The following is a 144,179-nucleotide window of genomic DNA, read 5'->3' as shown; positions in this document are numbered from 1 at the left end:
TGCATAAAGAGATAAAAACGGAACTCTATTCATTATTTACCCATTTCCGTTGAATCTTACCAACGTATACACATCTATCTTCCAAAAGGACATGATGAATACAAATCTACACAAGACCAAAAGCCTGTAAATTTGATACTTGTTTTAACAGCATGAGCACATATAGTATAACCAATGATCAGGGAATTATGTAAAACAGAGTAAATCCTATGATTTTGTTTGTTAGAAAAACTTCAGTTATATCATTGTTTGTTTGTTACATAAATTATGTCCATCGAATATTAATATTCATGGTAATGGTAATTCTAAATCGTTTCCAAAAATACACACAAATTAGACAGGGTAAAACGTTAAACATTGACTATTTTTTTTATTTCAACCCTTGATTTATTCTGAAAATTATTAAGATGTATAAACAACAGATAATTGATAAGAGGTTAAAAAATTTGATTAATACCCACCTATTGCTCAATTTGTAAAAGTATATTAATCTGATAAACAATTCATATATTAACAATACAACGATGAAATCGACTTTATTTAACCTAGATTTAAATTTAGTACCTTTTGGCATAACTTGAATAGCATACAAATCGATGTTTTTAGCTTCAGGATTGATTTCTTTGTTCCCGATCCGTTGTGATTTGACGGACGATTTTGTGATTTGAAGTGACACTTGCCGATGAGAGGATTCATTCAGAACATCATGAAAAATAAACTTCGATCTGAAAATCCTTCAGTTTGGATTTCTGGGGAGAATAACGTAATGGAATTTCTACAGAGTTTTGTGCCAGCGTGTATCATATGTTAATGGGGTGTTAATTAGTGTTAATTGTGGGATTAAGCTATGGGTTAACACGTCAGAATAGATGATTAAGGGAAGATTAGAGACCGACACGTCAGACTAATCTTCACGATTTATATTATGTTATAGATAGATAGATAGATAGATTATAGATAGATAGATTATAGATTATAGATTATTATAGATTAATAGTAACATGTTAATATCAATAACAATAATAATTTTAATAAAAATGTTAAAGTATCATTATTAATAATGATAATTATATAATGTTAATAATAATAATATTAGTAACAATAATAATAATACTACTAATAATAGTATTAGTAATGATAGTACTAATAATAATAATGTTAATGATATATATTATGTTAATGATATTACTAATAATCCTTCACTTTTAGTAAAAGTGATAATACTAATAATATTAATATTATTAATAATAACATTAGTAATAGTTGTAATAATAATATTTGATAATGATGAGTGATATATAAAAAAAATGATATTAATAATAATATTAATATAACGAATTGATGCTAATGCATAATTATTTACGAAGGATTGTTCGTGAATCGTCGGAATTTGTTGAAGTTTAAATGAATCGTCTCAAAGATTTTGTTCAAATTTTGTCGAAAATTTCCGGGTTGTCATATCTCTATATATAACCTAACCGAACTTAACATTAAATGCGCATAAATAATATCCCCAAAACAGAATCTTCTCGTCTGTATAAATATATAAACCTCGAAGTACTAAACACCATGCCCACTAGCTCTACTGTCTAGTGAACATTCTGGGTCGGGGTGTTAAACCCGGTAGCTACCTTTAGGATTCGCGTCAATTAGTAGGCAATTATAATGTTCAAACTAATTCTTAGGTTACCAAGCTATAATAATCAGGGGGAAATATTCCCATCAATTAGTGGCAGTTATAACGTCCAACTAATTCATTAGAGGAATGTTTTACTTGTGTCTATCTTGTCAAACATTTATAAAAGCATTTTATGTATTCTCAGTCCCAAAAATGTATATTGCAAAAGCTTTTAATAAAAAGGGATCAAATGAACTCAAGATATGATATTTTGTAGTAAAATTTGCATACGACGGAACTGAACAATGCAGGGTTGGCCTCGAATTCACGAACCTATATCAATTGTATATCTATTAAAATATATAATAAAAATCACATAATTTCATCTATTAATTATATAATATTTTTATATTTATAGTTATATAGAATTTATACTAAATTCCATTTAAAAAACATATACTTTATTTATATTATATTTTAAATTATATGTTATATATATTTAAGCATATGTTATTTTTATATGTTATATTAAAATAGTAAATTAGATATACTTATGATATATGTAAAAATATTTTTATTTAATTATCATTAAAATACTAAATTATTGATAATAATACTACTAATAATTAGATTTATTAAAAATAATAATTTTTATAATAATAACAGTGATAATAGTAGTAAAATTAATAATTCATTTAAATTGTAACTTAGTCATCTTCATAATAAAATTTGTATCTATAATCTTATATTTATAACCCTAATAATTATAAAAAATTTAAAATGATAATTTTAATAATAATGATAATAATAATAATAATAATAATAATAATAATAATAATAATAATAATAATAATAATAATAATAATAATAATAATAATAATAATAATAATAATAATAATAATAATAATAATAATAATAATAATAATGTTTTTAATGGTAATACTAATAATAATTATAATCAAAATCTTAATAATAGTAAAAATATTCTTAATAATCATCTTAATGATGATAATAATAATAATAATAATAATAATAATAATAATAATAATAATAATAATAATAATAATAATAATAATAATAATAATAATAATAATAATAATAATAATAATAATAATAATAATAATAATAATAATAATAATAATAATAATAATAATAATAATACAAATAACTACCTCAAAGAAATAGGCCTTTTTTTAAAAAATATAACGCTCCTGCCCAGGCTCGAACCTGTAACCTCTCGTTAACCAGACAACACTCCACACCACTCCTCTGTTATTGCTTATCTGATTTAAGCCATAGTCTAAATCTATTTAACCCGTATATTTCTGTTTTTAGTCCAATAAGGCTTGGCCCAACATGACTAACTAGAAGCCCAATTATCAATCAAATCTTCGGCCCAATAAGAACAGAATCATAACAGCCCAATGGAATCCCGATACTAATTCAATCAATTGGTTTTGGTCTGGTACGTTAGTTAGGAGTTTAAATAGCAAAAAATACGCGATCATCATCATAGTTTATTACCACGTATCCAATCATCATCATCATAATCGTCATCATCACATACATCACTAACATCGATCATCATCTTCATTGTTGTCTCTCATCAACATCACGACCATCACTTTACTGTTTATCATCTTCTCGGATCATCATCAACTCATTATCACCATCATTGCTCCATTATCACCATCGTTATAACATAATCAAGAACAGAAAAGGTACAGCAGCCGTAGCATTAAACATTGAGGGTTTTGTGTGGGTTTGGTGGCGAAACAGCAACACATCACTGCAGCAGCAATATCGTTTTGGTGACTGTGTAATTAGGAAAGATCGAGCAGGTTGTTGTGGGTTCAAAACAGAACTAATGACAGTACAAGAAAACGTTTTGGGTGGTGTTCTAATTGGGTTTGAAGTGGTGGTGTTTGGTGTCTTCCGGTGGCGTTAAAAGGTGATGGAGGTGAGAGAGAGAAGAGAGAGAAGTAGGTGGTGGTTGTGGGTCGTAGTAGCCAGAGATTATGGTGATCACAGAAACAAGTAGCAGCGTAGCAGTAAAGTATGATCGAAACAGTATCATATGGCTGTTTGTTATTGTGTGGGTCTTGATGGAACAACAACATAGAAGAAGTGGGTTTGATGATGGTTTGCGAAAAGTGGTGGAGGTTTATGGTGAAGGTGGTGGTTGGGTGTTGGAGGATGGTGGCTTAACGAAGAAAGTGGTGATTGGCTCGTGATTTAAAGCTAGAAACAAAACAGTTTAAGAAAGGTGTGATTGTGGGTGTTGATAAGTGATGAGATACATATATCTCTAACATATATTTGTATAATTATATAAGTCAGATGATTGAAAGGAATCCAAACAGCATAGTGCCCATCAAATAGTATAGCAGCCATAATTATTGTCTATTTCTACCGACAGTTTATCCCGGATGACTATATCGTGTCCATTGCTAAACAGTTAACGTATAAAAGTGTTCCTAAAATTCCCAAATTTTTAGTTTAAATATATTTAATTATTTCAGTTATTAACTGTTTGAAACCTGATCAAAAAGGTTCGGTAATTATTTATTTTCTGTACCAAATAATATGTACGGAGTACTAAAATTTAAACTAAAAAGATAAAAATATTTTTAACAAATCTAGAATCTTCGTAATCAATTTACACTCCAACTTTTATTTTAATCCTTCATAAACTCGTGTTAAATCTATATGAACGCTAACGAAATGTCAACCGAGTAATACAAACTTTGACAAATTAAGCTCGAAATCATTTATATTTAATATACTCTCTCTATGTATATAAACAGTTTTTAATAGCAAGTTTTACTACATAAATATATTATATATTTTTAAACAAATAGATTTAGTACAATTTTATATATTTACAAGTAATATATATATATATATATATATATATATATATATATATATATATATATATATATATATATATATATATATATATATATATATATATATATATATATATATATATATATAAATAGTTGTTCGTGAATCGTCGGGAATTGTCGAAGGTCAATTGAATATATGAAACAGTTCAAAATTTTTGAGACTCAACCTAACAGACTTTACTTATCGTGTTAAAAAATATTAAATCGTATTGAGAGATTGATTTAAAATTAGTCGAAATTTTTCGGGTCGTGACAACTTTCTGCACTTAACAATCAAACGGAGGCCATCAAATCCCTCACAGATAAGATGGAATCTCTTGCTAAACAACTCAAAGAATTGAAGACGCAGCCGCAGCTGGTCAACCAAGCTCAGGCTTGTGTTAATTGTACCAACCCGCAACCTACTGAAGAATATCAAGTTGAGTATGAAAACCCTGACGGTTCAGTCTGTTACGTTCAATACCCAGCTCGTCCACCAAATCCCGGATTCAATCAACAACCTAGGGTTAATCAATTTCAACGAAGCAATTAACCTTTTCGCTATCGCTATCCACCTTATCCAGCCCAACAATCTCAATTGACCTATGATCAACCACTTCCACTTACTGGTTCACCAGTCGAGGAAAATTCCCCTACCACCCAGATTACAAAAGTAACTAACCCCACTCTCGGAGCTGATGATCAGTTGACTTAGTTCATGCAAGGACAACAACAGCTAAATCATAGAACCGTAGCCAGGCAAGATCAGACGGAGATACTAATGAGAAATCAATTGGCTCTGCTCAAAAGTCTGGAGATGCAGCTCGGACAGTTATCACAACGCCTTGAAACCCGACCGCAGGGAAGGTTACCGAGTAATACTATCCAAAATCCCCACATAAAAAAAGTAAAGCAAATGGATTCCATAATCCCAGAGGAAGAACAACAGAGAAGGTCAGCCAGGCTCAAGAACAAATCGACATATACTCAGAAGCTGACCCCTGAAACTCCAGTTCGTGTACCCTATCCTGGAAGGCTACAGGAGGAGCCATCCAAGCTTGATTCCTTCTAACTTGATGGAAGATTCCTAGACACTATGTCCAAAGTCCCCAACCATAAGAGATACATTCGAAGGCTTCTCTCTACAAAGGAAAGGATACCATATTCTAACAAAATTCCACTGAGTGAAGAATGCTCTGCAATACTCAGAAACTCTCTACCACCAAAGCTAGGAGATACGGGACGATTCGTTTTCCCGTGTTTAATCTACCAATCTGGAACCATTCATGCGCTAGTAGATTTAGGAGCAAGTATCAACCTAATCCCCTACTCTCTCCACAAGAGATTAGAGTTAGGAGACTTGTCACCAACTAAAATGAAAATCCAACTAGCCGATCACACAATTCAATATCCTAAGGGCATAGTTGAGAACGTCTTGGTGAAAGTTGACAAATTCTTGTATCCTACGGATTTCGTAGTAATGGATATCAAGGAAGACCTACACACACCAGTAGTGTTAGGAAGACCTTTCATGAATACGGCTAGGACTGTCATTGATGTGTAAAGTCAAACCTTGATCTTACGATCACATGGGGAGAGCGTTACCTTCAAAATTGGCCGACCAACCGATCTTTCTGGACAGGCAGAGATGTTTGCTATTTCCACCAGACGGATCACTTCCGATAACGAGTCTTCACCACCAGTCGATGATATCGAGATGGGTGTCGTATCACAGTCTGTAGACGACCCAGAGATGGAAGAAGAGGATCCCAGCGAAGAAATAAAGGAAGAGGAGGAATCTGATGAGGAAGAGGAAATGGAAGACGTAAAAGAAACTGCGACAATACCCACTCTAAGCATTAAGCGTCATGAAGAATTAATGAGGCTTGAGACGAAGATCACAGTTTAATCATTTGCTTCAAGAAGAAGACCGATAAGGCTGAGGTTAAGGATATAGAAATTGATCCTGCAAGTATCAAAGTGGAGAATCAGAATACTGAAGAAACCCGTTCATCAGACGCATCCTCATAAGAACATTATACCGATGATGACGAGGAGGAGCAATATGAAGACATTCTGAATAAATCACACTCTCCAACCGAACCAGATCAAGGGGAGCCGGACTCTTATTTAGATTGAATTCCGGTCATATCTACACACGCAGACATAATAACCTTCATCAATGATACCAATGAATTTGAAGATATTCTCGAAGCCATCTGTAAATCAACAATTGATTTTATGCTACGCTTAACAGAACGAATTATGACTATCCGAGAAGAACACAACCTCTATCTCAAAATAGAAGACAATGATGTTGAAATCCTAGAAGAACGTATTCAAGACTTTATCAATTCTCTTCACGATCATATCTACCAAGAAGAAAGGAAACGAGAGCACAATTAAGTGGTTCGCACTATTCTTGAGACAAGATTCTGTCGAGATCAGAAGATCATTTACTCTAAGGTTTATAACGCCTTAGCCGGATCTGCACTTCCGTTCTCAGCAAACCAACGAGCACTACTGACTCTCATCCGGAAGCACATGGATCTTTCCACCGGACGCCCGACTTATCACTCTGATTTGCAAATGATCGAGGATATTCATAGCTTTTTCGGTCTCTTGGAAAGAGATAATTTCGAAAGCACACCAGACAGACTAGTGATTTACGTAACAATTGATCACCATGCTGATCTGATTATCAAAGAGTTACGAGACGCTGTTACGGAGGAAGTAAGGTGAAACAATCCGTTCTCTCATCTTGAACCAGATTGAGTCAACATTGCCACCTATGTTACGAAGCAGATATCACCTATCTTCCACGAATCCACAGATCCTAGTTTCACATTTAAAGCTGGATGTCAGGAGATATACTCTGTAGTGACCCGAACTTTTCCATGTTTATATATATATTAAATGAAATTGTTATTTACATGATTAAGTGTTTCCAACATGTTAAGCAATCAAACTTGTTAAGACTTGATTAATTGAAATAGGTTTCATATAGACAATTGACCACCCAAGTTGACCGGTGATTCACGAACGTTAAAACTTGTAAAAACTATACGATGACATATATATGGTTATATATATAGTTAACATGATTTTATTATAAGTATGTATCTCATTAGGTATTTTAACAATGAGTTATATACATAAAAATGAGACTATTAATTTAAGAAACTCGAAAACGATATATATAACGATTATCGTTATAACAACGTCTTACTAGGTACATATGAATCATATTAAGATATTGATACACTTGGTTAATTATATTAAATGATAAGTAAATATATTATAAAGTGTATTAACAATGAAATACATATGTAAAAATAAGACTACTAACTTAATGATTTCGAAACGAGACATATATTTAACGATTATCGTTGTAACGACATTTAACTGTATATATATCATACTAAGATATATTATATATCATAATATCATGATAATATAACAATTTAACATCTCATTTGTTATAATAAATAATGGGTTAACAACATTCAACAAGATCGTTAACCTAAAGGTTTCAAAACAACATTTACATGTAACGACTAACGATGACTTAACGACTCAGTTAAAATGTATATACATGTAGTGTTTTAATATGTATTCATACACTTTTGAAAGACTTCAAGACACTTATCAAAATACTTCTACTTAACAAAAATGCTTACAATTACATCCTCGTTCAGTTTCATCAACAATTCTACTCGTATGCACCCGTATTCGTACTCGTACAATACACAGCTTTTAGATGTATGTACTATTGGTATATACACTCCAATGATCAGCTCTTAGCAGCCCATGTGAGTTACCTAACACATGTGGGAACCATCATTTGGCAACTAGCATAAAATATCTCATAAAATTACAAAAATATGAGTAATCATTCATGACTTATTTACATGAAAATAAAATTACATATCCTTTATATCTAATCCATACACCAACGACCAAAAACACCTACAAACACTTTCATTGTTCAATTTTCTTCATCTAATTGATCTCTCTCAAGTTCTATCTTCAAGTTCTAAGTGTTCTTCATAAATTCCAAAAGTTCTAGTTTCATAAAATCAAGAATACTTCCAAGATTGCAAGTTTACTTCCAAGTTTTCTAAATCCATTCCAAGTAATCATCCAAGATCAAGAAACCTTTGTTACTTACAGTAGGTTATCTTTCTAATACAAGGTAATAATTATATTCAAACTTTAATTCAATTTCTATAACTATAACAATCTTATTTCGAGTGGAAATCTTACTTGAAATTGTTTTCGTGTCATGATTCTGCTTCAAGAACTTTCATGCCATCCAAGGATCCTTTAAAGCTAGATCTATTTTTCTCATTTCAAGTAGGTTTATCCAAGGAACTTGAGGTAGTAATGATGTTCATAACATCATTATATTCATACATATAAAGCTATCTTATTCGAAGGTTTAAACTTGTAATCACTAGAACATAGTTTAGTTAATTCTAAACTTGTTCGCAAATAAAAGTTAATCCTTCTAACTTGACTATTAAAATCAACTAAACACATGTTCTATATCTATATGATATGCTAACTTAATGATTTAAAACCCGGAAACACGAAAAACACCGTAAAACCGGATTTACGCCGTCGTAGTAACACAGCGGGCTGTTTGGGTTAGTTAATTAAAAACTATGATAAACTTTGATTTAAAAGTTGTTATTCTGAGAAAATGATTTTTATTATGAACATGAAACTATATCCAAAAATTATGGTTAAACTCAAAGTGGAAGTATGTTTTCTAAAATGGTCATCTAGACGTCGTTCTTTCGACTGAAATGACTACCTTTACAAAAACGACTTGTAACTTATTTTTCCGACTATAAACCTATACTTTTTCTATTTAGATTCATAAAATAGAGTTCAATATGAAACCATAGCAATTTGATTCACTCAAAACGGATTTAAAATGAAGAAGTTATGGGTAAAACAAGATTGGATAATTTTTCTCATTTTAGCTACGTGAAAATTGGTAACAAATCTATTCCAACCATAACTTAATCAACTTGTATTGTATATTATGTAATCTTGAGATATCATAGACACGTATAAAATGTTTCGACCTATCATGTCGACACATCTATATATATTTCGGAACAACCATAGACACTCTATTTGTGAATGTTGGAGTTAGCTATACAGGGTTGAGGTTGATTCCAAAATATATATAGTTTGAGTTGTGATCAATACTGAGATACGTATACACTGGGTCATGGATTGATTCAAGATAATATTTATCGATTTATTTCTGTACATCTAACTGTGGACAACTAGTTGTAGGTTACTAACGAGGACAGCTGACTTAATAAACTTAAAACATCAAAATATATTAAAAGTGTTGTAAATATATTTTGAACATACTTTGATATATATGTATATATTGTTATAGGTTCGTGAATCAACTAGTGGCTAAGTCTTACTTCCCGACGAAGTAAAAATCTGTGAAAGTGAGTTATAGTCCTACTTTTAAAATCTAATATTTTTGGGATGAGAATACATGCAGGTTTTATAAATGATTTACAAAATAGACACAAGTACGTGAAACTACATTCTATGGTTGAATTATTGAAATCGAATATGCCCCTTTTTATTAAGTCTGGTAATCTAAGAATTAGGGAACAGACACCCTAATTGACGCGAATCCTAAAGATAGATCTATTGGGCCTAACAAACCCCATCCAAAGTACCGGATGCTTTAGTACTTCGAAATTTATATCATATCCGAAGGGTGTCCCGAAATGATGGGGATATTCTTATATATGCATCTTGTTAATGTCGGTTACTAGGTGTTCACCATATGAATGATTTTTATCTCTATGTATGGGATGTGTATTGAAATATGAAATCTTGTGGTCTATTGTTACGATTTGATATATATAGGTTAAACCTATAACTCACCAACATTTTTGTTGACGTTTAAAGCATGTTTATTCTCAGGTGAATACTAAGAGCTTCCGCTGTTGCATACTAAAATAAGGACAAGATTTGGAGTCCATGTTTGTATGATATTGTGTAAAAACTGCATTCAAGAAACTGATTTCGATGTAACATATTTGTATTGTAAACCATTATGTAATGGTCGTGTGTAAACAGGATATTTTAGATTATCATTATTTGATAATCTACGTAAAGCTTTTTAAACCTTTATTTATGAAATAAAGGTTATGGTTTGTTTTAAAAATGAATGCAGTCTTTGAAAAACGTCTCATATAGAGGTCAAAACCTCGCAACGAAATCAATTAAAATGGAACGTTTTTAATCAATAAGAACCGGACATTTCAGTTGGTATCCGAGCGTTGGTCTTAGAGAACCAGAAAATTTGCATTAGTGTGTCTTATCGAGTTTGTTAGGATGCATTAGTGAGTCTGGACTTCGACCGTGGTTTCTTTAAAAATGATTGCTTAACATTTTTGTTGGAAACTATATATTATTAACATGTATATATTATGTGATATATTAATCTCTTAACATGTTTGATATTGTGTGATAGATGTCTACCTCTAGCACAAATCCCATTGATTCACCTAATAATAATGAAGAGTCGAATATATATTGGACTGATTCACAAGTTCTCGAAGAAGAACCGGAAGAAGAATCAGAACCGGAAGAGGAGGAACCAGAGGAGGAAATAGAACCGGTGGGGGAAATAATAAAACGGTTAAGTAAAAGAAAATCCTCAACCAACCGACCAAGGTTAATTATGGTCAATGGTGTTTTCGCCAAGGAAGCAAAATATTGGGAGGATTACCAATTCTCCGATGAATCGGATTCCGACGATAATTCCGATGATGTTATAGAAATTACCCCAACTGAATTTAAAAAGGCAAAAGAAAATAATAAGGGAAGGGGCATAAAAATAGAGAAATCTAATTCCAACCCCGATGAACTTTATATGTATCATCAACCCCCGAAGCCCTTAAGTTGTAACAATGACCCGGGAACCTCTAAACCACTAGGTTTTTCTAAACCGTTGTGGAAAACGACAGCTCGTATTAGGGGAACGTCATATATCCCTAGAAACTTGGCAAAACGAACCAAAACCGAAGAAGAAGAAACGAGCGAGTCAGAATAATATAGTTGTATTTGTGTGGTGTAATATATGTAATATAGTGTGCTTATGCTTTATGATATATGTAAAAATTGCTTGTATTAATAAGTATTTTTTTTATGAATCTAACTCTTGTCTATTTTACAGTATAAAAACACAAAATGGATAAACAACCCAATATTTTAAGAGACCTACCCGAATACATGATTGATGAAATCTTGTCTAGAGTCGGTCAGAATTCTTCGGCACAACTATTTACGGCGAAATGAGTTTGTAAGACATTCGAAGAACGTTCCAAGAATGTCTTGGTTTATAAGAGACTTTCGTTTGAAATATGGGGGATATCACATTGGGAAACCCATAAGTTACGATGTGTTTACTTTGACGCATATATTGCGGGGAACCCAAATGCTATTTTACGCAACGGGTTAAGAAATTATTTTGACTCAATGTATCCGAATATAGGACTTCATGATTTAGAAAAAGCGGCTAACATGCAACATAAAGAAGCATGCTATGCTTACGGGTTAGTAATGTTCGCTTCTCACCAAAGTGAGAAAAAGAACATCGGGCTACAACTATTAAACAAAATGTTCCCACAAGTGACGGAGTCGGTAATTGGGGTAAGAAATGAGGTTTTTAGGTTATTACGAGACTGTTGGTCATTACGTAACCCTCATCCCTTTGACAACATTACAACACGCTGTCTTATCAACGGCCATAACGGTTATGTTCCACAAGACCAAGGATGGGAAGTAGTCCTAGTAAAACCAGAATGCATGACTTGTTTCTGGATGTATGAATTACGTGTCTTTATTGCCTTTGCTGAACGACTTGTGTAATAGCTAGAATTATCTTGACAACTATCTTGTATCAAAGTTATTGTTTGCTATATTTCATGCTTTATGTAAAATAAGCGGTATTATAAGTTTGTAAAATATTGTATAAAAGTTTGAACGCGAAATATTATTATAATTAGTTTTTCATATAGAATTGTAGTAGTTGAATTGTATATTAGCTACTAAGTATGAACTTAACGGGTAGGTACTACCCGAATTTAAACTTATAAAACGCTAATATGAAGAAAAAGCTTTTATAAATGAGTTCATATTATGCTACGAAATACTATTAACTACTCTTAATATTCTGTATGATTAACTTGTTCCATTTGACTATTTTGAAGGAAATGGCACCGACTACTCGACACACCGTGAATATGAATGAAGAGGAATTCCGTACTTTTCTAGCTTCAAACATAGCCGCAGTACAGGCTGCGCTACATACCAACAATAACCTTGGATCTAGCAGTACAGGAAATCGTGTAGGATGCACCTACAAAGAATTCACTGCCTGCAAACCTTTGGAATTTGATGGAACAGAAGGACCGATCGGATTGAAACGGTGGACCGAGAAGGTCGAATCGGTGTTTGCCATAAGTAAGTGTACTGAAGAGGACAAAGTGAAGTACGCTACGCATACCTTCACAGGTTCTGCGTTAACATGGTGGAATACCTATCTAGAGCAAGTGGGACAAAATGATGCGTACGCACTACCGTGGTCAGCATTCAAGCACTTGATGAACGAGAAGTACCGTCCCAGAACCGAGGTCAATAAGCTCAAGACAGAACTTAGAGGGTTACGAACCCAAGGATTTGATATTACCACGTACGAAAGACGATTCACAGAATTGTGCCTATTGTGTCCGGGAGCGTTCGAAGATGAGGAAGAGAAGATCGACGCGTTTGTGAAAGGATTACCGGAAAGAATCCAAGAAGATATAAGTTCACACGAGCCCGCTTCCATACAACAGGCATGTAGAATGGCTCACAAACTAGTGAACCAGATTGAGGAAAGAATTAAAGAACAGACGGCTGAAGAGGCCAACGTGAAGCAAGTCAAAAGAAAGTGGGAGGAAAACGGTGATAAGAATCACCAATACAACAATAACAGCAATTACAATAATAATCGCAACAATTATTGAAATGTCCCGTTCTTATTGATTAAAAACGTTCCATATTAATTGATTTCGTTGCGAGGTTTTGACCTCTATATGAGACGTTTTTCAAAGACTGCATTCATTTTAAAACAAACCATAACCTTTATTTCATCAATAAAGGTTTAAAAAGCTTTACGTAGATTATCAAATAATGATAATCTAAAATATCCTGTTTACACACGACCATTACATAATGGTTTACAATACAAATATGTTACAACAAAATAAGTTTCTTGAATGCAGTTTTTACACAATATCATACAAGCATGGACTCCAAATCTCGTCCTTATTTAAGTATGTGACAGCGGAAGCTCTTAATAATCACCTGAAAATAAACATGCTTAAAACGTCAACAAAAATGTTAGTGAGTTATAGGTTTAACCTATATATATCAAATCATAATAATAGACCACAAGATTTCATATTTCAATACACATCCCATACACAGAGATAAAAATCATTCATATGGTGAACACCTGGTAACCGACATTAACAAGATGCATATATAAGAATATCCCCATCATTCCGGGACACCCTTCGGATATGATATAAATTTCGAAGTACTAAAGCATCCGGTACTTTGGATGGGGTTTGTTAGGCCCAATAGATCTATCTTTAGGATTCGCGTCAATTAGGGTGTCTGTTCCCTAATTCATAGATTACCAGACTTAATAAAAAGGGGCATATTCGATTTCGATAATTCAACCATAGAATGTAGTTTCACGTACTTGTGTCTATTTTGTAAATCATTTATAAAACCTGCATGTATTCTCATCCCAAAAATATTAGATTTTAAAAGTGGGACTATAACTCACTTTCACAGATTTTTACTTCGTCGGGAAGTAAGACTTGGCCACTGGTTGATTCACGAACCTATAACAATATATACATATATATCAAAGTATGTTCAAAATATATTTACAACACTTTTAATATATTTTGATGTTTTAAGTTTATTTAGTCAGCTGTCCTCGTTAGTAACCTACAACTAGTTGTCCACAGTTAGATGTACAGAAATAAATCGATAAATATTATCTTGAATCAATCCACGACCCAGTGTATACGTATCTCAGTATTGATCACAACTCAAACTATATATATTTTGGAATCAACCTCAACCCTGTATAGCTAACTCCAACATTCACATATAGAGTGTCTATGGTTGTTCCGAAATATATATAGATGTGTCGACATGATAGGTCGAAACATTGTATACGTGTCTATGGTATCTCAAGATTACATAATATACAATACAAGTTGATTAAGTTATGGTTGGAATAGATTTGTTACCAATTTTCACGTAGCTAAAATGAGAAAAATTATCCAATCTTGTTTTACCCATAACTTCTTCATTTTAAATCTGTTTTGAGTGAATCAAATTGCTATGGTTTCATATTGAACTCTATTTTATGAATCTAAACAGAAAAATTATAGGTTTATAGTCGGAAAAATAAGTTACAAGTCGTTTTTGTAAAGGTAGTCATTTCAGTCGAAAGAACGACGTCCAGATGACCATTTTAGAAAACATACTTCCACTTTGAGTTTAACCATAATTTTTGGATATAGTTTCATGTTCATAATAAAAATCATTTTCTCAGAATAACAACTTTTAAATCAAAGTTTATCATAGTTTTTAATTAACTAACCCAAAACAGCCCGCGGTGTTACTACGACGGCGTAAATCCGGTTTTACGGTGTTTTTCGTGTTTCCAGGTTTTAAATCATTAAGTTAGCATATCATATAGATATAGAACATGTGTTTAGTTGATTTTAAAAGTCAAGTTAGAAGGATTAACTTTTGTTTGCGAACAAGTTTAGAAGTAACTAAACTATGTTCTAGTGATTACAAGTTTAAACCTTCGAATAAGATAGCTTTATATGTATGAATCGAATGATGTTATGAACATCATTACTACCTTAAGTTCCTTGGATAAACCTACTGGAAAAGAGAAAAATGGATCTAGCTTCAACGGATCCTTGGATGGCTCGAAGTTCTTGAAGCAGAATCATGACACGAAAACAAGTTCAAGTAAGATCATCACTTGAAATAAGATTGTTATAGTTATAGAAATTGAACCAAAGTTTGAATATGATTATTACCTTGTATTAGAATGATAACCTACTGTAAGAAACAAAGATTTCTTGAGGTTGGATGATCACCTTACAAGATTGGAAGTGAGCTAGCAAACTTGAAAGTATTCTTGATTTTATGTAACTAGAACTTGTAAAATATATGAAGAACACTTAGAACTTGAAGATAGAACTTGAGAGAGATCAATTAGATGAAGAAAATTTGAAGAATTAAAGTGTTTGTAGGTGATTTTGGTCGTTGGTGTATGGATTAGATATAAAGGATATGTAATTTTGTTTTCATGTAAATAAGTCATGAATGATTACTCATATTTTTGTAATTTTATGAGATATTTCATGCTAGTTGCCAAATGATGGTTCCCACATGTGTTAGGTGACTTACATGGGCTGCTAAGAGCTGATCATTGGAGTGTATATACCAATAGTACATACATCTAAAAGCTGTGTATTGTACGAGTACGAATACGGGTGCATACGAGTAGAATTGTTGATGAAACTGAACGAGGATGTAATTGTAAGCATTTTTGTTAAGTAGAAGTATTTTGATAAGTGTCTTGAAGTCTTTCAAAAGTGTATGAATACATATTAAAACACTACATGTATATACATTTTAACTGAGTCGTTAAGTCATCGTTAGTCGTTACATGTAAATGTTGTTTTGAAACCTTTAGGTTAACGATCTTGTTAAATGTTGTTAACCCAATGTTTATAATATCAAAAGAGATTTTAAATTATTATATTATCATGATATTATGATGTACGAATATCTCTTAATATGATATATATACATTAAATGTAGTTACAACGATAATCGTTACATATATGTCTCGTTTCAAAATCATTAAGTTAGTAGTCTTGTTTTTACATATGTAGTTCATTGTTAATATACTTAATGATATGTTTACTTATCATAATATCATGTTAACTATATATATAACCATATATATGTCATCATATAGTTTTTACAAGTTTTAACGTTCGTGAATCACCGGTCAACTTGGGTGGTCAATTGTCTATATGAAACCTATTTCAATTAATCAAGTCTTAACAAGTTTGATTGATTAACATGTTGGAAACATTTAATCATGTAAATATCAATCTCAATTAATATATATAAACATGGAAAAGTTCGGGTCACTACAGTACCTACCCGTTAAATAAATTTCGTCCCGAAATTTTAAGCTGTTGAAGGTGTTGACGAATCTTCTGGAAATAGATGCGGGTATTTCTTCTTCATCTGATCTTCACGCTCCCAGGTGAACTCGGGTCCTCTACGAGCATTCCATCGAACCTTAACAATTGGTATCTTGTTTTGCTTAAGTCTTTTAACCTCACGATCCATTATTTCGACGGGTTCTTCGATGAATTGAAGTTTTTCGTTGATTTGGATTTCATCTAACGGAATAGTGAGATCTTCTTTAGCAAAACATTTCTTCAAATTCGAGACGTGGAAAGTGTTATGTACAGCCGCGAGTTGTTGAGGTAACTCTAGTCGGTAAGCTACTGGTCCGACACGATCAATAATCTTGAATGGTCCAATATACCTTGGATTTAATTTCCCTCGTTTACCAAATCGAACAACGCCTTTCCAAGGTGCAACTTTAAGCATGACCATCTCTCCAATTTCAAATTCTATATCTTTTCTTTTAATGTCAGCGTAGCTCTTTTGTCGACTTTGGGCGGTTTTCAACCGTTGTTGAATTTGGATGATCTTCTCGGTAGTTTCTTGTATAATCTCCGGACCCGTAATCTGTCTATCCCCCACTTCACTCCAACAAATCGGAGACCTGCACTTTCTACCATAAAGTGCTTCAAACGGCGCCATCTCAATGCTTGAATGGTAGCTGTTGTTATAGGAAAATTCTGCTAACGGTAGATGTCGATCCCAACTGTTTCCAAAATCTATAACACATGCTCGTAGCATGTCTTCAAGCGTTTGTATCGTCCTTTCGCTCTACCCATCAGTTTGTGGATGATAGGCAGTACTCATGTCTAGACGAGTTCCTAATGCTTGCTGTAATGTCTGCCAGAATCTTGAAATAAATCTGCCATCCCTATCAGAGATAATAGAGATTGGTATTCCATGTCTGGAGACAACTTCCTTCAAATACAGTCGTGCTAACTTCTCCATCTTGTCATCTTCTCTTATTGGTAGGAAGTGTGCCGATTTGGTGAGACGATCAACTATTACCCAAATAGTATCAAAACCACTTGCAGTCCTTGGCAATTTAGTGATGAAATCCATGGTAATGTTTTCCCATTTCCATTCCGGGATTTCGGGTTGTTGAAGTAGACCTGATGGTTTTTGATGCTCAGCTTTGACCTTAGAACACGTCAAACATTCTCCTACGTATTTAGCAACATCGGCTTTCATACCCGGCCACCAAAAATGTTTCTTGAGATCCTTGTACATCTTCCCCGTTCCAGGATGTATTGAGTATCTGGTTTTATGAGCTTCTCTAAGTACCATTTCTCTCATATCTCCAAATTTTGGTACCCAAATCCTTTCAGCCCTATACCGGGTTCCGTCTTCCCGAATATTAAGATGCTTCTCTGATCCTTTGGGTATTTCATCCTTTAAATTTCCCTCTTTTAAAACTCCTTGTTGCGCCTCCTTTATTTGAGTAGTAAGGTTATTATGAATCATTATATTCATAGATTTTACTCGAATGGGTTCTCTGTCCTTCCTGCTCAAGGCATCGGCTACCACATTTGCCTTCCCCGGGTGGTAACGAATCTCAAAGTCGTAATCATTCAATAATTCAATCCACCTACGTTGCCTCATATTCAGTTGTTTCTGATTAAATATGTGTTGAAGACTTTTGTGGTCGGTATATATAATACTTTTGACCCCATATAAGTAGTGCCTCCAAGTCTTTAATGCAAAAACAACCGCGCCTAATTCCAAATCATGCGTCGTATAATTTTGTTCGTGAATCTTCAATTGTCTAGATGCATAAGCAATCACCTTCGTTCGTTGCATTAATACACAACCGAGACCTTGCTTTGATGCATCACAATAAATCACAAAATCATCATTCCCTTCAGGCAATGACAATATAGGTGCCGTAGTTAGCTTTTTCTTCAATAACTGAAACGCTTTCTCTTGTTCATCATTCCATTCAAATTTCTTCCCTTTATGCGTTAATGCAGTCAAGGGTTTTGCTATTCTGGAAAAGTCTTGGATGCACCTTCTGTAGTAACCAGCTAGTCCTAAAAACTGGCGTATGTGTTTCGGAGTTTTCGGGGTTTCCCACTTTTCAACAGTTTCTATCTTTGCCGGATCCACCTTAATACCTTCTTTGTTCACTATGTGACCGAGGAATTGAACTTCTTCCAACCAAAATGCACACTTTGAAAACTTAGCGTACAATTCTTCCTTCCTCAATACTTCTAACACCTTTCTCAAATGTTCACCGTGTTCTTGGTCATTCTTTGAGTAAATAAGTATGTCATCAATGAAAATAATGACAAACTTGTCAAGGTATGGTCCACACACTCGGTTCATAAGGTCCATGAACACAGCTGGTGCATTAGTTAAACCAAATGGCATGACCATAAACTCGTAATGACCGTAACGTGTTCTGAAAGCAGTCTTTGGAATATCATCTTCTTTCACCCGCATTTGATGATACCCGGAACGTAAGTCAATCTTTGAATAAACAGACGAGCCTTGTAGTTGATCAAATAAGTCGTCGATTCTCGGTAGTGGGTAGCGGTTCTTGATGGTAAGTTTGTTCAACTCTCGGTAGTCGATACACAACCTGAATGTACCATCTTTCTTCTTGACAAACAAAACAGGAGCTCCCCACGGTGATGTGCTTGGTCGAATGAAACCACGCTCTAAAAGTTCTTGTAATTGGCTTTGCAGTTCTTTCATCTCGCTGGGTGCGAGTCTGTAAGGAGCACGAGCTATTGGTGCAGCTCCTGGTACAAGATCCATTTGAAATTCAACGGATCGATGTGGGGGTAATCCCGGTAATTCTTTCGGAAATACATCGGGAAATTCTTTTGCAATGGGAACATCATTGATGCTCTTTTCTTCAGTTTGTACTTTCTCGACGTGTGCTAGAACAGCATAGCAACCTTTTCTTATTAGTTTTTGTGCCTTCAAATTACTAATAAGATGTAGCTTCGTGTTGCCCTTTTCTCCGTACACCATTAAGGGTTTTCCTTTTTCTCGTATAATGCGAATTGCATTTTTGTAACAGACGATCTCTGCTTTCACTTCCTTCAACCAGTCCATACCGATTATCACATCAAAACTCCCTAACTCTACTGGTATCAAATCAATCTTAAATGTTTCGCTAACCAGTTTAATTTCTCGATTCCGACATATATTATCTGCTGAAATTAATTTACCATTTGCTAATTCGAGTAAAAATTTACTATCCAAAGGCGTCAATGGACAACTTAATTTAGCACAAAAATCTCTACTCATATAGCTTCTATCCGCACCCGAATCAAATAAAACGTAAGCAGATTTATTGTCAATAAGAAACGTACCCGTAACAAGCTCCGGGTCTTCCTGTGCCTCTGCCGTATTAATATTGAAAACTCTTCCGCGGCCTTGTCCATTCGTGTTCTCCTGGTTCGGGCAATTTCTAATAATGTGGCCCGGTTTTCCACATTTATAACAAACTACATTGGCATAACTTGCTCCGACACTACTTGCTCCGCCATTACTCGTTCCGACACCATTTGTTCCTTTTGTTCTATTAACCCCTGGTCCATAGACCTCACACTTCGCCGCGCTATGACCATTTCTTTTACACTTGTTGCAAAATTTGGTGCAGAACCCCGAGTGATTCTTTTCACACCTTTGGCATAGCTGCTTCTGATTGTTGTTGTTGTTGAGGTTATTATTGTTGTTGGGATGATTGTTGTAGTTGTTGTTGTTGTTGTTGTTGTTGTTGTTGTTGTTGGGCCGTTTGTTGTAGTTGCGATTCATGTTGCGATTGTTGGGATAATTGTTGCGATTATTGTTGTAATTGCTGTTGTTGTTGTATTGGTGATTCTTATCACCGTTTTCCTCCCACTTTCTTTTGACTTGCTTCACATTGGCCTCTTCAGCAGTCTGTTCTTTAATTCTTACTTCAATCTGGTTCACTAGTTTGTGAGCCATTCTACATGCCTGTTGTATGGAGGCGGGCTCGTGTGAACTTATATCTTCTTGGATTCTTTCCGGTAATCCTTTCACAAACGCGTCGATCTTCTCTTCCTCATCTTCGAATGCTCCCGGACACAATAGGCACAATTCTGTGAATCGTCTTTCGTACGTGGTAATATCAAATCCTTGGGTTCGTAACCCTCTAAGTTCTGTCTTGAGCTTATTGACCTCGGTTCTGGGACGGTACTTCTCGTTCATCAAGTGCTTGAATGCTGACCACGGTAGTGCGTACGCATCGTCTTGTCCCACTTGCTCTAGATAGGTATTCCACCATGTTAACGCAGAACCTGTGAAGGTATGCGTAGCGTACTTCACTTTGTCCTCTTCAGTACACTTACTTATGGCAAACACCGATTCGACCTTCTCGGTCCACCGTTTCAATCCGATCGGTCCTTCGGTTCCATCAAATTCCAAAGGTTTGCAGGCAGTGAATTCTTTGTAGGTGCATCCTACACGATTTCCTATACTGCTAGATCCAAGGTTATTGTTGGTATGTAGCGCAGCCTGTACTGCGGCTATGTTTGAAGCTAGAAAAGTACGGAATTCCTCTTCATTCATATTCACGGTGTGTCGAGTAGTCGGTGCCATTTCCTTCAAAATAGTCAAATGGAACAAGTTAATCATACAGAATATTAAGAGTAGTTAATAGTATTTCGTAGCATAATATGAACTCATTTATAAAAGCTTTTTCTTCATATTAGCGTTTTATAAGTTTAAATTCGGGTAGTACCTACCCGTTAAGTTCATACTTAGTAGCTAATATACAATTCAACTACTACAATTCTATATGAAAAACTGATTATAATAATATTTCGCGTTCAAACTTTTATACAATATTTTACAAACTTACAATACCGCTTATTTTACATAAAGCATGAAATATAGCACACAATAACTTTGATACAAGATAGTTGTGAAGACAATTCTAGCTAGTACACAAGTCGTTCAGCAAAGGCAATAAAGACACGTAATTCATACGTCCAGAAACAAGTCATGCATTCTGGTTTTACTAGGACTACTTCCCATCCTTGGTCTTGTGCAACATAACCGTTATGGCCGTTGATAAGACAGCGTGTTGTAACGTCGTCAAAGGGACGAGGGTTACGTAATGTCCAACAGTCCCGTAACAATCTAAAAACCTCATTTCTTACTCCAATTACCGACTCCGTCACTTGTGGGAACGTTTTGTTTAATAGTTGTAGCCCGATGTTCTTGTTCTCACTTTGGTGAGAAGCAAACATTACTAATCCGTAAGTATAACATGCTTCTTTATGTTGCATGTTAGCCGCTTTTTCTAAATCACGAAGTCCAATATTCGGATATATTGAGTCAAAATAATTTCTTAACCCGTTGCGTAAAATAGCATTTGGGTTCCCCGCAATATATGCGTCAAAGTAAACACATCGTAACTTATGGGTTTCCCAATGTGATATCCCCCATCTTTCAAACGAAAGTCTCTTATAAACCAAGACATTCTTGGAACGTTCTTCGAATGTCTTACAAACTGATCTCGCCTTAAATAGTTGTGCCGAAGAATTCTGGCCGACTCTAGACAAGATTTCATCAATCATGTCTCCGGGTAGGTCTCTTAAAATATTGGGTTGTCTATCCATTTTGTGTTTTTATACTGTAAAATAGACAAGAGTTAGATTCATAAAAAAAATACTTATTAATACAAGCAATTTTTACATATATCATAAAGCATAAGCATACTATATTACATATATTACACCACACGAATACAACTATCTTATTCCGACTCGCTTGTTTCTTCTTCTTCGGTTTTGGTTCGTTTTGCCAAGTTTCTAGGGATATATGATGTTCCCCTAATACGAGCCGTCGTTTTCCACATTGGTTTAGAAAAACCTGGTGGTTTAGAGGTTCCCGGGTCATTGTTACAACTTAAGGACTTCGGGGGTTGACGATACATATAAATTTCATCGGGGTTGGAATTAGATTTCTCTATTTTTATGCCCTTTCCCTTATTATTTTCTTTTGCCTTTTTAAATTCAGTTGGGGTAATTTCTATAACATCATCGGAATTCTCGTCGGAATCCGATTCATCGGAGAATTGGTAATCCTCCCAATATTTTGCTTCCTTGGCGGAAACACCATTGACCATAATTAACCTTGGTCGGTTGGTTGAGGATTCTCTTTTACTTAACCGTTTTATTATTTCCCCCACCGGTTCTATTTCTTCTTCCGGTTCCGATTCTTCTTCCGGTTCCGATTCTTCTTCCGGTTCCGACTCCTCTTCCGGTTCCTCTTCGGGAACTTGTGAATCAGTCCACGAATCATTCCAATTTACATTTAACTCTTCATTATTATTAGGTGAGTCAATGGGACTTGTTCTAGAGGTAGACATCTATCACATAATATAAAACACGTTAAGAGATTAATATATCACATAATATTCATATGTTAAAAATATATAGTTTCCAACAAAAATGTTAAGCAATCATTTTTAAAGAAAACACGGTCGAAGTCCAGACTCACTAATGCATCCTAACAAACTCGATAAGACACACTAATGCAAATTTTCTAGTTCTCTAAGACCAACGCTCGGATACCAACTGAAATGTCCCGTTCTTATTGATTAAAAACGTTCCATATTAATTGATTTCGTTGCGAGGTTTTGACCTCTATATGAGACGTTTTTCAAAGACTGCATTCATTTTAAAACAAACCATAACCTTTATTTCATCAATAAAGGTTTAAAAAGCTTTACGTAGATTATCAAATAATGATAATCTAAAATATCCTGTTTACACACGACCATTACATAATGGTTTACAATACAAATATGTTACAACAAAATAAGTTTCTTGAATGCAGTTTTTACACAATATCATACAAGCATGGACTCCAAATCTCGTCCTTATTTAAGTATGTGACAGCGGAAGCTCTTAATAATCACCTGAGAATAAACATGCTTAAAACGTCAACAAAAATGTTAGTGAGTTATAGGTTTAACCTATATATATCAAATCATAATAATAGACCACAAGATTTCATATTTCAATACACATCCCATACACAGAGATAAAAATCATTCATATGGTGAACACCTGGTAACCGACATTAACAAGATGCATATATAAGAATATCCCCATCATTCCGGGACACCCTTCGGATATGATATAAATTTCGAAGTACTAAAGCATCCGGTACTTTGGATGGGGTTTGTTAGGCCCAATAGATCTATCTTTAGGATTCGCGTCAATTAGGGTGTCTGTTCCCTAATTCATAGATTACCAGACTTAATAAAAAGGGGCATATTCGATTTCGATAATTCAACCATAGAATGTAGTTTCACGTACTTGTGTCTATTTTGTAAATCATTTATAAAACCTGCATGTATTCTCATCCCAAAAATATTAGATTTTAAAAGTGGGACTATAACTCACTTTCACAGATTTTTACTTCGTCGGGAAGTAAGACTTGGCCACTGGTTGATTCACGAACCTATAACAATATATACATATATATCAAAGTATGTTCAAAATATATTTACAACACTTTTAATATATTTTGATGTTTTAAGTTTATTTAGTCAGCTGTCCTCGTTAGTAACCTACAACTAGTTGTCCACAGTTAGATGTACAGAAATAAATCGATAAATATTATCTTGAATCAATCCACGACCCAGTGTATACGTATCTCAGTATTGATCACAACTCAAACTATATATATTTTGGAATCAACCTCAACCCTGTATAGCTAACTCCAACATTCACATATAGAGTGTCTATGGTTGTTCCGAAATATATATAGATGTGTCGACATGATAGGTCGAAACATTGTATACGTGTCTATGGTATCTCAAGATTACATAATATACAATACAAGTTGATTAAGTTATGGTTGGAATAGATTTGTTACCAATTTTCACGTAGCTAAAATGAGAAAAATTATCCAATCTTGTTTTACCCATAACTTCTTCATTTTAAATCTGTTTTGAGTGAATCAAATTGCTATGGTTTCATATTGAACTCTATTTTATGAATCTAAACAGAAAAAGTATAGGTTTATAGTCGAAAAAATAAGTTACAAGTCGTTTTTGTAAAGGTAGTCATTTCAGTCGAAAGAACGACGTCCAGATGACCATTTTAGAAAACATACTTCCACTTTGAGTTTAACCATAATTTTTGGATATAGTTTCATGTTCATAATAAAAATCATTTTCTCAGAATAACAACTTTTAAATCAAAGTTTATCATAGTTTTTAATTAACTAACCCAAAACAGCCCGCGGTGTTACTACGACGGCGTAAATCCGGTTTTACGGTGTTTTTCATGTTTCCAGGTTTTAAATCATTAAGTTAGCATATCATATAGATATAGAACATGTGTTTAGTTGATTTTAAAAGTCAAGTTAGAAGGATTAACTTTTGTTTGCGAACAAGTTTAGAAGTAACTAAACTATGTTCTAGTGATTACAAGTTTAAACCTTCGAATAAGATAGCTTTATATGTATGAATCGAATGATGTTATGAACATCATTACTACCTTAAGTTCCTTGGATAAACCTACTGGAAAAGAGAAAAATAGATCTAGCTTCAACGGATCCTTGGATGGCTCGAAGTTCTTGAAGCAGAATCATGACACGAAAACAAGTTCAAGTAAGATCATCACTTGAAATAAGATTGTTATAGTTATAGAAATTGAACCAAAGTTTGAATATGATTATTACCTTGTATTAGAATGATAACCTACTGTAAGAAACAAAGATTTCTTGAGGTTGGATGATCACCTTACAAGATTGGAAGTGAGCTAGCAAACTTGAAAGTATTCTTGATTTTATGTAACTAGAACTTGTAAAATATATGAAGAACACTTAGAACTTGAAGATAGAACTTGAGAGAGATCAATTAGATGAAGAAAATTGAAGAATGAAAGTGTTTGTAGGTGTTTTTGGTCTTTGGTGTATGGATTAGATATAAAGGATATGTAATTTTGTTTTCATGTAAATAAGTCATGAATGATTACTCATATTTTTGTAATTTTATGAGATATTTCATGCTAGTTGCCAAATGATGGTTCCCACATGTGTTAGGTGACTCACATGGGCTGCTAAGAGCTGATCATTGGAGTGTATATACCAATAGTACATACATCTAAAAGCTGTGTATTGTACGAGTACGAATACGGGTGCATACGAGTAGAATTGTTGATGAAACTGAACGAGGATGTAATTGTAAGCATTTTTGTTAAGTAGAAGTATTTTGATAAGTGTCTTGAAGTCTTTCAAAAGTGTATGAATACATATTAAAACACTACATGTATATACATTTTAACTGAGTCGTTAAGTCATCGTTAGTCGTTACATGTAAATGTTGTTTTGAAACCTTTAGGTTAACGATCTTGTTAAATGTTGTTAACCCAATGTTTATAATATCAAAAGAGATTTTAAATTATTATATTATCATGATATTATGATGTACGAATATCTCTTAATATGATATATATACATTAAATGTAGTTACAACGATAATCGTTACATATATGTCTCGTTTCAAAATCATTAAGTTAGTAGTCTTGTTTTTACATATGTAGTTCATTGTTAATATACTTAATGATATGTTTACTTATCATAATATCATGTTAACTATATATATAACCATATATATGTCATCATATAGTTTTTACAAGTTTTAACGTTCGTGAATCACCGGTCAACTTGGGTGGTCAATTGTCTATATGAAACCTATTTCAATTAATCAAGTCTTAACAAGTTTGATTGATTAACATGTTGGAAACATTTAATCATGTAAATATCAATCTCAATTAATATATATAAACATGGAAAAGTTCGGGTCACTACAATTATCCCAACAATCGTAACATCAATAGCAACTACAACAAACGGCCCAACAACAACAACAACAACAACAACAACAACAACAACAACAACAACAACAACAACAACAACAACAACAACAACAACAACAACAACAACAACAACAACAACAACAACAACAACAACAACAACAACAACAACAACAACAACAACAACAACAACAACAACAACTACAACAATCATCCCAACAACAATAACTAACGCAACAACAACAACAATCAGAAGCAGCTATGCCAAAGGTGTGAAAAGTATCACTCGGAGTTCTGCACCAAATTTTGCAACAAGTGTAAAAGAAATGGTCATAGCACGGCGAAGTGTGAGGTCTACGGACCAGGGGTTAACAGAACGAAAGGAACAAATGGTGTCGGAACGAGTAATGGCGGAGCAAGTAGTGTCGGAGCAAGTTATGCCAATGTAGTTTGTTATAAATGTGGAAAACCGGGCCACATTATTAGAAATTGCCCGAACCAGGAGAACACGAATGGACAAGGCCGCGGAAGAGTTTTCAATATTAATGCGGCAGAGGCACAGGAAGACCCGGAGCTTGTTACGGGTACGTTTCTTATTGACAATAAATCTGCTTACGTTTTATTTGATTCGGGTGCGGATAGAAGCTATATGAGTAGAGATTTTTGTGCTAAATTAAGTTGTCCATTGATGTCGTTGGATAGTAAATTTTTACTCGAATTAGCAAACGGTAAATTAATTTCAGCAGATAATATATGCCAGAATTGAGAAATTAAACTGGGTAGCGAAATATTTAAGATTGATTTGATACCAGTAGAGTTAGGGAGTTTTGATGTAATAGTTGGCATGGACTGGTTGAAGAAGTTGAAATCAGAGATCGTATGTTATAAAAATGCAATTCGCATTGTACGAGAAGAAGGAGAACCCTTAATGGTGTACGGAGAAAAGGGCAACATGAAGCTACATCTTATTAGTAATTTGAAGGCACAAAAACTAATAAGAAAAGGTTGCTATGCTGTTCTAGCACACGTCGAGAAAGTACAAACTGAAGAAAAGAGCATCAATGATGTTCCCGTCGCAAAAGAATTTCCCGATGTATTTCCGAAAGAATTACCGGGACTACCTCCACATCGATCTGTTGAATTTCAAATAGATCTTGTATCAGGAGCTGCACCAATAGCTCGTGCTCCTTATAGACTCGCACCCAGCGAGATGAAAGAACTGCAAAGCCAACTGCAAGAACTATTAGAACGTGGTTTCATTCGACCAAGCACATCACCATGGGGAGCTCCTGTTTTATTTGTCAAGAAGAAGGATGGTACATTTAGGTTGTGTATTGACTACAGAGAGTTAAACAAACTTACCATCAAAAACCGTTATCCACTGCCGAGAATTGACGACTTATTTGATCAACTACAAGGCTCGTCGGTTTATTCAAAGATCGATTTACGTTCTGGATATCATCAAATGCGAGTAAAGGAGGATGATATTCCAAAAACTGCTTTTAGGACGCGTTATGGTCATTACAAGTTTATGGTTATGCCGTTTGGATTGACTAACGCACCAGCTGTATTCATGGACCTTATGAACCGAGTGTGTGGGCCATATCTTGACAAGTTTGTCATTGTTTTCATTGATGACATACTTATTTACTCAAAGAATGATCAAGAGCACGAAGAACATTTGAGAAAAGTGCTAGAAGTATTAAGGAAAGAAAAACTGTACGCTAAGTTTTCAAAGTGTGCATTTTGGTTGGAAGAAGTTCAATTCCTCGGTCACATAGTGAACAAAGAAGGTATCCAGGTGGACCCGGCAAAGATCGAAACCATTGAAAAGTGGGAAACCCCAAAAACTCCGAAGCATATACGTCAATTTTTAGGATTGGCTGGTTACTACAGAAGATTTATCCAAGATTTTTCCAAAATAGCAAAACCCTTGACTGCATTAACGCATAAAGGGAAGAAATTTGAATGGAAGGATGAACAAGACAAGGCGTTTCAATTATTGAAGAAAAAGCTAACTACGGCTCCTATATTGTCATTGCCTGAAGGGAATGATGATTTTGTGATTTATTGTGACGCATCAAAGCAAGGTCTCGGTTGTGTATTAATGCAACGGACGAAGGTGATTGCTTATGCGTCTAGACAATTAAAGATTCACGAGCAAAATTATACGACGCATGATTTGGAATTAGGCGTGGTTGTTTTTGCATTAAAGACTTGGAGGCACTACTTATATGGGGTCAAAAGTATTATATATACCGACCAAAAAAGTCTTCAACACATATTTAATCAGAAACAACTGAATATGAGGCAGCGTAGGTGGATTGAATTGTTGAATGATTACGACTTTGAGATTCGTTACCACCCGGGGAAGGCAAATGTGGTAGCCGACGCCTTGAGCAGAAAGGACAGAGAACCCATTCGAGTAAAATCTATGAATATAATGATTCACACTAACCTTACTACTCAAATAAATGAGGCGCAACAAGGAGTTTTAAAAGAGGGAAATTTAAAGGATGAAATACCCAAAGGATCGGAGAAGCATCTTAATATTCGGGAAGACGGAACCCGGTATAGGGCTGAAAGAATTTGGGTACCAAAATTTGGAGATATGAGAGAAATGGTACTTAGAGACGCTCATAAAACCAGATACTCAATACATCCTGGAACGGGGAAGATGTACAAGGATCTTAAGAAACATTTTTGGTGGCCAGGTATGAAAGCCGATATTGCTAAATATGTAGGAGAATGTTTGACGTGTTCTAAGGTCAAAGCTGAACATCAGAAACCATCAGGTCTACTACAACAACCTGAAATCCCGAAATGGAAATGGGAAAACATTACCATGGATTTCATTACTAAATTGCCAAGGACTGCAAGTGGTTATGATACTATTTGGGTAATAGTTGATCGTCTCACCAAGTCAGCACACTTCCTGCCAATAAGAGAAGATGACAAGATGGAGAAGTTAGCACGACTGTATTTGAAGGAAGTCGTCTCCAGACATGGAATACCAATCTCTATTATCTCTGATAGGGATGGCAGATTTATTTCAAGATTCTGGCAGACATTACAGTAAGCATTGGGAACTCGTCTAGACATGAGTACTACCTATCATCCACAAACTGATAGGCAGAGTAAAAGGACGATACAAACGCTTGAAGACATGCTACGAGCTTGTGTTATTGATTTCGGAAACAGTTGGGATTGACATCTACCGTTAGCAGAATTTTCCTACAACAACAGCTACCATTAAAGCATTGAGATGGCGCCGTTTGAAGCACTTTATGATAGAAAGTGTAGGTCTCCGATTTGTTGGAGTGAAGTGGGGGATAGACAGATTACGGGTCCGGAGATAATACAAGAAACTACTGAGAAAATCATCCAAATTCAACAAAGATTGAAAACCGCCCAGAGTCGACAAAAGGGCTACGCGGACAGTAAAAGAAAAGATATAGAGTTTGAAATTGGAGAAATGGTCATGCTTAAGGTTTCACCTTGGAAAGGCGTTGTTCGATTTGGTAAACGGGGGAAACTAAATCCAAGGTACATTGGACCATTCAAGATTATAGATCGTGTCGGACCAGTAGCTTACCAACTGGAGCTACCTCAACAACTCGAGGCTGTACATAACACTTTCCACGTCTCAAATTTGAAGAAATGTTTCGCTAAAGAAGATCTCACTATCCCGTTGGACGAAATCCAAATCAATTAAAAACTTTAATTCATTGAAGAACCCGTCGAAATAATGGATCGTGAGGTTAAGAGACTTAAACAAAACAAGATACCGATTGTTAAGGTTCGATGGAATGCTCGTAAAGGACCCGAGTTCACCTGGGAGCGTGAAGATCAAATGAAGAAGAAATACCCGCATTTATTTCCAGAAGATACGTCAACACCTCCAACTGCTTAAAATTTCGGGACGAAATTTATTTAACGGGTAGGTACCGTAGTGACCCGAACTTTTACATGTTTATATATATATTAAATGAAATTGTTATTTACATGATTAAGTGTTTCCAACATGTTAAGCAATCAAACTTGTTAAGACTTGATTAATTGAAATAGGTTTCATATAGACAATTGACCACCCAAGTTGACCGGTGATTCACGAACGTTAAAACTTGTAAAAACTATACGATGACATATATATGGTTATATATAAAGTTAACATGATTTTATTATAAGTATGTATCTCATTAGGTATTTTAACAATGAGTTATATACATAAAAATGAGACTATTAATTTAAGAAACTCGAAAACGATATATATAACGATTATCGTTATAACAACGTCTTACTAGGTACATATGAATCATATTAAGATATTGATACACTTGGTTAATTATGTTAAATGATAAGTAAATATATTATTAAGTGTATTAACAATGAAGTACATATGTAAAAATAAGACTACTAACTTAATGATTTCGAAACGAGACATATATGTAACGATTATCGTTGTAACGACATTTAACTGTATATATATCATACTAAGATATATTATATATCATAATATCATGATAATATAACAATTTAACATCTCATTTGTTATAATAAACAATGGGTTAACAACATTCAACAAGATCGTTAACCTAAAGGTTTCAAAACAACATTTACATGTAACGACTAACGATGACTTAACGACTCAGTTAAAATATATATACATGTAGTGTTTTAATATGTATTCATACACTTTTGAAAGACTTCAAGACACTTATCAAAATACTTCTACTTAACAAAAATGCTTACAATTACATCCTCGTTCAGTTTCATCAACAATTCTACTCGTATGCACCCGTATTCGTACTCGTACAATACACAGCTTTTAGATGTATGTACTATTGGTATATACACTCCAATGACCAGCTCTTAGCAGCCCATGTGAGTTACCTAACACATGTGGGAACCATCATTTGGCAACTAGCATAAAATATCTCATAAAATTACAAAAATATGAGTAATCATTCATGACTTATTTACATGAAAACAAAATTACATATCCTTTATATCTAATCCATACACCAATGACCAAAAACACCTACAAACACTTTCATTCTTCAATTTTCTTCATCTAATTGATCTCTCTCAAGTTCTATCTTCAAGTTCTAAGTGTTCTTCATAAATTCCAAAAGTTCTAGTTTCATAAAATCAAGAATACTTCCAAGATTGCAAGTTTACTTCCAAGTTTTCTAAATCCATTCCAAGTAATCATCCAAGATCAAGAAACCTTTGTTACTTACAGTAGGTTATCTTTCTAATACAAGGTAATAATCATATTCAAACTTTAATTCAATTTCTATAACTATAACAATCTTATTTCGAGTGGAAATCTTACTTGAAATTGTTTTCGTGTCATGATTCTGCTTCAAGAACTTTCAAGCCATCCAAGGATCCTTTGAAGCTAGATCTATTTTTCTCATTTCTAGTAGGTTTATCCAAGGAACTTGAGGTAGTAATGATGTTCATAACATCATTCTATTCATACATATAAAGCTATCTTATTCGAAGGTTTAAACTTGTAATCACTAGAACATAGTTTAGTTAATTCTAAACTTGTTCGCAAATAAAAGTTAATCCTTCTAACTTGACTTTTATAATCAACTAAATATATGTTCTATATCTATATGATATGCTAACTTAATGATTTAAAACCTAGAAACACGAAAAACACCGTAAAACCAGATTTACGCCGTCGTAGTAACACTGTTTTGGGTTAGTTAATTAAAAACTATGATAAACTTTGATTTAAAAGTTGTTATTCTGGGAAAATGATTTTTATTATGAACATGAAACTATATCCAAAAATTATGGTTAAACTCAAAGTGGAAGTATGTTTTCTAAAATGGTCATCTAGACGTCGTTCTTTCGACTGAAATGACTACCTTTACAAAAATGACTTGTAACTTATTTTTTCAACTATAAACCTATAATTTTTCTGTTTATATTCATAAAATAGAGTTCAATATGAAACCATAGCAATTTGATTCACTCAAAACGGATTTAAAATGAAGAAGTTATGGGTAAAACAAGATTGGATAATTTTTCTCATTTTAGCTACGTGAAAATTGGTAACAAATCTTTTCCAACCATAACTTAATCAACTTGTATTGTATATTATGTAATCTTGAGATACCATAGACACGTATACAATATTTCGACCTATCATGTCGACACATCTATATATATTTCGGAACAACCATAGACACTCCATATGTGAATGTTGGAGTTAGCTATACAGGGTTGAGGTTGATTCCACAATATATATAGTTTGAGTTGTGATCAATACTGAGATACGTATACACTGGGTCATGGATTGATTCAAGATAATATTTATCGATTTATTTCTGTACATCTAACTGTGGACAACTAGTTGTAGGCTACTAACGAGGACAGCTGACTTAATAAACTTAAAACATCAATATATATTAAAAGTGTTGTAAATATATTTTGAACATACTTTGATATATATGTATATATTGTTATAGGTTCGTGAATCAACCAGTGGCCAAGTCTTACTTCCCGACGAAGTAAAAATCTGTGAAAGTGAGTTATAGTCCCACTTTTAAAATCTAATATTTTTGGGATGAGAATACATGCAGGTTTTATAAATGATTTACAAAATAGACACAAGTACGTGAAACTACATTCTATGGTTGAATTATCAAAATCGAATATGCCCCTTTTTATTAAGTCTGGTAATCTAAGAATTAGGGAACAGACACCCTAATTGACGCGAATCCTAAAGATAGATCTATTGGGCCTAACAAACCTCATCCAAAGTATCGGATGCTTTAGTACTTCGAAATTTATATCATATCTGAAGGGTGTCCCGGAATGATGGGGATATTCTTATATATGCATCTTGTTAATGTCGGTTACCAAGTGTTCACCATATGAATGATTTTTATCTCTATGTATGGGATGTGTATTGAAATATGAAATCTTGTGGTCTATTGTTACGATTTGATATATATAGGTTAAACCTATAACTCACCAACATTTTTGTTGACGTTTAAAGCATGTTTATTCTCAGGTGAATACTAAGAGCTTCCGCTGTTGCATACTAAAATAAGGACAAGATTTGGAGTCCATGTTTGTATGATATTGTGTAAAAACTGCATTCAAGAAACTGATTTCGATGTAACATATTTGTATTGTAAACTATTATGTAATGGTCGTGTGTAAACAGGATATTTTAGATTATCATTATTTGATAATCTACGTAAAGCTTTTTAAACCTTTATTTATGAAATAAAGGTTATGGTTTGTTTTAAAAATGAATGCAGTCTTTGAAAAATGTCTCTTATAGAGGTCAAAACCTCGCAACGAAATCAATTAATATGGAACATTTTTAATCAATAAGAACGGGACATTTCATACTCAAAGATGGTGACATTATTGCTCGGATTAGGATTACTGTTCACTTCTTTTCTGCTTCGTCTTTTAACAAATCTGTGCAAAGCTACATACTCTTACTGTGGAGATCACCATTCCGAAGACTTCAAAATTCTAAAGATACAGTTTCTAACATTGTTTGAAGACCTCTTAAATGAGCATCCCATCAGAGAAACAATCACCACCAGCACTGCTTCTATGATTGACATTCATGGATCAACTAGCAGAGCCGTGGATCACATTCTCCTCGGACTTCAAGACTTATCAAGAGCCGAAACTGCGCACTACTTATCTTTCAGAAGATCTTCTAGAGAAGTACCGGATCTTCTACCACTATTGGTCCGATACTTTCTCAGGATTTACCTTCCAAGGCTCACATTCCTTTGAGAAGAACAAGATTACAACCATCAGCGAGGAATGTTTGCTTTTTAGAGCGTCACTACGGTCGAGCCAACGACCTTAAACAAAAGCACTTCTCGGGAGGCAACCCGTGCAATAAATTAGAGTAGAAGAATAAAGGATCACAAATGAGCCGATCAATAAAAGATGCAAGGATTGAAAGTCAGTCACATCTGCTAGGGGTATTTCTTTCTTTTCGCTACTAGTTCAAGATTCAAACTATGCCACATCCTAGCTTATCACTAAGTGTGGGATTCCTACCCAATTAAAACACTAGACAAATACTTCTAAATCTTCAACTAAAACTCCTAAGTGTGAAATACACTTGGAACATTGAGGACAATGTTCATCTAAGTGTGGGATGTTGGTATAATCTTTTTATGCTATATTAAAATAACCCATTACGAAGATTCCAAGTCCTTAAGCCAAATTCAAAATTTTTGCAAAAGAAAGCCTTTTCGAAAAAGTATTTTTGAAAATCTAAAACGTTTGTCAATAAAAGTAAGGCTTAAGTAGGGTGGAAATCTTGTTAGGTTGAACCAAATCTCTAATAGAGCATTGCATGACTAAGGCATTATCGACCAAAATTGATTATGGTGAGGCACCCCAAATAAGACCAGCATTCATCTTTAATGCTTCACTATTTTTCGTTGAGAGTGCCGATGTCTGTACTCAGATTCAGAACTTGCTTTAGATCTACATTTCCAAAGCAGCGAAACGAGATTCGGTTATAATCAGAAGAGCTAGCCATTTGTCAAAAATAAGCCTTTCGCACCTCCACTACTTCTACTCCACAACCACACCCACATCATCTTTACTATTACTCAAAAAATTCATAAAATGAGATTCCTTCCGAAAACCCGATGTTATAAACCTCTCAAGTATCACGGCAAAGGTCTTGAAAAAGTTTACCGGCAAAAAGTTTCTCGAGATGAAATCTCCAAAATATATATATATATATATATATATATATATATATATATATATATATATATATGTGTGTGTGTGTGTGTGTGTGTGTGTGTGTGTGTATATATATGTATGTATGTATGTATGTATGTATGTATATATGTATGTATATATATATATATATATATATATATATATATATATATGTATATATATATATATGTGTGTGTGTATATATGTATGTATATATATATAATTTCAAAGTTCTAAAAGGGGCAGAACTTAATAAGAGAAATGCCGAAGAAAACTTGACCGAAAATGATTATCAAATGAAGAAAAGTTCAAAAGTGCTTCTCAAACACTTCAGCACTCCTATCTATCCAAATAAAAGTATGTATAAAGACTACATTTCCCTTTTATCTCACCCCTCAACAACAACTTCACTACCACTCCAAAATTCCTTTTCCATCATTGACAAATGACCTAGAAGCTAAGATTACTACCGTTCTCGCATTAGCAGCAAGGATTTGAGTCTTTATCAAGCCTATGATGATGGGTGCATCATGACTGGCTATGAGTGAATTCATTTCTTAGATCTATAGGGAACCCTAAACACTTGTGTGATTTGAGTGACCCGTGAAAGTCAGCCTATGTCATGTAACCTCCTCGCATGCTTGCAGAGATAGTTTCAATCATAACATAGATGACTCACCTTATCTTTTTTCTCTTATAATAAAAGAAAATTGCTTAGGCTATTAGAAAAGAAACTCCGAAAAGAATCGTAAATAAATGAAAGTTTGCTTGAGGACAAGCAAAGTCTAAGTGTGGAATATTTGATATCGGCTAAAAAGTCACGTTTTCACCCCGGTATTAAGGCCCAAAAACAAGAAAGATTCGAACTTTGTCAGCAAAATACACATTTGGTCAGTTAGGATTGAAGAACAAGTAATTATGAAGACGGTGCAAAAAGAATCAAGAGAATTGGAGCTAAAACGAAGATTCTAGAGCGAAAATGATGAAAGAAAAGAAATCAAGTTACGATCCAGAGAATTAAAAAGCCAAACGGCTTGCCAAACGGGCTGCCAAATGGCCTTCCAGTGTGGCAAACGGCCTGCCAAATGCCCAGATCAAACGGTGTAACATCCCGTTTTTCCCGTACGTATCGAAAGGTACATACTTAATCATTTGTACGTTTATAACTCGTTAGCTTACGCGTAAATGTATGAATATATGTATAGATATATATATGTATGTGTATACTTGATAATGTATGCATAAGCAAGTCAATATGTGGGTTTTGATAGCGTTAAGTCTTGTGAGACTATTGTTGTGGGATAGGCGAATATAGGAAGCGGGATTTAAATTTACGAATTAAATAAAATCGAAATGTGGCTTAGGTTGTCGAACTGTTCAGGCATAGGCAAATGCCGTGCCGCGACGATCTGGGCCGCGACGCGACAAACAAAGAGAATCTGGGTCAGAAGTTGAGTTAAGAAGGGTCTATTTTCCTTTTATACGCTGTGCCGCGACAGTTCTGCTGAACTGGTGTCGGACTCAGCTCATTTTAAGGGAATTTAAGGGGCAAATTGGTAATTTGACGTGTAAGTCTGATGGGAGCATTAAATCTCAGCCACTTGTTCATTTAATGCAATTTCTTTTCCCTTTTCTTTCTATTTTCTCTCCCAAAACTTAAAACCCAATTGAATTAAAAGTGAGATTTGAGAGTGAAGGATTGAGGGTTGATCTTTGGAGCAAGAATTAAAGTTGTTCTTTTTGTCTCTAGCTACCCGTTGATAGTCTCGATAAGTTCTAACTCTAAGTTTTGAGTTTTAATTGGTTAATGGCTAGGGTTTTGGTTACTAGAGACTTGTATGACCCTTTTGGGGGTAAAATGGGTGAATTTGGATTATGTTGTTGTAATGGAACCCTAATAACTATAATCTAGGGTTTGGTCTAATGGAAATGGGATTGTAAGTGTTGTTGGTGTTGTTAAGCGTTAAAAACTTGTGAAAATGATGATGAAATGGTAAATAGGTCATGTTTGACAAGTTTGAAAGAGTAAGTGTCAAAATGGGTCAAATAGAGTAATGTTGACCTAGTTTGGGTGAAATGGGTATGAATTACCCTAAGTTGCGATTAATTAATGTTAGTAGACTTAAATCACTAGCTTTAGTGATTTAATATGAGTCTTGGCCATTTATGGGCGGTCTTGAGGTAGGTGAGCTATTTAATGCAAATGGGTTACTAAATGCTCAAGTGATATGTAGTGTGGTAAGTTCCACTAGTTGTGTAATTAAATGTGTACTTATGTATTAGGTACGTTGCCTCAAAGTTTCGGAAGTGCATAATCATCACCGAAGTGTTAAGGTAAGTGGAATAATTATATGCGTGCATATATGATGTATTTATTTGTGTAGTTGAGTTGTGAAGTGTCGACGTGTTAAGACACCACTCCTCACGTGGCGAGTGAAGTGTCGATGTGTTAAGACACCACTCGGGAGTAAAGTATCGATGTGTTAAGATGCCACTCCGAGAGATGTAACGAGTGAAGTTTCGATGTGCTAAGACACTACTCGGGGTGAAGTGTTGAAGTGTTAAGGCACCACCCGGGGTGAAGTATCGACGTGTTAAGATGCCACCCGTGGGGTTAGTGTACGAAGTGTTAAGTGCACTAATGGTTGTTATGAACTCCGACGGTCTTTAAACACCGTTCCCTCGTTCGTTTGGTTAACCATGGTTGTGTGTGTGTAGATTGTAGCATATTATATTGTTTAAACTATATGCTATTGTTATGCTAGCTCGTATGGTGGAAGGTTTAGTGTTATACTTGTGATGGTATGATTACTTATAATGCTAGCATGTATGCGGTAAATGCGTAAGTGATTGCAAGTAAGTAGGTTGTATATGTGTAAGACCCTAATCAGTTTGTACAGCAGTGTATATATGTTACATAGAGTGTGGGTGATGTTGTGCAGTTAAACAGAAGTCACTGAGTGAGCTGAGCCTAGTGCGCGCCGCGCACACTAAAGGGAGCGCGCCGCGCACACTTACTGTAGTCGGGTTCCAGCTTTTTAAATTAGATATTTTGATGGGCATTTTGGTAAATTCACTTATGGACGGGTTAAAGACAGATAGGTCAGTTTGTGGAGCACCATTACTCCATTATCAACAACCTTATCACTTTAACTTTAATTCTAGAGAGAGAGATTGTGATTTTTGAGAGAGAAAGCTTAAATCCAAGAGGAAGGAGCTTGTTTTGGGTTAAAGTTCAAGCATTAAAGTCGTTCATCTTATCTCTAGCTTCGTTGTGGTAGTTGTGGTATGTTCTAATTTTATTTTCCTTACTTTGATTTAGTGTAAGGGTTAGGGTTTGAGTAAATGATGAACACAAAACCCATTATTGGTGATTTTGGGTGTTCTTGGGTAAAATTGAGTCTTGAATACTAATTGGTGACTAGTCTAGGGTTTCAAAGTATTAAATGATGTTTATGAACCCTAATTGGTGAGTTAATTGCTAACACACCTAGTTATTTAGTAAATGGGTGTTGGTTAGTTAGTGGATGACCCGAAATGGGTGTGTTGTCTTAAAATGGTTATTTGGGTAATAAATTGACCTAGTTTGGAAAGATAGGTATGAATTACCCTAATTATGTATTAGTTGGTGTTGGACCTTAATCAATAGCTTTTAAGTGATTAGTGGTGGTCTTGACTTTAATTGGGCGGTTTTGGTATAAATGGGCGATTTAATACATTAAGTCATTAAATGCTCATGTGTAAGTGTTAGTATTGAGTCCAATTAGCTTGTGTGTTGATCAAGTACTTATTATATTAGGTACTTTGCTTTGAAGCTTGTGGAGGTTGAATTGCTTTGAAGCTTGTGGAGGTTGAAATCGTCATCTAATTGTTAAGGTGAGTGGAATAATTATATGCGTATGTATATAATGTATCTATTTGTTGTAGCGTGAAAGGTGTAGTGTCGAGGTGTTAAGACACCACGTTTCACGTGAAGGGTGTAGCATCGAGGTGTTAAGATGCCACTCGGGTGTAGCATCGAGGTGTTAAGATGCCACCTAGGAGTGTAGTGTCGAGGTGTTAAGACACCACTCCGTAAAATAATAAGTGTTGCATCAAGGTGTTAAGATGCCACTCGGGGTGATGTGCCGAGGTGTTAAGGTGCCACCCTAGGGGTTAGTGGTGCGAGGTGTTAAGTGCCCTAATGGATGTTATGAACACCGATGGCGTTTTCGCGAGCGCCGTTCCCTTAAACTATTGGTCGACCATGGTTACTTGTGTTGTAAGCATATTATATCATTTCGAGTTATATTATGATGCGGTTGTTGCTAGCTTGTGGTATTGGAGATTATAGCTTGTCAATGTGACGATAAGCTAATTGTGTTGCTAGCATATTTGCGGTTTGTGTAAGTGTATGCAAGTAGGTATAATTATATATGTATTCGTATAATTATTGCATTCACTAAGCTTTGCTTACCCTCTCGTTGTTTACCATTTTATAGGTTCGGTTTTGGACAAGGGTAAGGGCATCGTATTGGACTAGAGATCCCGCTTGATGCTAGGGGAAGCTTTTGGCTTTAGTAGCTCTTGGAGTTTGACTGGTAGTTGGGTAGTTTAATCCCAAACGCCATGCTCATTGTGTAGTTTGGAACTTAAACTTTTTGGTGGTCGAAACTCTAAACTTGTATTAAACTTGTATTTTGGGTCGTGTGGGCCCCACTTGTAAAACATCATTTTTATGTTTGATTCGTGTTAGTTTTACATATATAAGTTTGTTGTGAAAAGCGTTCGGTCTAAAAATGTCGGGAAGTGGTCCATCTTTTTGTGTGTTAAAAACAGTTCGGACAGAAGCTGGAGTGCTCGGTGCGCGCCGCGCACTACAGGGGATGCGCGCCATGCACTCCCCTGTCCAGCAACTTTTAAATTTTTTTTTTTTGGGACTGTTTATGGTCGGTTATCGGGTTGGGTTGTTACAAGTGGTATCAGAGCATGATCTAAGGGATTTAGGTGACTTGAGATAGGCGCCTAGACTTAGACTTTTGTGTGCGCGTGTATGCGGGACTTGTAGGACTTTGGGTCGGATCGGGATGGTTAGTGCATAGGTTTATGTGAACTAATCATGCGCTATTTGTTTGTGTTGTGTTTAGCAATCATCAAGCGAGATGGACGTTGTACTAGCGAGTTAGCGCGACGTGCTCGCATAGTAATGACTAGCTACCATTACTACGAGTGCAAATCGGGTCAAACGAGCAATGTACGACGATTGTTGAGGAAGATGGGGTAGTGTGGCGTATATGTATGTATTTATGTAAATTGTCCTTTCGTTTCATGGTTTAACCTAATTCGTTTTATAGAATGAAGACGAGAAACGGTCCCGGACATGATAACGGAAGTACAAGTGAGGATGCCGAGTTCTCGACCAAGGTTGAGGCCGTCTTTAAGAAGTTAAAAGCGGATTTTCTTGCGGACGTTCGTAAGGTCTTCCAAGAGTCGGTAGATGGGCAAGTGACCGAAATGATTAATGAACGAATGATGGCCACTATCGAAGAGGCCCTTGATGCTAGGAATATCTATCCTCGTGGTGAAGGGGGTGAAGGAAGGCGGGACTTCCACTACAAGAACTTCAAGGATGCTCAACCCCCGATGTTTAATGGGGTGCGAGATCCCTTGAAAAGTACATGTTGGATCTCCGATATTGAGGGAGCTTTCCGTACCGCGGAATGTCCTCCCGAAAAGAAGACGAGGTATGGTTCTAGCATGTTACGCGAAGAAGCTAAGTTGTGGTGGGATGATAAAATCAACTTGTATGGTGAAGAACAATGTATGGGTTTGACTTGGGAAGACTTCAAGAAAGAGTTTTTCAAAGAATACCGAACTTCTTCCGACCTCGATAGAATCCGGGATGAGTTGCACCATTTACAACAAGGTTCCATGGATTTGGTTACCCTCAAGTCTACATTCTTGGCAAAGACTCGTTTTTGCCCGGAATATGTTGGTGATGATCATAAGCTCATGAAGGATTTCTACCGTACTTTGAATGATGAGTACAAGGGGAAGATTAGTCGGGGTATAGCTAAGACTTTTGATGAATTGTTTGAGTTGGCTCGGGGTTTTGAGCCGGAGGTTCCAAGAAAGAGTGATTTCGTGTTTTCCAAAAGAAAGTTTGAAGGTTCCAGTTACTCTAACGTCTCAAGCAAGAAGAGCAAGAGCAATAGGGAGGCCGAAAGTGTTAATAGTGCGAAGAAGGGCACAACCGGTGGGTTTTCTTACACGTGTTACAATTGTGGGCAACCGGGTCATATGGCTCGTGAGTGTCCGAAACCATCTTTCGGAAACAAAATCACTTGTTTTAATTGCGGCAAAGAGGGGCATAAGAAGCCGGAGTGTCCCGATTTGCGAAATGTTGATGTGAAGCGGTTAGAGAAAGCGGCGGGTACGGCTAGGGGTCGCAACTACTTGATGACTAATGATGAAGCTAAATAATCGAACGAAGTTGTCTCAGGTACTTTCATGGTTAATTCTAATCCGGCGAGGATTCTTTTTGATAGCGGTGCAAATTTGTCGTTTGTGTCTCCTAAATTTTGCCTAAACTTGATAGACCGTTAGCTAAGTTAAGTCGTCCGGTAGAAGTTGAAATAGCGGACGGCAAGACGGTGCTAGTGGTTGATGTGTGTAAGAATTGTGATGTTGTTTTTGGTGCCGAAACTTTTAAAATTGATCTCATTCCAATGACCTTGGGCGGTTTTGATATTGTTGTTGTTATGGATTGGCTCGATCATTATAGAGCCGATATTGCATGCCATGATAAGTTTATTCGTGTGAAGACCCCAAGTGGGGGAGAATTGATTATTCATGGTGATAAGAGAAGAAGACCGGTGCCGATATGCACTTTTGCACGGGCACGTCGTTCCGTTGTTACCGGTGGCATGGCTTTCCTTGCTCATGTTGTTGATACTCGTAATGAGCCACCACCCATTCATGAAATTCCGGTGGTTAGTGAATTTAAAGATGTTTTTCGGGATGAATTACCGGGTGTTCCGGCGGAAAGACAAGTTGAATTCCGCATCGAGTTGGTTCCGGGGGCTACCCCCATTGCTAAAACTCCTTATCGTTTAGCACCAACGGAGATGCAAGAGTTGTTGAATCAAATTCAAGAGTTTCTTGAGAAGGGTTTTATCCGACCGAGTGCCTCACCGTGGGGCGCACCGGTGTTATTTGTGAAGAAGAAGGATGGTAGCATGTGGATGTGCATCGATTACCACGAGTTGAATAAAGTGACGATCAAGAATCGTTATCCGTTACCCAGGATTGACGATTTGTTTGATCAACTTCAAGGTGCGACCTATTTCTCCAAAATCGACCTACGGTCCGGCTATCACCAAATGCGGGTCCGTGAGGAAGACATAGAGAAAATGGCTTTTCGAACGCGTTACGGGCATTATGAGTTTGTAGTTATGCCCTTTGGTCTTACGAATGCACCGGCGGCATTCATGGATCTTATGAACCGAGTGTGCCAACCTATGTTGGACAAGTCGGTAATAGTGTTCATCGACGACATACTAGTCTACTCGAAAAGTATGAACGAACATGAACGTCATTTGCGTGAAGTTTTGAAGACGTTAAGAAAGGAGAAGTTGTATGCAAAGTTCTCTAAATGTGAGTTTTGGCTAAGGGAAGTTCAATTCCTTGGTCATATTGTGAATGAAAGCGGTATCCAAGTAGATCCGGGGAAGATCGAGACGGTGAAGGATTGGAAGCAACCGACTACGCCTACGGAAATCCGAAGTTTTCTGGGATTGGCCAGTTATTATCGTCGGTTTATCCAAGATTTTTCTAAGATCGCTTCTTCGTTGACGAAATTGACAAGGAAGAATGCGAGGTTTGTTTGGGAGAACGAGCAAGAAATTGCTTTTCAATTGTTAAAAGAGAAGTTGTGTCAAGCTCCGGTGTTAGTGTTACCGGAAGGTGTTGAAGACATGGTGGTTTATTGTGATGCCTCCTTAAATGGGCTCGGGTGTGTTCTTATGCAAAGGGGTAAAGTCATCGCTTATGCCTCTCGACAATTAAAGGAACACGAAACGAGGTACCCGACTCATGATCTTGAAATGGCGGCGGTTGTGCATGCGTTGAAAATTTGGCACCACTACTTGTATGGTGTCAAATGTACGATTTATTCGGATCACAAGAACTTGAAACATCTTTTCACTCAACGAGATTTGAATTATCGGCAACGTAGATGGATGGATGTGGTGAAAGATTATGATTGTGAAATACTTTATCATCCGGGCAAGGCGAATGTGGTCGCGGATGCATTGAGTCGAAAGAGTCAACATCCGGCGATACGAGTTGGATCGTTACGTTTGATTATTACCAACGATTTTCTTGAAAAGCTTGGTGAGATTCAAATAGAGGCTTATGTTAACAACAAGCATACGGAGCGAATCGTGGGTCAATCGGAGTTTATTACTATGGGTCCGCGTGGTTTGTTGTCTTTCCAAGGAAGGGTGTGGGTGCCTAAGATGGGTGATTACCGACGAGTGCTACTTGATGAAGGACATAAGTCAAAATATTCCATTTATCCGGGCGCGACGAAAATGTATCTTGACTTGAAGAAAGATTATTGGTGGCCGGGCATGAAGCGTGATGTTGTAAAATATGTTGAACAATGTTTTACTTGTTTGTAAGTTAAAGCCGAGCACCAAAAGCCGTATGGTAAGTTGCAACCGTTAGAAATCCCGAAATGGAAATGGGAGCACATTACCATGGATTTCATCACGAAGTTACCTAAGACGGCGAGGACCCAATTTGACTCGATTTGGGTAATAGTTGATCGGTTGACGAAAAGTGCTTTGTTTCTTCCCATTAAAGAAGCGATATCGTCGGAGACCTTGGCTAAGTTGTTTATCAAGGAAGTGGTCGCTCGACATGGGGTTCCTATATCTATTATTTCGGATCGAGATACCCGTTTTACATCTCGATTTTGGGAAAATTTTCATGAGGATATGGGTACACAATTGAAGTTGAGCACGGCGTATCATCCTCAAACGGACGGTCAAACCGAACGTACGAACCAAACTTTGGAAGATATGTTACGGGCGTGCATTATTGATTTCGGTGGTAGTTGGGACCAGCATTTGCCTTTGGTGGAATTCTCGTACAATAATAGTTATCACACTAGTATTGGGATGCCACCTTATGAGATGCTATATGGGCGGAGGTGTCGAACTCCCATTTGTTGGGGAGAAGTGGGTCAAAGAGAAATCGGGAGTACCGATTTGGTTTTAGAGACGAATAACAAGATTGATATTATTCGGGAACATTTGAGAAAGGCTCAAGATAGACAAAAGTCGTATGCCAACAAACGTAGACGAACGATCGAATTTCAAGAAGGCGATATGGTGATGCTTAAGGTTTCGCCATGGAAGGGTATTATTCGATTTCGAAAACGGGGAAAGTTAGCTCCTCAGTTTATTGGTCCCTTTAAAGTTTTAGCTCGTGTTGGTGAAGTCGCGTATCGTTTGGAATTACCCGAAGAACTTGCGGGGATCCATAATACCTTTCATGTTTCCCATCTCCGTAAGTGTCTTGCGGATGATTCATCTTGGGTGTTGTTAGACGAGATTGAGCTAAATAACAAGTTGGAGTATGTTGAGGAGTCGGTTGCTATACTCGATGAAAAGGTTAAGAAATTGAGAAATAAAGAGGTGAGGACTTTTAAAGTCCAATGGCGTCGAAGTATAGGTTCCGAGTTTACTTGGGAGCCCGAAGAGTTTGTGTTGGTATATCTTCCCTCTTGTCATGCGGCTTGGATTGCGAGGACGCAATCCGAATAAGTGGGGGAGAGTTGTAAGACCCTAATCAGTTTGTACAGCAGTGTAAATATGTTACATAGAGTGTGGGTGATGTTGTGCAGTTAAACAGAAGTCACTGAGTGAGCTGAGCCTAGTGCGCGCCGCGCACACTAAAGGGAGCGCGCCGCGCACCCTTACTGTAGCCGGGTTCCAGCTTTTTAAATCAGATATTTTGATGGGCATTTTGGTAAATTCACTTATGGACGGGTTAAAGACAGATAGGTCAGTTTGTGGAGCACCATTACTCCATTATCAACAACCTTATCACTTTAACTTTAATTCTAGAGAGAGATTGTGATTTTTGAGAGAGAAAGCTTAAATCCAAGAGGAAGGAGCTTGTTTTGGGTTAAAGTTCAAGCATTAAAGTCGTTCATCTTATCTCTAGCTTCGTTGTGGTAGTTGTGGTATGTTCTAATTTTATTTTCCTTACTTTGATTTAGTGTAAGGGTTAGGGTTTGAGTAAATGATGAATACAAAACCCATTATTGGTGATTTTGGGTGTTCTTGGGTAAAATTGAGTCTTGAATACTAATTGGTGACTAGTCTAGGGTTTCAAAGTATTAAATGATGTTTATGAACCCTAATTGGTGAGTTAATTGCTAACACACCTAGTTATTTAGTAAATGGGTGTTGGTTAGTTAGTGGATGACCCGAAATGGGTGTGTTGTCTTAAAATGGTTATTTGGGTAATAAATTGACCTAGTTTGGAAAGATGGGTATGAATTACCCTAATTATGTATTAGTTGGTGTTGGACCTTAATCAATAGCTTTTAAGTGATTAGTGGTGGTCTTGACTTTAATTGGGCGGTTTTGGTATAAATGGGCGATTTAATACATTAAGTCATTAAATGCTCATGTGTAAGTGTTAGTATTGAGTCCAATTAGCTTGTGTGTTGATCAAGTACTTATTATATTAGGTACTTTGCTTTGAAGCTTGTGGAGGTTGAATTGCTTTGAAGCTTGTGGAGGTTGAAATCGTCATCTAATTGTTAAGGTGAATGGAATAATTATATGCGTATGTATATAATGTATCTATTTGTTGTAGCGTGAAAGGTGTAGTGTCGAGGTGTTAAGACACCACGTTTCACGTGAAGGGTGTAGCATCGAGGTGTTAAGATGCCACTCGGGTGTAGCATCGAGGTGTTAAGATGCCACCTAGGAGTGTAGTGTCGAGGTGTTAAGACACCACTCCGTAAAATAATGAGTGTTGCATCGAGGTGTTAAGATGCCACTCAGGGTGATGTGCCGAGGTGTTAAGGTGCCACCCTAGGGGTTAGTGGTGCGAGGTGTTAGGTGCCCTAATGGATGTTATGAACACCGATGGCGTTTTCGCGAGCGCCGTTCCCTTGTACTATTGGTCGACCATGGTTACTTGTGTTGTAAGCATATTATATCATTTCGAGTTATATTATTATGCGGTTGTTGCTAGCTTGTGGTATTGGAGATTATAGCTTGTCAATGTGACGATAAGCTAATTGTGTTGCTAGCATGTTTGCGGTTTGTGTAAGTGTATGCAAGTAGGTATAATTATATATGTATTCGTATAATTATTACATTCACTAAGCTTTGCTTACCCTCTCGTTGTTTACCATTTTATAGGTTCGGTTTTGGACAAGGGTAAGGGCATCGTATTGGACTAGAGATCCCGCTTGATGCTAGGGGACGCTTTTGGCTTTAGTAGCTCTTAGAGTTTGACCGGTAGTTGGGTAGTTTAATCCCAAACGCCATGCTCATTGTGTAGTTTGGAACTTAAACTTTTTGGTGGTCGAAACTCTAAACTTGTATTAAACTTGTATTTTGGGTCGTGTGGGCCCCACTTGTAAAACATCATTTTTATGTTTGATTCGTGTTAGTTTTACATATATAAGTTTGTTGTGAAAAGCGTTCGGTCTAAAAATGTCGGGAAGTGGTCCATCTTTTTGTGTGTTAAAAACAGTTCGGACAGAAGCTGGAGTGCTCTGTGCGCGCCGCGCACTACAGGGGATGCGCGTCGCGCACTCCCCTGTCCAGCAGCTTTTAAATTTTTTTTTTGGGGACTGTTTATGGTCGGTTATCGGGTTGGGTTGTTACAATATGTAAACGTATAATTGTTGCACTCACTAAGCATTAGCTTACCCCTCTCGTTGTTTATCTTTTTAGATGCAGGTGTGGACAAGGGCAAGGGGGTTATTGGGCACTAGGTGTCCCTTGATGATGTTACGTTGGAGCTTTTGGAAGTTGGCCTAGCGTTTTGGGTAGTTTAGTCCCAAACCATGCTCGATGTGTTGTTTGGTTTAAAACTATCATTTTTGTATTGGTCAAACTTGTATCACATTCGTTAATGGCCTTTGTGCCTTTTGTAAACACTAAACTTGTTGTATGTTTTAACGAAACGTGTGGAATGGTTTACATATTTAATTGGCACGTAAATGTGTATTATTTTTTTTAAAAAAAAATTATCGTATGGAATACGGGTTGGGTTATTTCAAGTGGTATCAGAGCATGGTCTAAGGGATTTAGGCGACTTGAGATAGGCGCCTAGACTTATACTTTATTGTGCATGCGCTTTTATGCGGGACTTGTAGGACTTTGGGTCTAATCGGGAATTGTTAGTGCTTTGGTTATGTGAACTAACCTCGTGCTAATTGATTTGTGTTGTGTTTAGCAATCATCAAGTGAGATGGACGTTGTACTAGCAAGTTAATGCGACGTGCTCGCGTAACAATGATTAGCTACCATTGTTACGGGTGCAAATCGTGTCAAACAAGTAATGTACGATGATTGTTGAGTAAGATGGAGAAGTGTGGGGTATACGTATATGCATACGTGTTATGTCCTTTTGTTTCATTCGTTGTTTAATCTTTTCCGTTTTATAGAATGAAGATGAGAAACGGACACGACACCGAAAATGGGAGCACTAGTGAGGACCCCGAATTCACGGCCAAGGTTGAGGCCATTTTTCAACGTCAAAAGGCGGAATACCTTGTGGATATCAAGAAGATGTTCCTAGATTCAATCTATGAACAATTAGTTGGTGTGGTAAGAGAACAAGTTAAGGCCGTCCTACATGAAGATAATGTGGGAAGACGTGACTTTTTCTATAAGAATTTCAAGGATGCTCAACCACCTATTTTTGAGGGCGAAAGAGACCTGTTAAAGAGTGCCAGGTGAATCTCCGATATGGAGGGGGCCTTTCGAAGGTGTGAATGACCGATTGATAAAAAGACAAGGTATGGTTGTAGCATGCTAAGAGGTGATCGAAGCTATGGTGGGATGCAAAAATCCAAGTTTATGGCGAAGAACAATGCATGGATTTTACTTGGGATGAGTTCAAAACGGAGTTCTTCCAAGAGTACCGAACTTCGGCCGATCTTACTAGGCTTAAGGACAAATTACGTTCCTTGAGGCAAGGGTTGATGGATTTGAATACTCTTAAATCCGTTTACTTGTCGAAAACTCAATTTTGCCCGGAGTATGTCGGGAATAATAAAATGTTGAAGGAAGACTTTTACCGAATCTTGAATGATAATTATCAAGAGAAGATAAGCGTGAATGTGGTGAAGAGTTTTGATGAGTTGTTTGATATGGCCAAAGGTTTCGAGTCACTCATCTTGAGAAAGAGTGGCTTTACCTTCGGCAAAAAGAAGTTTGAAGCTACTAGTCATTCGAACTTTTCTAACAAGAAGCACAAGAAGGGCTCCGAGAGTGTTGGTAGTGTTAAGAAGGGTGCTTCCGGTGATTTTACTTATGCTTGCTACAATTGTGGGCAAAGGGGGCACATGGCTCGTGAGTGCCCGAAACAATCAACCACAACCAAGCTCACTTGTTTTAATTGCGGTAAAGAAGGGCATAAGAGGCCGGAGTGTCCAGACTTGCGGGGTGATCATGTTAAGAGGTTAGAGAAGGCGGCGGGCACGGCTAAGGGGCGGAATTATTTGATGACCAATAATGAGGCCAGGCACTCCAATGAAGTTGTCTCGGGTACTTTCATGGTTAACTCTAATCCGGCAAAGATATTATTTGATAGCGGTGCTAATTTGTCTTTTGTATCGCCTCGATTTGTGTCTAAGCTTAACAAACCGCTAGCTAAGTTAAGTCATCCTGTAGAAGTTGAAATAGCGGATGGTAAGACGGTGCTAGGGGTTGATGTGTGTAAAGATTGTAATGTTGTGTTTCGTACTGAATCGTTTAAAATCGATCTCATTCCGATGACTTTGGGTGAGTTTAATATTGTTGTTGGTATGGATTGGCTCGATCGTTATAGAGCCGATATTGCATGCCATGATAAGTTCATTCGTGTGAGAACCTTAAGTGGGGGAGAGTTGATTATTCATGGTGATAAACGAAGAAGACTCGTACCATTATGCACTTATGCACGGGCACGACGTTTTCTCAAGAGTGGTGGTGTATGTTATCTCGCTCATGTAGTTGATACTCGTGATGAGCCACCACCCATTCGTAAAATTCCGGTGGTTAATGAGTTTGAAGACGTTTTTCCGGATGAGTTACCGGGTGTTCCGGCGGAAAGACAAGTAGAATTTCGCATTGAGTTGGTTCCGGGAGCTACTCCCATTGCTAAAACTCCTTATCGTTTAGCGCCAACAGAAATTCAAGAGTTGTTAAATCAAACCCAAGAGTTGCTTGAAAAGGGTTTCATTCGACCGAGCTCCTCGCCATGGGGTGCTCCGGTTTTGTTTGTGAAAAAGAAAGAGGGAAGTATGCGGATGTGCATCGATTATAGGGAGTTGAATAAAGTGATGATCAAGAATCGTTATCCATTACCTCGGATTGACGATTTGTTTGACCAACTCCAAGGTGCAACGTATTTTTCTAAGATTGACTTACGGTCCGGCTATCATCAAGTGCGGGTCCGTGAGGAAGACATAGAGAAAACGGCTTTTCGAACGCATTATGGGCATTATGAGTTTGTAGTTATGCCTTTTGGTCTTACGAATTCACCGGCGGCATTCATGGATCTTATGAATCGAGTGTGCCAACCTATGTTGGACAAGTCGGTAATTGTGTTCATCGACGACATACTTGTTTATTCTAAGAGTATGAAGGAACATGAGCACCATTTGCGTGAAGTGTTGAAGACATTGCGGAAGGAGAAGTTGTATGCAAAATTCTCCAAATGTGAATTTTGGCTAAGGGAAGTTCAATTCCTTGGCCATATTGTGAATCGAGAAGGAATTCAAGTAGACCCGGGGAAGATAGAAACGGTGAAGAGTTGGGGACAACCGACTACGCCTACGAAAATCCGAAGCTTTCTCGGATTGGCCGGTCATTATCGTCGGTTTATCCAAGACTTTTCTAAGATTGCTTCTCCTTTGACGAAGTTAACGAGGAAGAATGTAAGGTTTAATTGAGAAAACGAGCAAGAAATTGCTTTTCAATTGTTGAAAGAAAAGTTGTGTCAAGCTCCGGTGTTAGTGTTGCCGGAAGGGGTAGAAGACATGAAGGTTTATTGTGATGCTTCTTTAAATGGGCTCGGGTGTGTTTTGATGCAAAGAGGTAAAGTCATCGCTTACGCCTCTCGACAATTAAAGGAACACGAAAAGAGATACCCGACTCACGATCTTGAATTGACGGCGGTGGTTCATGCGTTGAAAATTTGGCGCCACTACTTGTATGGTGTCAAGTGTACGATTTATTCGGACCATAAGAGTTTGAAACATCTCTTTACTCAATGAGATTTGAATTATCGTCAACGTAGGTGGATGGATGTGGTAAAAGATTATGATTGTGAGATACTTTACCATTCGGGAAAGGCGAACGTGGTCGCGGATGCGTTGAGTCGAAAGAGTCAACATCCGACGATACGAGTAGGATCGTTACGCATGATTATTACTAACGATTTCCTTGTATAGCTTGGTGAGATTCAAATAGAAGCGTATGTTCACAACAAGCATGAAGAGCGGATTGTGGGGTAAACGGAGTTCATTACCATGGGCTCGCGTGGTTTGTTGTCGTTTCAAGGAAGAGTGTGGGTACCTAAGATGGGTGGTAACCGACAAGTGCTACTAGATGAAGCACATAAGTCAAAGTATTCCATCCATCCGGGTGTAACAAAGATGTACTATGACTTGAAGAAAGATTATTGGTGGCCCGGTATGAAACGTGATGTGGTTAAGTATGTTGAACAATGCGTCACGTGTTTGCAAGTTAAAGCCGAACACCAAAAGCCGTACGGTAAGTTACAATCCTTGGAAGTCCCGAAATGGAAATGGGAGCACATTACCATGGACTTTATTACTAAGTTACCGAAGACAGCAAGAACCCAATATGATACGATTTGGGTGATAGTTGATCGATTGACGAAAAGTGCTTTGTTTCTTCCCATTCGGGAAACGATATCATCGGAGACTTTATCCAAGTTGTTTATCAAGGAGGTGATATCGAGACATGGGGTTCCTATATCTATTGTTTCGGATCGAGATACTCGTTTTACGTCCCGGTTTTGGAACAAGTTTCATGAAGATATGGGTACTCAATTGAAAATGAGCACGACGTATCATCCTCAAACGGACGGTCAAACCGAGCATACGAACCAAACGTTGGAGGATATATTAAGGGCGTGTATTATTGATTTTGGTGGAAGTTGGGATGAGCACTTGCCATCGGTGGAATTCTCGTACAATAATAGTTACCACACTAGTATTGGAATGCCACCGTATGAGATGCTTTACGGGCGTAGTTGTCGAACTCCCATTTGTTGGGGAGAAGTGGGTCAAAGAGAGATCGGGAGTTCCGATTTGGTCTTGGAGACGAATAGTAAGATTGAAATGATTCGGGCTCGACTTAAAGCGGCACAAGATAGACAAAAGTCTTATGCCAATAAAGGTAGGAGAACGATTGAGTTTCAAGAAGGTGACATGGTGATGCTTAAGGTTTCTCCATGGAAGGGTGTTATTCGGTTTCGAAAGCGAGGAAAGTTAGCTCCTTGGTTTATTGGTCCTTTCAAGGTTTCGGCACGTGTTGGTGAGGTTGCTTATCGACTAGAGTTACCCGAAGAACTTGCGGGAATCCATAACACGTTTCATGTTTCCCATCTTCGTAAGTGTCTTTCGGATGACTCGACTTGGGTGCCTTTAGATGAGATTACGTTGAATAACAAGCTAGAGTATGCGGAAGAACCGGTTGTAATCCTTGATGAGAAGGTTAAGATGTTGCGAAACAAGGAAATTAGAACTTTCAAGGTGCAATGGCGACATCGAAAGGGTTCCGAGTTTACATGGGAATCCGAAGAGTTTGTCTTGGTCTATCTTCCGGCTTGTCATGCGGCTTGGATCGCGAGGACGCGCTCCGATTCAAGTGGGGGAGAGTTGTTAGATCCCGTTTTTCCCGTACGTATCGAAAGGTGCATACTTAATCATTTGTACGTTTATAACTCGTTAGCTTACGCGTAAATATATGAATATATGTATAGATATATATATATATATATATATATATATATATATATATATATATATATATATATATATATATATATATATATGTGTGTGTGTGTGTGTGTGTGTGTGTGTGTGTGTGTGTGTGTGTGTGTGTGTGTGTGTGTGTACTTGATAATGTGTGCATAAGCAAGTCAATATGTGGGTTTTGATAGCGTTAAGTCTTGTGAGACTATTGTTGTGGGATAGGCGAATATAGGAAGCGGGATTTAAATGTACGAATTAAATAAAATCGAAATGTGGCTTAGGTTGTCGAACTGTTCAGGCATAGGCAAATGCCGCGCCGCGACGATCTGGGCCGCAACGCGACAAACAAAGGGAATCTGGGTCAGAAGTTGAGTTAAGAAGGGTCTATTTTCCTTTTATATGCCGCGCCGCGACAATTAAGGCCGCGCCGCGATAGTTCTGCTGAACTGGTGTCGGACTCAGCTCATTTTAAGGGAATTTAAGGGGCAAATTGGTAATTTGACGTGTAAGTCTGATGGGAGCATTAAATCTCAGCCACTTGTTCATTTAATGCAATTTCTTTTCCCTTTTCTTTCTATTTTCTCTCCCAAAACTTAAAACCCAATTGAATTAAAAGTGAGATTTGAGAGTGAAGGATTGAGGGTTGATCTTTGGAGCAAGAATTAAAGTTGTTCTTTTTGTCTCTAGCTACCCGTTGATAGTCTCGGTAAGTTCTAACTCTAAGTTTTGAGTTTTAATTGGTTAATGGCTAGGGTTTTGGTTACTAGAGACTTGTATGATCCTTTTGGGGGTAAAATGGGTGAATTTGGATTATGTTGTTGTAATGGAACCCTAATAACTATAATCTAGGGTTTGGTCTAATGGAAATGGGATTGTAAGTGCTGTTGGTGTTATTAAGCATTAAAAACTTGTGAAAATGATGATGAAATGGTAAATAGGTCATGTTTGACAAGTTTGAAAGAGTAAGTGTCAAAATGGGTCAAATAGAGTAATGTTGACCTAGTTTGGGTGAAATGGGTATGAATTACCCTAAGTTGCGATTAATTAATGTTAGTAGACTTAAATCACTAGCTTTAGTGATTTAATATGAGTCTTGCTCATTTATGGGCGGTCTTGAGGTAGGTGAGCTATTTAATGCAAATGGGTCACTAAATGCTTAAGTGATATGTAGTGTGGTAAGTTCCACTAGTTGTGTAATTAAATGTGTACTTATGTATTAGGTACGTTGCCTCGAAGTTTTGGAAGTGCATAATCATCACCGAAGTGTTAAGGTGAGTGGAATAATTATATGCGTGCATATATGATGTATTTATTTGTGTAGTTGAGTTGTGAAGTGTCGACGTGTTAAGACACCACTCCTCACGTGGCGAGTGAAGTGTCGATGTGTTAAGACACCACTCGGGAGTGAAGTATCGATGTGTTAAGATGCCACTCCGAGAGATGTAACGAGTGAAGTGTCGATGTGCTAAGACACCACTCGGGGTGAAGTGTCGAAGTGTTAAGGCACCACCCGGGGTGAAGTATCGACGTGTTAAGATGCCACCCGTGGGGTTAGTGTACGAAGTGTTAAGTGCACTAATGGTTGTTATGAACTCCGACGGTCTTTAAACACCACTCCTTCGTTCGTTTGGTTAACCATGGTTGTGTGTGTGTGGATTGTAGCATATTATATTGTTTAAACTATATGCTATTGTTATGCTAGCTCGTATGGTGGAAGGTTTAGTGTTATACTTGTGATGGTATGATTACTTATAATGCTAGAATGTATGCGGTAAATGCGTAAGTGATTGCAAGTAAGTAGGTTGTATATGTAAACGTATAATTGTTGCACTCACTAAGCATTAGCTTACCCCTCACGTTGTTTATCTTTTTAGATGCAGGTGTGGACAAGGGCAAGGGGGTTGTTGGGTACTAGGTGTCCCTTGATGATGTTATGTTGGAGCTTTTGGAAGTTGGCCTAGCGTTTTGGGTAGTTTAGTCCCAAACCATGCTCGATGTGTTGTTTGGTTTAAAACTATCATTTTTGTATTGGTCAAACTTGTATCACATTCGTTAATGGCCTTTGTGCCTTTTGTAAACACTAAACTTGTTGTATGTTTTAACGAAACGTGTGGAATGGTTTACATATTTAGTTAGCGCGTAAATGTGTATTATTTTAAAAAAAAAAATTATCGTATGGAATACGGGTTGGGTTGTTTCAAACGGCCTCGTTAAACGTCTTGCCTTAGCAAACGGGCCCTGCAAATGGCTTGCCAAACGGCCTGCAAGCCGTTTGCAGGCAAATTTTGTGCTTATTTAAAGGGTCTTTGTCATTCATTCCAACACACACTTCAATTCACTTCTTTCTCTCTCTTGTACAATATTAGTCATACTCTCAAGGACTTCGACTCCGTGCGGGAAACCTAGTACCCGGAGAAGAACGCCGAAGACTGTATTAGGAGCGGTCTGGAGTCTTGAAGTTGTCACTTTTGTATTCGGAACCCGTTTAATCTACTGGTACTTCTATCTCTTATCTTTATATAATCATTATGTTCTGTGATATTGTTACCATGATTAGCGAGTAGTTATCTTTAGTGTATGCTATGATGTAAGCAGTTATAATGCCGAAATAATGTTATGGTTTGTGTATGATGTTGAAATGCTTTCCGATTATGCTTTAAACTCAATCGCTTTTCAAACTAATAGAACGTAGTTATTGGCTCTGTTATTGGGAAGTCGCGAACCCCGATTCAGAATACACTATCTGTGTCACCTCTTGGTAAGAGAAGTCTATCGGATACAACGTAAGATCAACTGAGGCACACCGGTTGTAGTAAGTCTATCAAGCTTTGGATTCCGACTGAGGACTCTTTCGTAGTGAAACATCTGATTAGACCCTTAGTACATTGTCGGTCCAGACCATGCTAGTGTAGTCACCAAGCATATAAACTTCGTAAGTGCATGCTGAAGCACAGCGGTTGTTGTAAGCTGTACCTCTACTAAGTAAGGCCATAGAACCCGGTCAGTGTTGATTAGTACACTGCACCATAACGCCCTCTCAAGCATTGCACCCCGCTTGAGGGATTCTTAGTTAATTAAGGAACTGTTTGTTTAGACACATAAAGGATTGGACCGTTAGGATAACCGAACGTGTTCATGGAAGTCAGCTTGACTTGGCCAGGCCATGGTGTTCTTTGTGGTTAAACTCTTTATAAGGGCCTAACTATCTTTTAAACCCAATCATTAACGAAAGCATTAAAACACATCACGTCTCTCGGATATGGTAAACCATGTATTCTATTATGCTTAAGAAAGTTTAGACCATTGTGGAATGTAAATACGTCACCCAACCGAGTCGCTTAATTGGATGAGCCGTCTGAACGTGTATGCCTGTAGTCAGACTGCACGGGCGTCGGGGGTAAGGGACGTTGCTGTCTATTCAGAATCTTCAAGCCTAACGCAGTACCCAGTGACATGTCTTATGACAGGGGCGTTTAGGACCAGTGTAATGAATACAAGGCCTCTGCCTATTCATGAGCCAGCATTCCATAATCTCGACAGAATAACTGATGAAATCATAGTATGCACTCACTTTAACCTTATCTGAATTACGAATTTTATCGCATTTACTTTATCTGTCTTATAAATTAGAAAATTCCAAAATTAAGTAACCACTACTCCGTCATAACTATCTTAGGCTTAAATATAGGTTCGATTCTACTAATATCTCAAAAATACGACTCTAGGTCATACTTCCCTTACTCATGCTAAGGAGTAGTATGATTTAGGCCCCGCTAAATATAAATTTAAAACAGTACCACCCCCTGGTGGTTGATTCTGGCGCGCTGCTGCCCGACGACACCGCACAAATAAAACCGTCCGTTTCGGCCGTATCAAGCTTGTGAGGGGGAACATATACATCATTGACGGTTCCATATCGCTTGAAAAAAGTTCGAAGGTCATTGACATTCCAGTGTTCAGGATGATTGAAAAATAGAATTGAAGTAAGGTGAATCGGTTTGTTTTGAGGTTGTTTCTGAAGGGGGGGTGTTGTTTGGGAAGGTTGCATAAGATTTGTTGGAGGTGAAAGAAGTTTTTTGTTCATCAAGATGGTTACCGTATTTTCTAATTAATCTGTGAAAGTGGTCAAAATTGTGAACATGTTTGGATCTATTTTTGTGTTTCCTTTCTACACGTATCCATTCTCCTTCTTCAAATCGGTGTTACGTTATTGTTTTCATCGCATATTAGAAACTATTATACCATTTTTTGAATTTTCAATGAATATTCATTAAACCGCTTAATCTAGTGGATATGAATATTGATGGATAAAATGAGATTAAATGGATATGGATATGAATAGGGCATCACCTGATACATATTGGATCCATTGCCATCCGTAATTGACGCTAGTGATCACCCATTTCGACACTATTTAACCCAAATGGGTCAAGTACCCAAATGGTCTTCAAAATGACCTTGAATAAGCACTGGAATAAGGGCATGCTTGGTTGGGGGTATTGGATCATAAGGAATGAGTATGATAATAATTGAAGGTGCTTGGTTGTTTATAATAGGAATTGGCATTACCTTAAACTAGTTAACGGGGCATTACCCACTAAATTGAGAGGAATGGTAATCATTATGTATCTAACTTAAATCCTAAATATACGGACGTAATTTTATAGCTTCCATGTAGTTCTATAACTTCCATGCTTTACATATATTGTAATTGTATAATTTTAATTATAAATATGATATTATTCTATAAATTAACAATGGTGGTATACGTAAAACTAGTTTAAAAGGATATTACGTCAAGATTAATTATAGCATTTCAAATACTGTTACTAACTTACATAAAATTTCAATCTTCTAACTACGGTGTTTTAATTCATATTCTTATTATTATTTTTATATTACTTTTATTAATATTAATATTATTTTCAATATCTAAATCATAACTTATCATTACTATTATATAATAAAACATTAAACAAGCAATAACAATACAATAGGAATTCTCATTGCATTCCCATTATCATTCTCTTTCTCAATACCATTCTCATTCCCCTCTTCAACCAAGCACGCCCTAAGTTTCAATTAAACAATGATAATGGCTTAAGTTCACGAAAAAACTAATCTTAATCTACCATGAGTTACTATAAGCTTCTGTGTCAAACATCATCCATAATCTATGATTTCAAGACATAAGTTAGTAAAACCATATTTATTTTATGAATTTTTATAACAGCTTAATTATTTGTACGTACAATCGGTTACTAATTTTATGCTGACGATTACTATATTGTACAACTATTTATGTGTGTTAATAACTACGTAAGAGACGTCCCTACAAAAATTGTTATTTTATTCTATTGTTTTCAAAGAAAGTTAAAAGTTATGAATTATTCTTAGGAAAATACTAACGACAACTTTTAGGATTGTCGTTAAGGTGCCTAAAAACGTTGAACAATTTAATAACTGTCACATTAAAGTCAAACGTAACTGTCATGTACAAATTATATATGGATCTTAAAGACAACCCTAAGGGGTATCGTTAATTACCATTTTCATAATTAATTTTATATATTATATATATATATATATATATATATATATATATATATATATATATATATATATATATATATATATATATATATATATATATATATAGGGGTAGGATCAATGGGGAAGTAACCAATCGGGGGGAGCGGGGGAAGCAAAAAAAATCTTTTTTTTTGTCGTTTTTTTGGAAATTTTTTTTCCGACATCAAGATCACACGAAAATATGAACATTTAGAAGAGACACTTCGTGATGAATGTTATTATTTAGGCGGGAAAACGATCGACAAAAATAACATTCAAGATAATATTGTTCGTGAAGAATATGAACGTTTTTTTTCTTCATGTTTACTGGTTTAGGGTTTAGGGTTTAGGGTTTGATGTTTTGGGTTTATTCCATAAACCCAAAACATCAATCCCTAAACCCTAAACTCTAAACCGTTCGTGTTAAAAACTCAATCTAAATCCTAAATCTAAACCTTAAATCTAAACCCTAAACCCTAAATTTCTAAACCCTAATATCTAAACCATATAAACCCTAATATCTAAACCCTAATATCTAAACCCCAATAGCTAAAACCTCAACATACGCTCGAAAAACATGATAATTGTTATATATTACTTCTTCGAGCGTTTTTCCGCCAAAATAAAAACATTTATCACAAAGTGTCTCTACTAAATGTTCATATTTTCATCCCATCTATAATGTTCGTGAACAGGGTTTTTTCAAAAAACGAAAAAAAAAAAAAAAGTTTTTGCTTCCCCCCGCTTCCCCCCGATTGATTACTTTCCTCTTGATCCTACAACTATATATATATATATATATATATATATATATATATATATATATATATATATATATATATATATATATATATATATATATATATATATATATATATATATATATATATATATTATTTTATTATTATTATTTATTTATTTATTATTATACATACTAAATGCGATGAAACAGTCCAATGTTCACACTGGCACAAGTGTAATTACTTCCAACTTCTAGCCTACTTTCACATCCTAATTATTACTTTTCACTTTACTTATTTTCCTACACTTTACTTATTTTCCTAAACTTTATCCCCCTTATTTTCCAAACCTTACTTTGTCAATCCTACTTTCCTAAACGTTCAAATAATCGAGCATTAACCGTTACCCAAACATTCAACGAACCACCCATTAACTGATGAAAACCACCTCGCACCGACGCGCGGGCTATCAAATCCTAGTTAATCTCAAAGTATGTTATTAATGAAGTGTATTAAAATCTTGTACGTAGAACTATATATTTATTTTAAAGTGATGGTTACAAAATGATAGAAGACTTTTAACGTTTAAGCACTTTAACAAAATCAAAAATCATATATCAAAAATGGATTCAAGAAACTAAGTACCCAAAATGAAACTGCACGAGGGATGGTCAAAGAGCGGGTTTAACGGTGAGCCATATTTTTAGTATTTCTTTGTTACCAGATTAATTAAAATTTAAAACTAAAATTAAATTAAGACGTACATGATCTTCTCGATCTCCTTGAATTTTTCCACGCCTATAATCATAATCATCTCTGTAAAAAGCATTTTGTCTTCTTCATTTGCTCAATACATTCATTCATTTCTTTTTATCAATAAACTCAAAGGTAAATTATCTGTTATTCAAGCACAAATTATTATTTGTTTTACTCGGTGATTTATTTAATCGCAATGTGTTACGTGCAATTCTGATTTCCACTTCTAATAACAATGAATGTGTATACGTACTTATGGATGTATTTGTCCATGCCAGAGTTTTATTGGTGAGAAAAAAAAAAAAAGCAATATGCTTCTTATTTCATTTTCGTTCTTATCAAACATATTAGTAATAAGTCACAATCATTCAAAATTATTTTCTTTTCTAGCCAATACCGATTAAAAAATTTATACTATGGATAAAATTTTGTTTGGAATATGGAATGTAACAACGTTGGCTAATCAAATGGGAGTGATTCATACATGACATATTTTTATCCGTACACCACTAAACATATTTTATATGTTGTACATTGCTTTATGTTATTGTATTGTACAACGTTTAAAGGTGTTGTATGGTTCACCCTTATCGCATGTGTCCTTTTTCACCAATTTCTCATTTATATTCAACCATTTCGAATACGTTTGCTGATAGCAATTTATGTGTGTAGACATGTTCGATCAAGCACAACACCCAAGTGTTTCCCAGAAGCTAGCCGGGAGTATTCTCGAGTCAAGCATGACCCAATTCCATACTTGTGACAATGGCTTACAACAGCCACAACTGTATCAAAGACGTTTTCATAACAAAAACTACACAAATGCTGCATTTCAGTACCCAATGCAGCCACTTCCCATAATGACCAAACCAATTCCTATTTGCGCTCAAGCCCCAGCCGAAAAAGGGTTTTCAGGGTTCGCTATTGATTTTCTTATGGGCGGAGTCTCTGCAGCCGTATCAAAAACAGCTGCAGCCCCTATTGAACGTGTTAAGCTGTTGATCCAGAACCAAGATGAGATGATCAAAGCCGGTCGGTTGTCTGAACCATACAAAGGAATTGTTGACTGTTTTGGCCGAACCGTTAAAGATGAAGGCCTTTTTTCATTGTGGCGAGGCAACACTGCTAACGTCATCCGTTACTTCCCTACTCAGGCTAGTAATGAAAATTTGAAATTCTTGTGTTTTCAGGTTTCCATTAAGTGACAATAGTGAGTTTTAAGTGCTTGAATAAACCATTCCGTTTTTATGATCATGTGATTATCAAGACAAATAACCACTTTTAATTAATGCATTTTTATGTGGAAGTGAAAATTTGATCACTTATTTATCTGGGCCGGACCAACTAAGGGTCAATCGGTGTCAGCCGCCCCCGACGACCCAAATTTATTTCAGTTTATTTATGTGTAAAATTTGGACATTCAGTGTAGTTATTTGTTAAAAGTCGATATTTTGTCCCCGTTTACTTTTTTAAAATTTTTTAACATTTTGCACTAGTCGGAAAAAAATTCTTGGATCCGCCACTACAGGCATTTTTTTTTTTTTTTTGAATGTTTGGCATCAGTAGATCATTTATTTCAACGACCCTCATCATTTGCACGTATCACACACGTTCGGGCGGAAACCTGAACTCGATCGACGGTATCCGGGAAAACCATTCGGGCAGTGTTCCTGGGTAGAGGTCCGTGAACGAATCCGGTAAAACCTCCCTATATGATCAATATATACTAGCATTATTATTGGTGTTCAATTGTTTAAAAGAAAATCATGTCATCCCTAAGGATCGAACCCATGACTTCTCCCTAAGAAAATTACGGTGTTCAATATATGCCACTACAGTCATATTGACATAACTTAAAGATTTTTAGTCATTTTCGGTATTAATTATGATCAGATTTAGCAAAATAAAACAATATTTTTTGACTTGCAGTCTTTATTATCCAAACACTATAATTGCAGATGGTAATATTGATGGATTTCAATACATAAACAAAGTCACAAACCCATTTTGTTACATATAAATTCGTGTGTATATGTATATATAAAGCGGAAGCAATTTCAAGTTTATGCATGTAAAGTTTAACCCTTTAAATTTGAAATCCATTAAAGATCTAGTCTTGAAAATACACTTAAATGTAAATAGAGCTAGTTAGATGTTTATACCTACTCCAAAATGGAGGTGAAGAACTAGGATGAAGAAGATGATGTAGATGAAGAAAACTTCTAACTTGAAGCCTCAAATCTTTGATACCCACAAGCAATAATCAACACCCAAGACTTGGTTAGGATTTTAGACACTTAATTACTTGCAAAAATCAACCAAGAATCCCTTGAAGAAAGGAGAGGAAATTGCAAATATTATTTTCAAAATGCTAGAGTCAAAGAGTGTGTTAAAGTTGCACCAATGCATGTGTATTAGTCATAATTATATGGAGTAATCAAGGAAGGGTGGTTGGCACCTAGGAGCCTTCAAAAAAATGGCCCCCCACCCCTTCCATTTATTTTATATTTTATTACATATTTATAAAACATACATGCATTTAGTTGTAAGTATTTTATTTTATAAGCCTTTTATAAAATAAAATGCAACACACATATGTTACATACACTTTATATTATTTATAACCTATATAAATAATATACAACATGTAGTAACTTATAATTATCCAAATAATTATATCTAGCATTTATTTTAGAAAACCAATTTCTAAAATTCAAGTGTCGTGTATTTGCTTTAATGATCCGATTGTCAAAACAAATACATAAAGTGTTGATAGCTTGTTATTGGGTATGACCCGACTTGGATCACAACATGTAAGCCACATTAATTTATTATGTCTCTCGGGCACAAGAAAATCCTTCAATCTCCCACTTGCACGAGAAACATAAGGAATTAATGCAAGTGACAGATACCACCTAACGACCGTCCATCACCCCCAACATGTTATGACTTAGTGCCATTCAATAACATCATCCCTTTCGAGTTTCCATTTCGAATATGATTTAGGTGAATCTTTCAATATATCCTTTTGCCCTAGATGTCATGTTAAATCCAAGAGACATAGAATGATCACTCTCTTATAGATTTAACTTTGTCAGGCCTTAGACATCTGACTCTCAACGAATAAGAGGGACAAATTCCATCTTGACTACATACGTCCTAGACATTACACTTCGTACCATACCTGAAACCTCCCTTATGTACTACCATGTTTCAGAATAGCGAAGGAAAGAATCAAGGCACAATATTCGGTGAATATCTGAACCCAATATGTGTCTCAGGTCAGAGGATATAATGATATTCTCCTTTACTCAAGATTACATGTGATCAACCACAAAGGTTCCATATAGTAATCTTGAGAGCGGGTCTTCCAATATTTGTGTCCCACAAATATCTATGAACCTTGGTTGCAACCTTGCCCTACATTCACCATTTGAATGTTAACCAATCCAAGTTCATAATAGTCTAGACCTCACACTTGTTCCCACAAATGTGATCAACTACGGAATTTAGAATAATAATTTATTCATGGATAAAATATGCTAAATTGGAACATGACTCATAATTTAAATTAATACCATAATTATATTAATGAGTTTGAACTAATTCGTTCCGTTACAATACATAAAGTAGATCAATTCCAATCACTAGAATGTCGAAGCCCTAATGCACAAACATGTCCCTCATGTTTTGGCCCATGTAAAAGCTTCGTGAGTGGATCCGCAACATTTTGATCTGTGTGAACTTTGTGAATACATATCTTTCCCTTTTCAACCTCATCCCTAATGTAGTTGAATCTCCGCTCAATGTGACGAGTCTTTTGATGAGCACGAGGTTCCTTGATTTGAGCAATCGCACCCTCGTTGTCACAAAAGATCTCAAGAGGGTCCTGAATGGAAGGGACCACTCCTAAGTCGTCGATGAATTTCTTCATCCATGCAGCTTCCTGAGCTGCCAATGAGGCGGCAATGTACTCCGACTCTGTAGTGGATAACGCAACAACTTCCTGTTTCGCACTCTTCCAAGAGACCGCACCACCATTTAACATGAATACATAACCGGATTGTGACCGAGAGTCATCTCGATCAGTTTGGAAACTCGCGTCCACGTAACCTTTTACAACGAGTTCCTCCTCACCAGACCCATATATTAGAAACATATCCTTAGTCCTTCTAAGGTATTTCAATATACATTTAACCGCAGTCCAATGACTATTTCCTGGGTTATTCTGGTATCTACTTGTCAAGCTTAGAGCGCATGACACATCCGGTCTAGTACATATCATTGCATACATGATAGACCCAATAGCAGATGCGTATGGGACTTTCTTCATTCTCTCTTGTTCATCTTTCGTGGTAGGACACTGAGATGAACTGAGAACGGTTCCTCTTTGAATAGGTACCAAACCTTTCTTAGAGTTTTCCATCTTGAACCTTTTCAAGACCTTATCAATGTATGTACTTTGACTTAAGCCTATCAATCTCTTGGATCTATTCCTATAGATTCCAATCCCCAATATATATTGTGCTTCTCCAAGATCCTTAATGGAGAAGCAACTTTTTAACCAAGTTTTGACCTCTTGCATTGTGGTTATATCATTCCCAAATAATAATACGTCATCCACATATAGCACAAGGAACATTATGGAGCTCCCACTAGCCTTCTTGTATACACAAGCTTCATCACCATTTTTAATAAAGCCAAATTTCTTTGCCTCTTCATTAAAACGATGATTCCCCTTATGTATGTATCCAAGTTTCCATGTATGTCGGTTTTCATCTTGAAAATCCACTTGCAATCAACTAGCTTAGAGCTAGGAGGTTGCTCAACAAGTTCCCAAACTTGGTTTTCATACATGGATTGCATCTCGGCGTTCATGGCTTCCTGCCATTTATCTTTATCTATCCTTGATAAAGCATCTTTGTAGTTTGTCGGTTCATCCAAATCAACCGTATAGCAACCATCCACGAGAAACCCATATCTCTCGGGAGGATTACTAATCCTACTAGATCTTCGAACGTCTTGTGTACCTTGATCATCCACTTGATCATTTTCAGCATCCTCATGTTGAGTGCTAGTGTCAACCAATTGTGTATCATCGGCTTGATCTTGTACCTCTACAAGATCTATTTTTCTTTCACCATCACCTTCCATAAGGAACTTGGTTTCAAGGAATTCCGCTTTCCGAGCTACAAATACCGTTTGCTCGGATGGATCATAGAAGTAATATCCCATGTCATCTTTGGGATATCCTATGAAGATACACTTTGTGGATCGAGCATGTAGCTTATTTGCTACATAACGCTTAGGATAAGCTTCACATCCCCATACTTTCAAGTATGAAAGAGAAGGAGGTTTTCCAAACCACATCTCATGAGGAGTTCGTTCCACTTTCTTGGTTGGGGCCATATTTAAAATACGAGCCGCGGAGCTTAGACAATAACCCCAAAATGATAGAGGTAACGAGCTTCTAGCCATCATAGATCGAACCATATCCATTAGGGTTCGGTTCCTCCTTTCGGATACTCCATTAAGTTGGGGTGTTCCGGGTGGAGTAAGTTGTGAGATGATCCCACAACTCCTAAGATGATCTTGGAAGGCATCGCTTAGGTATTCACCTCCTCTATCGGTACGAAGTACCTTGATTGTCCTATTGAGTTGATTTTGTACTTCGTTTTGATATTCTTTGAATGCTTTAAACGTTTCGTCCTTGTGTCTTAGTAAATAGACATATCCGAAACGACTAAAGTCATCAATGAAAGTAACAAAGTATCTTTCACCATTCCTAGTTATGGGTTTAAAGGGTCCACATACATCCGAATGTATTAAACCCAATAAATCTTTAGCCCTTTCATGAGTGCCTTTGAAAGGTGCTTTAGTCATCTTGCCTTGTAAACAAGATTCACATACATCAAACGAATCCATTTCATTTGATTTCAAAAGTCCATTCCTTTGAAGTGTATGCATTCGGTTCTTGTTTATATGTCCAAGGCGACAATGCCATAAATAGGAATCACTCAAATCCCTTTTGAGTTTCTTGGTGCTAGTATGGTATATTGAGCTATTAGATGATGCATCATCATGAACCAATTCATAAATTCCATTTGAAGGCGTAGCCTTGAAATAGAATATATCATCTTTAGAAAAATGGATATCATTATCAATAAAATTAACATTGAAACCACATTGTCTTAAGCGAGAAATAGAAATAATGTTTCGACATAAATCCGGTGCATACAAAACATTTTCTAAAATAAGCTCCAATCCACTTGGAAGCTTCAAAACAAATTCTCCTTGAGCTTTAACATGCACCTTTGCACCATTGCCCATATAGAGACTTGATGTTCCCGCTTTATGATCACTTCTTTTGAACCCCTGCAAAGAATTGCAAATATGAGTTCCACATCCCGTGTCTAATACCCATGTATTAGAAGAAGTAATACTAAGCTCTATATATACCATATATATATTACCTGAGGTTTGCCCTGCATCCCTCTTGTCCTTCAACTCTTTAAGATAGACCGGACAGTTTCGTTTCCAATGACCCATCTCACCGCAACCGAAACATGGGTCTTCCTTGGGGTTTGCCTTCTCGGCTACCTTTTGCTTCTTGGCCTTGTTGATGGTTGGGGTAACCATCTTCCCCTTCCCTTTGCCTTGATGGACGGGTCCTTTTCTCTTAGCCACCTTTGGCTTAGAGGTGTTACCTTTAGACCCACCTTGATCGATTGCTAACACGGGTAAAGCTCTTTTACCCATGCTTGTTTCCGCCGTCCTAAGCATACCATGAAGCTCACCTATGCTCTTATCCATCCCATTCATGTTGTAATTAATTACAAATTGATCAAACCTCTTTGATAGGGAGTTAAGGATAAGATCGGTGGCTAACTCATTAGATATGTTAAGGTTGAGACGGTTAGCACGATCGATAAGGCTTTTCATCTTAAGTACATAAGATGAAACCGATTGGGATTCGTCCATACGACAAGCATGAAGCGCCCGAACCGTTTCGAAACGCTCAACACGTGCTTGTTGGAGAAACATCTCCTTCAATTGTGTTATCATGTCGTAAGCGCTATGATGCTCGAAATCCTTTTGGAGTTCGGGTATCATAGTCCCAAGCATTAAGCATGAGACTTGAAGGGAGTCGTGGCAATACTTATCGTAAGAGGCCATTGCCTCCACATCACTCTCATCCGGTTGGTCGGGAATGGGGTCCTCAATCACATACATTTTATCCTCTTGTTTGAGGACAATCCGAAGATTGCGGAACCAATCCATAAAATTTGTATGGTTGAGTTTGTCTTTCTCGAGGAGAGACCGTAACGATAGGTTGTTAAAGTTAAGTGGTGCGTTGTTCATGTTGTTGTTGTTATTAGCGGCCATCTACAAAATTCAACAAAGTTCTTTTAAGTATCGATTTGGATTTAATAAACAATACCCTTTTAATTTGTTTTATTAAATATTAGAATCCAACGGTAAATCAAATTTCGGTTAGGTGACCTTTATCCCGTCATTTGATTTAGCTAGGTAGTCATAATGACAATTGCAATCCTTTTGCAACTTCTAAGTTATGGGATCATGCAATCCTTTTGCATGGCATATTAATCCCATCAACGCCTATTTGTTCCTCATGCTTCGGTGACCCTAAGTTCATGATTCCCAAATCAAGTCGTCCTACTTGTGTAGACATGTAGACTTAACATACAAGTGGTTAGGTGACCTTTATCCCACAAGCATGCAAAGTGTACTTTATTCATATTAGTTCACTCATGACGGTTAGGTGACCTTTATCCCATCATGAGATTCCTAATATGTCTAAGTGTTTTCACAAAAGGATGGCGTTTAACTTGTTTATCTTGTATTAGTAAAGGGATTTTAGGTTTTCTACATTCTAGTTTAGAAAACAAAGTGCTATACACCAACATGCATTTGGTGTGTAGTATGTTTATGAAAAACCCATTTTCATGTGCCTTTTAGTAACCAATTACTAGTTTTAACCATTTCATTACCTTTTTAAATAAACCATTTTATTCAAGTCTAATAACCAATTATTAGTGTCATTTTGTTATGTTTTATTATAACCATTTTATAATGTATTATGCAAGTGTAATCATGTGATGATCTTGTAGCAACCAAACATACAAACATACACAAACATGCATAGCAAAGTGTTCACAATCAAGAGCCATTTTGGTAGACATTTGTTTAGCCAATAAACAAATGTCACCTAAGGGGTTAAACCAAAGTAAGAGATTTTACCAAAATCTCCCACTTAATCTTGTAATCTTCAAAACTTCATCTTGTAATCTTCTTCATGAATCTTCACTTTCATTTTACAAAATCATATCCTAATACAATTTTTCTAGAAAATGAAATAACAACCTATTCTATTTTACAAACCAAAATAGAACAAATTACATACAAAATACAAGATTAATTACAACTTTTACAAACCAAAATTACAAAATAATTACAAGCCATATGAATGAATATTACACCCATGAATAATCACCAAATCAATCAACCAAACAAACACATGGCCTAGGCTCGATTGTGAACAACAACATAACATCAAACATGGCCAAAACTTGAAATCCCAAACCCATTTTTGGGACCAAATATTTCGGCCATCACCATACACCCACCAAAACTCAATATTTTTACATTCTACTTTCATGCATGTTGGTAGATTGTAAAGAAAGTGAGTTTACTAGCCAAAAACAAGAAGCATATTAACAAGACTTTGGCTCTAGATACCATTGATGGATTTCAATACATAAACAAAGTCACAAACCCATTTTGTTACATATAAATTCGTGTGTATATGTATATATAAAGCGGAAGCAATTTCAAGTTTATGCATGTAAAGTTTAACCCTTTAAATTTGAAATCCATTAAAGATCTAGTCTTGAAAATACACTTAAATGTAAATAGAGCTAGTTAGATGTTTATACCTACTCCAAAATGGAGGTGAAGAACTAGGATGAAGAAGATGATGTAGATGAAGAAAACTTCTAACTTGAAGCCTCAAATCTTTGATACCCACAAGCAATAATCAACACCCAAGACTTGGTTAGGATTTTAGACACTTAATTACTTGCAAAAATCAACCAAGAATCCCTTGAAGAAAGGAGAGGAAATTGCAAATATTATTTTCAAAATGCTAGAGTCAAAGAGTGTGTTAAAGTTGCACCAATGCATGTGTATTAGTCATAATTATATGGAGTAATCAAGGAAGGGTGGTTGGCACCTAGGAGCCTTCAAAAAAATGGCCCCCCACCCCTTCCATTTATTTTATATTTTATTACATATTTATAAAACATACATGCATTTAGTTGTAAGTATTTTATTTTATAAGCCTTTTATAAAATAAAATGCAACACACATATGTTACATACACTTTATATTATTTATAACCTATATAAATAATATACAACATGTAGTAACTTATAATTATCCAAATAATTATATCTAGCATTTATTTTAGAAAACCAATTTCTAAAATTCAAGTGTCGTGTATTTGCTTTAATGATCCGATTGTCAAAACAAATACATAAAGTGTTGATAGCTTGTTATTGGGTATGACCCGACTTGGATCACAACATGTAAGCCACATTAATTTATTATGTCTCTCGGGCACAAGAAAATCCTTCAAATATAACCATTTGTTATTTAACTCATCATTATAATCTTTCAAAACGCATATGTTAACAACGTGCTTATATAAATTTGTGAAATGCAGGCTTTGAATTTTGCATTCAAAGATTACTTTAAAAAGCTTTTCAACTTCAAGAAAGATAAAGATGGTTACTGGATATGGTTTGCGAGTAATTTAGCATCTGGAGGTGCTGCCGGTGCATCTTCACTGTTTTTTGTTTATTCGCTCGATTACGCAAGAACTCGTTTAGCGAATGATGCCAAGTCAGCAAAGAAAGGCGGAGGAGGAAGACAATTTAACGGAATAATTGATGTCTACAAGAAGACGTTAGCCTCTGATGGAATCGCTGGGCTTTATCGTGGATTCAACATTTCGTGTGTTGGGATTATTGTTTATCGTGGTTTGTACTTTGGGTTATACGATTCTTTGAAGCCCGTCCTTCTCACTGGAAAGTTACAGGTAACTAAGCTTGCATTTGATTTCTCGATTCGTTTGAAGAAAAACCTTGTGTGTTTATCAAATGTGGCAAAATGGGCGGGTCAGACACATTGGATAGGAGTCAAAACGGGTAACTTTTTTCACGAATCGAAATAGGTTGTTTATGTGTCTAAATTATAGTTTATCAATACTGTTGATGATGGTAAATATGATTAGAAATATCTAAATATGAACAATAAAAATACTTAAATATGAGATTTTAGAGGTTTTCGTACCAAAGCTTTTATACTCCACATGTTTGACTCATTAAAACTGATAAGCAGATAAGATTTTTCTTGTTCAGGCTACTCGAGGAAGGAAATATATTTACTCGGATATACGCGGCCTAACTGGGTTATCCTGTGATCATTTTGACACTTTTCCCTAATCCCTAGTCACCGCAAAATGCTAGTGAAGTTTGAACCTACTTTTATTATGATACTTGGTTTAAACCCGTTTGAATCATTAACTTTATAAAATTATGTTCTCTTTTTTAGAACGACAGCTCGCACACCAACACCTATTAATTCACCAATATGCTCACGACGGGGCTTGAACCACCAACCTCTTTGGTTGAAAGGCTCCTCAAATACCGCTAAGCTATAAGCCCTTTGGTTGATGAAATTATAATCTTAAGCACTAAAACTTTTCTGCTTTTTGACCTGTTAGAGAAACAATATAACTAAAAACTATCTTTTTAACATTAATGATTAATTTTGGATCTACTTGGGGTGTTTTTCAGGATAGTTTCTTTGCGAGTTTTGCACTTGGTTGGTTGATAACAAATGGTGCTGGGGTTGCATCGTATCCAATTGACACTGTACGAAGAAGAATGATGATGACGTCTGGTCAAGCAGAAAAGTACAAGAGTTCAATGGATGCATTCACTCAGATCTTAAAGAAAGAAGGATATAAGTCTCTTTTCAAGGGTGCTGGTGCAAACATTCTTCGAGCCGTTGCTGGTGCTGGTGTGCTCTCCGGTTATGACAAATTGCAGCTGCTCATCTTTGGCAAGAAGTATGGCTCAGGTGGCGCTTAAGTCGGCTATGGTGTCTTCTTCTTGCAGTATGGTGATGAAAAAGGTTATGAGTTTTTTTATGATACAATTTATTAGAGTTTTTTTTTTTTTTTTTTTTTTTTTTTTTTTTTTTTTTTTTTTTTTTTAATAAATGGGTTGGTTAACAATCTTTACCGAGTATTTTATCTACAATTCTGATTTTTGATATGGATACATTTTGTACTATTTTATATTGTGTGGCATGGTTGGAACATACTTGAACAAGTTTTGGTCTGAAATCGATACTAGTATTTAAGGATGATGTTCCGCAGTTTGATGATGTACATTGTGTACTTGTTTGTATCACAAAGGTTTGTGATGTATGGTTGAGTGGATGCGCAAATGTGCTTACCTAACAAGGGTTCAATAAGTAGATCTATGAAAAAGTCAAGAGTTTCGCAGCTCAAGCTTGGCTTTAGGGATGATTTTCAAGTTTGAATCTAAAGCTTAAGAATGCGTAATTCAATTTTATTTCGAGAACTTGATATGGTTGACACTTGAACGACTAATATAACTTGATTAGGTTGCTACCACCGTTAAATATGATATTGTCTGCATAACTTGAAAAATTCGATTGGAATTTCAGTTAAGTGCTTCTAAACTCAATCTCCACTAGTTCATTCTAGCCTTTTTTGTGTAATCGATCCCGAACTCATTAGGTTTATCAAAAAATACCATCAAAATCGAATCATACAGATACCATTGTAAAAACTGACTCACTGTGAAATCATTTTCCTAACTCAAAAATGTGGACTTTTGCTTGTGTTTTGGCAACACTTTCATTGCGAAATCCAAGTACAAAATTGAAAGATTGTAAATTGTTGATTTCATTCCATACGATACGTGAGTATATATACAACTCAGATATCCTCTCGAGCCTAATCACTTGCTAACAAACTATGCACTATATCATGAGTGTGTATCTCTTCCTATTACATAGACTATACTAATAAATACAAGGGTTAAAGCCATAAATAGGCTATATATTTTCATTTTTGTCCCAATATAGGCTATATATTCCGAAAAATACCAATGTAAGTTATATACTTTCAAAAAGTGTACTCATATCAACAAAATTGACCTGCTACCTGTTAAACCTGTTAAAATAACTTTCATCTCCATCTTCATCTTCATTAAACTATACCAACCCTAAATTATAAAAACCCTAAATTAAATTTCGGCAAATCTGAAAAGTAATCACACACAAATGATCCCTGAACTTTCTGAGCACGATTCTAACACCTATTTGCCACCAATTTGCTGATTAAATACTCATATTTGAAGAATTGAGCAAAAAACGTAAAAGCGAGAATACGATCTTAAATTTTGAATTCGATCTGAGATGCTTCTCCAATGAAATTGATGATTCAAACAGTTTCTCTTGATGATTTCAAACATATATGCACTTTTACAATTCGTTTTAACACATTAGATCAGTCTGTCAATCGGTTTTAAATTCCGGCAATAAAACTTCAATTTCCGGCCAAAATTGATGTTGTATACGTGACCTCAAGGTTGACGAAGGTTTCTGTAATGTATGTGAACCTCTAACACCTTTCAATTCGATCTAATAACAGCTGAATCGAATTGTTGCCTAAAAGTCAACAAAAGTCAAATATCTTATGTATATGTACATAAACGTAACTGGTTGAATATTTGGATGCATAAGGCTTTCAAGATTGCACGAAGTATTATTATTATTATTATTATTATTAAGCCTTATGCATTAAATATTTTACTTTAGTTAATTAGTTTACATGTAGAAGGCTTTCAAGATTGCAGGTGTTAAAAATGGAGTTTTGTAAACATAGAGAAAGGAGATGGAAAGAAAGAAGACGGAACACTTGAAATACCTAAAATACCCTCATTTGTTTTTCTTTCAGGTTAAAAGATTTAGTGTGTTTATATTAGTACATAATTTGAAAGTTTATGACCTACAATAGTATTTATTTGGGTATATAGCCTACATTGGGACAAAAATAAAAGTATATAGCTAATTTATGACTTTAACCCTAAATACAATATACTTAACATATATACAAATATAGTTTAATATACACCCTCAACCGAGGCGGGAGAGGGCGTATGCTTAGACTTTCCCTGAAATCACAAATAGGACACGAGGTAATCCTTTGTTGAAGATAGGCAACCTGAAAACGTGTAGGGACATGCAAAATACAAACTTGACAACGAGCAACTTTCTCACAAACGAGATACTTGAAAATCACAAACGAGATACCCTCTGTATTTCAGCTTTTGCACTAAAACGAGATACTATGGATTGACGTTTGTGTAACATCCCGCCTTTTTCCATTTACTTTTCCGTTATACTAATATAAAGTCCGTTATATGTTTATAACATCTCCCGTTGATACGCGTTTTAAATTATCTCGTTTAGGTAATTCCCGCACCCGAACGAAAGTTGAGGGACTAAACTTGACAAGGGATCAAACCCTTGACTAGGTCAAAGGGTCAAACCCCTTTCACCCATTCATTTCCACCTCCATCTCTCTCTCTTTCTCTCTAGCAAGAACACACACTCAAAACCAAATTCATTCAACCATCATCTAAATTCGATCTAGGAGGCTTACAACAAAATAAACTACATATTTGTGATCCTCTCTTCATCCTCTTCATTTTGGTACCAACTTCATCTCATTTGGGTAACTTTCTAAAATCACTAGATTTTGTGTTCTTGATGTTTTTAACTTATAAAAGTGTTAATTAGTGTCTATGGCTCAAGTCTAACACGAATATATGATTTATATGCTCGATCTCGTTGTTTTAGTGTAACTAGCATGAACTTGAATTTTGGTGTGTTGTTCTTGAATTTTGGATGATCATATGTTGTTAGATGTTAAAAGTTGATGTTTTAATTGTGTTACTAGCATCACTAGCTTCAATTTGATGTGTAGGTTGCCTTAGAAAACTTCATGAACTTGATTAGTGATTTTGGTGAATTTGGGTTAGGGTTTGATGAACTTGAAATGGACTTTTGATGCATTGAATGCCATGGATTATTATTGGTAAGTGTTTAGTTGGATTGTATGCTTGATTACCTTCGAAACGGCATATCATTCATGTAAATTGGTTGCCCGAATCATTGAATTGCATTTATGAACTTGTATGCGGTTAATGTTAAGCATTAGATGCGGTTTTGGTTGTTGTAATAGGTAGATTGATTGATGAAATGTGTTTAGTTGTTTTCCTTGTCAAATTACCTTCCCAACGGTATAAAATACTTGTCTTGATTGTTTGCGGATCATAAATGGTGATTGTTTGAAGTTAGGTTCGTGCATAAAACTTAAAAACTGCCAGAATTCTCTGCACAGGTACCCGCGCGGCGCGCAATATACCCGCGCGGCGCGCCGTTTGGGTCTGTCCAACTTGGTCAATTTTCGAATAATGTTTGCTATGCTACGCACCTCCGATTCACATGTAACCTGTCCTAGCATGTTCATACATGATTAAAAACCTCAGAAAAATAGTTCGGGACACGACCCGAACGTGTTGACTTTTTCGTTGACTTTGACCGACCAAAGTTTGACTTTTTGTCAAACTTAACCAAATGATTTTGCAACCTTCCTAATTTGTTTATATACTTGTATCTTGCATGAAAATTGACAATTTGATTTCACATGCTAAATAATCGAGTCGTAACGAGCCATAGGACTAATTGAACATCTTTGACCTATCGTGTTTACCGTTATTGATACGACCTATTTGTTTAGGTCAAGACTAGCATTGTTCTTTGCACACGTTTACTTGTCGAAGTACTTTACTACTCGTGCACTCAAGGTGAGATCATAGTCCCACTTTTACTCTTTTTTTGAACTTATATTGGGATGAGAAAACATAAACGATTCTTTTGAACTAAGTGAACACAAGAACGGGAAAACAAACATTCTACATACGAGTTTAGAACAAAAATCCTCAATTCGATTATCATTAGTTACACTTGCCGGGTGTAAGCGAGAACTTATGTTATATGGCCATATGGGTTGACAACCCTCATCTTTGACGGTTCGCTACCGTCTACGGATGAAATATATTTTCGAGAATCAGTGTTTGTTCTAGCACTAAGTGATGGGGTATACAATGGAAGGAATGTTAAGCTTTGATAATTGGGTGCTCGTGAAACAAACTTTTGGAATGTATTACTATTATTTCATTGATGCAAATCTTGTGGTTCACTTGTACTTACTTACTTAAACCTATGATTTCACCAACGTTTTCGTTGACAGATTTCTATGTTTTTCTCAGGTCCTTGAACGATACATGATACATGCTTCCGCTCATTATTTGATACTTGCATTGGATGTCGAGTATATGTGCATTTCATGGAGCGTCTTTTGACTTTACTTTAAACCGTGTCGCCTAGATTTCATTCGTATTATAACGTTGTAACTTAACTATTGGTTGAACAATTCTTGTAAACTTTGGGAACAATCTTTATTTTGAAATGAAGGCGACATATTTTGGTCAAACTTTGTCTTAAAGACTTATGACCACGTAACGGGACCTAAGTAGACGGCGCCGTCAAACATGATTTGGTCGGGTCGCTACAGATGGTATCAGAGCGTTGGTTGTAGGGATTTAGAGTTCATTGGTGTCAACCTCGAGTCATAGGGTACATTGATGAGTCTAGACTACAACCGGCATATAGACTTGAAGTAGGAATTACTTGACTACTTGTGCATTTATACTCGAACGCTTCTACTCATATCTACTCTTAGTTCATCTTAATCTCACGTTGTTTAATTTGATTGACACGCCACCTTGACTTTATAGAATAATGTCGAATGCACATATGAATCAGGGTAATATAATTTCCGGGATTATATTACGGTGACTCATATGAACGTTCCGACATTATGGCATAAAGAATTTAAGGCGAGTCGAGGAAAAACTTCTCTTTATCTTTATTCTATATCACGGTTAGTATTATTGAGAATACTAATCAATGATATTCTTGTGTCTTGAAGGAACAATGGCTCCTCGTCGTGTACGCCGCAATGAAACTCCCGAACAAGCTCTCGAACGGATGATAGCCACCGCCGTAGATGCGGCCATGGCCGGTCACTCATCCAACAACAATAATAATAACAACAACAACAACAACAACAACAACAACAACCAAGGAGCCGGTAACTCTAGCGAAGGGTGCTCCTACAAAGCTTTCATGGGGTGCAAACCCCACACTTATGATGGAACCGGGGGACCGGTTGTGCTTACTCGTTGGTTTGAACAAACCGAGGCCGTCTTTAGCATAAGCGGTTGTCGGGACCAAGACAAGGTCAAATACTCCACTCACACTTTCTCCGGAATTGCTCTAACATGGTGGAACACCTATGTTCAATCGGTGGGTACCGATGAAGCTCATGCCCTCTCTTGGGCCGATCTAAAGGAAAAGATGATTGTTGAGTATTTTCCGCGCGAAGAAACCCGAAAGCTTGAGGAAGAACTAAGAGCTTTGAAAGCGGTCGGAAACGATCTTAAAGCTTATAATCAACGCTTCGCCGAACTATCCTTGATGTGTCCTAATCTTGTTAACCCCGAATCTCAAAGGATTGAGCTCTACATGCTCGGTCTTCCAAAAAGCATCAAACAAGGGGTGATGTCATCCAAACCCACTACTCATCAAGCCGCTATGAACATGGCTCGCCAACTAATTGAAACGGTTGACGAAATCGTAGTTCCGGCACCTAAGGCCGAGGATAAATCGGGCGGCAACAAAAGAAAGTGGGAACCCTCCCAATCAAGCAACAACAACTTTGCCAAGAAATCTTTCACTTTCGACGGCAAGAAGGGTTATGCCGGGAATCTACCTTTTTGCAACAAATGCAACAAACATCACTTTGGCGAATGTAGTAAGCTAATTTGCCATCGGTGCCAAGGAATTGGTCATAAGGCCAACGATTGTAAAAGTGCCACTCCCGTCGCTCGAAAGTGGCCCAATGCACCAAAGACGGGCACTTGTTACGAATGTGGCCAAACGGGTCATTATAGAAATGCATGCCCAAAGAAGAAAGATAACCCCAACACGCGCGGCCGAGCTTTTAACATCAACACCGAGGAAGCTCGGGATGACACTGAACTAGTCACGGGTACGTTTCTCCTCAACAATTCTTATGTCTCTTGCTTATTCGATTCAGGTGCCGATAAATGCTTTGTATCCAAGACTTTGACTCATTATTTTAGCACTCCACCTCTTCCATTAGATACCCCTTATACCATTGAAGTGGCTAACGGGAAACTATTAAGTGCCGACACATATTACCGGGGGTGTGCGTTAAACATTTTGGGTAAGGAATTTGAAATTGACTTGATACCCATGGAACTAGGAAGCTTTGATGTAATAATCGGTATGAATTGGTTAGTCAAAACGAAATCTCACATCCTTTGTGATCTTAACGCAATCCGAATTCCTATCGAGAATGGTGAACCTTTGATTGTTTATGGCGATAAGAGTTGCACCAGACTCAATCTCGTTTCGTGCCTTAAAGTTAGAAAACTACTCCGTAAGGGTTGTTTTGCGATCCTTGCCCACGTTAAGAAAGTCGAGTCCGATGAGAAGCATATCGATGATGTGCCAATTGTTAGTGACTTTTCCGATGTATTTCCCGACGAATTGCCGGGTCTTCCACCTCATCGACCGGTTGAATTCCAAATCGATCTTATTCCGGGGGCCGCACCCGTAGCACGTGCACCATATAGACTCGCCCCATCCGAAATGCAAGAATTGCAAAGTCAAATCCAAGAACTACTTGATCGTGGTTTTATCCAACCTAGCCATTCACCTTGGGGCGCTCCGATTTTGTTTGTTAAAAAGAAAGACGGATCCCTACGAATGTGCATTGATTATCGTGAACTAAATAAATTGACGGTTAAGAACCGATATCCTCTTCCTCGCATCGATGACCTCTTTGATCAACTACAAGGGTCTTGTGTATATTCGAAAATCGATCTCCGCTCGGGTTATCATCAATTGAGGGTTAAGGGGGAAGATGTCTCCAAAACCGCTTTCCGAACTCGTTATGGTAGTTATGAATTCCTTGTCATGCCATTTGGTCTCACTAACGCACCGGCGGTGTTCATGGATCTTATGAACCGCGTGTGCAAACCGTATCTCGATAAATTCGTTATTGTGTTCATCGATGACATATTGATCTATTCTAAAAATGAAGAAGAGCACGAACAACATCTCCGACTTGCGCTTGAACTTTTAAGACAAGAACAACTCTATGCCAAATTCTCCAAGTGTGAATTTTGGTTAAAGGAAGTTCAATTTCTTGGTCATGTTGTAAGTGACCAAGGTATTAAAGTCGATCCAACAAAAATCGAAGCCATTAGCAAATGGGAGACTCCTACTACTCCTACTCACATTCGTCAATTTTTGGGTCTCGCCGGGTACTATCGTAGATTTATCGAAAATTTCTCTTTGGTTGCACGTCCTCTAACCGCATTGACTCACAAGGGAAAGAAATTCATTTGGGCGACCGAACATGAATCCGCATTCCAAATCTTGAAAACGAAGCTAACCACCGCTCCTATCTTGTCACTTCCCGAAGGCAATGATGACTTTGTTGTATATTGCGATGCCTCAAAACATGGTTTTGGGTGTGTATTGATGCAACGAACGAAAGTCATTGCTTATGCTTCTCGACAACTCAAAATTCATGAACGAAACTATACGACACATGATCTCGAACTCGGAGCCGTTGTCTTTGCACTTAAAATTTGGAGACACTATCTTTATGGAACCAAGAGTACTATCTTCACCGATCACAAAAGCCTTCAACACATTTTCGATCAAAAGCAACTAAATATGAGACAACGAAGGTGGATTGAAACCTTAAACGATTACGATTGCGAGCTTCGTTACCATCCCGGGAAGGCAAATGTAGTAGCCGATGCCTTAAGTCGAAAAGAAAGAGCGGTGCCTCTTCGTGTCCGAGCCTTAAACATCACCATCCACACAAACCTTAATAGCCAAATTCGGGTAGCCCAAGATGAGGCTCTCAAGGATGAAAACCTTTCACACGAGCTCTTGAACATTCTCGTCTCTCGATTCGAAATTAGGGAGACCGGACTCCGATATTACGCCGGAAAGATTTGGGTGCCTAGTTATGGGGACCTACGAAGCCTTATTTTAGATGAAGCCCATAAGTCACGATACTCGATTCACCCCGGTGCCAATAAGATGTACCACGACCTTAAACAACTATATTGGTGGCCGAACATCAAAAGGGACGTAGCTACTTATGTTTCCAAGTGTTTGACATGTTCCAAAGTCAAAGCCGAACACCAAAGACCGTCCGGACTACTTCAACAACCCGAGATCCCGCAATGGAAGTGGGAAAGGATAACGATGGATTTTATCACCAAGCTACCAAAAACGACGGGCGGTTATGATACCATTTGGGTTATTGTTGACCGTCTCACCAAATCCGCACACTTCCTTGCCATGAAAGAAACGGACAAAATGGAGAAACTTGCACAACTTTACATTAAGGAGATCGTAGCCCGACACGGTGTACCTTTATCGATTATCTCCGACCGAGATGGCCGTTTCGTTTCTAGATTTTGGCGTACATTGCAAGAAGCGTTGGGAACGCGTTTAGACATGAGCACCGCATATCATCCTCAAACCGATGGACAAAGCGAACGTACAATTCAAACCTTAGAGGACATGTTACGAGCTTGCGTGGTTGATTTCGGAAAAGCTTGGGACAAGCACTTACCTCTCGCCGAGTTCTCTTACAACAATAGTTATCACGCGAGTATTAAAGCCGCACCTTTTGAAGCGCTATATGGCCGCAAATGTCGTTCACCTCTTTGTTGGGCCGAGGTAGGCGACGTGCAAATCACCGGACCCGAACTCATTCACGAAACCACCGAGAAAATCGTTCAAATCCGAGATAGGCTTAGGACGGCCCGAAGTCGTCAAAAGAGCTATACCGACAAACGACGCAACGATCTTGAATTTCAAGTCGGTGACCGAGTAATGTTAAAAGTCGCACCTTGGAAGGGTGTAATCCGTTTTGGGAAACGCGGGAAGCTAAATCCGCGGTATATTGGTCCTTTCGAAATCTTGGAGCGTATTGGAACCGTTGCTTATCGTTTAGATCTTCCGCCTCAATTGAACTCCGTTCATCCTACCTTCCATGTATCTAACTTGAAAAAGTGTCTTGCCGAACCCGATATCGTCATCCCTCTCGAAGAACTTACTATGGATGACAAACTTCATTTTGTGGAGGAACCGGTTGAAATTGTGGACACCTCCGTCAAGACATTGAAACAAAGCCGAATCCCGATTGTCAAGGTTCGTTGGAATGCCAAAAGAGGACCCGAGTTTACTTGGGAAAGACAAGATCAAATGCAAAGGAAGTATCCTCATCTATTCGTGAATTCGGAAACGCAAGATCTCGAGGAAGAAACAACGACTACTACGCCTACTTAAATTTCGGGACGAAATTTCTTTTAAGGAGTAGGTAATGTAACATCCCGCCTTTTTCCATTTACTTTTCCGTTATACTAATATAAAGTCCGTTATATGTTTATAACATCTCCCGTTGATACGCGTTTTAAATTATCTCGTTTAGGTAATTCCCGCACCCGAACGAAAGTTGAGGGACTAAACTTGACAAGGGATCAAACCCTTGACTAGGTTAAAGGGTCAAACCCCTTTCACCCATTCATTTCCACCTCCATCTCTCTCTCTTTCTCTCTAGCAAGAACACACACTCAAAACCAAATTCATTCAACCATCATCTAAATTCGATCTAGGAGGCTTACAACAAAATAAACTACATATTTGTGATCCTCTCTTCATCCTCTTCATTTTGGTACCAACTTCATCTCATTTGGGTAACTTTCTAAAATCACTAGATTTTGTGTTCTTGATGTTTTTAACTTATAAAAGTGTTAATTAGTGTCTATGGCTCAAGTCTAACACGAATATATGATTTATATGCTCGATCTCGTTGTTTTAGTGTAACTAGCATGAACTTGAATTTTGGTGTGTTGTTCTTGAATTTTGGACGATCATATGTTGTTAGATGTTAAAAGTTGATGTTTTAATTGTGTTACTAGCATCACTAGCTTCAATTTGATGTGTAGGTTGCCTTAGAAAACTTCATGAACTTGATTAGTGATTTTGGTGAATTTGGGTTAGGGTTTGATGAACTTGAAATGGACTTTTGATGCATTGAATGCCATGGATTATTATTGGTAAGTGTTTAGTTGGATTGTATGCTTGATTACCTTCGAAACGGCATATCATTCATGTAAATTGGTTGCCCGAATCATTGAATTGCATTTATGAACTTGTATGCGGTTAATGTTAAGCATTAGATGCGGTTTTGGTTGTTGTAATAGGTAGATTGATTGATGAAATGTGTTTAGTTGTTTTCCTCGTCAAATTACCTTCCCAACGGTATAAAATACTTGTCTTGATTGTTTGCGGATCATAAATGGTGATTGTTTGAAGTTAGGTTCGTGCATAAAACTTAAAAACTGCCAGAATTCTCTGCACAGGTACCCGCGCGGCGCGCCATATACCCGCGCGGCGCGCCGTTTGGGTCTGTCCAACTTGGTCAATTTTTGAATAATGTTTGCTATGCTACGCACCTCCGATTCACATGTAACCTGTCCTAGCATGTTCATACATGATTAAAAACCTCAGAAAAATAGTTCGGGACACGACCCGAACGTGTTGACTTTTTCGTTGACTTTGACCGACCAAAGTTTGACTTTTTGTCAAACTTAACCAAATGATTTTGCAACCTTCCTAATTTGTTTATATACTTGTATCTTGCATGAAAATTGACAATTTGATTTCACATGCTAAATAATCGAGTCGTAACGAGCCATAGGACTAATTGAACATCTTTGACCTATCGTGTTTACCGTTATTGATACGACCTATTTGTTTAGGTCAAGACTAGCATTGTTCTTTGCACACGTTTACTTGTCGAAGTACTTTACTACTCGTGCACTCAAGGTGAGATCATAGTCCCACTTTTACTCTTTTTTTGAACTTATATTGGGATGAGAAAACATAAACGATTCTTTTGAACTAAGTGAACACAAGAACGGGAAAACAAACATTCTACATACGAGTTTAGAACAAAAATCCTCAATTCGATTATCATTAGTTACACTTGCCGGGTGTAAGCGAGAACTTATGTTATATGGCCATATGGGTTGACAACCCTCATCTTTGACGGTTCGCTACCGTCTACGGATGAAATATATTTTCGAGAATCAGTGTTTGTTCTAGCACTAAGTGATGGGGTATACAATGGAAGGAATGTTAAGCTTTGATAATTGGGTGCTCGTGAAACAAACTTTTGGAATGTATTACTATTATTTCATTGATGCAAATCTTGTGGTTCACTTGTACTTACTTACTTAAACCTATGATTTCACCAACGTTTTCGTTGACAGATTTCTATGTTTTTCTCAGGTCCTTGAACGATACATGATACATGCTTCCGCTCATTATTTGATACTTGCATTGGATGTCGAGTATATGTGCATTTCATGGAGCGTCTTTTGACTTTACTTTAAACCGTGTCGCCTAGATTTCATTCGTATTATAACGTTGTAACTTAACTATTGGTTGAACAATTCTTGTAAACTTTGGGAACAATCTTTATTTTGAAATGAAGGCGACATATTTTGGTCAAACTTTGTCTTAAAGACTTATGACCACGTAACGGGACCTAAGTAGACGGTGCCGTCAAACATGATTTGGTCGGGTCGCTACAGTTTGGTGGACCAGGATATTAAGTTATTGCCAAGAAATACACAATAATCCGAAGTCGGACGTCTAGTGTCGGGGAATCCACCCCAATCGGCGTTTTTGTATGACACGAGAGAGCTAACAGCTTACTTTTATAAGTGCAAACCATACATTAACAGCTTGCGGAGAGAGCTAACAGTTGACCTGTATAAGTGATATACGTTATTAGCATGCGTAACAGTTGGATCACTCGGACCTGAAACGAAAAAGAATTGTGAAATGTGTTTAAAAGTAATTATTTTTTTCTTTACAAAAAAAATAAAAATAAATAAATAAATAAATAATATAAAAAAAATAACAAAAACCAATATCAATTAAGTGGTGTATGGGGAGGTGAGATGTAGACAATGATCATTCTCCTATCCGAGAATAAAGACAAGTCATTTCTTCACCCAGAGTGAAAAACACTTTCAAAAGTAAAGAAAGTCATCCTTCTCTTTATTCGACAGATAAGGAGATTGCTTCTGAATGGACCTCCAGTCAAAAAATAGGAGAAAACAAAATTCAAAAAGAAAAAAATGGGTAAATAAATAAGTAACCAAAAAAATAGCATAAAAGAGACGGAGATAAATATAAAAATTAAATGACATGAAAATGGTAGGATCAAATTATTATGGATATTACGTCTGACCAATTCAATTTAGACTCTAAGCGGCAGTCAAGACGACATTGAATCGACACTTACTGTAAAGAGAAAAAAAAAAAAAAAAAGGAAACGCCAATTTGAGTTATTTTCGTAGGTGTGCATGTACATCGTTTGTACAAAATCAAATAAACTTCATGCAGGCAAAGTCAAACTAAACCAAACCAAACAGTGTAAATGGCCATCCGTCAACTCACTACCGCCACCGCCACCGCCACCAACAAACTCCAGCTATACTCATGGGGACGAGGTTCATCCGGCCAATTAGGTAACGGCAAACAAGATTCCCAATTATACTCTTGTCCAGTTTCGTCACTCAATCTTCCTTCTTCATCATCTGCCACGTGTCACTCCGATCAATTACAATAGTGTTGCTTGTTGTTTGTTTCATTCAAGTGTGGTTGTTGATGGGAAGTTATGGATTTGGGGTAAAGGTGATGGTGGTCGCTTAGGCTTTGGTGATGAAAACACCCTTTTTCGTCCTACTCTAAACCCTAATCTTGATTCAGTTACAACTGTTGCTCTTGGTGGACTGCATTCTCTTGTTAATTCTGTTGGTGACGTCTTCTCATGGTCAGTTAATATTTTTATTCGTGTTTTCATCCATCATCATGTTAGTGTCTTTTCATGGCCATTATTTTTTGTTTGTGTTTCCAGCCATCATCATGTTAGTGTTCTATTTTATTATGTAGAATTTAGTGTAAAACTCTTAATTATTATGCGATGATATAATCTTCTTGAATTCACAACGAATCGAAGAAGAACTAGTAACTAAATAGGAAGCTTCGCAAGAAGAATCAGCTTTGAATTGAAACTACAATCTAAATGAGACTGAGATTACAATCTAAATGATCACAGAGAAAGAGAGGGATAAATGGTGTTTGCACACTCAAAATATCATAAGCTAACAACTACAGTGACCTAATCTTGTATTTATACTCTTGAGTCACTCCTAATCTGTCAAAGTAATGTGATCAGCACATGGTAACCAAATCTGTTATCTCTGCTACTGAATAGGAAGTGCGTGAGCAGCACTATCGATTTAAACTCATGACATGCGATTACTCGGTTTTTAGAGAGTTTGAACTGATTAATTAAAATCCGTCAAATATGGGTCATGTCCTATGTCAAGGGATTGATTGGCCAACATAACATCAGATTAATCGGCCAACATCCCATTAATCAGCTAACATCCCATTAATCTGCCAGAATTAATTGGGGATTTCGGGATTAATCGGTCAATGTAGGTAGTAATCAGTCAAAATCTGTCAAAGTCAAACATAGTCAACATCCGATTAATCCCCGATTTTCCGATTATTCCCCTCAAGAAGCTGACCAATTACTACCCTATTAGCTTTTTTGCAACCTTAAATGTTTCACAACTTCTTTGTGTCGTGTTAATCAAACATTTTCTCATATTAAAGTTGTAACACAACAATCTTTTTTTAGCTTCTGATTTTTTTTATTAAAATACCTCGACAGTTTAAATCCATGTATTTCATTAAGTGGTTTGAAATAACGTTTTTTAACTCATGGTCAATGTAGGTCAACTATATACTTGGGGACGTGATGAAGGGGAAGGCAGACTTGGGCTGTTAAGAATTGATATGCGGAAGTATGTAATTGTTTATTGAGATTGGATTGAATATTTATTGATCTAAGATGATAAACTGGAAAAAGATAAAGGAGAGCAAAAAAAGCTTTAAGGACTACATTTTTGTATTGATTGAAATTCTTATTCGGTTTACATTTGATAAGTGTTTTTATACACAAAAAATACAACAGCCATTTCTATTAGAGGTTAGGCTCCAAATCTCATTTTGGAACCCCTTTATCAAAATAGGAAATATGCTTGTGATTATAGCGGTTGCCTCATGCTTTGTGCTCAGATTTATGTTGTCTTTTACTTATGGAAATGATGAAGTTAACTTTACTTCTGATCCAAATTCAAAATTCCATTTCAGGAAATGATCCCTTTTTGGTTCTGTATTCTAACACTCCCCCTCAAGTTGAATAGTGGTATTTCCACAATTCAACTTGCCCAATACATCGTTGAGGAGTCTTCGGTTTACAAATTTGCTAGGACTAGCTGCAAGCTAGTCATCAATCGTGTTTAGTCAATTTCCGACTTGAACTTCTTTGATTTTCCTCCCGACATGAACCCAATTCAATCTTGAATCTTCACTAGTTCGCCTGGAGTATTCAACTTCCCGACTTGAACCCAGTCCAACTTGGACCTTCACTGATTCGCCAAGGAGTATTCAGTTTTCTAGACATGAACCCGGTCCAACTTGGACCTTTACTGGTTCGCCTAGGATTATTTAGATTCCAAACATGAACTCAGTTCATTATTGAACCTTGTTTGGTTCGCTTAGAATACTTAAGTTTCCTTATCCTGACATGAACCCAGTTCTACGTGAACCTTGTTTGGTTCGCCTGGAGTGTTTTGCTTTATTCCATTAGATGCTCCGGTGATCAACTCACTGTGTCTTTAGAATTAATCTTCCCCTCACCGTGTGTTGGATATATACCGGATATATAATAAAAAACAAAGGATTAGTGATGTAATCACATCATCTACTCAATCATTTTTTTTTCACCAACTCACAAGGTATTAAAATCAAAAAGATTTTGGAAATATATAATTTTGTTTTAAAAAACAAAGGACTGTTGGGCAAAAATAAAGACACATCATCATCATTTATGAAAAAAAAAAACATTTAATCAATTGAACTTGAATGGTCTTTTAATCGAAAAATGTTGAAAAAATGAATTTTTCATAAAACATAAAACTTCCAATTGTTCCCTTGTACGTTGAAAACAATTTGACCATTTTTTGACTAACATGTTAAATAATTGATAAACTGAATTGCAAACCAGTATTTTGAAACAAGTGTGTTTTAAACACGAAATTAGGTTTTATCTTTCTTCCCAACCCGTTAACCCCTTTGGTCCATCACCCCACGTGACACCCTCTGATCTTTTTTGTTTTCTTACGTTTCCCACCCCAACAGTGTATTGTGATTTCCAAAAAACCTTTATCTTTAATCGATGCATATTATCACGCGTACACAGAGTATGGTGTTTATTCAGTTCCCAAAAATTGTTATCCCCAAATTCTTTATCATCCCTAAATTGTTTGTTCAATACTTCAACATTATCATCTCTAGATCGAATTTTTGGGGTACTGGTGTTATCTCTAGATATTTTCAGCATACTGATATTATCACTTTCTCTATTTTCTCTAGATGCTGTGAATAAAGAGAAAGGATTTGAGTTTTGTACCGATTTGGTCTTTGGGTGCTGCAACTCCACCGAAACCTTGTTCGGTAATAGTGATGGCAGGTTGTTCATCCACCGTTGCCTTTCTCCCTTCTCCGACATTCAGGTTGTTGGTTTCTTTTCCCTTTTTCCGATGCCAGGTAAACACCTATGGCCGCCGTTAATTATTTTGATGGTTGGTGGTGGTCACCGTTGTTGGTAGCTCTTGGTTACCGACGGCTGCAAACCCACTCCCTTTTTTTGTTCTAAAGCCGAAATCTAATCACCATGGCAACCCCAACAAATCTTTGTTGTTTGGTTGCTGTTTGATTTTGCTGAGGCTTAATCTGAGCTATTGTCATTTTTGACATTGTAGTTTGATTTTGATGATTCTGAGTTCTCTATGCCCTCTCTTGTGACAGTCATTCATTTGACCTTGTCCTAAGAGTTCATTGGCAGAAAACTTTCAAAAAAACATTACGCTACCGTCATTTGACATGGCGGCTTAATTTCGGTAAATGATTGAAGCTAAATACGATTGTCTTGATCCAAGATCAACACCGTTAGCTCTGATACCATGTTAAGAATTGATATGTGGAAGTATGTAATTGTTTATTGAGATTGGATTGAATATTTATTGATCTAAGATGATAAACTGGAAAAAGATAAAGGAGAGCAAAAAAAGCTTTAAGGACTATGTAAGACCCGAATATTTGTAGTGTATATAAGTGTAATGTTCGATACTTGAAACGGGGTTTTGGTTTTATATTTAAAGGCAAGAAAGAAGCTGAACTGGAGGTGTCGCGCGCCGCGTGGCCTGGTGGCGCGCCGCGCCATCTGTCTGCGACAGATTCCCCTTTTCTTTTTAATTAGATATTTTGAGGGCATTTTGGTAAAATCACCTTGGGGTCCGAATTAAAGGCCTTAGGATCAGTTTGGTGAGCTCATTACTTCATTTCTCAACCACCAAACATCATCCATTCATTCTAGAGAGAGAGGGGTGGTTAAGTGTGAGAAAGCTTAAATCGGGGAAGAAGAAGCTCATTTCGGGTTAGAACTCGGGAGTTAAAGTTGTTCATCTCCTCCTTAGCTACGTTTTGATTGTTGTGGTAAGCCCTAAACTTGATTACCTTAGTTTAATGTGTTTAAGGGTTAGGGTTTGGGTTAGTATTGCACATAAAACCCATTTGTGAGTAATTTGGGGTTTTTGGGTAAGTTTGGGTCATGAAGACCCAATTGGTGACTAACTTAGGGTTTTGAAAGGGTAAATGGTGTAAATGGGTCTTGAAGACCTAAGTAAATACTAATACACTTATAGTTAATGTTAGTGGGTGTGATTTGGGTTGTGGGTGACCCAAATGGGTGTGTTGACCTAGAAATGGGTCAAATGGGTCTTTGATGACCTAGGTTGTCTTGCAAGTATGAAAACGAGTTAACTTTGTGGTTAAAAGTGTGTTAATACCTTAATTGGCTAAAGTTAGGGTTTTTGGTGAAGTTAACCCATTATTAGGGTTAAAGGTGCAAAATGGGTCGGGATTGCACTTAGAGTCAAAAGACTCTAGATTGTTAAGTGAGTTGCTTGACCGACTTGAGTTGTGAATTGATTATGTGCTAAAATGTAATAGGTACGTTACTTTGACGTTGCAAGTTCGGTTATCTTACACGAAGACTTTGAGGTGAGTGGAATAATTATATGTGTAGGTATATAATGTATCTATTTGTTGTAGCGTGAAATGTGTAGTGTCGAGGTGTTAAGACACCACGTTTCACGTGAAGAGTGTAGCATCGAGGTGTTAAGATGCCACTCGGGTGTAGCATCGAGGTGTTAAGATGCCACCTAGGAGTGTAGTGTCGAGGTGTTAAGACACCACTCCGTAAAAATAATGAGTGATGCATCGAGGTGTTAAGATGCCACTCAGGGTGATGTGCCGAGGTGTTAAGGTGCCACCCTAGGGGTTAGTGGTGCGAGGTGTTAAGTGCCCTAACGGATGTTACGAACACCGATGGCGTTTTCGCGAGCGCCGTTCCCTTGTAGTATTGGTTAACCATGGTTATTTGTGTTGTAAGCATATTATATTATTCGAGTTATATTTATATGCGGATGTTATGCTAGCTTGGGGGTATTGGTGATTTATAGCTTGTTATTGCGACGATAAGCTAATGTTGTTTGCTAGCATGTTTGCGGTTGTGTAAGTGTATGCAAGTAGGTATAATTATATATGTATTCGTATAATTATTGCATTCACTAAGCTTTGCTTACCCTCTCGTTGTTTACCATTTTATAGGTTCGGTTTTGGACAAGGGTAAGGGCATCGTTTTGGACTAGAGATCCCGCTTGATGCTAGGGGACGCTTTTGGCTTTAGTAGCTCTTGGGGTTTGACCGATAGTTGGGTAGTTTAATCCCAAACGCCATGCTCATTGTGTAGTTTGGAACTTAAACTTTTTGGTGGTCGAAACTCGTAAATTGTATTAAACTCGTAAAACGGCCGATGTGGGCCCCGCCTGGAAAACATTGATTTTATATTTGAAACAAGTTAGTTTTACATATTTGGATGTATGGTAAAAAAGCGTTTAGTCTAAAAGTGTCGGGAACTAGTCTATCTTTTTCACATTTAGAGACTTTCCGGACAGTCCACTTTGGCGCGCCGCGCCCCTACATGGCGCGCCGCGCGGGTATGCTGCCCAGGAATTTTTTTTTTATTTTGTATTTTCGCGTGGTTTGGTCGAGGGTTGGTTTGGGTTGTTACAAGTGGTATCAGAGCATGGTCTAAGGGATTTATGTGACTTGAGATAGGCGCCTAGACTTAGACTTTTTGTGTGTGCGCTATGCGGGACTTGTAGGACTTTGGGTCGGATCGGGATTGGTTTGTGCATAGGTTTATGTAAACTAATCATGCGCTAATTGTTATGTATGTTTAGCGAGCATCGAGAGAGATGGACGTTGTACTAGCAAGTTAATGCGACGTGCTCGCGTAACAATGATTAGCTACCATTGTTACGGGCGCAAATCGTGTCGAACAAGCAATGTACGACGATTGTTGAGCAAGATGGGGTAGTGTGGTGTATATGTATATACATACGTGTTATGTCTTTTGTTTTGCCGTTTAACCTACTTCGTTTTATAGAATGAAGACGAGAAATGGACCCGATCATGATAACGGAAGTACAAGTGAGGACGCCGAGTTTTCGGCCAAGGTTGAGGCCGTCTTTAAAAAGTTAAAAGCGGATTTTCTTACGGACGTCCGAAAAGTCTTCCAAGATTCGGTCGATGGGCAAGTGACCGATTTGATAAATGAACGAATGAAGGTCACTATCGAAGAGGCCCTTGATGCTAGAAACATTTATCCTCGTGGTGAAGGAGGTGAAGGAAGGCGGGACTTCCACTACAAGAATTTCAAGGACGCTCAACCCCCGATGTTTAATGGGGTGCGAGATCCCTTGAAAAGTACATGTTGGATCTCCCGAGAAGAAGGCGAGGTATGGCTCTAGCATGCTACGAGAAGAGGCTAAGTTATGGTGGGATGATAAAATCAACTTGTATGGTGAGGAACAATGTATGGGCTTGACGTGGGAAGAGTTTAAGAAGGAGTTTTTCAAGGAATACCGAACTTCTTCCGATCTCGATAGAATCCGGGACGAGTTGCACCATTTGCAACAAGGTTCAATGGACTTAGTTACTCTTAAGTCTACCTTCTTGGCAAAGACTCGTTTTTGCCCGGAGTATGTTGGTGATGATCATAAGCTCATGATGGATTTCTACCGTACTTTGAATGATGAGTACAAGGGGAAGATTAGTCGGGGTATGGCTAAGTCTTTTGATGAATTGTTCGAGTTGGCTCGGGGTTTTGAGCCGGAGGTTCCAAGAAAGAGTGATTTCATGTTTTCCAAAAGAAAATTTGAAGGTTTTAGTTACTCTAACGCCTCAAGCAAGAAGAGCAAGAGCAAGAAGGGGGCCGAAAGTGTCAATAGTGCAAAGAAGGGCACTACCGGCGGGTTTTCTTATACATGCTACAATTGTGGGCAACCGGGTCATATGGCTCGTGAGTGTCCGAAACCACGTTCCGGGAACAAAGTCACTTGTTTTAATTGCGGCAAAGAAGGGCATAAGAAGCCGGAGTGTCCCGACTTGCGAAACGACAATGTGAAACGGTTAGAGAAGGCGGCGGGTACGGCTAGGGGTCGCAACTATTTGATGACCAATGATGAAGCCAAACAATCGCAACGAAGTTGTCTCAGGTACTTACATGATTAATTCTAATCCGGCAAGGATTCTTTTCGATAGCGGTGCAAATTTGTCGTTTGTGTCTCCTAAATTTGTGCCTAAACTTAATAGACCGTTAGCTAAGTTAAGTCGTCCGATAGAAGTCGAAATAGCGGACGGCAAGACGGTGCTAGTGGTTGATGTGTGTGAAAATTGTGATGTTGTTTTTGGTGCCGAAACCTTTAAAATTGATCTTATTCCAATGACCTTGGGCGACTTTGATATTGTCATTGGTATGGATTGGCTCGATCGTTATAGAGCCGATATTGCATGCCATGATAAGTTTATTCGTGTGAAGACCCTAAGTGGGGGAGAGTTAATTATTCATGGTGATAAGCGAAGGAGACCGGTGCCGATATGCACTTTTGCACGGGCACGTCGTTTTGTTGTTACCGGTGGCATGGCTTTCCTTGCTCATGTTGTTGATACTCGCAATGAGCCACCACCTATTCGTGAAATTCCGGTTGTTAGTGAATTCGAAGACGTTTTTCCGGACGAATTACCGGGTGTTCCGGCGGAAAGACAAGTTGAGTTTCGTATTGAGTTGGTTCCGGGAGCTACTCCCATTGCTAAAACTCCTTATCGTTTAGCACCAACGGAAATGCAAGAGTTGTTAAATCAAACCCAAGAGTTACTCGAGAAGGGTTTTATTCGACCGAGTGCTTCGCCATGGGGCGCTCCGGTGTTATTTGTGAAGAAGAAAGATGGTAGTATGCGTATGTGCATTGATTACCGTGAGTTGAATAAAGTGACGATCAAGAATCGTTATCTATTACCTAGGATTGACGATTTATTTGATCAACTTCAAGGTGCAACGTATTTCTCTAAGATCGATCTACGGTCCGGCTATCACCAAATGCGGGTCCGTGAGGAAGACATAGAGAAAACGGCTTTTCGAACGCGTTACGGGCATTATGAGTTTGTAGTTATGCCCTTTGGTCTTACGAATGCACCGGCGGCATTCATGGATCTTATGAACCGAGTGTGCCAACCTATGTTGGACAAGTCGGTAATAGTGTTCATTGACGACATACTAGTCTACTCGAAAAGTATGAACGAACATGAACATCATTTGCGTGAAGTATTGAAGACGCTACGAAGGGAGAAGTTGTATGCAAAGTTCTCCAAATGTGAATTTTGGCTAAGGGAAGTTCAATTCCTTGGTCATATCGTGAACGAAAACGGGATTCAAGTAGATCCGGGGAAGATCGAAACGGTGAAGAGTTGGGGACGACCGACTACGCCTACGGAAATCCGAAGTTTTCTCGGATTGGCCGGTTATTATCGTCGGTTTATCCAAGACTTTTCTAAGATTGCTTCTCCATTGACGAAGTTGACGAGAAAGAATGCTAGGTTTGGTTGGGAGAACGAGCAAGAAATTGCTTTTCAATTGTTAAAGAGAAGTTGTGTCAAGCTCCGGTGTTAGTGTTACCGGAAGGTGTTGAAGACATGGTGGTCTATTGTGATGCTTCCTTAAATGGTCTCGGGTGTGTTCTAATGCAAAGAGGTAAGGTCATCGCTTATGCCTCTCGACAATTAAAGGAACATGAAACGAGGTATCCGACTCATGATCTTGAGTTGGCGGCGGTAGTGCATGCGTTGAAAATTTGGCGCCATTACTTGTATGGTGTCAAGTGTACGATTTATTCGGATCATAAGAGTTTGAAACATCTCTTTAATCAACGAGATTTGAATTATCGCCAACGTAGGTGGATGGATGTGGTGAAAGACTACGATTGTGAAATACTTTATCATCCGGGTAAGGCGAATGTGGTCGCGGATGCGTTGAGTCGAAAGAGTCAACATCCGGCGATAAAAGTGGGGTCGTTACGTTTGATTATTACCAACGATTTTCTTGAAAAGCTTGGTGAGATTCAAATAGAGGCTTATGTTCACAACAAGCATATGGAGCGAATCGTGGGCCAATTGGAGTTTATTACTATGGATCCGCGTGGTTTGTTGTCCTTCCAAGGAAGGGTGTGGGTGCCTAAGATGGGTGATTACCGACGGGTGCTACTTGATGAAGCACATAAGTCAAAATATTCCATTCATCCGGGCGCGACGAAAATGTATCTTGACTTGAAGAAAGATTATTGGTGGCCGGGCATGAAACGTGATGTTGTGAAGTATGTTGAGCAATGTGTCACGTGTTTACAAGTAAAAGCCGAACACCAAAAGCCGTATGGTAAGTTGCAACCATTAGAAATCCCAAAATGGAAATGGGAGCACATTACCATGGATTTCATTACAAAGTTACCTAAAACGGCGAGAACCCAATTCGATTCGATTTGGGTTATAGTTGACCGATTGACAAAAAGCGCTTTGTTTCTTCCCATTAAAGAAGCGATATCGTCGGAGACCTTGGCTAAGTTGTTTATCAAGGAAGTGGTCTCGCGACATGGGGTTCCTATATCTATTATTTCGGATCGAGATACCCGTTTTACATCTCGATTTTGGGAAAAGTTTCATGAAGATATGGGTATGCAATTGAAGTTGAGCACGGCGTATCATCCTCAAACGGACTGTCAAACCGAACGTACGAATCAAACTTTGGAAGATATGCTACGAGCGTGCATCATTGACTTCGGTGGTAGTTGGGATGAGCATTTGCCTTTGGTGGAATTCTCGTACAATAATAGTTATCACACTAGTATCGGGATGCCACCTTACGAAATGCTTTATGGGCGTAGGTGTCGAACTCCCGTTTGTTGGGGAGAAGTGGGTCAAAGAGAGATCGGGAGTACCGATTTGGTCTTAGAGACTAATAGCAATATCGATTTGATTCGGGAACATTTGAAGAAGGCTCAAGATAGGCAAAAGTCGTTTGCCGATAGACGTAGGCGATTGATTGAGTTCCAAGAAGGCGATATGGTGATGCTTAAGGTTTCGCCATGGAAGGGTATTATTCGATTTCGGAAACGGGGAAAGTTAGCTCCTCGGTTTATTGGGCCATTCAAGGTTTTAGCTCATGTTGGTGAAGTTGCATATCGATTGGAATTACCCGAAGAGCTTGCGGGGATCCATAATACATTTCATGTTTACCACCTCCGTAAGTGTCTTGCGGATGATTCCTCATGGATGCCTTTTGACGAGATCGAACTAAACAACAAGTTAGAATATGTCGAGGAACCGATTGCTATCCTTGACGAGAAGGTGAAAATGTTGAGAAATAAAGAGGTGAGAACTTTCAAGGTTCAATGGCAACGAAGTAAAGGTTCCGAGTTCACTTGGGAACCCGAAGAGTTCGTGTTGGTTTATCTTCCCTCGTGTCATGCGGCTTGGATTGCGAGGACGCAATCCGAATAAGTGGGGGAGAGTTGTAAGACCCGAATATTTGTAGTGTATATAAGTGTAATGTTCGATACTTGAAACGGGGTTTTGGTTTTATATTTAAAGGCAAGAAAGAAGCTGAACTGGAGGTGTCGCGCGCCGCGCCATCTGTCTGCGACAGATTCCCCTTTTCTTTTTAATTAGATATTTTGAGGGCATTTTGGTAAAATCACCTTGGGGTCCGAATTAAAGGCCTTAGGATCAGTTTGGTGAGCTCATTACTTCATTTCTCAACCACCAAACATCATCCATTCATTCTAGAGAGAGAGGGGGTGGTTAAGTGTGAGAAAGCTTAAATCGGGGAAGAAGAAGCTCATTTCGGGTTAGAACTCGGGAGTTAAAGTTGTTCATCTCCTCCTTAGCTACGTTTTGATTGTTGTGGTAAGCCCTAAACTTGATTACCTTAGTTTAATGTGTTTAAGGGTTAGGGTTTGGGTTAGTATTGCACATAAAACCCATTTGTGAGTAATTTGGGGTTTTTGGGTAAGTTTGGGTCATGAAGACCCAATTGGTGACTAACTTAGGGTTTTGAAAGGGTAAATGGTGTAAATGGGTCTTGAAGACCTAAGTAAATACTAATACACTTATAGTTAATGTTAGTGGGTGTGATTTGGGTTGTGGGTGACCCAAATGGGTGTGTTGACCTAGAAATGGGTCAAATGGGTCTTTGATGACCTAGGTTGTCTTGCAAGTATGAAAACGAGTTAACTTTGTGGTTAAAAGTGTGTTAATACCTTAATTGGCTAAAGTTAGGGTTTTTGGTGAAGTTAACCCATTATTAGGGTTAAAGGTGCAAAATGGGTCGGGATTGCACTTAGAGTCAAAAGACTCTAGATTGTTAAGTGAGTTGCTTGACCGACTTGAGTTGTGAATTGATTATGTGCTAAAATGTAATAGGTACGTTACTTTGACGTTGCAAGTTCGGTTATCTTACACGAAGACTTTGAGGTGAGTGGAATAATTATATGTGTAGGTATATAATGTATCTATTTGTTGTAGCGTGAAATGTGTAGTGTCGAGGTGTTAAGACACCATGTTTCACGTGAAGAGTGTAGCATCGAGGTGTTAAGATGCCACTCGGGTGTAGCATCGAGGTGTTAAGATGCCACCTAGGAGTGTAGTGTCGAGGTGTTAAGACACCACTCCGTAAAAATAATGAGTGATGCATCGAGGTGTTAAGATGCCACTCAGGGTGATGTGCCGAGGTGTTAAGGTGCCACCCTAGGGGTTAGTGGTGCGAGGTGTTAAGTGCCCTAACGGATGTTACGAACACCGATGGCGTTTTCGCGAGCGCCGTTCCCTTGTAGTATTGGTTAACCATGGTTATTTGTGTTGTAAGCATATTATATTATTCGAGTTATATTTATATGCGGATGTTATGCTAGCTTGGGGGTATTGGTGATTTATAGCTTGTTATTGCGACGATAAGCTAATGTTGTTTGCTAGCATGTTTGCGGTTGTGTAAGTGTATGCAAGTAGGTATAATTATATATGTATTCGTATAATTATTGCATTCACTAAGCTTTGCTTACCCTCTCGTTGTTTACCATTTTATAGGTTCGGTTTTGGACAAGGGTAAGGGCATCGTTTTGGGCTAGAGATCCCGCTTGATGCTAGGGGACGCTTTTGGCTTTAGTAGCTCTTGGGGTTTGACCGATAGTTGGGTAGTTTAATCCCAAACGCCATGCTCATTGTGAAATGTCCCGTTCTTATTGATTAAAAACGTTCCATATTAATTGATTTCGTTGCGAGGTTTTGACCTCTATATGAGACGTTTTTCAAAGACTGCATTCATTTTTAAAACAAACCATAACCTTTATTTCATAAATAAAGGTTTAAAAAGCTTTACGTAGATTATCAAATAATGATAATCTAAAATATCCTGTTTACACACGACCATTACATAATGGTTTACAATACAAATATGTTACATCGAAATCAGTTTCTTGAATGCAGTTTTTACACAATATCATACAAACATGGACTCCAAATCTTGTCCTTATTTTAGTATGCAACAGCGGAAGCTCTTAATATTCACCTGAGAATAAACATGCTTTAAACGTCAACAAAAATGTTGGTGAGTTATAGGTTTAACCTATATATATCAAATCGTAACAATAGACCACAAGATTTCATATTTCAATACACATCCCATACATAGAGATAAAAATCATTCATATGGTGAACACCTGGTAAACGACATTAACAAGATGCATATATAAGAATATCCCCATCATTCCGGGACACCCTTCGGATATGATATAAATTTCGAAGTACTAAAGCATCCGGTACTTTGGATGGGGTTTGTTAGGCCCAATAGATCTATCTTTAGGATTCGCGTCAATTAGGGTGTCTGTTCCCTAATTCTTAGATTACCAGACTTAATAAAAAGGGGCATATTCGATTTCGATAATTCAACCATAGAATGTAGTTTCACGTACTTGTGTCTATTTTGTAAATCATTTATAAAACCTGCATGTATTCTCATCCCAAAAATATTAGATTTTAAAAGTGGGACTATAACTCACTTTCACAGATTTTTACTTCGTCGGGAAGTAAGACTTGGCCACTGGTTGATTCACGAACCTATAACAATATATACATATATATCAAAGTATGTTCAAAATATATTTACAACACTTTTAATATATTTTGATGTTTTAAGTTTATTAAGTCAGCTGTCCTCGTTAGTAACCTACAACTATTTGTCCACAGTTAGATGTACAGAAATAAATCGATAAATATTATCTTGAATCAATCCACGACCCAGTGTATACGTATCTCAGTATTGATCACAACTCAAACTATATATATTTTGGAATCAACCTCAACCCTGTATAGCTAACTCCAACATTCACATATAGAGTGTCTATGGTTGTTCCGAAATATATATAGATGTGTCGACATGATAGGTCGAAACATTGTATACGTGTCTATGGTATCTCAAGATTACATAATATATAATACAAATTGATTAAGTTATGGTTGGAATAGATTTGTTACTAATTTTCACGTAGCTAAAATGAGAAAAATTATCCAATCTTGTTTTACCCATAACTTCTTCATTTTAAATCCGTTTTGAGTGAATCAAATTGCTATGGTTTCATATTGAACTCTATTTTATGAATCTAAATAGAAAAGTATAGGTTTATAGTCGGAAAAATAAGTTACAAGTCGTTTTTGTAAAGGTAGTCATTTCAGTCGAAAGAACGACGTCTAGATGACCATTTTAGAAAACATACTTCCACTTTGAGTTTAATCATAATTTTTGGATATAGTTTCATGTTCATAATAAAAATCATTTTCTCAGAATAACAACTTTAAAATCAAAGTTTATCATAGTTTTTAATTAACTAACCCAAAACAGCCCGCGGTGTTACTACGACGGCGTAAATCCGGTTTTACGGTGTTTTTCGTGTTTCCAGGTTTTAAATCATTAAGTTAGCATATCATATAGATATAGAACATGTGTTTAGTTAATTTTAAAAGTCAAGTTAGAAGGATTAACTTTTGTTTGCGAACAAGTTTAGAATTAACTAAACTATGTTCTAGTGATTACAAGTTTAAACCTTCGAATAAGATAGCTTTATATGTATGAATCGAATGATGTTATGAACATCATTACTACCTTAAGTTCCTTGGATAAACCTACTGGAAAAGAGAAAAATGGATCTAGCTTCAATGGATCCTTGTATGGCTCGAAGTTCTTGAAGCAGAATCATGACACGAAAACAAGTTCAAGTAAGATCATCACTTGAAATAAGATTGTTATAGTTATAGAAATTGAACCAAAGTTTGAATATGATTATTACCTTGTATTAGAATGATAACCTACTGTAAGAAACAAAGATTTCTTGAGGTTGGATGATCACCTTACAAGATTGGAAGTGAGCTAGCAAACTTGAAAGTATTCTTGATTTTATGAAACTAGAACTTTTGGAATTTATGAAGAACACTTAGAACATGAAGATAGAACTTGAGAGAGATCAATTAGATGAAGAAAATTGAAGAATGAAAGTGTTTGTAGGTGTTTTTGGTCGTTGGTGTATGGATTAGATATAAAGGATATGTAATTTTGTTTTCATGTAAATAAGTCATGAATGATTACTCATATTTTTGTAATTTTATGAGATATTTCATGCTAGTTTCCAAATGATGGTTCCCACATGTGTTAGGTGACTCACATGGGCTGCTAAGAGCTGATCATTGGAGTGTATATACCAATAGTACATACATCTAAAAGCTGTGTATTGTACGAGTACGAATACGGGTGCATACGAGTAGAATTGTTGATGAAACTGAACGAGGATGTAATTGTAAGCATTTTTGTTAAGTAGAAGTATTTTTATAAGTGTATTTAAGTCTTTCAAAAGTGTATAAATACATATTAAAACACTACATGTATATACATTTTAACTGAGTCGTTAAGTCATCGTTAGTCGTTACATGTAAGTGTTGTTTTGAAACCTTTAGGTTAACGATCTTGTTAAATGTTGTTAACCCAATGTTTATAATATCAAATGAGATTTTAAATTATTATATTATCATGATATTATCATGTATGAATATCTCTTAATATGATATATATATATTAAATGTCTTTACAACGATAATCGTTACATATATGTCTCGTTTAAAAATCATTAAGTTAGTAGTCTTGTTTTTACATATGTAGTTCATTGTTAATATACTTAATGATATGTTTACTTATCATAGTATCATGTTAACTATATATATATCCATATATATGTCATCATATAGTTTTTACAAGTTTTAACGTTCGTGAATCACCGGTCAACTTGGGTGGTCAATTGTCTATATGAAACATATTTCAATTAATCAAGTCTTAACAAGTTTGATTACTTAACATGTTGGAAACATTTAATCATGTAAATATCAATCTCAATTAATATATATAAACATGGAAAAGTTCGGGTCACTACAGTACCTACCCGTTAAATAAATTTCGTCCCGAAATTTTAAGCTGTTGAAGGTGTTGACGAATCTTCTAGAAATAGATGCGGGTATTTCTTCTTCATCTGATCTTCATGCTCCCAGGTGAACTCGGGTCCTCTACGAGCATTCCATCGAACCTTAACAATTGGTATCTTGTTTTGCTTAAGTCTTTTAACCTCACGATCCATTATTTCGACGGGTTCTTCGATGAATTGAAGTTTTTCGTTGATTTGGATTTCATCTAACGGAATAGTGAGATCTTCTTTAGCAAAACATTTCTTTAAATTCGAGACGTGGAAAGTGTTATGTACAGCCACGAGTTGTTGAGGTAACTCTAGTCGGTAAGCTACTGGTCCGATACGATCAATAATCTTGAATGGTCCAATATACCTTGGATTTAATTTCCCTCGTTTACCAAATCGAACAACGCCTTTCCAAGGTGCAACTTTAAGCATGACCATCTCTCCAATTTCAAATTCTATATCTTTTCTTTTAATGTCAGCGTAGCTCTTTTGTCGACTTTGGGCGGTTTTCAACCGTTGTTGAATTTGGATGATCTTCTCGGTAGTTTCTTGTATAATCTCCGGACCCGTAATCTGTCTATCCCCCACTTCATTCCAACAAATAGGAGACCTGCACTTTCTACCATAAAGTGCTTCAAACGGCGCCATCTCAATGCTTGAATGGTAGCTGTTGTTGTAGGAAAATTCTGCTAACGGTAGATGTCGATCCCAACTGTTTCCGAAATCAATAACACATGCTCGTAGCATGTCTTCAAGCGTTTGTATCGTCCTTTCGCTCTGCCCATCAGTTTGTGGATGATAGGCAGTACTCATGTCTAGACGAGTTCCTAATGCTTGCTCTAATGTCTGCCAGAATCTTGAAATAAATCTGCCATCCCTATCAGAGATAATAGAGATTGGTATTCCATGTCTGGAGATGACTTCCTTCAAATACAGTCGTGCTAACTTCTCCATCTTGTCATCTTCTCTTATTGGCAAAAAGTGTGCTGATTTGGTGAGGCGGTCAACTATTACCCAAATAGTATCAAAACCACTTGCAGTCCTTGGCAATTTAGTGATGAAATCCATGGTAATGTTTTTCCATTTCCATTCCGGGATTTTGGGTTGTTGAAGTAGACCTGATGGTTTCTGATGCTCAGCTTTGACCTTAGAACACGTCAAACATTCTCCTACGTATTTAGCAACATCGGCTTTCATACCCGGCCACCAAAAATATTTCTTGAGATCCTTGTACATCTTCCCCGTTCCAGGATGTATTGAGTATCTGGTTTTATGAGCTTCTCTAAGTACCATTTTTCTCATATCTCCAAATTTTGGTACCCAAATCCTTTCAGCCCTATACCGGGTTCCGTCTTCCCGAATATTAAGATGCTTCTCCGATCCTTTGGGTATTTCATCCTTTAAATTTCCCTCTTTTAAAACTCCTTGTTGCGCCTCCTTTATTTGAGTAGTAAGGTTATTATGAATCATTATATTCATAGATTTTACTCGAATGGGTTCTCTGTCCTTCCTGCTCAAGGCATCGGCTACCACATTTGCCTTCCCCGGGTGGTAACGAATCTCAAAGTCGTAATCATTCAATAATTCAATCCACCTACGCTGCCTCATATTCAGTTGTTTCTGATTAAATATGTGTTGAAGACTTTTGTGGTCGGTATATATAATACTTTTAACCCCATATAAGTAGTGCCTCCAAGTCTTTAATGCAAAAACAACTGCGCCTAATTCCAAATCATGCGTCGTATAATTTTGTTCGTGAATCTTCAATTGTCTAGACGCATAAGCAATCACCTTCGTTCGTTGCATTAATACACAACCGAGACCTTGCTTTGATGCGTCACAATAAATCACAAAATCATCATTCCCTTCAGGCAATGACAATATAGGTGCCGTAGTTAGCTTTTTCTTCAATAACTGAAACGCTTTCTCTTGTTCATCATTCCATTCAAATTTCTTCCCTTTATGCGTTAATGCAGTCAAGGGTTTTGCTATTTTGGAAAAGTCTTGGATGAACCTTCTGTAGTAACCAGCTAGTCCTAAAAACTGGCGTATGTGTTTCGGAGTTTTTGGGGTTTCCCACTTTTCAACAGTTTCTATCTTTGCCGGATCCACCTTAATACCTTCTTTGTTCACTATGTGACCGAGGAATTGAACTTCTTCCAACCAAAATGCACACTTTGAAAACTTAGCGTACAATTCTTCCTTTCTCAATACTTCTAACACCTTTCTCAAATGTTCACCGTGTTCTTGGTCATTCTTTGAGTAAATAAGTATGTCATCAATGAAAACAATGACAAACTTGTCAAGGTATGGTCCACACACTCGGTTCATAAGGTCCATGAACACAGCTGGTGCATTAGTTAAACCAAACGGCATGACCATAAACTCGTAATGACCATAACGTGTTCTGAAAGCAGTCTTTGGAATATCATCTTCTTTCACCCGCATTTGATGATACCCGGAACGTAAGTCAATCTTTGAATAAACAGACGAGCCTTGTAGTTGATCAAATAAGTCGTCGATTCTCGGTAGTGGGTAGCGGTTCTTGATGGTAAGTTTGTTCAACTCTCGGTAGTCGATACACAACCTGAATGTACCATCTTTCTTCTTGACAAACAAAACAGGAGCTCCCCACGGTGATGTGCTTGGTCGAATGAAACCACGCTCTAAAAGTTCTTGTAATTGGCTTTGCAGTTCTTTCATCTCGCTGGGTGCGAGTCTGTAAGGAGCACGAGCTATTGGTGCAGCTCCTGGTACAAGATCTATTTGAAATTCAACGGATCGATGTGGGGGTAATCCCGGTAATTCTTTCGGAAATACATCGAGAAATTCTTTTGCAATGGGAACATCATTGATGCTCTTTTCTTCAGTTTGTACTTTCTCGACGTGTGCTAGAACAGCATAGCAACCTTTTCTTATTAGTTTTTGTGCCTTCAAATTACTAATAAGATGTAGCTTCGTGTTGCCCTTTTCTCCGTACACCATTAAGGGTTTTCCTTTTTCTCGTATAATGCGAATTGCATTTTTGTAACAAACGATCTCTGCTTTCACTTCTTTCAACCAGTCCATACCGATTATCACATCAAAACTCCCTAACTCTACTGGTATCAAATCAATCTTAAATGTTTCGCTAACCAGTTTAATTTCTCGATTCCGACATATATTATCTGCTGAAATTAATTTACCATTTGCTAATTCGAGTAAAAATTTACTATCCAAAGGCGTCAATGGACAACTTAATTTAGCACAAAAATCTCTACTCATATAGCTTCTATCCGCACCCGAATCAAATAAAACGTAGGCAGATTTATTGTCAATAAGAAACGTACCCGTAACAAGCTCCGGGTCTTCCTGTGCCTCTGCCGCATTAATATTGAAAACTCTTCCGCGGCCTTGTCCATTCGTGTTCTCCTGGTTCGGGCAATTTCTAATAATGTGGCTCGGTTTTCCACATTTATAACAAACTACATTGGCATAACTTGCTCCGACACTACTTGCTCCGCCATTACTCGTTCCGACACCATTTGTTCCTTTCGTTCTATTAACCCCTGGTCCGTAGACCTCACACTTCGCCGCGCTATGACCATTTCTTTTACACTTGTTGCAAAATTTGGTGCAGAACCCCGAGTGATTCTTTTCACACCTTTGGCATAGCTGCTTCTGATTGTTGTTGTTGTTGCGGTTATTATTGTTGTTGGGATGATTGTTGTAGTTGCTGTTGTTGTTGTTGTTGTTGTTGTTGGGCCGTTTGTTGTAGTTGCGATTGATGTTGCGATTGTTGGGATAATTGTTGCGATTATTGTTGTAATTGCTGTTGTTGTTGTATTGGTGATTCTTATCACCGTTTTCCTCCCACTTTCTTTTGACTTGCTTCACATTGGCCTCTTCAGCAGTCTGTTCTTTAATTCTTTCTTCAATTTGGTTCACGAGTTTGTGAGCCATTCTACATGCCTGTTGTATGGAGGCGGGCTCGTGTGAACTTATATCTTCTTGGATTCTTTCCGGTAATCCTTTCACAAACGCGTCGATCTTCTCTTCCTCATCTTCGAATGCTCCCGGACACAATAGGCACAATTCTGTGAATCGTCTTTCGTACGTGGTAATATCAAATCCTTGGGTTCGTAACCCTCTAAGTTCTGTCTTGAGCTTATTGACCTCGGTTCTGGGACGGTACTTCTCGTTCATCAAGTGCTTGAATGCTGACCACGGTAGTGCGTACGCATCGTCTTGTCCCACTTGCTCTAGATAGGTATTCCACCATGTTAACGCAGAACCTGTGAAGGTATGCGTAGCGTACTTTACTTTGTCCTCTTCAGTACACTTACTTATGGCAAACACCGATTCGACCTTCTCGGTCCACCGTTTCAATCCGATCGGTCCTTCGGTTCCATCAAATTCCAAAGGTTTGCAGGCAGTGAATTCTTTGTAGGTGCATCCTACACGATTTCCTGTACTGCTAGATCCAAGGTTATTGTTGGTATGTAGCGCAGCCTGTACTGCGGCTATGTTTGAAGCTAGAAAAGTACGGAATTCCTCTTCATTCATATTCACGGTGTGTCGAGTAGTCGGTGCCATTTCCTTCAAAATAGTTAAATGGAACAAGTTAATCATACAGAATATTAAGAGTAGTTAATAGTATTTCGTAGCATAATATGAACTCATTTATAAAAGCTTTTTCTTCATATTAGCGTTTTATAAGTTTAAATTCGGGTAGTACCTACCCGTTAAGTTCATACTTAGTAGCTAATATACAATTCAACTACTACAATTCTATATGAAAAACTGATTATAATAATATTTCGCGTTCAAACTTTTATACAATATTTTACAAACTTACAATACCGCTTATTTTACATAAAGCATGAAATATAGCACACAATAACTTTGATACAAGATAGTTGTGAAGATAATTCTAGCTAGTACACAAGTCGTTCAGCAAAGGCAATAAAGACACGTAATTCATACGTCCAGAAACAAGTCATGCATTCTGGTTTTACTAGGACTACTTCCCATCCTTGGTCTTGTGCAACATAACCGTTATGGCCGTTGATAAGACAGCGTGTTGTAACGTCGTCAAAGGGACGAGGGTTACGTAATGTCCAACAGTCCCGTAATAATCTAAAAACCTCATTTCTTACCCCAATTACCGACTCCGTCACTTGTGGAAACGTTTTGTTTAATAGTTGTAGCCCGATGTTCTTGTTCTCACTTTGGTGAGAAGTGAACATTACTAATCCGTAAGCATAACATGCTTCTTTATGTTGCATGTTAGCCGCTTTTTCTAAATCACGAAGTCCAATATTCGGATATATTGAGTCAAAATAATTTCTTAACCCGTTGCGTAAAATAGCATTTGGGTTCCCCGCAATATATGCGTCAAAGTAAACACATCGTAACTTATGGGTTTCCCAATGTGATATCCCCCATCTTTCAAACGAAAGTCTCTTATAAACCAAGACATTCTTGGAACGTTCTTCGAATGTCTTACAAACTGATCTCGCCTTAAATAGTTGTGCCGAGGAATTCTGACCGACTCTAGACAAGATTTCATCAATCATGTCTCCGGGTAGGTCTCTTAAAATATTGGGTTGTCTATCCATTTTGTGTTTTTAAACTGTAAAATAGACAAGAGTTAGATTCATAAAAAAATACTTATTAATACAAGCAATTTTTACATATGTCATAAAGCATAAGCACACTATATTACATATATTACACCACACGAATACAACTATCTTATTCCGACTCGCTCGTTTCTTCTTCTTCGGTTTTGGTTCGTTTTGCCAAGTTTCTAGGGATATATGATGTTCCCCTAATACGAGCCGTCGTTGTCCACATTGGTTTAGAAAAACCTGGTGGTTTAGAGGTTCCCGGGTCATTGTTACAACTTAAGGACTTCGGGGGTTGACGATACATATAAAGTTCATCGGGGTTGGAATTAGATTTCTCTATTTTTATGCCCTTTCCCTTATTATTTTCTTTTGCCTTTTTAAATTCAGTTGGGGTAATTTCTATAACATCATCGGAATTCTCGTCGAAATCCGATTCATCGGAGAATTGGTAATCCTCCCAATATTTTGCTTCCTTGGCGGAAACACCATTGACCATAATTAACTTTGGTCGGTTGGTTGAGGATTTTCTTTTACTTAACCGTTTTATTATTTCCCCCACCGGTTCTATTTCTTCATCCGGTTCCGATTCTTCTTCCGGTTCCGATTCTTCTTCCGGTTCCGACTCTTCTTCCGGTTCCTCTTCGGGAACTTGTGAATCAGTCCACGAATCATTCCAATTTACATTTGACTCTTCATTATTATTATGTGAGTCAATGGGACTTGTTCTAGAGGTAGACATCTATCACATAATATCAAACGCGTTAAGAGATTAATATATCACATAATATTCACATGTTAAAAATATATAGTTTCCAACAAAATTTGTTAAGCAATCATTTTTCAAGTAAACACGGTCGAAGTCCAGACTCACTAATGCATCCTAACAAACTCGATAAGACACACTAATGCAAAATTCTGGTTCTCTAATACCAACGCTCGGATACCAACTGAAATGTCCCGTTCTTATTGATTAAAAACGTTCCATATTAATTGATTTCGTTGCGAGGTTTTGACCTCTATATGAGACGTTTTTCAAAGACTGCATTCATTTTTAAAACAAACCATAACCTTTATTTCATAAATAAAGGTTTAAAAAGCTTTACGTAGATTATCAAATAATGATAATCTAAAATATCCTGTTTACACACGACCATTACATAATGGTTTACAATACAAATATGTTACATCGAAATCAGTTTCTTGAATGCAGTTTTTACACAATATCATACAAACATGGACTCCAAATCTTGTCCTTATTTTAGTATGCAACAGCGGAAGCTCTTAATATTCACCTGAGAATAAACATGCTTTAAACGTCAACAAAAATGTTGGTGAGTTATAGGTTTAACCTATATATATCAAATCGTAACAATAGACCACAAGATTTCATATTTCAATACACATCCCATACATAGAGATAAAAATCATTCATATGGTGAACACCTGGTAAACGACATTAACAAGATGCATATATAAGAATATCCCCATCATTCCGGGACACCCTTCGGATATGATATAAATTTCGAAGTACTAAAGCATCCGGTACTTTGGATGGGGTTTGTTAGGCCCAATAGATCTATCTTTAGGATTCGCGTCAATTAGGGTGTCTGTTCCCTAATTCTTAGATTACCAGACTTAATAAAAAGGGGCATATTCGATTTCGATAATTCAACCATAGAATGTAGTTTCACGTACTTGTGTCTATTTTGTAAATCATTTATAAAACCTGCATGTATTCTCATCCCAAAAATATTAGATTTTAAAAGTGGGACTATAACTCACTTTCACAGATTTTTACTTCGTCGGGAAGTAAGACTTGGCCACTGGTTGATTCACGAACCTATAACAATATATACATATATATCAAAGTATGTTCAAAATATATTTACAACACTTTTAATATATTTTGATGTTTTAAGTTTATTAAGTCAGCTGTCCTCGTTAGTAACCTACAACTATTTGTCCACAGTTAGATGTACAGAAATAAATCGATAAATATTATCTTGAATCAATCCACGACCCAGTGTATACGTATCTCAGTATTGATCACAACTCAAACTATATATATTTTGGAATCAACCTCAACCCTGTATAGCTAACTTCAACATTCACATATAGAGTGTCTATGGTTGTTCCGAAATATATATAGATGTGTCGACATGATAGGTCGAAACATTGTATACGTGTCTATGGTATCTCAAGATTACATAATATATAATACAAATTGATTAAGTTATGGTTGGAATAGATTTGTTACTAATTTTCACGTAGCTAAAATGAGAAAAATTATCCAATCTTGTTTTACCCATAACTTCTTCATTTTAAATCCGTTTTGAGTGAATCAAATTGCTATGGTTTCATATTGAACTCTATTTTATGAATCTAAATAGAAAAGTATAGGTTTATAGTCGGAAAAATAAGTTACAAGTCGTTTTTGTAAAGGTAGTCATTTCAGTCGAAAGAACGACGTCTAGATGACCATTTTAGAAAACATACTTCCACTTTGAGTTTAATCATAATTTTTGGATATAGTTTCATGTTCATAATAAAAATCATTTTCTCAGAATAACAACTTTAAAATCAAAGTTTATCATAGTTTTTAATTAACTAACCCAAAACAGCCCGCGGTGTTACTACGACGGCGTAAATCCGGTTTTACGGTGTTTTTCGTGTTTCCAGGTTTTAAATCATTAAGTTAGCATATCATATAGATATAGAACATGTGTTTAGTTGATTTTAAAAGTCAAGTTAGAAGGATTAACTTTTGTTTGCGAACAAGTTTAGAATTAACTAAACTATGTTCTAGTGATTACAAGTTTAAACCTTCGAATAAGATAGCTTTATATGTATGAATCGAATGATGTTATGAACATCATTACTACCTTAAGTTCCTTGGATAAACCTACTGGAAAAGAGAAAAATGGATCTAGCTTCAATGGATCCTTGTATGGCTCGAAGTTCTTGAAGCAGAATCATGACACGAAAACAAGTTCAAGTAAGATCATCACTTGAAATAAGATTGTTATAGTTATAGAAATTGAACCAAAGTTTGAATATGATTATTACCTTGTATTAGAATGATAACCTACTGTAAGAAACAAAGATTTCTTGAGGTTGGATGATCACCTTACAAGATTGGAAGTGAGCTAGCAAACTTGAAAGTATTCTTGATTTTATGAAACTAGAACTTTTGGAATTTATGAAGAACACTTAGAACATGAAGATAGAACTTGAGAGAGATCAATTAGATGAAGAAAATTGAAGAATGAAAGTGTTTGTAGGTGTTTTTGGTCGTTGGTGTATGGATTAGATATAAAGGATATGTAATTTTGTTTTCATGTAAATAAGTCATGAATGATTACTCATATTTTTGTAATTTTATGAGATATTTCATGCTAGTTGCCAAATGATGGTTCCCACATGTGTTAGGTGACTCACATGGGCTGCTAAGAGCTGATCATTGGAGTGTATATACCAATAGTACATACATCTAAAAGCTGTGTATTGTACGAGTACGAATACGGGTGCATACGAGTAGAATTGTTGATGAAACTGAACGAGGATGTAATTGTAAGCATTTTTGTTAAGTAGAAGTATTTTTATAAGTGTATTTAAGTCTTTCAAAAGTGTATAAATACATATTAAAACACTACATGTATATACATTTTAACTGAGTCGTTAAGTCATCGTTAGTCGTTACATGTAAGTGTTGTTTTGAAACCTTTAGGTTAACGATCTTGTTAAATGTTGTTAACCCAATGTTTATAATATCAAATGAGATTTTAAATTATTATATTATCATGATATTATCATGTATGAATATCTCTTAATATGATATATATATATTAAATGTCTTTACAACGATAATCGTTACATATATGTCTCGTTTAAAAATCATTAAGTTAGTAGTCTTGTTTTTACATATGTAGTTCATTGTTAATATACTTAATGATATGTTTACTTATCATAGTATCATGTTAACTATATATATATCCATATATATGTCATCATATAGTTTTTACAAGTTTTAACGTTCGTGAATCACCGGTCAACTTGGGTGGTCAATTGTCTATATGAAACATATTTCAATTAATCAAGTCTTAACAAGTTTGATTACTTAACATGTTGGAAACATTTAATCATGTAAATATCAATCTCAATTAATATATATAAACATGGAAAAGTTCGGGTCACTACACATTGTGTAGTTTGGAACTTAAACTTTTTGGTGGTCGAAACTCGTAAATTGTATTAAACTCGTAAAACGGCCGATGTGGGCCCCGCCTGTAAAACATTGATTTTATATTTGAAACAAGTTAGTTTTACATATTTGGATGTATGGTAAAAAAGCGTTTAGTCTAAAAGTGTCGGAAACTAGTCTATCTTTTTCACATTTAGAGACTTTCCGGACAGTCCACTTTGGCGCGCCGCGCCCCTACATGGCGCGCCGCGCGGGTATGCTGCCCAGGAAATTTTTTTTTATTTTGTATTTTCGCGTGGTTTGGTCGAGGGTTGGTTTGGGTTGTTACAGACTACATTTTTGTATTGATTGAAATTCTTATTCAGTTTACATTTGATAAGTGTTTTTATACACAAAAAATACAACAGCCATTTCTATTAGAGGTTAGGCTCCAAATCTCATTTTGGAACTCCTTTATCAAAATAGGAAATATGCTTGTGATTGTAGCCGTTGCCTCATGCTTTGTGCTCAGGTTTATGTTGCCTTTTACTTATGGAAATGATGAAGTTAACTTTACTTCTGATCCAAAGTCAAACTTCCATTTCCAGAAATGATCCCTTTTTGGTTCTGTATTCTAACACTTCCCCTCAAGTTGAATAGTGGTATTTCCACAATTCAACTTGCCCAATACATCGTTGAGGAGTCTTCGGTTTATAAATTTGCTGGGACTAGCTGCAAGCTAGTCATCAATCGTGTTTAGTCAATTTCCGACTTGAACTTCTTTGATATTCCTCCCGACATGAACCCAATTCAATCTTGAATCTTCACTAGTTCGCTTGGAGTATTCAACTTCCCGACTTGAACCCAGTCCAACTTGGACCTTCACTGATTCGCCAAGGAGTATTCAGTTTTCTAGACATGAACCCGGTCCAACTTGGACCTTTACTGGTTCGCCTAGGATTATTCAGATTCCAAACATGAACTCAGTTCATTATTGAACCTTGTTTGGTTCGCTTAGAATACTTAAGTTTCCTTTTCCTGACATGAACCCAGTTCTACGTAAACCTTGTTTGGTTCGCCTGAAGTGTCTTGCTTTATTCCATTAGATGCTCCGGTGATCAACTCACAGTGTCTTTAGAATTAATCTTCCCCTCACCGTGTGTTGGATATATACCGGAAATATAATAAAAAACAAAGGATAAGTGATGTAATCACATCATCTACTCAATCATTTTTTTTTTCACCAACTCACAAGGTATTAAAATCAAAACGATTTTGAAAATATATATTTTTGTTTTAAAAAACAAAGGACTGTTGGGCAAAAATAAAGACACATCATCATCATTTATAAAAAAAAAACATTTAATCAATTGAACTTGAATGGTCTTTTAATCGAAAAATGTTGAAAAAACGAATTTTTCATAAAACATAAAACTTCCGATTGTTCCCTTGTACGTTGAAAACAATTTGACCATTTTTTGACTAACATGTTAAATAATTGATAAACTGAATTGCAAACCAGTATTTTGAAACAAGTGTGTTTTAAACACGAAATTAGGTTTTATCTTTCTTCCCAACCCGTTAACCCCTTTGGTCCATCACCCCACGTGACACCCTCTGATCTTTTTTGTTTTCTTACGTTTCCCACCCCAACAGTGTATTATGATTTCCAAAAAACCTTTTTCTTTAATCGATGCATATTATCACGCGTACACAGAGTATGGTGTTTATTCAGTTCCCAAAAATTGTTATCCACAAATTCTTTATCATCCCTAAATTGTTTGTTCAATACTTCAACATTATCATCTCTAGATCGAATTTTTGGGGTACTGGTGTTATCTCTAGATATTTTCAGCATACTGATATTATCACTTTCTCTATTTTCTCTAGATGCTGTGAATAAAGAGAAAGGATTTGAGTTTTGTACCGATTTGGTCTTTGGGTGCTGCAACTCCACCGAAACCTTGTTCGGTGATAGTGATGGCAGGTTGTTCATCCACCGTTGCCTTTCTCCCTTCTCCGACGTTCAGGTTGTTGATTTCTTTTCCCTTTTTCCGGTGCCAGGTAAACACCTATGGCCGCCGTTAATTATTTTGATGGTTGGTGGTGGTCACCGTTGTTGGTAGCTCTTGGTTACCGACGGCTGCAAACCCACTCCCTTTTTTTGTTCTAAAGCCGAAATCTAATCACCATGGCAACCCCAACTAATCTTTGTTGTTTGGTTGCTGTTTGATTTTGCTGAGGCTTAATCTGAGCTATTGTCATTTTTGACATGGTAGTTTGATTTTGATGATTCTGAGTTCTCTATGCCCTCTCTTGTGACAGTCATTCATTTGACCTTGTCCTAAGAGTTCATTGGCAGAAAACTTTCAAAAAAACATTAAGCTACCGTCATTTGACATGGCGGCTTAATTTCGGTAAATGATTGAAGCTAAATACGAGTGTCTTGATCCAAGATCGACACCGTTAGCTCTGATACCATGTTAAGAATTGATATGCGGAAGTATGTAATTGTTTATTGAGATTGGATTGAATATTTATTGATCTAAGATGATAAACTGGAAAAAGATAAAGGAGAGCAAAAAAAGCTTTAAGGACTACATTTTTGTATTGATTGAAATTCTTATTCAGTTTACATTTGATAAGTGTTTTTATACACAAAAAATACAACAGCCATTTCTATTAGAGGTTAGGCTCCAAATCTCATTTTGGAACCCCTTTATCAAAATAGGAAATATGCTTGTGATTGTAGCCGTTGCCTCATGCTTTGTGCTCAGATTTATGTTGCCTTTTACTTATGGAAATGATGAAGTTAACTTTACCTCTGATCCAAAGTCAAACTTCCATTTCAGGAAATGGTCCCTTTTTGGTTCTGTATTCTAACATGGGCTTGGTCTTGGTCCTGGTCGTGGTCGAAATGAAGTTGGTGACTTAGTATACTGTCGAAAATGAAAGCGTTACCAGTGCCTGTGGTTTCTGACTTTCTGCTGCATGTGGGGGTTTTCTCACAACAGTTATTACCGATGATGGCCAATTGTGGAGCTGGGGAGGTAAGAACTTGACCCATTTAACGGATGTTCATATGTATTGAATTTGTGGTATATATCTTTACATTGATAACTAGGAGAGTAAAAAGTGATTATTATATATTATGTAGCGAACTCAAACAACAAGCTTGGAAGATGTAATCGAGTGGGTGGTTGGAAACCTCAACCTATACCTAATTTGGAGGGTGTTCGTATTGTTAAAATAGCAAGTGGCGGATATCAATCTCTTGCTTTAACTGGTATGTTAAATGTGGAACTATCCGATTTTTGTTACGGTGGAATTGTAACTTTTGTTATAGAATGCTGATGATGTTGTGTATTTTTAATCTTGAAGATGAAGGTCAAGTTTTATCTTGGGGGTATCGTGGACATGGACAGTTGGGACATTTCTCTACTCAAAATCAGCCTGGTCCGTCGGTTGTTGAGTCTTTAGCGTCTGAGAAAATTGTGGATATTTCTTGTGGAGGTTCTTCATCAGCCGCTGTAACTGGTAAACTTAACTGCATCCCTTTCATCTTGATATAGCATAAAAGCCTACCACTTTATTGCCTAGTAAAATGAGATGAGGTTACACACGGGTTGGGCTAGTTAGGTAACCGGGGTCAACAGGTGTGGACTGACCCATAAACACTTTGTCTCAACAATTAGTTCACAATTACACAAAACATTACTATAACATTAATAATTGTCTAACCCTTTGAATAAAAAAAATGTAGGACGTGGTGTGCATTCCAGATAGCATTTTTGTAGTAATGTTTAGTTCATATGTAATCTTGCGAACTTGTTTAATATTTTTAGTGCATGCTTGTGTACGTTGCTATACAGCTTCTTCAGTTTGTCTACTTAGTCAAACAATATACTAATATATAAAGCATAATTATAGTAAAAATGTTATTGGCGTATGCAGATACCGGTAAGCTGTACATGTGGGGGAATGCGAAGGATGGTCAATTACGGGTCCCCAGGTGTGCCAGAAATACAACCATTTCCAATTGAAGTCAAGTTCCTTATGGATGATGATGATGATGGTTTGGGGCCCCACAATGTTCTTTCAGTAGCCATTGGTGCATCACATGCTCTATGTTTGGTTTCCAGATCAAGTGATTCACGCCCACAAGTCTAGCATCTTCGATCAGTTGACAAAAGCTCGACCCAAATCTTGCTAAATGAGTGTTGGATTTTTCAGTTTGCACCATATATGACATTGGCAGCATTTGCAAACTTGTCCTTAACCCAATTGATAATCTTGTTTTGACTTTCTGCAAAGCACAATCTGGTCTAGAACGGCTTGGGTTATCTGGCTTGGGCCAAATTATCGCCACCTTGCAACGCCGCAAGAAGCCTTGCGACTTACGATGGCATTTTGGAAAATTCGTTTTTTTACGGTGTATCATTATAGTTTGTTCAAAAAATGAGCGTTTTAGCTAGCAACCCTGAAAGAGTAGGAATGAATTATATTATTTGATTCACATTGATGTATCACCCGATATGATTGATGTATAAATCTCTGGATTAATAGCTTCCAAGGAAAACAACCAACATTGTTGATGTTATTATTCTCTTTGGTTAATGTGGAGATTTCGTAACAGTACTGTTTCAAGACAAAACGATTCGGAGGTGTCACATTATAGATGGTATTGTCTCAAATTCTTTATGTTGACTTTCTAATAGACAATGTAAACTTATGCCAAATTGGACTTTATGGTTACATCTCATAGTCCTCCATGTAATTTTCTAGCTTCTAGTAAGTTTGTTATAAAGTTTTCTGTTCAAAAACCCAGACAAAATTTTTTATAACTTTTTACGAGAAACCCCTACTACGAACGGCCACATTGGACCCCCCGCAGCGGGTAAACCTCGGACATCGATAAACTCAGGTGTCACCCCGATGCCGGGTAAAGCACCCTCTAGTCAAGGGTCACTATTAAATTCGTCCATTAACCTCGGACAATGTTAGGAACTAGAACTTATAGAAAAATAAGGTTGGGCTCTCATAAGTTCCTTGAGCTTTGTCTTCCAAATAAACTCGTACAAAAAACTCTAATAACTGATTGAAAAAGTAAACTTGGGAGAAAAAAATAGTTATAGTGGGAGGTGATCCTTACACATCACTTTTTGATCCATGTACACCTAATTTACTATAATATCCTTAATTATATTTAGAATAATATTATAATTTCAATTCTCTAGATTAATTTAGGGATATAATTGTGAGTTTGCGAGATAAAAGTGTACATGAATCAAAAAATGCTATGTGAGGATCACCAACCTATTAGTTTATAAAATAAGAAGTAATATAAATACATGTATCATGAGTTTGCGAAGACATTTTATGTTAATTTACATGTTTATACTTTAATTTCAGATTATTTTGTTCAAACACTAGTTATTTCTAAATAAGTTGTCGTTGTAAACTTTCGACTCTATGACGAGACTCTAAGACCACTTTTAAAGTGTAGGGGTTGTGGGGTTTTAGTATGGCGTGACATTGTTGTGAGAAAGATGGTTGTTATGACCAGTGTTAAGTAAAAGTTGTGAAAAGTTGTGGGTGATGGGCCAAATTATATTATAATTAGTAATAAAATGGAATTAGAATTAATTAATTTAAATTTAAAATGGCAGAGCCAATCAGAATCAATAAAATCTCGTGGTTTACTTCGTGATTTTTCACTCCACACCTTATACAATGCCTGATTTCCACACACCACAACACAATGTTGTGGCCATTGTAACTTCAACGCCTGGTTTCAACGAGTGTTTAACGACTAGTCTAACTGCAAACAAAAAAAAAAATGTGTAAAAGATTTCGTTAAATTCATCTTTTCCTCCACTTCTGAAACGGTCCGGCGAGTTTTGGTGAATCATGAAGTCCTTCCTGTAATTTTCGTCACCCTTAAGCAGCAAAGACATGTACCTGTCTTTTGTGAGAGGTTTCAGTGGTTCGTTGGCTAGGGTATTTGAGAACGTGACTCTCACAAGATCACATTTTTCATTTTCGTTTTCTTTCTTTCCACTGCCGATATGTTCTTGTTGTTGTTGTCGGGGTTATTTTCTTCGATTTTCTGTGCCATGCTCTATTTATTTTCTCACATTTGTCGGAGCTTCTCTTTACCATGGCGTTGTGGACCAGTGGCAGTTTCTTTAGCTTACTCTTGTTGGTTACTTTTTGACCACCGTTCATTTTCAGTTGTCGAGCCCACACCATCAGGTGTGACGCCCGAGGGTTTTAGGGTGATAGTACGGTTACTTGCTTTACAATGGTCGTTTTTTTTTTGGCTTACTCATGGTTGGTTTTTTGGTTATCAAGATGCTATGTCCTTTGATTATATGCGAACTCGTTTAAAATAGATTCAAACTTTTAGATTACATTTTCTTTACACACATGGTATACAGAAAACATCTTAAAATCAAAAAGCATTTTTCACTTGTCATATTTCACAGATATTCCCTTTTTCCCGCCCTTTTTATTTCCCCCAAAATAAAATAAAACCCTAGCCCATTTCTTCACCTTCGCATTTCATCCAAATTAGGAATTCACAATTTCTATCTCTAATCCTTATATAATTCATACTTCGTTCTCAATCGATTTCTTCAATTATTTGCTGTCAGATTACAGTTAAGAGGATTTCAGCTCACAGGATTCAAGTAAGAATTTATAACTTAAAATCGACAATTAATTGTAAAGTTTCAATTTTGTGATTATCAATTGTTTGTTAGTAGTTCTTTGAAATGTTTAAACCGCATGTAACCACCTGCCTCCTGGAAGATAAAAACACAGCTACATTTTGATTTTATAAAGTAAAATTAAAATTGATTTCTTCCTGTGTTTCTCATGTATTCATTCATAATATAATAATATATTCGTTATGTAGAAATTTGTTTGATAATGTTTTTTGTTTTTGTTAGTAGATCAATTAGAAGATTACAGTTAACAACAGTTGGTATTTTTTTCGGAATGTATCTATCACAGTTTATGCTTAACTTATGTTAGAGAATACACAATCATACCATTAACCAAGAATTAATAACAGTTTTCAGATGATTGCAATATTTTTTATGATTTCAATATCACAGTTTATGCTTAACTTATGTTAGAGTTTGCTTTGACTAGTAATTAGTTGATCACTTAAGTATGTTATTGTTATGAACCCACCCTTGTGGTCCAGTGGTTCACCCATTTGCACTTGTGCATTGGGATGAGGGTGGGGAGGTCTCAAGTTCGAGTCCCTCCCCTTAAAAATACTCGTGGGATTTGTTTCCTGAAAGCTGAATTGCCATGGGGAAGGTTTTACCGACCCGTATTCAGGACTCATGTCCGACCGCCTGCCCCTCGGGATGGTATAAGGTTCGGATCCCTGTAATGCGGTTCGGGTTTCCTGCCCGAAAGCGCGCGCGTGCGTGGCAAATGATAGTATTCGATGCCAACAACTTGCCTTTCAAAAAAAAAATGCTATTGTTATTTACACTACTCTTAGATCATAAGTTTCCCACATTGGATTGATATTCTTACAGAGTATTAATTTTAGAAGTGATTAGACAGAATGTTTGACATAATAATCTTATGCTTCGATGGTTCTTGCATTACGTTTGTGTTCCTGTTCAGGCGGCTCAGCATGCTAGACCACCACTATGGCAACCTGAAAAGATTTGTCACCGCTTTTTTGTTATTGTGAAACACTCATCTGTAACTGGTTAAGGTTTACATCAAGTCGACACTTGAATGTATGACTTATTGAAACACCACCTGAGATTAGCTTAGGCGGGTTAAAGGGAAGCTCTTAGGTCATAAACATCGTGGAACATTATTGCTGAATGTAGTATCTAAGTAGCGTTCTGACTTTGCGGAAACATACAAAACTAAAAGATAACCCAAATGGGATTGTCCTGTAATGATAATTTTGAGATTTTCAGGTTTCTACATTGAAGATCGAAGATAAACCTAATAATCCAAAAGATGGGCAAGACTGAATCTGCCTGCACAAAAGGAGCCGAAGCAGTCCTAAAAGTTCCCTCAAACTCATCAATCCCAATATCTTATCATCCTCTTTATGGTCCTCATGATGACATACTTCTTCTTGAGCTTGATGAGAAGCTTCTTCCTGATGTCATCAACCAAAGGTAGTAACTTTAACTGGTTTTCCTGCCTTTTCTTTTGTCTAACTTGGTCAAACTTGGCAAACTTGGTGAAACTCGGTCAAACATGATCAAACTCGGTGAAAATATGGTCAAACTCGGCCAAAACTCAGAAAATTGGTCAAAACTTGTTCAAAAGCAGTCAAGTTTAACTTGGTCAACATTCGAGTACTCCCCGATTAGCGATTTTTGCAACCTTTCTATTATCCTTTATCATTATTATTATGTTGACCTGTTAAATTTACGTCTATTCTCAGAGTTAGCTTACGTGGACAGCCAGATGAAGACGCAGTTCTCTGTACACAGTCAAAAACTTATGCCATTAAGTTTGTTGGAACTTCAAATTCTGTTTTTCTTGTCCCCCCTTCAGACCAATTTACAGTAAACGAGAATTCACATGATTGCGATGAAAAAGGTACCGACAGTAATGCACGATTTGCATCTATTCTTAAGGTGGCACCTGGAACCATGGAGCTTGTTGAAGTAGCCCCGAGAATCGACAAACTCAAATCGCTTCTTTTAGAAAATCCATACAAGTTTGATGAAGACACTGAGATGTATGATACTGGTTTGTATCGATGGGTTGACCTTATTGACCGGGTTCAAGCGAGTGACGAAGAATTAAGGTCTGCACTTCAGGTTCTTTCGGCTGTTGAAATAAACGGGTATTGGAGAAATATTGATGAGAATTACATGGGTCAAATAGTCAACACGCTTGTTAATAACGCGATAATAAACGAGTGGCCTTTGAGTGCACTTAATGAAGATGAGGCTGTGGAATCATTGGTAAATGATGGATTCCCACGTGTTATTGCACACCATTGTTTGGAAGTTTATGGTAGCAAAACAAATGGCGGTGTTTGGGAATTGGATAACCGACGGGTTTGTGTGCATTTTGCGAGGCGGATATTAGCGTTTGGGAAGATGAAAATGGAGAGTTTTATGGAGGAATGGATCGGTAAAGTTCCTAGTGGGATGAAGGTGAGTTTGGACATGTTGGAAGGGGAAGTTTTGGTTGAAAAACTTGGAATACAGTCTTGGATTTACAGTTTTAGTGTTTCTTCTCTGCCATCGGACCCTGCAAATCGTTTTGCCAGGCTATTTCAAGAACGGGCCAAATGGGACTGGAAGGATCTACACCCTTATATCAGGTGTTAAATATGTTTCTTTGGGTAATTTTATTGCTTTCTTATAAATTAGATATTCGTTATTTATGTTTTGACTAATTTTGATGAGATAGGTTGGGTCAATGGGTTGGGTTATGCATTAAACCAGATTGGGATTGAAACACACTATTTACTAGTTTGAGTCCTGGGGTAGACCAAAGAAAACATATTTTTCAATCTGTTTATTTTTTGTTTAAATTTTGACACTAGTAGTCAATCCATCCATTAAATATGTTTGTAAACATTATGATCACAATAATAATATAAGTTTTTGTATCAAACAATTTGGAAGGTTGTATGCTAAATAAACTTTGACAACTTTAACCTCTTTGACTCTTTTGGTCCATTTGACCCGTAATCTTTTTGGCTTAATCTCTTATATGCCACCCCTAATTTTGATTTATAAGTTTTGAGTGATCCAATTTTTAACTTAAAATTGATGTCGATATATGAACTTCCATGGAAATTCAATAGTATAATAAATTGCAAAATAGGTACTATTGATTGTGTTAACTCATATAACACAATTTTGTAGTGAGATGCAGTGGTGGAGCTTGAATAGATTTTAGGGGGTGAAAATTATGTAAATGTGAAGCATAAACGGGTAAATGAATAATGTTTTCCTTGTTCATGCTATTCGGGAAAGGGATTATTTTCACTCAAATGCACGCGATCTAATTGAGTTATTTTGATGACTGTTTTGCGCTTTTCCATGGCATACTAAGATATACGGGTAGTGAGGTTTGAACATGAGAACTCTTGTGAAGTAAATTGTTGATATATGCGAATTCTGTGAGCCTTCAACATTTTTTTTTTCATATGGACTCTGATTTAGTTAATTCAAAAGCCAGACATTCGTAAAGGGCTATATATTTCACTACTTGCTCAATTTTAGGGGGCGACGACCCCTCCTAGACCCTTAAAATTTCCACCCTCTGTGAGATATCATAGATTTTGGACAAAGAAAGTTTTGAAATCATTTGTTTTCTTGGAATGTAGTTAGGATAATTACTGTTACTAACGCTTGATTTTGTGTTTACTATAGGGATCTTAGTGTTCCAGGACTGACTTCAGATGGTTTACTCCTTAAGTACACTAGAAGGACTCAGCCTACTGCAGATTCTGAGCCTGTTTTTACTGCAAGATGATGATGGGTCATGGTTCTTATATCAAAGCTACATGTGTTTAGTATAATCTTTCTTATAGCAAACATAACTAGTTATATGTTAATGTGACACTATATATGTGCTGGTGCAGACTCAAGTTGTAATGGCTACTAATTTTATGAAATTCCTTGCGTGTTTGTCATGATTAAAGATATTAATGTTTGGATTTTGTTTTCACGCTTTAAAGAGCTGTTGTTTTAGAATCAAACGTAAACCACAAATTCTCTCTTTCACGTATGAAATTTTTAAACTAGGGTTCTTCATCAATTTGAGTTAAATGTTGGAAGCTCGTAGATGATGGCAAGAGGTGCACAATCGGTAGCAATTGCGATTCTTTAACGAGATTCACATGTGGTTATTGGAACCTTTTTTGTTCTGCTCATTGTTAGTCTGATGAGTTTAATTGCATGTATGGTTAAATTAAATTGCAACTTACAAGGATGCTGTTGATACCTATTTACTGCTAGCGGCTAATAAGTATTAGTACAGGTCTAGAACTACTTAACGTGATGGGGTGGATGGCTGATTCATGTTTACCCTCGGGACGGATCCCTGCAGACCTGGATCACGGTCTAAAACCGTGGGGTGGCTTTATCAATCTTTGCAGAGCCAAACTATGAGTTGATCCGTCTAGCGCTTTGCGGCAAAGTCTTCAGGTTCTAGAGTGAGAAAGTCTAGTGTGAGAGAAAGTGTGTTATCTGTCACAAGTCCAGTTCTCTTAAAAGTGATGCCCCAGGTGGCCTATTTATAGGCACGAGTGCTTCGCAATGTTCGAAGACAGGTGTCACTCTGCCATTGAATGTTTTATGCGAAAAGTGTGTAACCGACTTTGTTCTTTACGGTGACATGACATATGTGTTGCTCGTGTGTTCTTTATAGGGCCTAGGCATAAATAACAGCCTTCAGAGCTTACGCATAACGCTGGACGGCTTGCTTTTGTAATTAAAATGTTTTCCTGAACAGAATACGTTGAACGAATATATATTAAAAATTGTTAAAAATACTATTTTATGTCTTTTAAGCGTTTTTTCCAGTTTATATTGACCTTTTCATGCGTGCAAACCAAGGGGCGCACCATTAGATGCCATAGCCTAAGGTAGCTTTGTAAATGCGTAATGGTGAAAACCTTCTAGATTGTGGAGAAAGATGCACAAGTCACGATATAAAGACAAAATTACACGGATGGTAGTTGATGTTTACTCTAAGTTTCACGAATTGTCCTAAAGTTCAAATTTTACATGGATGAGCATGATGTTTGCATTTGTTGCACATTTGGTGATACTGACGGTCGTGAGTTCACCTCTGTTGACTTGTATCACATGACTAGCTTACGAGGGTATTTATTCGAGTTTTTTATTTTGTATTTCAAGGAAAAAAATCCATCCTTTTTAATTTCATTTCACACATTTTCCTCTTCTCTTTGATTTCAAATCACGACCTAAAGCAACCCCAAAATGTGGAATCGTTTTCAATCCAGTCGAGCAATGGTGCACAATTTATACCAGTTACTAAGGGTTGAAGATAACTTTGATTTACAAGCATTGGAATGATTTTACTATAAGTTAATAGGGGTTTATGAACTGATTAATTTTATGTAGATCTCTCTTATTTCAACTTTTTTTTTTGAACGGCGATTTTTTGGCATCAGTAGATCATTTCTTTCAACGACCCTCATCATTTGCACGTAACACACACGTTCGGGCGAAAACCCGAACCCGATCGACGGTATCCGGGAACACATCCATTCGGGCAGTGTTCTAGAGTAGAGGTTCGTGAACGAATCCGGTAAAAATTCCCTATAGGGTCAATATATACCACTATTATTGGAGTTCAATTGTTTTAAAGAAAATCATGTCATCCCTATGGATCGAACTCATGACCTCTCCCTATCACATGACACAAAGTATATGGAGAGAACCGTTGAGCTATGCCCCGTAAGTTCAACTTTTATTTCAACTTTTATTCTGTCCACTAGTGTTATTACTTTGACCAGCTCCACTTTCTTTTTTACCTTTCCCTTTATCGGATGTATCATGTGCATTAATTCTCTCACCAACTTTTTTCCATCCATTTAATCGATCATCTTCAAAAATTGGTATTGAACCCCTACATCTTGTTCTAAACGATTTAAAGTATTGGCTACAAAAAATACTTGTCTTCTAGTCTCAATTGCATGTAGTTGGATATAATCTCATGCTTCCATTTTTTATACCAAACTTATGTCCTAGATTAAAGGAGGTAGAACCAACACTCGATTCAGATTCATTTTCAAGTCCATCATTGTTATAACTTCTAAATCAATCAAATCATCAGTGGTGTCATTTTCCGTGATTTTATCTTTAGCATTACTCATGAACTCAATATCTTTATCAATAATAAGTCATTCATATCCACATTAACATCTAATATATCATTATCCTTATCACAAACAAAATCACTATTATCACTTTCGGATTGATCATCAACATCTTCATTATTATTATTAACATGTTCTGTATTTTTTGCTTCAACACTAATTTGAGTCATGTTCACATCGTTTGGTTATGCTTGAATAACATCCCTATCTTGAGTCATATTTAACCACTTGATCCAGCTTCATCATCCAAACTATCCCAATTCCATTCCAATTGCAATTTTTTCCTAATTGGACGTGTACCTTTACTCAAATTACTTTGTGCATGTACATCATCAGTCTCAATTTTCTCTATAACTATCGTATTTTTAGGAGGACTAAAAAAGCATCCAAATTGGTTAATTCTAGTTCCAGGTACAAACTAATTTCCTTATGATTTTCCACATATTGTCTTAGATAATTTACGTCAGTATCATTTCCAAAAGCACATAACCCATAATCCAAAAAAGTTCAAGGTCTAGAAAAATGATAATACATTCTTCTCCTACCATCATATCCTAAGTCATCAACCATATCATAAACAATTAGAATAGAGAATGTGTCACTTTCAATAAGGTCGAGATAGAAATCCTACCATTAATGTATTCACCCTTTGGAGCATTGCTAATAGTTCCACCATGGTGTAATTTGATATTGAAAAAAATCCTTATTTTGATTCAACAAATTATAACTTAGGTTAGAAAAAATGTGAACTCGAATCTACATAAATATAATCAGTTCATAAAACTCTATTAAATTACCGTAAAATAGTTCCAATGCTCAGTGGCGGAGCTTGAACAGTTGTTTTGGAGGGGCCGAACATGACATATTATATCGAGATACCAACTAATATTAGTGAAGAATATTAATTTTGAGTATTTTGGTGATATCTTCGAGAAGAAATGGCCTCTCCGGAACCAATGGCTCTTAATTTCAAGTAAGAATCAACATGAAATTTACATGATTAAGTGTTTTCAACATTTTAAGCAATCAAACTTGTTAAGACTTGATTAAGTGAAATAGGTTTCATATAGACAATTGACCACCCAAGTTGACCGGTGATTCACGAACGTTAAAACTTGTAAAAACTATACGATGACATATATATGGTTATATATATAGTTAACATGATTTTATTATAAGTATGTATCTCATTAGGTATTTTAACAATGAGTTATATACATAAAAATGAGACTATTAATTTAAGAAACTCGAAAACGATATATATAACGATTATCGTTATAACAACGTCTTACTAGGTACATATGAATCATATTAAGATATTGATACACTTGGTTAATTATGTTAAATGATAAGTAAATATATTATTAAGTGTATTAACAATGAAATACATATGTAAAAATAAGACTACTAACTTAATGATTTCGAAACGAGACATATATGTAACGATTATCGTTGTAACGACATTTAACTGTATATATATCATACTAAGATATATTATATATCATAATATCATGATAATATAACAATTTAACATCTCATTTGTTATAATAAACAATGGGTTAATAACATTCAACAAGATCGTTAACCTAAAGGTTTCAAAACAACATTTACATGTAACGACTAACGATGACTTAACGACTCAGTTAAAATGTATATACATGTAGTGTTTTAATATGTATTCATACACTTTTTAAAGACTTCAAGACACTTATCAAAATACTTCTACTTAACAAAAATGCTTACAATTACATCCTCGTTCAGTTTCATCAACAATTCTACTCGTATGCACCCGTATTCGTACTCGTACAATACACAGCTTTTAGATGTATGTACTATTGGTATATACACTCCAATGATCAGCTCTTAGCAGCCCATGTGAGTCACCTAACACATGTGGGAACCATCATTTGGCAACTAGCATGAAATATCTCATAAAATTACAAAAATATGAGTAATCATTCATGACTTATTTACATGAAAACAAAATTACATATCCTTTATATCTAATCCATACACCAACGACCAAAAACACCTACAAACACTCTCATTCTTCAATTTTCTTCATCTAATTGATCTCTCTCAAGTTCTATCTTCAAGTTCTAAGTGTTCTTCATAAATTCCAAAAGTTCTAGTTTCATAAAATCAAGAATACTTCCAAGATTGCAAGTTTACTTCCAAGTTTTCTAAATCCATTCCAAGTAATCATCCAAGATCAAGAAACCTTTGTTACTTACAGTAGGTTATCTTTCTAATACAAGGTAATAATCATATTCAAACTTTAATTCAATTTCTATAACTATAACAATCTTATTTCGAGTGGAAATCTTACTTGAAATTGTTTTCGTGTCATGATTCTGCTTCAAGAACTTTCAAGCCATCCAAGGATCCTTTGAAGCTAGATCTATTTTTCTCATTTCCAGTAGGTTTATCCAAGGAACTTGAGGTAGTAATGATGTTCATAACATCATTCGATTCATACATATAAATCTATCTTATTCGAAGGTTTAAACTTGTAATCACTAGAACATAGTTTAGTTAATTCTAAACTTGTTCGCAAATAAAAGTTAATCCTTCTAACTTGACTTTTAAAATCAACTAAACACATGTTCTATATCTATATGATATGCTAACTTAATGATTTAAAACCTGGAAACACGAAAAACACCGTAAAATCGGATTTACGCCTTCGTAGTAACACCGCGGGCTGTTTTGGGTTAGTTAATTAAAAACTATGATAAACTTTGATTTAAAAGTTGTTATTCTGGCAAAATAATTTTTATTATGAACATGAAACTATATCCAAAAATTATGGTTAAACTCAAAGTGGAAGTATGTTTTCTAAAATGGTCATCTAGACGTCGTTCTTTCGACTGAAATGACTACCTTTACAAAAACGACTTGTAACTTATTTTTCTGACTATAAACCTATACTTTTTCTATTTAGATTCATAAAATAGAGTTCAATATGAAACCATAGCAATTTGATTCACTCAAAACGGATTTAAAATGAAGAAGTTATGGGTAAAACAAGATTGGATAATTTTTCTCATTTTAGCTACGTGAAAATTGGTAACAAATCTATTCCAACCATAACTTAATCAACTTGTATTGTATATTATGTAATCTTGAGATACCATAGACACGTATACAATGTTTCGACCTATCATGTCGACACATCTATATATATTTCGGAACAACCATAGACACTCTATATGTGAATGTTGGAGTTAGCTATACAGGGTTGAGGTTGATTCCAAAATATATATAGTTTGAGTTGTGATCAATACTGAGATACGTATACACTGGGTCGTGGATTGATTCAAGATAATATTTATCGATTTATTTCTGTACATCTAACCGTGGACAACTAGTTGTAGGCTACTAACGAGGACAGCTAACTTAGTAAACTTAAAACATCAAAATATATTAAAAGTGTTGTAAATATATTTTGAACATACTTTGATATATATGTATATATTGTTATAGGTTCGTGAATCAACCAGTGGCCAAGTCTTACTTCCCGACGAAGTAAAAATCTGTGAAAGTGAGTTATAGTCCCACTTTTAAAATCTAATATTTTTGGGATGAGAATACATGCAGGTTTTATAAATGATTTACAAAATAGACACCAGTACGTGAAACTACATTCTATGGTTGAATTATCGAAATCGAATATGCCCCTTTTTATTAAGTCTGGTAATCTAAGAATTAGGGAATAGACACCCTAATTGACGCGAATCCTAAAGATAGATCTATTGGGCCTAACAAACCCCATCCAAAGTACCGGATGCTTTAGTACTTCGAAATTTATATCATATCCGAAGGGTGTCCCGGAATGATGGGGATATTCTTATATATGCATCTTGTTAATGTCGGTTACCAGGTGTTCACCATATGAATGATTTTTATCTCTATGTATGGGATGTGTATTGAAATATGAAATCTTGTGGTCTATTGTTACGATTTGATATATATAGGTTAAACCTATAACTCACCAACATTTTTGTTGACGTTTAAAGCATGTTTATTATCAGGTGAATACTAAGAGCTTCCGCTGTTGCATACTAAAATAAGGACAAGATTTGTAGTCCATGTTTGTATGATATTGTGTAAAAACTGCATTCAAGAAACTGATTTCGATGTAACATATTTGTATTGTAAACCATTATGTAATGGCCGTGTGTAAACAGGATATTTTAGATTATCATTATTTGATAATCTACGTAAAGCTTTTTAAACCTTTATTTATGAAATAAAGGTTATGGTTTGTTTTAAAAATGAATGCAGTCTTTGAAAAACGTCTCATATAGAGGTCAAAACCTCGCAACGAAATCAATTAATATGGAACGTTTTTAATCAATAAGAACGGGACATTTCAGAGGGCCCTCTCCTTCCCTAAGAAATCTCCACCCTTGCCAATGCTTGTAAATCAATGTTATCTTCAACCCTTCGTAATCAATACTCGTATAAGTTGTTAGACTTATTTATTACTCCTACATTAATGTGTCATAACCTATTAATAACAAGTTTCTTATTTATTTTCACAAATTTTCCCTTAACACATTCAATACACTGGCTATAATCGAAAAAAAAATCTAGAGTAGGAATAATTCCTTCTTTAGTTAGACGTTGCATTCTATCTTTTGATATGTGACCTAAACGTTTATGCCACAATCTTGAGGAATTTTTATTTTCTAGTTTTTTCCTTTTTCCATTAGTGATTACATTTACGTCCATGGTCAATAGGGATTCCTCAAAGCTGTTATCTAAATGAAGCTTATAAAGGTCATTTTCTAACGAACCAGTACCGATAATACGAGAATCAAAATACACTTCCAAACAATTATGCGCAAACTTAAAATCATAACCAAAACGATCAAGTTTAGAAATAGAAATAAGGTTTCGAGTCATTAATGGAACATAAAGTGTATTATTTAAGTACAAATTGAAACCGCCCTCTAAAACTAATAAGAGAGTCCCAATAGCTTCAACTTGTAGCTCATCTCCATTACGAAGATCTACGAGAGCTAGAAGATCTGTCAACTATGATGATTTCGTAGTCTACCTAAATGAGATTGACTATGACTTAAGCAAAGTTGAAGATCCTACTTCCTATAAAGAAGCCATTACGAGCAATCAATCAACTCATTGGCTTGAAGCCATGCATGACTAGTTGAAGTCGATGGAAATAAATGATGTCTGGGAACTTACAGAATTACCCAATGGTGCAAAATCTGTTGGGTGTAAGTGGGTCTATAAGACAAAACTAGACCAAAAAGGAAACATTGAACGATATAAAGCACGACTGGTTGCTAAAGGCTACACTCAAAAGGAAGGAATAGATTATAATGAAACTTTTTCTCCTGTTTCGAGAAAAGAATCATTAAGGATCGTTATGGCTTTATTAGTTCATTATGATTTGGAATTTCATCAAATGGATGTTAAAACTGCATTCCTAAATGGTAACTTGCATGAAGATGTCTATATGACACAACCCGAAGGTTTTAAGGTTCAATGCAAGGACCACATGGTTTGTAAATTGAAAAAAATCCATATATGGGTTAAAGCAAGCTTCTCGACAATGGTATCTGAAATTTCATGAAGTTATTGATAAGTTTCAGTTTAAGAAAAACGCAGTGGATCAATGTATATACCTTAAGATCAGTGGGAGCAAATTTTCTATCCTGGTATTATACGTTGATGATATTCTTTTGGCATGTAATGATAAAGATATGTTGTATGAGATCAAAAGATTCCTTTCAAGCAATTTTGACATAAAGGATCTCAAGGAAGCCTCTTACGTAATTGGCATTGAAATCCACCGAGATAGGTCTCGTGGCATTTTGGGTTTGTCACAAAGGGCATATATTGAAAAAGTCCTTAAGAAATACAAAATGCATAATTGCTCACCATCAGTTGCCCCTGTTCTTAAGGGTGATCGTTTTGGCTCATTTCAATGTCCCAAAAAATGATTTGGAACGCGAAGAGATGAGACTTATACCGTATGCTTCGGTTATTGGAAGTCTTGTATACGCTCAAGTTTGTACGCGTCCCGATATCACTCACATAACGGGCATGCTTGGACGTTATCAATCCAATCCAGGAATGGATCATTGGAAAGCAGCCAAAAAGTTTTTGCGATATCTTCAAGGAACTAAGGATTTAATGTTGACTTATCGAAGAATGGATAACCTTGAAGTCATGGGTTACTCGAACTCCGATTTTTCCAAATGTAAGGACGATAAGAAATCCACTTCAGGGTACATTTTTATGCTTTCAGGGGGTCCTATTTCATGGAAGAGTCATAAGCAAGAATTAACCACCACTTCTACCATGATGGCTGAGTATGTTGCATTCTATCACGCTACTAGTCATGCTATTTTGCTCAAGAACTTAATTTCTGGACTCAAGGTGGTTGACTCCATATCACGACCCATTAGACTATATTGTGACAATAGTGCTGTTGTTAGCTTCTTAAATAGCACTAGTTCTAGTGGAGCTGGTTTGTATCTCGACACTAAGTACTTGTACGTTCGAGAAAGAGTTGAAGAAAAGAGCATTGCCATTGAGTACGTACGCACTAATGACATGTTGGCTGATCCACTTACTAAAGGTTTACCTCCCAAGCTCTTTCTAGAGCATGTTGCGGGCATGGGATTGTGTAGTAACCTAATTTAAGGATTACGTTCTTTTATATTATGTTTTATCCACATTATGTTTGTTATTCTCTATTTTGTGCACATTATGAGATATTATTAACAAACGATTATTAATGGATCATTATTATGAATGGTTTATGTTGGTTACCACTTATGTTCTAATCACCATTCGAATTCATTATGGATTATGAGAATTATGAATTATGTGAATGACTAACAGTATAATTGATAGGGGTCCTGTATCGAAAAATGATACATGTGACTATATTGATTCGCGTTAGTAATTCTACATAATGACGATTGATTATTAAATCAATTAATTGGCCAAAATTTATACAAAACATTAATAGGTATACGGCCAAGTGGGAGAATGTTAGACTTATTTATTACTCCTACATTAATGTGTCCTAACCTATTAATAACAAGTCACCATCTTATTGATATGGTGAGATCACAAGATGTCATTATTAATAACAAGTCACCATCTTATTGATATGGTGAGATTACAAGAATCTTGACATGTTGTCTTTTATGATCATACTTAAATACCATAATGAATGCACTTAACTAATCTTGATGGGAGACTATTAAGTTGCATACTCTTTAATATTTGGAGTTGATCCCTCCTTGACCTCTCCTATAAATAGAGGCTCATTCTTCACCTCTATGTACACAACAACAACACATTACAATTACTCTAAGTCCATCACTAAAGGAGAGGATCAAGTAGAAGATCAAACATCCTAGTTGTATTCTTATCGCTTCATCTTTCCATTCAAGTAAGCCTTATCTCTTATGTATTAATATTCATGTTATGAATTAGATAATGATTATGATTAACATAAGTTATGCACCATTGCTCGACTGGATTGTAAACGATTCAATATTTTTGGGTTACTTTAGATCCTGATTTGAAATCAACTAGAATAGGAAGGTGTGAAATGAAATTAAAACGATTGATTTCTCATTAAATAGAGAAGAAAAAGTCAAAGGACAAAAATACCCTCGTATGCTAGTCACGTGATACGGGTTAATAGGGGCGAACTAACGAACATCAGGACCAGGTACCAAACATGCAACAAATGCAAATATCATGCTCATCCATATAAAAATGGAACTTTAGGACAATCCGTGAAATTTGGACCCAACATCAGATACGACCGTGTAACTTTGGCTGTTAAAAAGACCGCCCCACAGGGTATGGTATTAGTTAGACCATGGGTTACAGTAATGGTTTTCAGCGGTGACGTGGAGTGAAAATTTTCACTTTTTGTAAGATAGAGAAATCTAATTGTGATGTGGAAGTGCTAAAATTGAAGGGTGTTTTATGGTGAGTGCTAAATTTTTAGTGTTAAATTTTAGTAAAAAGATTTTGAGTGATGTGGTAAAATATGGTTGAAAGTTTGATGAAAATAAATAAATAAAAAAGATAAAAATGAGGTGTCAAAATTTTATTAGGTGTTAAAATCTGATTTTGTTGTTAAGATTGTAACTAACACCCTTAGTCCTTCATGTTTAAAGCCTCATTGTGAGCGTTGGATTACGTGTAATTTTGGCCATGTCATTTTAACGCTTTTTTCAAAAGCCCGTAGCTTACGGTCTTAGTCGATAGTGATGTAATACTGAAATGACAACTAAAAACTTTTAATCCTGAACGTATGGATAGAGAATGATAAAATTTGAATGCGGGCGGGTTTGTATCTCCTTTGAGTAAGATTCGGTTATCTTCATTTAACAGTTCGAGTTTGGATGGATTAGATAATATTACAAATGTTGAACGTGTACATGTTCAGAAAGGTTCTTTTTTGAGTCTAGTGGTGTGCTAGGGAATACAATTGGTGAGGTTGTTGATCACAATATTACAACATTTCGGTTGATCCTTGTTCTAAATCCCAATAATATATATCAAGTCAACCTTTGATTAATTTTTCAGAGGCAACTGTTTACCATGAGAAAATTATAAGGGTTTATGATACAACTGATGTTGAGATCCAATTTAAGAGTTTGAAGAAAGCATGAATGGGGGCTCGCCTTTGGTTGCTAGTCACTACTACGTTTATCCTCATTTAGACCCCTATATATAGACGTGTTAATAATTTAACGCGTCTATATAAACAAATGGACACGTCTAATTAGTAAAAAGGCGGAACACCTCTAATTAATATATTATTTAGACGTGTTGACACGTCTAATTGACATATTTAGACGTGTTGATGATAAAAAGAGCGGAACACCTCTAATTAACATATTATTTAGACGTGTTAACATGTATATTTAGACGTGTTGTTGATAAAAATGGTTGAACACCTCTAACTAACATATTATTTAGACGTGTTAACACGTCTACTTGACCAAAGGAAGGAACACGTATAAATATGTTATTATTGTAACACCCCGTTTTTCTAAACATGACGCTCGGGTCATCATTTGAAGTCCAAGAATGGTTATTTAATAGTTTAGATGTAATGCATTTACCACGTTTGACTTTGGGATGTTTTAAAAGTGAAATTGGAGTACATCAGGTAAACTGTCGAGTTTGAGTGCAGTTTGTCGCGTTCTGGTGTGTCGCATTCCGTGACAAACATGGTTGAAACGCGACAACTTCTGATACTTGATTTCTGCCCCTTTTGTCGTGTTTCAGTATTGTTTATCACGTCCTGGTGTCGCGAAACGCGACGAAGTGTCGCGAAACGCAACAAATGTCGCTGTAATGACATTTTTAACCCATTTTAATGGAATCTTTTGAGGGTGTTTTGGTAAATTCACTTATGGCCGGTTCTAGAGCCATAAGACTGATTCAAGGCTCATCTTATCCTCATTTTACACATCAAACACTTCCTTCATCAAACCCTAGAGTGAGAAACTCAATTTAGTGAGAGAAAGCTCCATTTGGAGAAGAAGAAGAGTGTTTCGGGTCAAACCTCAAGTGTTAAAGTTTTTTCACTAGTCAACGACATCACTTTGGCGGTATTGGTAAGTTCTAACTCCGAGTTTCATTGTTTGATTTAAGATTCAATGTTAGGGTTTTGAGATTGTTAGTTGTAAAACCCATTTAGATGATGAAGATGGTTTATGGAAAGTTGTTATTATTGATACTTGGCGGGTTTTGGGTTGATTAATGATTTAACCATGTTTAAGGCTTGTAAGTAGTGTGTAATCACTAGTATTAGTGATTATTGGTTAGTTTGGGCGCGGTTTGAGCTTGGAAGTGCAATTGGGTCGAAATTGCACTAGTTGTCGAAGTGGGTTGATTTGTAATCCACCCTAATTGTGTTATTTGTTATGTGATAATGGAATAGGTACGTTCTATTGGCGTTTGCAGATTTTGGTTTGGCATCCATCAAGACTTCAAGGTGAGTGTTAATATTCTATGTGCGTATGTATGTGTAGGATGGGTGCGGGTCGGGTGAAGCGGTTCTCGTTTATAGAGATCACCTCACATATAGGTGGATGATGGACTCTTGGAGTTTTGAGTCTTTGTGTACGCTTATGCGTTTTGGGTCACCACCCTTGGGATAGTGAATCTTTGGAGTATACGGATTCATGATGACTCGGTTGTTCGGTCATCATATTATAGAGGTAGTAGATCTCGGTTAAGGTAGATTCATGATGACTCGGTCGTTCGGTCATCTTATTATAGAGGTAGTGGATCTCGGTTAGGGCGGATTCATGATGACTCAATTTGTTTGGTCATCTTATTATAGAGGTAATGAATCTCGGTTAGTGTGGATTCATGATGACTCGGTTTGCTCGGTCATCTTCTCGTTAAGGTTGTGAATCTCGGTTAGAGCTGGTTCATGATGACTCAGTTTGTTCGGTCATCTTATCGTTGAGCTAGTGTATCTCGGGTCGTGCGAATTCACTAAGGCTCGGGTTGTTTGGTAAACTTTCGTATGTTTAAGGTTAAGTGGTTAACCTTGGGTTGCAGGTTCGTTGGGTATTATATTACCTTATGTTATTGATATTGTTGTGTTGTAGCTAGCCCTCCGGGTGTAGCTTGGTAGTGTTGTTCATATCGTTTGAGCGAACTTACATTGATGTTGTAGCTAGTGGTATCGCAATTGTACGGTATGCTTAGATTAGCTTTCTATATGCCTGGATGCTCCGGTATGTGTTATTTGATATTTGTGTGGCGTGTCCATTTTATGCATATATATGTATGTAGTATATTCTCACTGACTAAGCGTTAGCTTACCCTCTCGTTGTTGATATTTTTATAGGTTCGCGTGATGGCAGCTCAGGTAAGCGTGGGGATTAGAGATCTTGGCTAGGTTGCTTAGGAGATCTCGCTTTTGGATTTGATTAGGATTGGGTAGCGTATTCCCAATCACCATGCTCGGTTTTGTATGCCCATTTGGATATTTAAACTTGTGTTAAATGTTTTAAAGTTATTAAACTTACTATTGTATTGAAGATGTCTTGGAAACATAATTGGGACCTAAATGTTAATGATATTAATGTATTATAAAGAAAAATTTTTATGGGCCGTTATTAATACGGGTTGGGTTGTTTCAATTATATAGACGTGTGATTAAATTTTTTGCAAGTATATGTCGTGTTAAAATTTTGGAAGCGTTCCCGTCGTTTTAAAATAGAGGGTTACTAAATGAAAACCACCTGCACCCATTAATTCCACCGATTCAACTTATCAGTTAATTCCATCAAATTGTTCAATCAATTTCCTGACTTCTATTCATGTCTTCCTTTTAATAGAGCTTTTAAAATTGATTTACGATTTACTATAGAAATTAGGGTTTTAGTCTATTCAATTCAGACCGTCAACATCACCATTATTGCCGCTGCTGCCGCCGTTGCCCCTGTATAAGACTCCAAATCGGTTGATGCTCTTGATTGCGTGTTTGATTACATGATTTTTCCATTCAGAACAAAGTAAGTTGTTGAAATGTCCCGTTCTTATTGGTTAAAAACGTTCCATATTAATTGATTTCGTTGCGAGGTTTTGACCTCTATATGAGACGTTTTTCAAAGACTGCATTCATTTTTAAAACAAACCATAACCTTTATTTCATAGATAAAGGTTTAAAAAAAAACTTTACGTAGATTATCAAATAATGATAATCTAAAATATCCTGTTTACAAACGACCATTACATAATGGTTTACAATACAAATATGTTACAACAAAATAAGTTTCTTGAATGCAGTTTTTACACAATATCATACAAGCATGGACTCCAAATCTCGTCCTTATTTAAGTATGCGACAGCGGAAGCTCTTAATAATCACCTGAGAATAAACATGCTTAAAACGTCAACAAAAATGTTGGTGAGTTATAGGTTTAACCTATATATATCAAATCATAATAATAGACCACAAGATTTCATATTTCAATACACATCCCATACATAGAGATAAAAATCATTCATATGGTGAACACCTGGTAACCGACAATAACAAGATGCATATATAAGAATATCCCCATCATTCCGGGACACCCTTCGGATATGATATAAATTTCGAAGTACTAAAGCATCCGGTACTTTGGATGGGGTTTGTTAGGCCCAATAGATCTATCTTTAGGATTCGCGTCAATTAGGGTGTCTGTTCCCTAATTCTTAGATTACCAGACTTAATAAAAAGGGGCATATTCGATTTCGATAATTCAACCATAGAATGTAGTTTCACGTACTTGTGTCTATTTTGTAAATCATTTATAAAACCTGCATGTATTCTCATCCCAAAAATATTAGATTTTAAAAGTGGGACTATAACTCACTTTCACAGATTTTTACTTCGTCGGGAAGTAAGACTTGGCCACTGGTTGATTCACGAACCTATAACAATATATACATATATATATATCAAAGTATGTTCAAAATATATTTACAACACTTTTAATATATTTTGATGTTTTAAGTTTATTAAGTCAGCTGTCCTCGTTAGTAACCTACAACTAGTTGTCCACAGTTAGATGTACAGAAATAAATTGATAAATATTATCTTGAATCAATCCACGACCCAGTGTATACGTATCTCAGTATTGATCACAACTCAAACTATATATATTTTGGAATCAACCTCAACCCTGTATAGCTAACTCCAACATTCACATATAGAGTGTCTATGGTTATTCCGAAATATATATAGATGTGTCGACATGATAGGTCGAAACATTGTATACGTGTCTATGGTATCTCAAGATTACATAATATATAATACAAGTTGATTAAGTTATGGTTGGAATAGATTTGTTACCAATTTTCACGTAGCTAAAATGAGAAAAATTATCCAATCTTGTTTTACCCATAACTTCTTCATTTTAAATCCGTTTTGAGTGAATCAAATTGCTATGGTTTCATATTGAACTCTATTTTATGAATCTAAACAAAAAAAGTATAGGTTTCTAGTCGGAAAAATAAGTTACAAGTCGTTTTTGTAAAGGTAGTCATTTCAGTCGAAAGAACGACGTCTAGATGACCATTTTAGAAAACATACTTCCACTTTGAGTTTAACCATAATTTTTGGATATAGTTTCATGTTCATAATAAAAATCATTTTCTCAGAATAACAACTTTTAAATCAAAGTTTATCATAGTTTTTAATTAACTAACCCAAAACAGCCCGCGGTGTTACTACGACGGCGTAAATCCGGTTTTACGGTGTTTTTCGTGTTTCCAGGTTTTAAATCATTAAGTTAGCATATCATATAGATATAGAACATGTGTTTAGTTGATTTTAAAAGTCAAGTTAGAAGGATTAACTTTTGTTTGCGAACAAGTTTAGAATTAACTAAACTATGTTCTAGTGATTACAAGTTTAAACCTTCGAATAAGATAGCTTTATATGTATGAATCGAATGATGTTATGAACATCATTACTACCTTAAGTTCCTTGGATGAACCTACTGGAAAAGAGAAAAATGGATCTAGCTTCAATGGATCCTTGGATGGCTCAAAGTTCTTGAAGCAAAATCATGACACGAAAACAAGTTCAAGTAAGATCATCACTTGAAATAAGATTGTTATAGTTATAGAAATTGAACCAAAGTTTGAATATGATTATTACCTTGTATTAGAATGATAACCTACTGTAAGAAACAAAGATTTCTTGAGGTTGGATGATCACCTTACAAGATTGGAAGTGAGCTAGCAAACTTGAAAGTATTCTTGATTTTATGAAACTAGAACTTTTGGAATTTATGAAGAACACTTAGAACTTGAAGATAGAACTTGAGAGAGTTCAATTAGATGAAGAAAATTGAAGAATGAAAGTGTTTGTAGGTGTTTTTGGTCGTTGGTGTATGGATTAGATATAAAGGATATGTAATTTTGTTTTCATGTAAATAAGTCATGAATGATTACTCATATTTTTGTAATCTTATGAGATATTTCATGCTAGTTGCCAAATGATGGTTCCCACATGTGTTAGGTGACTCACATGGGCTGCTAAGAGCTGATCATTGGAGTGTATATACCAATAGTACATACATCTAAAAGCTGTGTATTGTACGAGTACGAATACGGGTGCATACGAGTAGAATTGTTGATGAAACTGAACGAGGATGTAATTGTAAGCATTTTTGTTAAGTAGAAGTATTTTGATAAGTGTATTGAAGTCTTTCAAAAGTGTATAAATACATATTAAAACACTACATGTATATACATTTTAACTGAGTCGTTAAGTCATCGTTAGTCGTTACATGTAAGTGTTGTTTTGAAACCTTTAGGTTAACGATCTTGTTAAATGTTGTTAACCCAATGTTTATAATATCAAATGAGATTTTAAATTATTATATTATCATGATATTATCATGTATGAATATCTCTTAATATGATATATATACATTAAATGTCTTTACAACGATAATCGTTACATATATGTCTCGTTTAAAAATCATTAAGTTAGTAGTCTTGTTTTTACATATGTAGTTCATTGTTAATATACTTTATGATATGTTTTCTTATCATAGTATCATGTTAACTATATATATATATCCATATATATGTCATCATATAGTTTTTACAAGTTTTAACGTTCTTGAATCACCGATCAACTTGGGTGGTCAATTGTCTATATGAAACATATTTCAATTAATCAAGTCTTAACAAGTTTGATTGCTTAACATGTTGGAAACATTTAATCATGTAAATATCAATCTCAATTAATATATATAAACACGGAAAAGTTCGGGTCACTACAGTACCTACTCGTTAAATAAATTTCGTCCCGAAATTTTAAGCTGTTGAAGGTGTTGACGAATCTTCTGGAAATAGATGCGGGTATTTCTTATTCATCTGATCTTCACGCTCCCAGGTAAACTCGGGTCCTCTACGAGCATTCCATCGAACCTTAACAATTGGTATCTTGTTTTGCTTAAGTCTTTTAACCTCACGATCCATTATTTCGACGGGTTCTTCGATGAATTGAAGTTTTTCGTTGATTTGGATTTCATCTAACGGAATAGTGAGATCTTCTTTAGCAAAACATTTCTTCAAATTCGAGACGTGGAAAGTGTTATGTACAGCCGCGAGTTGTTGAGGTAACTCAAGTCGGTAAGCTACTGGTCCGACACGATCAATAATCTTGAATGGTCCAATATACCTTGGATTTAATTTCCCTCGTTTACCAAATCGAACAACGCCTTTCCAAGGTGCAACTTTAAGCATGACCATCTCTCCAATTTCAAATTCTATATCTTTTCTTTTAATGTCAGCGTAGCTCTTTTGTCGACTTTGGGCGGTTTTCAACCGTTGTTGAATTTGGATGATCTTCTCGGTAGTTTCTTGTATAATCTCCGGACCCGTAATCTGTCTATCCCCCACCTCACTCCAACAAATCGGAGACCTGCACTTTCTACCATAAAGTGCTTCAAACGGCGCCATCTCAATGCTTGAATGGTAGCTGTTGTTGTAGGAAAATTCTGCTAACGGTAGATGTCGATCCCAACTGTTTCCGAAATCAATAACACATGCTCGTAGCATGTCTTCAAGCGTTTGTATCGTCCTTTCGCTCTGTCCATCAGTTTGTGGATGATAGGCAGTACTCATGTCTAGACGACTTCCTAATGCTTGCTGTAATGTCTGCCAGAATCTTGAAATAAATCTGCCATCCCTATCAGAGATAATAGAGATTGGTATTCCATGTCTGGAGACGACTTCCTTCAAATACAGTCGTGCTAACTTCTCCATCTTGTCATCTTCTCTTATTGGTAGGAAGTGTGCTGATTTGGTGAGACGATCAACTATTACCCAAATAGTATCAAAACCACTTACAGTCCTTGGCAATTTAGTGATGAAATCCATGGTAATGTTTTCCCATTTCCATTCCGGGATTTCGGGTTGTTGAAGTAGACCCGATGGTTTCTGATGCTCAGCTTTGACCTTAGAACACGTCAAACATTCTCCTACGTATTTAGCAACATCGGCTTTCATACCCGGCCACCAAAAATGTTTCTTGAGATCCTTGTACATCTTCCCCGTTCCAGGATGTATTGAGTATCTGGTTTTATGAGCTTCTCTAAGTACCATTTCTCTCATATCTCCAAATTTTGGTACCCAAATCCTTTCAGCCCTATACCGGGTTCCGTCTTCCCGAATATTAAGATGCTTCTCCGATCCTTTGGGTATTTCATCCTTTAAATTTCCCTCTTTTAAAACTCCTTGTTGCGCCTCCTTTATTTGAGTAGTAATGTTATTATGAATCATTATATTCATAGATTTTACTCGAATGGGTTCTCTATCCTTCCTGCTCAAGGCATCGGCTACCACATTTGCCTTCCCCGGGTGGTAACGAATCTCAAAATCGTAATCATTCAATAATTCAATCCACCTACGCTGCCTCATATTCAGTTGTTTCTGATTAAATATGTGTTGAAGACTTTTGTGGTCGGTATATATAATACTTTTGACCCCATATAAGTAGTGCCTCCAAGTCTTTAATGCAAAAACAACCGCGCCTAATTCCAAATCATGCGTCGTATAATTTTGTTCGTGAATCTTCAATTGTCTAGACGCATAAGCAATCACCTTCGTTCGTTGCATTAATACACAACCGAGACCTTGCTTTGATGCATCACAATAAATCACAAAATCATCATTCCCTTCAGGCAATGACAATATAGGTGCCGTAGTTAGCTTTTTCTTCAATAACTGAAACGCTTTCTCTTGTTCATCATTCCATTCAAATTTCTTCCCTTTATGCGTTAATGCAGTCAAGGGTTTTGCTATTCTGGAAAAGTCTTGGATGAACCTTCTGTAGTAACCAGCTAGTCCTAAAAACTGGCGTATGTGTTTCGGAGTTTTCGGGGTTTCCCACTTTTCAACAGTTTCTATCTTTGCCGGATCCACCTTAATACCTTCTTTGTTCACTATGTGACCGAGGAATTGAACTTCTTCCAACCAAAATGCACACTTTGAAAACTTAGCGTACAATTCTTCCTTCCTCAATACTTCTAACACCTTTCTCAAATGTTCACCGTGTTCTTGGTCATTCTTTGAGTAAATAAGTATGTCATCAATGAAAACAATGACAAACTTGTCAAGGTATGGTCCACACACTCGGTTCATAAGGTCCATGAACACAGCTGGTGCATTAGTTAAACCAAACGGCATGACCATAAACTCGTAATGACCGTAACGTGTTCTGAAAGCAGTCTTTGGAATATCATCTTCTTTCACCCGCATTTGATGATACCCGGAACGTAAGTCAATCTTTGAATAAACAGACGAGCCTTGTAGTTGATCAAATAAGTCTTCGATTCTCGGTAGTGGGTAGCGGTTCTTGATGGTAAGTTTGTTCAACTCTCGGTAGTCGATACACAACCTGAATGTACCATCTTTCTTCTTGACAAACAAAACAGGAGCTCCCCACGGTGATGTGCTTGGTCGAATGAAACCACGCTCTAAAAGTTCTTGTAATTGGCTTTGCAGTTCTTTCATCTCGCTGGGTGCGAGTCTGTAAGGAGCACGAGCTATTGGTGCAGCTCCTGGTACAAGATCTATTTGAAATTCAACGGATCGATGTGGGGGTAATCCCGGTAATTCTTTCGGAAATACATCGGGAAATTCTTTTGCAATGGGAACATCATTGATGCTCTTTTCTTCAGTTTGTACTTTCTCGACGTGTGCTAGAACAGCATAGCAACCTTTTCTTATTAGTTTTTGTGCCTTCAAATTACTAATAAGATGTAGCTTCGTGTTGCCCTTTTCTCCGTACACCATTAAGGGTTTTCCTTTTTCTCGTATAATGCGAATTGCATTTTTGTAACAAACGATCTCCGCTTTCACTTCTTTCAACCAGTCCATACCGATTATCACATCAAAACTCCCTAACTCTACTGGTATCAAATCAATCTTAAATGTTTCGCTAACCAGTTTAATTTCTCGATTCCGACATATATTATCTGCTGAAATTAATTTACCATTTGCTAATTCGAGTAAAAATTTACTATCCAAAGGCGTCAATGGACAACTTAATTTAGCACAAAAATCTCTACTCATATAGCTTCTATCCGCACCCGAATCAAATAAAACGTAAGCAGATTTATTGTCAATAAGAAACGTACCCGTAACAAGCTCCGGGTCTTCCTGTGCCTCTACCGCATTAATATTGAAAACTCTTCCACGGCCTTGTCCATTCGTGTTCTCCTGGTTCGGGCAATTTCTAATAATGTGGCCTGGTTTTCCACATTTATAACAAACTACATTGGCATAACTTGCTCCGACACTACTTGCTCCGCCATTACTCGTTCCGACACCATTTGTTCCTTTCGTTCTATTAACCCCTGGTCCGTAGACCTCACACTTCGCCGCGCTATGACCATTTCTTTTACACTTGTTGCAAAATTTGGTGCAGAACCCTGAGTGATTCTTTTCACACCTTTGGCATAGCTGCTTCTGATTGTTGTTGTTGTTGTTGCGGTTATTATTGTTGTTGGGATGATTGTTGTAGTTGATGTTGTTGTTGTTGTTGTTGGGCCGTTTGTTGTAGTTGCGATTGATGTTGCGATTGTTGGGATAATTGTTGCGATTATTGTTGTAATTGCTGTTGTTGTTGTATTGGTGATTCTTATCACCGTTTTCCTCCCACTTTCTTTTGACTTGCTTCACATTGGCCTCTTCAGCAGTCTGTTCTTTAATTCTTTCTTCAATCTGGTTCACTAGTTTGTGAGCCATTCTACATGCCTGTTGTATGGAGGCGGGCTCGTGTGAACTTATATCTTCTTGGATTCTTTCCGGTAATCCTTTCACAAACGCGTCGATCTTCTCTTCCTCATCTTCGAATGCTCCCGGACACAATAGGCACAATTCTGTGAATCGTCTTTCGTACGTGGTAATATCAAATCCTTGGGTTCGTAACCCTCTAAGTTCTGTCTTGAGCTTATTGACCTCGGTTCTGGGACGGTACTTCTCGTTCATCAAGTGCTTGAATGCTGACCACGGTAGTGCGTACGCATCATCTTGTCCCACTTGCTCTAGATAGGTATTCCACCATGTTAACGCAGAACCTGTGAAGGTATGCGTAGCGTACTTCACTTTGTCCTCTTCAGTACACTTACTTATGGCAAACACCGATTCAACCTTCTCGGTCCACCGTTTCAATCCGATCGGTCCTTCGGTTCCATCAAATTCCAAAGGTTTGCAGGCAGTGAATTCTTTGTAGGTGCATCCTACACGATTTCCTGTACTGCTAGATCCAAGGTTATTGTTGGTATGTAGCGCAGCCTGTACTGCGGCTATGTTTGAAGCTAGAAAAGTACGGAATTCCTCTTCATTCATATTCACGGTGTGTCGAGTAGTCGGTGCCATTTCCTTCAAAATAGTTAAATGGAACAAGTTAATCATACAGAATATTAAGAGTAGTTAATAGTATTTCGTAGCATAATATGAACTCATTTATAAAAGCTTTTTCTTCATATTAGCGTTTTATAAGTTTAAATTCGGGTAGTACCTACCCGTTAAGTTCATACTTAGTAGCTAATATACAATTCAACTACTACAATTCTATATGAAAAACTGATTATAATAATATTTCGCGTTCAAACTTTTATACAATATTTTACAAACTTACAATACCGCTTATTTTACATAAAGCATGAAATATAGCACACAATAACTTTGATACAAGATAGTTGTGAAGATAATTCTAGCTAGTACACAAGTCGTTCAGCAAAGGCAATAAAGACACGTAATTCATACGTCCAGAAACAAGTCATGCATTCTGGTTTTACTAGGACTACTTCCCATCCTTGGTCTTGTGCAACATAACCGTTATGGCCGTTGATAAGATAGCGTGTTGTAACGTCATCAAAGGGACGAGGGTTACGTAATGTCCAACAGTCCCGTAATAATCTAAAAACCTCATTTCTTACCCCAATTACCGACTCCGTCACTTGTGGAAACGTTTTGTTTAATAGTTGTAGCCCGATGTTCTTGTTCTCACTTTGGTGAGAAGCGAACATTACTAATCCGTAAGCATAACATGCTTCTTTATGTTGCATGTTAGCCGCTTTTTCTAAATCACGAAGTCCAATATTCGGATATATTGAGTCAAAATAATTTCTTAACCCGTTGCGTAAAATAGCATTTGGGTTCCCCGCAATATATGCGTCAAAGTAAACACATCGTAACTTATGGGTTTCCCAATGTGATATCCCCCATCTTTCAAACGAAAGTCTCTTATAAACCAAGACATTCTTGGAACGTTCTTCGAATGTCTTACAAACTGATCTCGCCTTAAATAGTTGTGCCGAAGAATTCTGGCCGACTCTAGACAAGATTTCATCAATCATGTCTCCGGGTAGGTCTCTTAAAATATTGGGTTGTCTATCCATTTTGTGTTTTTAAACTGTAAAATAGACAAGAGTTAGTTTCATAAAAAAATACTTATTAATACAAGCAATTTTTACATATATCATAAAGCATAAGAACACTATATTACATATATTACACCACACGAATAAAACTATCTTATTCCGACTCGCTCGTTTCTTCTTCTTCGGTTTTGGTTCGTTTTGCCAAGTTTCTAGGGATATATGATGTTCCCCTAATACGAGCCGTCGTTGTCCACATTGGTTTAGAAAAACCTGGTGGTTTAGAGGTTCCTGGGTCATTGTTACAACTTAAGGACTTCGGGGGTTGACGATACATATAAAGTTCATCGGGGTTGGAATTAGATTTCTCTATTTTTATGCCCTTTCCCTTATTATTTTCTTTTGCCTTTTTAAATTCAGTTGGGGTAATTTCTATAACATCATCGGAATTCTCGTCGGAATCCGATTCATCGGAGAATTGGTAATCCTCCCAATATTTTGCTTCCTTGGCGGAAACACCATTGACCATAATTAACTTTGGTCGGTTGGTTGAGGATTTTCTTTTACTTAACCGTTTTATTATTTCCCCCACCGGTTCTATTTCTTCATCCGGTTCCGATTCTTCTTCCGGTTCCGATTCTTCTTCCGGTTCCGACTCTTCTTCCGGTTCCTCTTCGGGAACTTGTGAATCAGTCCACAAATCATTCCAATTTACATTTGACTCTTCATTATTATTAGGTGAGTCAATGGGACTTGTTCTAGAGGTAGACATCTATCACATAATATCAAACACGTTAAGAGATTAATATATCACATAATATTCATATGTTAAAAATATATAGTTTCCAACAAAAATGTTAAGCAATCATTTTTAAAGAAAACACGGTCGAAGTCCAGACTCACTAATGCATCCTAACAAACTCGATAAGACACTCTAATGCAAATTTTCTGGTTCTCTAAGACCAACGCTCGGATACCAACTGAAATGTCCCGTTCTTATTGGTTAAAAACGTTCCATATTAATTGATTTCGTTGCGAGGTTTTGACCTCTATATGAGACGTTTTTCAAAGACTGCATTCATTTTTAAAACAAACCATAACCTTTATTTCATAGATAAAGGTTTAAAAAAAAACTTTACGTAGATTATCAAATAATGATAATCTAAAATATCCTGTTTACAAACGACCATTACATAATGGTTTACAATACAAATATGTTACAACAAAATAAGTTTCTTGAATGCAGTTTTTACACAATATCATACAAGCATGGACTCCAAATCTCGTCCTTATTTAAGTATGCGACAGCGGAAGCTCTTAATAATCACCTGAGAATAAACATGCTTAAAACGTCAACAAAAATGTTGGTGAGTTATAGGTTTAACCTATATATATCAAATCATAATAATAGACCACAAGATTTCATATTTCAATACACATCCCATACATAGAGATAAAAATCATTCATATGGTGAACACCTGGTAACCGACAATAACAAGATGCATATATAAGAATATCCCCATCATTCCGGGACACCCTTCGGATATGATATAAATTTCGAAGTACTAAAGCATCCGGTACTTTGGATGGGGTTTGTTAGGCCCAATAGATCTATCTTTAGGATTCGCGTCAATTAGGGTGTCTGTTCCCTAATTCTTAGATTACCAGACTTAATAAAAAGGGGCATATTCGATTTCGATAATTCAACCATAGAATGTAGTTTCACGTACTTGTGTCTATTTTGTAAATCATTTATAAAACCTGCATGTATTCTCATCCCAAAAATATTAGATTTTAAAAGTGGGACTATAACTCACTTTCACAGATTTTTACTTCGTCGGGAAGTAAGACTTGGCCACTGGTTGATTCACGAACCTATAACAATATATACATATATAT

General features: G+C 36.5%; 3 protein-coding genes, 1 long non-coding RNA gene and 1 pseudogene across 7 annotated transcripts in view; 4 read left to right on the top strand and 1 right to left on the bottom strand.

The window, feature by feature from the left end:
* Positions 1–782, bottom strand: part of LOC139897324 (uncharacterized) — a 2,691-nt gene extending 1,909 nt beyond the window's left edge. For 2 of the 3 annotated variants that reach the window (XR_011776513.1, XR_011776514.1), the window contains exons 1-2: positions 565–782; positions 1–106 (exon numbers count right to left, since the gene is read on the bottom strand). The exon at positions 1–106 is cut by the window's left edge and continues 30 nt beyond it. This is a non-coding gene — a long non-coding RNA (uncharacterized lncRNA). Of the gene's footprint in view, positions 125–564 lie in introns of all 3 variants that reach the window. The other variant, XR_011776515.1, reaches the window with a different exon arrangement.
* Positions 783–51,763: 50,981 nt separating this feature from the next.
* LOC139897323 (ADP,ATP carrier protein 1, mitochondrial) lies at positions 51,764–70,888 on the top strand. 2 transcript variants are annotated; one of them, XM_071880021.1, is made up of 4 exons: positions 51,764–51,779; positions 60,627–60,865; positions 69,457–69,831; positions 70,592–70,888. In XM_071880021.1, exons 2-4 carry the CDS (start codon positions 60,647–60,649, stop codon positions 70,886–70,888), a joined length of 891 nt encoding a protein of 296 aa, XP_071736122.1. In that variant the 5' UTR covers positions 51,764–51,779; positions 60,627–60,646. The 2 variants fall into 2 exon arrangements, with proteins under 2 accessions (XP_071736122.1, XP_071736121.1); XM_071880020.1 differs by lacking the exon at positions 51,764–51,779 and having other exon boundaries at positions 60,386–60,865.
* A 12,647-nt stretch (positions 70,889–83,535) lies between these two features.
* Positions 83,536–113,152, top strand: LOC139900912 (RCC1 domain-containing protein RUG3, mitochondrial-like; annotated as a pseudogene).
* Positions 113,153–115,595: 2,443 nt separating this feature from the next.
* LOC139897322 (uncharacterized) lies at positions 115,596–119,490 on the top strand. Its single transcript, XM_071880019.1, has 4 exons — positions 115,596–115,674; positions 116,941–117,147; positions 117,420–118,313; positions 119,374–119,490. The coding sequence occupies exons 2-4, from the start codon at positions 116,984–116,986 to the stop codon at positions 119,474–119,476; spliced, it is 1,161 nt and encodes a 386-aa protein (XP_071736120.1). The 5' UTR covers positions 115,596–115,674; positions 116,941–116,983; the 3' UTR covers positions 119,477–119,490.
* Positions 119,491–127,838: 8,348 nt separating this feature from the next.
* On the top strand, positions 127,839–128,528 carry LOC139900911 (secreted RxLR effector protein 161-like). The gene has a single exon (XM_071883659.1). The coding sequence runs from the start codon at positions 127,839–127,841 to the stop codon at positions 128,526–128,528; it is 690 nt and encodes a 229-aa protein (XP_071739760.1).
* Positions 128,529–144,179: the final 15,651 nt, after the last annotated feature.

This window comes from Rutidosis leptorrhynchoides, chromosome 3 (genome assembly GCF_046630445.1).
Source record: "Rutidosis leptorrhynchoides isolate AG116_Rl617_1_P2 chromosome 3, CSIRO_AGI_Rlap_v1, whole genome shotgun sequence".
NCBI lineage: Eukaryota > Viridiplantae > Streptophyta > Magnoliopsida > Asterales > Asteraceae > Rutidosis > Rutidosis leptorrhynchoides.
The sequence above is the reverse complement of the archived record's forward strand: the minus strand, read 5'-3'. Positions and strand labels throughout refer to the sequence as shown.

Excerpts from the sequence above, each read along its gene's own strand:
- LOC139897323 (XM_071880020.1), top strand. The coding sequence starts at position 60,386 with ATGTTCGATCAAGCACAACACCCAAGTGTTTCCCAGAAGCTAGCCGGG. Across the intron at positions 60,866-69,456 it reads TCCGTTACTTCCCTACTCAG|GCTTTGAATTTTGCATTCAA; the intron begins GCTAGTAATGAA and ends TGTGAAATGCAG. Across the intron at positions 69,832-70,591 it reads TTCTCACTGGAAAGTTACAG|GATAGTTTCTTTGCGAGTTT; the intron begins GTAACTAAGCTT and ends GGTGTTTTTCAG.
- LOC139897322 (XM_071880019.1), top strand. The coding sequence starts at position 116,984 with ATGGGCAAGACTGAATCTGCCTGCACAAAAGGAGCCGAAGCAGTCCTA. Across the intron at positions 117,148-117,419 it reads CCTGATGTCATCAACCAAAG|AGTTAGCTTACGTGGACAGC; the intron begins GTAGTAACTTTA and ends GTCTATTCTCAG. Across the intron at positions 118,314-119,373 it reads GATCTACACCCTTATATCAG|GGATCTTAGTGTTCCAGGAC; the intron begins GTGTTAAATATG and ends TGTTTACTATAG.
- LOC139900911 (XM_071883659.1), top strand. The coding sequence starts at position 127,839 with ATGAGACTTATACCGTATGCTTCGGTTATTGGAAGTCTTGTATACGCT.